The following is a 144,179-nucleotide window of genomic DNA, read 5'->3' on the forward strand; positions in this document are numbered from 1 at the left end:
GCAGTTAGCAGGCCGAATTTGCAAGCAAGGAGATAGCAAGGGCTAGAGAGTTAGCCTTTGGGGACGTCGCGATGGGGGGAGTCTGTTTATTCCTCTTCATGCGGTGACATCAATGGACCGGTCGTGGGTCTGGATATTGTAGCCCAGGAGCTCAAAATGTTCCGTTTGCGATGGGAATCCGGGGGTGAAAAATAAAATAAAAGATAGGTCCGTTATGCTCTGGTTAGAGTCGCGTTGTTCGAACTGGCGAGAGCTTTCCGAGCTAAAGGTTAACTGATGACCGGTTAGCTGACCGGTTAGCTGAAGACCGCTAGCAATGTTTTGCTGAAGCTGGTAGTTAGTTGGCTAGTTGGCTAGCTTCAGTTGAGGGGTTCCAGATCCGAAGTAAATATAAATACTTTAGGAAAAAAAGCTACGTTGGGTGAGGCGGGTTGCAGGAGAGTATTTAGAAGAAGTTGAGGTTCAGCAAAAAGTTTTAAAGATATGTGAAGAAAAAAACGAAAACGAAACGAAAACAAACGATATATACAAGGAACACGACAACACGTCCTACTGCTACGCCATCTTGGAAGAGATGCCTGGGTAACATACAGTATCTAGACAGCTATGCCTGGGTAACATACATTATCTAGACAGCTATGCCTGGGTAACATACAGTATCTAGACAGCTATGCCTGGGTAACATACAGTATCTAGACAGCTATGCCTGGGTAACATACAGTATCTAGACAGCTATGCCTGGGTAACATACAGTATCTAGACAGCTATGCCTGGGTAACATACAGTATCTAGACAGCTATGCCTGGGTAACATACAGTATCTAGACAGCTATGCCTGGGTAACATACAGTATCTAGACAGCTATGCCTGGGTAACATACAGTATCTAGACAGCTATGCCTGGGTAACATACATTATCTAGACAGCTATGCCTGGGTAACATACATTATCTAGACAGCTATGCCTGGGTAACATACAGTATCTAGACAGCTATGCCTGGGTAACATACAGTATCTAGACAGCTATGCCTGGGTAACATACAGTATCTAGACAGCTATGCCTGGGTAACATACAGTATCTAGACAGCTATGCCTGGGTAACATACAGTATCTAGACAGCTATGCCTGGGTAACATACAGTATCTAGACAGCTATGCCTGGGTAACATACAGTATCTAGACAGCTATGCCTGGGTAACATACAGTATCTAGACAGCTATGCCTGGGTAACATACAGGATCTAGACAGCTATGCCTGGGTAACATACATTATCTAGACAGCTATGCCTGGGTAACATACATTATGCCTGGGTAACATCTAGACAGCTATGCCTGGGTAACATACAGTAATCTAGACAGCTATGCCTGGGTAACATACAGTATCTAGACAGCTATGCCTGGGTAACATACAGTATCTAGACAGCTATGCCTGGGTAACATACAGTATCTAGACAGCTATGCCTGGGTAACATACATTATCTAGACAGCTATGCCTGGGTAACATACAGTATCTAGACAGCTATGCCTGGGTAACATACAGTATCTAGACAGCTATGCCTGGGTAACATACATTATCTAGACAGCTATGCCTGGGTAACATACAGTATCTAGACAGCTATGCCTGGGTAACATACAGTATCTAGACAGCTATGCCTGGGTAACATACAGTATCTAGACAGCTATGCCTGGGTAACATACAGTATCTAGACAGCTATGCCTGGGTAACATACAGTATCTAGACAGCTATGCCTGGGTAACATACAGTATCTAGACAGCTATGCCTGGGTAACATACAGTATCTAGACAGCTATGCCTGGGTAACATACATTATCTAGACAGCTATGCCTGGGTAACATACAGTATCTAGACAGCTATAACTGGGTAACATACAGTATCTAGACAGCTATGCCTGGGTAACATACATTATCTAGACAGCTATGCCTGGGTAACATACATTATCTAGACAGCTATGCCTGGGTAACATACAGTATCTAGACAGCTATGCCTGGGTAACATACAGTATCTAGACAGCTATGCCTGGGTAACATACAGTATCTAGACAGCTATGCCTGGGTAACATACAGTATCTAGACAGCTATGCCTGGGTAACATACAGTATCTAGACAGCTATGCCTGGGTAACATACATTATCTAGACAGCTATGCCTGGGTAACATACAGTATCTAGACAGCTATGCCTGGGTAACATACAGTATCTAGACAGCTATGCCTGGGTAACATACAGTAATCTAGACAGCTATGCCTGGGTAACATACAGTATCTAGACAGCTATGCCTGGGTAACATACAGTAATCTAGACAGCTATGCCTGGGTAACATACAGTATCTAGACAGCTATGCCTGGGTAACATACAGTATCTAGACAGCTATGCCTGGGTAACATACAGTATCTAGACAGATATTACTGGGTAACATACAGTATATAGACATAGCCTGAGAATGTTACCCAGGCCATGCCGAAACGAAAAGTGTAGAATAGAGAGAGTACCACTACCAGACCCACACAAAACAGCCGAAGAGACTGCCTAGAGTGTAGCCTGTTTACAAATATATTTTCTCTCCACTGGCTATCTGGCAAACAGGCTACGCTCTAGGCAGGCTCTTCGGCTGTTTTGTGTGGGTCAGGTAGGTGTACTCTCTCTATTCTACTCTTTCCATTTCGGCGTGGTTAGAGTTAGGATAAGGGTTAGCTGGGAAGGGCTCAACTGACTGAACTAGCTAGCAGTGGTGGGATCAACTGACAACTGACTGAACTAGCTAGCAGTGGTGGGATCAACTGACTGAACTAGCTAGCAGTGGTGGGATCAACTGACAACTGACTGAACTAGCTAGCAGTGGTGGGATCAACTGACTGAACTAGCTAGCAGTGGTGGGATCAAATGACTGAACTAGCTAGCAGTGGTGGGATCAACTGACTGAACTAGCTAGCAGTGGTGGGATTAACTGACTGAACTAGCTAGCAGTGGTGGGATCAACTGACTGAACTAGCTAGCAGTGGTGGGATCAACTGACTGAACTAGCTAGCAGTGGTGGGATCAACTGACTGAACTAGCTAGCAGTGGTGGGATCAACTGACTGAACTAGCTAGCAGTGGTGGGATCAACTGACTGAACTAGCTAGCAGTGGTGGGATCAACTGACAACTGACTGAACTAGCTAGCAGTGGTGGGATCAACTGACAACTGACTGAACTAGCTAGCAGTGGTGGGATCAACTGACTGAACTAGCTAGCAGTGGTGGGATCAACTGACAACTGACTGAACTAGCTAGCAGTGGTGGGATCAACTGACTGAACTAGCTAGCAGTGGTGGGATCAACTGACAACTGACTGAACTAGCTAGCAGTGGTGGGATCAACTGACTGAACTAGCTAGCAGTGGTGGGATCAACTGACAACTGACTGAACTAGCTAGCAGTGGTGGGATCAACTGACTGAACTAGCTAGCAGTGGTGGGATCAACTGACTGAACTAGCTAGCAGTGGTGGGATTAACTGACAACTGACTGAACTAGCTAGCAGTGGTGGGATCAACTGACTGAACTAGCTAGCAGTGGTGGGATCAACTGACTGAACTAGCTGGTGGGAGCAGTGCAGTGGGATCAACTGACTGAACTAGCTAGCAGTGGTGGGATCAACTGACTGAACTAGCTAGCAGTGGTGGGATCAACTGACTGAACTAGCTAGCAGTGGTGGGATCAACTGACTGAACTAGCTAGCAGTGGTGGGATCAACTGACTGAACTAGCTAGCAGTGGTGGGATCAACTGACAACTGCTGAACTAGCTAGCAGTGGTGGGATCAACTGACTGAACTAGCTAGCAGTGGTGGGATTAACTGACAACTGACTGAACTAGCTAGCAGTGGTGGGATCAACTGACTGAACTAGCTAGCAGTGGTGGGATCAACTGACTGAACTAGCTAGCAGTGGTGGGATCAACTGACTGAACTAGCTAGCAGTGGTGGGATCAACTGACTGAACTAGCTAGCAGTGGTGGGATCAAACTGACTGAACTAGCTAGCAGTGGTGGGATCAACTGACTGAACTAGCTAGCAGTGGTGGGATCAACTGAACTGACAGTGGTGGGATCAACTGACTGAACTAGCTAGCAGTGGTGGGATCAACTGACTGAACTAGCTAGCAGTGGTGGGATCAACTGACTGAACTAGCTAGCAGTGGTGGGATCAACTGACTGAACTAGCTAGCAGTGGTGGGATCAACTGACTGAACTAGCTAGCAGTGGTGGGATCAACTGACTGAACTAGCTAGCAGTGGTGGGATCAACTGACTGAACTAGCTAGCAGTGGTGGGATCAACTGACTGAACTAGCTAGCAGTGGTGGGATCAACTGACTGAACTAGCTAGCAGTGGTGGGATCAACTGACTGAACTAGCTAGCAGTGGTGGGATCAACTGACTGAACTAGCTAGCAGTGGTGGGATCAACTGACTGAACTAGCTAGCAGTGGTGGGATCAACTGACTGACTGAACTAGCTAGCAGTGGTGGGATTAACTGACTGAACTAGCTAGCAGTGGTGGGATCAACTGACTGAACTAGCTAGCAGTGGTGGGATCAACTGACTGAACTAGCTAGCAGTGGTGGGATTAACTGACAACTGACTGAACTAGCTAGCAGTGGTGGGATCAACTGACTGAACTAGCTAGCAGTGGTGGGATCAACTGACAACTGACTGAACTAGCTAGCAGTGGTGGGAACTGACAACTGACTGAACTAGCTAGCAGTGGTGGGATCAACTGACAACTGACTGAACTAGCTAGCAGTGGTGGGATCTGACACTGACTGAACTAGCTAGCAGTGGTGGGATCAACTGACAACTGACTGAACTAGCTAGCAGTGGTGGGATCAACTGACTGAACTAGCTAGCAGTGGTGGGATCAACTGACAACTGACTGAACTAGCTAGCAGTGGTGGGATCAACTGACTGAACTAGCTAGCAGTGGTGGGATTAACTGACAACTGACTGAACTAGCTAGCAGTGGTGGGATTAACTGACAACTGACTGAACTAGCTAGCAGTGGTGGGATTAACTGACAACTGACTGAACTAGCTAGCAGTGGTGGGTTTAACTGACAACTGACTGAACTAGCTAGCAGTGGTGGGATCAACTGACAACTGACTGAACTAGCTAGCAGTGGTGGGATCAACTGACTGAACTAGCTAGCAGTGGTGGGATCAACTGACAACTGACTGAACTAGCTAGCAGTGGTGGGATCAACTGACTGAACTAGCTAGCAGTGGTGGGATTAACTGACAACTGACTGAACTAGCTAGCAGTGGTGGGATCAACTGACTGAACTAGCTAGCAGTGGTGGGATCAACTGACAACTGACTGAACTAGCTAGCAGTGGTGGGATTAACTGACTGAACTAGCTAGCAGTGGTGGGATCAACTGACAACTGAGCAGTGAACTAGCTAGCAGTGGTGGGATTAACTGACAACTGACTGAACTAGCTAGCAGTGGTGGGATTAACTGACAACTGACTGAACTAGCTAGCAGTGGTGGGATCAACTGACTGAACTAGCTAGCAGTGGTGGGATTAACTGACAACTGACTGAACTAGCTAGCAGTGGTGGGATTAACTGACAACTGACTGAACTAGCTAGCAGTGGTGGGATCAACTGACTGAACTAGCTAGCAGTGGTGGGATCAACTGACAACTGACTGAACTAGCTAGCAGTGGTGGGATCAACTGACTGAACTAGCTAGCAGTGGTGGGATCAACTGACAACTGACTGAACTAGCTAGCAGTGGTGGGATCAACTGACTGAACTAGCTAGCAGTGGTGGGATCAACTGACTGAACTAGCTAGCAGTGGTGGGATCAACTGACTGAACTAGCTAGCAGTGGTGGGATCTGAACTGACTGAACTAGCTAGCAGTGGTGGGATCAACTGACTGAACTAGCTAGCAGTGGTGGGATCAACTGACTGAACTAGCTAGCAGTGGTGGGATCAAACTGACTGAACTAGCTAGCAGTGGTGGGATTGACTGAACTAGCTAGCAGTGGTGGGATCTGACTGAACTAGCTAGCAGTGGTGGGATCAACTGACAACTGACTGAACTAGCTAGCAGTGGTGGGATCAACTGACTGAACTAGCTAGCAGTGGTGGGATCAACTGACTGAACTAGCTAGCAGTGGTGGGATCAACTGACTGAACTAGCTAGCAGTGGTGGGATCAACTGACTGAACTAGCTAGCAGTGGTGGGATCAACTGACTGAACTAGCTAGCAGTGGTGGGATCAACTGACTGAACTAGCTAGCAGTGGTGGGATCAACTGACTGAACTAGCTAGCAGTGGTGGGATCAACTGACTGAACTAGCTAGCAGTGGTGGGATTAACTGACAATCTGACTGAACTAGCTAGCAGTGGTGGGATCAACTGACTGAACTAGCTAGCAGTGGTGGGATCAACTGACTGAACTAGCTAGCAGTGGTGGGATCAACTGACTGAACTAGCTAGCAGTGGTGGGATCAACTGACTGAACTAGCTAGCAGTGGTGGGATCAACTGACTGAACTAGCTAGCAGTGGTGGGATCAACTGACTGAACTAGCTAGCAGTGGTGGGATCAACTGACTGAACTAGCTAGCAGTGGTGGGATCAACTGACTGAACTAGCTAGCAGTGGTGGGATCAACTGACTGAACTAGCTAGCAGTGGTGGGATCAACTGACTGAACTAGCTAGCAGTGGTGGGATCAACTGACTGAACAACTGACTGAACTAGCTAGCAGTGGTGGGATCAACTGACTGAACTAGCTAGCAGTGGTGGGATCAACTGACTGAACTAGCTAGCAGTGGTGGGATCAACTGACTGAACTAGCTAGCAGTGGTGGGATCAACTGACTGAACTAGCTAGCAGTGGTGGGATCAACTGACTGAACTAGCTAGCAGTGGTGGGATCAACTGACTGAACTAGCTAGCAGTGGTGGGATCAACTGACTGAACTAGCTAGCAGTGGTGGGATCAACTGACTGAACTAGCTAGCAGTGGTGGGATCAACTGACTGAACTGACTGAACTAGCTAGCAGTGGTGGGATCAACTGACTGAACTAGCTAGCAGTGGTGGGATCAACTGACTGAACTAGCTAGCAGTGGTGGGATCAACTGACTGACTGACTAGCTAGCAGTGGTGGGATCAACTGACTGAACTAGCTAGCAGTGGTGGGATCAACTGACTGAACTGAGCAGTGGTGGGATCAACTAGCTAGCAGTGGTGGGATCAACTGACTGAACTAGCTAGCAGTGGTGGGATCAACTGACTGAACTAGCTAGCAGTGGTGGGATCAACTGACTGAACTAGCTAGCAGTGGTGGGATCAACTGACTGAACTAGCTAGCAGTGGTGGGATCAACTGACTGAACTAGCTAGCAGTGGTGGGATCAACTGACTGAACTAGCTAGCAGTGGTGGGATCAACTGACTGAACTAGCTAGCAGTGGTGGGATCAACTGACTGAACTAGCTAGCAGTGGTGGGATCAACTGACTGAACTAGCTAGCAGTGGTGGGATCAACTGACTGAACTAGCTAGCAGTGGTGGGAACTAGCTAGCAGTGGTGGGATCAACTGACTGCTACTGGTGGGAACTAGCTAGCAGTGGTGGGATCAACTGACTGAACTAGCTAGCAGTGGTGGGATCAACTGACTGAACTAGCTAGCAGTGGTGGGATCAACTGACTGAACTAGCTAGCAGTGGTGGGATCAACTGACTGAACTAGCTAGCAGTGGTGGGATCAACTGACTGAACTAGCTAGCAGTGGTGGGATCAACTGACTGAACTAGCTAGCAGTGGTGGGATCAACTGACTGAACTAGCTAGCAGTGGTGGGATCAACTGACTGAACTAGCTAGCAGTGGTGGGATCAACTGACTGAACTAGCTAGCAGTGGTGGGATCAACTGACTGAACTAGCTAGCAGTGGTGGGATCAACTGACTGAACTAGCTAGCAGTGGTGGGATCAACTGACTGAACTAGCTAGCAGTGGTGGGATCAACTGACTGAACTAGCTAGCAGTGGTGGGATCAACTGACTGAACTAGCTAGCAGTGGTGGGATCAACTGACTGAACTAGCTAGCAGTGGTGGGATCAACTGACTGAACTAGCTAGCAGTGGTGGGATCACAACTGACTGAACTAGCTAGCAGTGGTGGGATCAACTGACTGAACTAGCTAGCAGTGGTGGGATCAACTGACTGAACTAGCTAGCAGTGGTGGGATCAACTGACTGAACTAGCTAGCAGTGGTGGGATCAAACTGACTGAACTAGCTAGCAGTGGTGGGATCAACTGACTGAACTAGCTAGCAGTGGTGGGATCAACTGACTGAACTAGCTAGCAGTGGTGGGATCAACTGACTGAACTAGCTAGCAGTGGTGGGATCAACTGACTGAACTAGCTAGCAGTGGTGGGATCAACTGACTGAACTAGCTAGCAGTGGTGGGATCAACTGACTGAACTAGCTAGCAGTGGTGGGATCAACTGACTGAACTAGCTAGCAGTGGTGGGATCAACTGACTGAACTAGCTAGCAGTGGTGGGATCAACTGACTGAACTAGCTAGCAGTGGTGGGATCAACTGACTGAACTAGCTAGCAGTGGTGGGATCAACTGACTGAACTAGCTAGCAGTGGTGGGATCAACTGACTGAACTAGCTAGCAGTGGTGGGATCAACTGACTGAACTAGCTAGCAGTGGTGGGATCAACTGACTGAACTAGCTAGCAGTGGTGGGATCAACTGACTGAACTAGCTAGCAGTGGTGGGATCAACTGACTGAACTAGCTAGCAGTGGTGGGATCAACTGACTGAACTAGCTAGCAGTGGTGGGATCAACTGACTGAACTAGCTAGCAGTGGTGGGATCAACTGACTGAACTAGCTAGCAGTGGTGGGATCAACTGACTGAACTAGCTAGCAGTGGTGGGATCAACTGACTGAACTAGCTAGCAGTGGTGGGATCAACTGACTGAACTAGCTAGCAGTGGTGGGATCAACTGACTGAACTAGCTAGCAGTGGTGGGATCAACTGACTGAACTAGCTAGCAGTGGTGGGATCAACTGACTGAACTAGCTAGCAGTGGTGGGATCAACTGACTGAACTAGCTAGCAGTGGTGGGATCTAGAAACTGACTGAACTAGCTAGCAGTGGTGGGATCAACTGACTGAACTAGCTAGCAGTGGTGGGATCAACTGACTGAACTAGCTAGCAGTGGTGGGATCAACTGACTGAACTAGCTAGCAGTGGTGGGATCAACTGACTGAACTAGCTAGCAGTGGTGGGATCAACTGACTGAACTAGCTAGCAGTGGTGGGATCAACTGACTGAACTAGCTAGCAGTGGTGGGATCAACTGACTGAACTAGCTAGCAGTGGTGGGATCAACTAGCTAGCTAGCAGTGGTGGGATCAACTGACTGACTGAACTAGCTAGCAGTGGTGGGATCAACTGACTGAACTAGCTAGCAGTGGTGGGATCAACTGACTGAACTAGCTAGCAGTGGTGGGATCAACTGACTAGCTAGCAGTGATCAACTGACTAGCTAGCAGTGGTGGGATCAACTGACTGAACTAGCTAGCAGTGGTGGGATCAACTGACTGAACTAGCTAGCAGTGGTGGGATCAACTGACTGAACTAGCTAGCAGTGGTGGGATCTGACTGAACTAGCTAGCAGTGGTGGGATCAACTGACTGACTGAAACTAGCTAGCAGTGGTGGGATCAACTGACTGAACTAGCTAGCAGTGGTGGGATCAACTGACTGAGCAGTGGTGGGATCAACTAGCTAGCAGTGGTGGGATCAACTGACTGAACTAGCTAGCAGTGGTGGGATCAACTGACTGAACTAGCTAGCAGTGGTGGGATCAACTGACTGAACTAGCTAGCAGTGGTGGGATCAACTGACTGAACTAGCTAGCAGTGGTGGGATCAACTGACTGAACTAGCTAGCAGTGGTGGGATCAACTGACTGAACTAGCTAGCAGTGGTGGGATCAACTGACTGAACTAGCTAGCAGTGGTGGGATCAACTGACTGAACTAGCTAGCAGTGGTGGGATCAACTGACTGAACTAGCTAGCAGTGGTGGGATCAACTGACTGAACTAGCTAGCAGTGGTGGGATCAACTGACTGAACTAGCTAGCAGTGGTGGGATCAACTGACTGAACTAGCTAGCAGTGGTGGGATCAACTGACTGAACTAGCTAGCAGTGGTGGGATCAACTGACTGAACTAGCTAGCAGTGGTGGGATCAACTGACTGAACTAGCTAGCAGTGGTGGGATCAACTGACTGAACTAGCTAGCAGTGGTGGGATCAACTGACTGAACTAGCTAGCAGTGGTGGGATCAACTGACTGAACTAGCTAGCAGTGGTGGGATCAACTGACTGAACTAGCTAGCAGTGGTGGGATCAACTGACTGAACTAGCTAGCAGTGGTGGGATCAACTGACTGAACTAGCTAGCAGTGGTGGGATCAACTGACTGAACTAGCTAGCAGTGGTGTGGGATCAACTGACTGAACTAGCTAGCAGTGGTGGGATCAACTGACTGAACTAGCTAGCAGTGGTGGGATCAACTGACTGAACTAGCTAGCAGTGGTGGGATCAACTGACTGAACTAGCTAGCAGTGGTGGGATCAACTGACTGAACTAGCTAGCAGTGGTGGGATCAACTGACTGAACTAGCTAGCAGTGGTGGGATCAACTGACTGAACTAGCTAGCAGTGGTGGGATCAACTGACTGAACTAGCTAGCAGTGGTGGGATCAACTGACTGAACTGACTGCTAGCAGTGGTGGGATCAACTGACTGAACTAGCTAGCAGTGGTGGGATCAACTGACTGAACTAGCTAGCAGTGGTGGGATCAACTGACTGAACTAGCTAGCAGTGGTGGGATCAACTGACTGAACTAGCTAGCAGTGGTGGGATCAACTGACTGAACTAGCTAGCAGTGGTGGGATCAACTGACTGAACTAGCTAGCAGTGGTGGGATCAACTGACTGAACTAGCTAGCAGTGGTGGGATCAACTGACTGAACTAGCTAGCAGTGGTGGGATCAACTGACTGAACTAGCTAGCAGTGGTGGGATCAACTGACTGAACTAGCTAGCAGTGGTGGGATCAACTGACTGAACTAGCTAGCAGTGGTGGGATCAACTGACTGAACTAGCTAGCAGTGGTGGGATCAACTGACTGAACTAGCTAGCAGTGGTGGGATCAACTGACTGAACTAGCTAGCAGTGGTGGGATCAACTGACTGAACTAGCTAGCAGTGGTGGGATCAACTGACTGAACTAGCTAGCAGTGGTGGGATCAACTGACTGAACTAGCTAGCAGTGGTGGGATCAACTGACTGAACTAGCTAGCAGTGGTGGGATCAACTGACTGAACTAGCTAGCAGTGGTGGGATCAACTGACTGAACTAGCTAGCAGTGGTGGGATCAACTGACTGAACTAGCTAGCAGTGGTGGGATCAACTGACTGAACTAGCTAGCAGTGGTGGGATCAACTGACTGAACTAGCTAGCAGTGGTGGGATCAACTGACTGAACTAGCTAGCAGTGGTGGGATCAACTGACTGAACTAGCTAGCAGTGGTGGGATCAACTGACTGAACTAGCTAGCAGTGGTGGGATCAACTGACTGAACTAGCTAGCAGTGGTGGGATCAACTGACTGAACTAGCTAGCAGTGGTGGGATCAACTGACTGAACTAGCTAGCAGTGGTGGGATCTGAACTAGCTAGCAGTGGTGGGATCAACTGACTGAACTAGCTAGCAGTGGTGGGATCAACTGACTGAACTAGCTAGCAGTGGTGGGATCAACTGACTGAACTAGCTAGCAGTGGTGGGATCAACTGACTGAACTAGCTAGCAGTGGTGGGATCAACTGACTGAACTAGCTAGCAGTGGTGGGATCAACTGACTGAACTAGCTAGCAGTGGTGGGATCAACTGAAACTGACTGAACTAGCTAGCAGTGGTGGGATCAACTGACTGAACTAGCTAGCAGTGGTGGGATCAACTGACTGAACTAGCTAGCAGTGGTGGGATCAACTGACTGAACTAGCTAGCAGTGGTGGGATCAACTGACTGAACTAGCTAGCAGTGGTGGGATCAACTGACTGAACTAGCTAGCAGTGGTGGGATCAACTGACTGAACTAGCTAGCAGTGGTGGGATCAACTGACTGAACTAGCTAGCAGTGGTGGGATCAAACTGACTGAACTGAGCTGAACTAGCTAGCAGTGGTGGGATCAACTGACTGAACTAGCTAGCAGTGGTGGGATCTGAAACTGACTGAACTAGCTAGCAGTGGTGGGATCAACTGACTGAACTAGCTAGCAGTGGTGGGATCAACTGACTGAACTAGCTAGCAGTGGTGGGATCAACTGACTGAACTAGCTAGCAGTGGTGGGATCAACTGACTGAACTAGCTAGCAGTGGTGGGATCAACTGACTGAACTAGCTAGCAGTGGTGGGATCAACTGACTGAACTAGCTAGCAGTGGTGGGATCAACTGACTGAACTAGCTAGCAGTGGTGGGATCAACTGACTGAACTAGCTAGCAGTGGTGGGATCAACTGACTGAACTAGCTAGCAGTGGTGGGATCAACTGACTGAACTAGCTAGCAGTGGTGGGATCAACTGACTGAACTAGCTAGCAGTGGTGGGATCAACTGACTGAACTAGCTAGCAGTGGTGGGATCAACTGACTGAACTAGCTAGCAGTGGTGGGATCAACTGACTGAACTAGCTAGCAGTGGTGGGATCAACTGACTGAACTAGCTAGCAGTAGCAGTGGTGGGATCAACTGACTGAACTAGCTAGCAGTGGTGGGATCAACTGACTGAACTAGCTAGCAGTGGTGGGATCAACTGACTGAACTAGCTAGCAGTGGTGGGATCAACTGACTGAACTAGCTAGCAGTGGTGGGATCAACTGACTGAACTAGCTAGCAGTGGTGGGATCAACTGACTGAACTAGCTAGCAGTGGTGGGATCAACTGACTGAACTAGCTAGCAGTGGTGGGATCAACTGACTGAACTAGCTAGCAGTGGTGGGATCAACTGACTGAACTAGCTAGCAGTGGTGGGATCAACTGACTGAACTGACTGAACTAGCTAGCAGTGGTGGGATCAACTGACTGAGCAGTGGTGGGATCAACTGACTAGCTAGCAGTGGTGGGATCAACTGACTGAACTAGCTAGCAGTGGTGGGATCAACTGAAACTAGCTAGCAGTGGTGGGATCTGAACTAGCTAGCAGTGGTGGGATCAACTGACTGAACTAGCTAGCAGTGGTGGGATCAACTGACTGAACTAGCTAGCAGTGGTGGGATCAACTGACTGAACTAGCTAGCAGTGGTGGGATCAACTGACTGAACTAGCTAGCAGTGGTGGGATCAACTGACTGAACTAGCTAGCAGTGGTGGGATCAACTGACTGAACTAGCTAGCAGTGGTGGGATCAACTGACTGAACTAGCTAGCAGTGGTGGGATCAACTGACTGAACTAGCTAGCAGTGGTGGGATCAACTGACAACTGACTGAACTAGCTAGCAGTGGTGGGATCAACTGACTGAACTAGCTAGCAGTGGTGGGATCAACTGACTGAACTAGCTAGCAGTGGTGGGATCAACTGACTGAACTAGCTAGCAGTGGTGGGATCAACTGACTGAACTAGCTAGCAGTGGTGGGATCTAGCTAGCAGTGGTGGGATCTGACTGAACTAGCTAGCAGTGGTGGGATCAACTGACTGAACTAGCTAGCAGTGGTGGGATCAACTGACTGAACTAGCTAGCAGTGGTGGGATCAACTGACTGAACTAGCTAGCAGTGGTGGGATCAACTGACTGAACTAGCTAGCAGTGGTGGGATCAACTGACTGAACTAGCTAGCAGTGGTGGGATCAACTGACTGAACTAGCTAGCAGTGGTGGGATCAACTGACTGAACTAGCTAGCAGTGGTGGGATCAACTGACTGAACTAGCTAGCAGTGGTGGGATCAACTGACTGAACTAGCTAGCAGTGGTGGGATCAACTGACTGAACTAGCTAGCAGTGGTGGGATCAACTGACTGAACTAGCTAGCAGTGGTGGGATCAACTGACTGAACTAGCTAGCAGTGGTGGGATCAACTGACTGAACTAGCTAGCAGTGGTGGGATCAACTGACTGAACTAGCTAGCAGTGGTGGGATCAACTGACTGAACTAGCTAGCAGTGGTGGGATCAACTGACTGAACTAGCTAGCAGTGGTGGGATCAACTGACTGAACTAGCTAGCAGTGGTGGGATCAACTGACTGAACTGAGCAGTGGTGGGATCAACTAGCTAGCAGTGGTGGGATCAACTGACTGAACTAGCTAGCAGTGGTGGGATCAACTGACTGAACTAGCTAGCAGTGGTGGGATCAACTGACTGAACTAGCTAGCAGTGGTGGGATCAACTGACTGAACTAGCTAGCAGTGGTGGGATCAACTGACTGAACTAGCTAGCAGTGGTGGGATCAACTGACTGAACTAGCTAGCAGTGGTGGGATCAACTGACTGAACTAGCTAGCAGTGGTGGGATCAACTGACTGAACTAGCTAGCAGTGGTGGGATCAACTGACTGAACTAGCTAGCAGTGGTGGGATCAACTGACTGAACTAGCTAGCAGTGGTGGGATCAACTGACTGAACTAGCTAGCAGTGGTGGGATCAACTGACTGAACTAGCTAGCAGTGGTGGGATCAACTGACTGAACTAGCTAGCAGTGGTGGGATTAACTGACTGAACTAGCTAGCAGTGGTGGGATCACTAGCTAGCAGCAGTGGTGGGATCAACTGACTGAACTAGCTAGCAGTGGTGGGATCTGACTGAACTAGCTAGCAGTGGTGGGATCAACTGACTGAACTAGCTAGCAGTGGTGGGATCAACTGACTGAACTAGCTAGCAGTGGTGGGATCAACTGACTGAACTAGCTAGCAGTGGTGGGATCAACTGACTGAACTAGCTAGCAGTGGTGGGATCAACTGACTGAACTAGCTAGCAGTGGTGGGATCTGACTGAACTAGCTAGCTAGCAGTGGTGGGATCAACTGACTGAACTAGCTAGCAGTGGTGGGATCAACTGACTGAACTAGCTAGCAGTGGTGGGATCAACTGACTGAACTAGCTAGCAGTGGTGGGATCAACTGACTGAACTAGCTAGCAGTGGTGGGATCAACTGACTGAACTAGCTAGCAGTGGTGGGATCAACTGACTGAACTAGCTAGCAGTGGTGGGATCAACTGACTGAACTAGCTAGCAGTGGTGGGATCAACTGACTGAACTAGCTAGCAGTGGTGGGATCAACTGACTGAACTAGCTAGCAGTGGTGGGATCAACTGACTGAACTAGCTAGCAGTGGTGGGATCAACTGACTGAACTAGCTAGCAGTGGTGGGATCAACTGACTGAACTAGCTAGCAGTGGTGGGATCAACTGACTGAACTAGCTAGCAGTGGTGGGATCAACTGACTGAACTAGCTAGCAGTGGTGGGATCTGAACTAGCTAGCAGTGGTGGGATCAACTGACTGAACTAGCTAGCAGTGGTGGGATCAACTGACTGAACTAGCTAGCAGTGGTGGGATCAACTGACTGAACTAGCTAGCAGTGGTGGGATCAACTGACTGAACTAGCTAGCAGTGGTGGGATCAACTGACTGAACTAGCTAGCAGTGGTGGGATCAACTGACTGAACTAGCTAGCAGTGGTGGGATCAACTGACTGAACTAGCTAGCAGTGGTGGGATCAACTGACTGAACTAGCTAGCAGTGGTGGGATCAACTGACTGAACTAGCTAGCAGTGGTGGGATCAACTGACTGAACTAGCTAGCAGTGGTGGGATCAACTGACTGAACTAGCTAGCAGTGGTGGGATCAACTGACTGAACTAGCTAGCAGTGGTGGGATCAACTGACTGAACTAGCTAGCAGTGGTGGGATCTGACTGAACTAGCTAGCAGTGGTGGGATCAACTGACTGAACTAGCTAGCAGTGGTGGGATTAACTGACTGAACTAGCTAGCAGTGGTGGGATCAAACTGACTGAACTAGCTAGCAGTGGTGGGATCAACTGACTGAACTAGCTAGCAGTGGTGGGATCAACTGACTGAACTAGCTAGCAGTGGTGGGATCAACTGACAACTGACTGAACTAGCTAGCAGTGGTGGGATCAACTGACTGAACTAGCTAGCAGTGGTGGGATCAACTGACTGAACTAGCTAGCAGTGGTGGGATCAACTGACTGAACTAGCTAGCAGTGGTGGGATTAACTGACAACTGACTGAACTAGCTAGCAGTGGTGGGATCAACTAACTAGCTAGCAACTGACTGAACTAGCTAGCAGTGGTGGGATCAACTGACTGAACTAGCTAGCAGTGGTGGGATCAACTGACTGAACTAGCTAGCAGTGGTGGGATCAACTGACTGAACTAGCTAGCAGTGGTGGGATCAACTGACTGAGCAGTGGTGGGATCAACTGACTGAACTAGCTAGCAGTGGTGGGATCAGTGGTGGGATCAACTGACTGAACTAGCTAGCAGTGGTGGGATCAACTGACTGAACTAGCTAGCAGTGGTGGGATCAACTGACTGAACTAGCTAGCAGTGGTGGGATCACTGACTGACTGAACTAGCTAGCAGTGGTGGGATCAACTGACTGAACTAGCTAGCAGTGGTGGGATCAACTGACTGAACTAGCTAGCAGTGGTGGGATCAACTGACTGAACTAGCTAGCAGTGGTGGGATCAACTGACTGAACTAGCTAGCAGTGGTGGGATCAACTGACTGAACTAGCTAGCAGTGGTGGGATCAACTGACTGAACTAGCTAGCAGTGGTGGGATCAACTGACTGAACTAGCTAGCAGTGGTGGGATCAACTGACTGAACTAGCTAGCAGTGGTGGGATCAACTGACTGAACTAGCTAGCAGTGGTGGGATCTAGCTAACTGACTGAACTAGCTAGCAGTGGTGGGATCAACTGACTGAACTAGCTACTAGCTAGCAGTGGTGGGATCAACTGACTGAACTAGCTAGCAGTGGTGGGATTAACTGACAACTGACTGAACTAGCTAGCAGTGGTGGGATCAACTGACTGAACTAGCTAGCAGTGGTGGGATCAACTGACTGAACTAGCTAGCAGTGGTGGGATCAACTGACTGAACTAGCTAGCAGTGGTGGGATCAACTGACTGAACTAGCTAGCAGTGGTGGGATCAACTGACTGAACTAGCTAGCAGTGGTGGGATCAACTGACTGAACTAGCTAGCAGTGGTGGGATCAACTGACTGAACTAGCTAGCAGTGGTGGGATCAACTGACTGAACTAGCTAGCAGTGGTGGGATCAACTGACTGAACTAGCTAGCAGTGGTGGGATCAACTGACTGAACTAGCTAGCAGTGGTGGGATCTGACTGAACTAGCTAGCAGTGGTGGGATCTAGCTAAGTGGTGGGATCAACTGACTGAACTAGCTAGCAGTGGTGGGATCAACTGACTGAACTAGCTAGCAGTGGTGGGATCAACTGACTGAACTAGCTAGCAGTGGTGGGATCAACTGACTGAACTAGCTAGCAGTGGTGGGATCAACTGACAACTGACTGAACTAGCTAGCAGTGGTGGGATCAACTGACTGAACTAGCTAGCAGTGGTGGGATTGAAACTAGCTAGCAGTGGTGGGATCAACTGACTGAACTAGCTAGCAGTGGTGGGATCAACTGACTGAACTAGCTAGCAGTGGTGGGATCAACTGACTGAACTAGCTAGCAGTGGTGGGATCAACTGACTGAACTAGCTAGCAGTGGTGGGATCAACTGACTGAACTAGCTAGCAGTGGTGGGATCAACTGACTGAACTAGCTAGCAGTGGTGGGATCAACTGACTGAACTAGCTAGCAGTGGTGGGATCAACTGACTGAACTAGCTAGCAGTGGTGGGATCAACTGACTGAACTAGCTAGCAGTGGTGGGATCAACTGACTGAACTAGCTAGCAGTGGTGGGATCAACTGACTGAACTAGCTAGCAGTGGTGGGATCAACTGACTGAACTAGCTAGCAGTGGTGGGATCAACTGACTGAACTAGCTAGCAGTGGTGGGATCAACTGACTGAACTAGCTAGCAGTGGTGGGATCAACTGACTGAACTAGCTAGCAGTGGTGGGATCAACTGACTGAACTAGCTAGCAGTGGTGGGATCAACTGACTGAACTAGCTAGCAGTGGTGGGATCAACTGACTGAACTAGCTAGCAGTGGTGGGATTAACTGACTGAACTGACTGAACTAGCTAGCAGTGGTGGGATCAACTGACTGAACTAGCTAGCAGTGGTGGGATCAACTGACTGAACTAGCTAGCAGTGGTGGGATCAACTGACTGAACTAGCTAGCAGTGGTGGGATCAACTGACTGAACTAGCTAGCAGTGGTGGGATCAACTGACTGAACTAGCTAGCAGTGGTGGGATCAACTGACTGAACTAGCTAGCAGTGGTGGGATTAACTGACAACTGACTGAACTAGCTAGCAGTGGTGGGATCAACTGACTGAACTAGCTAGCAGTGGTGGGATCAACTGACTGAACTAGCTAGCAGTGGTGGGATCAACTGACTGAACTAGCTAGCAGTGGTGGGATCAACTGACTGAACTAGCTAGCAGTGGTGGGATCAACTGACTGAACTAGCTAGCAGTGGTGGGATCAACTGACTGAACTAGCTAGCAGTGGTGGGATCAACTGACAACTGACTGAACTAGCTAGCAGTGGTGGGATCAACTGACTGAACTAGCTAGCAGTGGTGGGATCAACTGACTGAACTAGCTAGCAGTGGTGGGATCAACTGACTGAACTAGCTAGCAGTGGTGGGATTAACTGACTGAACTAGCTAGCAGTGGTGGGATTAACTGAACTGACTGAACTAGCTAGCAGTGGTGGGATTAACTGACTGAACTAGCTAGCAGTGGTGGGATCAACTGACTGAACTAGCTAGCAGTGGTGGGATTAAACTGACTGAACTAGCTAGCAGTGGTGGGATCAACTGACTGAACTAGCTAGCAGTGGTGGGATCAACTGACTGAACTAGCTAGCAGTGGTGGGATCAACTGACTGAACTAGCTAGCTAGCAGTGGTGGGATCAACTGACTGAACTAGCTAGCAGTGGTGGGATCAACTGACTGAACTAGCTAGCAGTGGTGGGATCAACTGACTGAACTAGCTAGCAGTGGTGGGATCAACTGACTGAACTAGCTAGCAGTGGTGGGATCAACTGACTGAACTAGCTAGCAGTGGTGGGATCAACTGACTGAACTAGCTAGCAGTGGTGGGATCAACTGACTGAACTAGCTAGCAGTGGTGGGATTAACTGACTGAACTAGCTAGCAGTGGTGGGATTGAACTGACAGTGGTGGGATCAACTGACTGAACTAGCTAGCAGTGGTGGGATCAACTGACTGAACTAGCTAGCAGTGGTGGGATCAACTGACTGAACTAGCTAGCAGTGGTGGGATCAACTGACTGAACTAGCTAGCAGTGGTGGGATCAACTGACTGAACTAGCTAGCAGTGGTGGGATCAACTGACTGAACTAGCTAGCAGTGGTGGGATCAACTGACTGAACTAGCTAGCAGTGGTGGGATCAACTGACTGAACTAGCTAGCAGTGGTGGGATCAACTGACTGAACTAGCTAGCAGTGGTGGGATCAACTGACTGAACTAGCTAGCAGTGGTGGGATCAACTGACTGAACTAGCTAGCAGTGGTGGGATCAACTGACTGAACTAGCTAGCAGTGGTGGGATCAACTGACTGAACTAGCTAGCAGTGGTGGGATCAACTGACTGAACTAGCTAGCAGTGGTGGGATCAACTGACTGAACTAGCTAGCAGTGGTGGGATCAACTGACTGAACTAGCTAGCAGTGGTGGGATCTGACTGAACTAGCTAGCAGTGGTGGGATCACTAGAACTAGCTAGCAGTGGTGGGATTAACTGACTGAACTAGCTAGCAGTGGTGGGATCAACTGACTGAACTAGCTAGCAGTGGTGGGATCAACTGACTGAACTAGCTAGCAGTGGTGGGATCAACTGACTGAACTAGCTAGCAGTGGTGGGATCAACTGACTGAACTAGCTAGCAGTGGTGGGATCAACTGACTGAACTAGCTAGCAGTGGTGGGATCAACTGACAACTGACTGAACTAGCTAGCAGTGGTGGGATCAACTGACTGAACTAGCTAGCAGTGGTGGGATCAACTGACAACTAGCTAGCAGTGGTGGGATCAACTGAGCTAGCTAGCAGTGGTGGGATCAACTGACTGAACTAGCTAGCAGTGGTGGGATCAACTGACTGAACTAGCTAGCAGTGGTGGGATCAACTGACTGAACTAGCTAGCAGTGGTGGGATCAACTGACTGAACTAGCTAGCAGTGGTGGGATCAACTGACTGAACTAGCTAGCAGTGGTGGGATCAACTGACTGAACTAGCTAGCAGTGGTGGGATCAACTGACTGAACTAGCTAGCAGTGGTGGGATCAACTGACTGAACTAGCTAGCAGTGGTGGGATCAACTGACAGTGGTGGGATCAACTGACTGAACTAGCTAGCAGTGGTGGGATCAACTGACTGAACTAGCTAGCAGTGGTGGGATCAACTGACTGAACTAGCTAGCAGTGGTGGGATCAACTGACTGAACTAGCTAGCAGTGGTGGGATCAACTGACTGAACTAGCTAGCAGTGGTGGGATCAACTGACTGAACTAGCTAGCAGTGGTGGGATCAACTGACTGAACTAGCTAGCAGTGGTGGGATCAACTGACTGAACTAGCTAGCAGTGGTGGGATCAACTGACTGAACTAGCTAGCAGTGGTGGGATCAACTGACTGAACTAGCTAGCAGTGGTGGGATCTAGCTAGCAGTGGTGGGATCTGACTGAACTAGCTAGCAGTGGTGGGATCTGACACTGACTGAACTAGCTAGCAGTGGTGGGATCTAGCTAACTGACTGAACTAGCTAGCAGTGGTGGGATCAACTGACTGAACTAGCTAGCAGTGGTGGGATCAACTGACTGAACTAGCTAGCAGTGGTGGGATCAACTGACTGAACTAGCTAGCAGTGGTGGGATCAACTGACTGAACTAGCTAGCAGTGGTGGGATCAACTGACTGAACTAGCTAGCAGTGGTGGGATCAACTGACTGAACTAGCTAGCAGTGGTGGGATCAACTGACTGAACTAGCTAGCAGTGGTGGGATTAACAACTGACTGAACTAGCTAGCAGTGGTGGGATCAACTGACTGAACTAGCTAGCAGTGGTGGGATCAACTGACTGAACTAGCTAGCAGTGGTGGGATCAACTGACTGAACTAGCTAGCAGTGGTGGGATCAACTGACTGAACTAGCTAGCAGTGGTGGGATCAACTGACTGAACTAGCTAGCAGTGGTGGGATCAACTGAAACTGACTGAACTAGCTAGCAGTGGTGGGATCAACTGACTGAACTAGCTAGCAGTGGTGGGATCAACTGACTGAACTAGCTAGCAGTGGTGGGATCAACTGACTGAACTAGCTAGCAGTGGTGGGATCAACTGACTGAACTAGCTAGCAGTGGTGGGATCAACTGACTGAACTAGACTGAACTAGCTAGCAGTGGTGGGATGAACTAAGCAGTGACAACTGACTGAACTAGCTAGCAGTGGTGGGATCAACTGACTGAACTAGCTAGCAGTGGTGGGATCAACTGACTGAACTAGCTAGCAGTGGTGGGATCAACTGACTGAACTAGCTAGCAGTGGTGGGATCAACTGACTGAACTGACTGAACTAGCTAGCAGTGGTGGGATCAACTGACTGAACTAGCTAGCAGTGGTGGGATCAACTGACTGAACTAGCTAGCAGTGGTGGGATCAACTGACAACTGACTGAACTAGCTAGCAGTGGTGGGATCAACTGACTGAACTAGCTAGCAGTGGTGGGATCAACTGACTGAACTAGCTAGCAGTGGTGGGATCTGAACTGACTGAACTAGCTAGCAGTGGTGGGATCAACTGACTGAACTAGCTAGCAGTGGTGGGATTAACTGACACTGACTGAACTAGCTAGCAGTGGTGGGATCAACTGACTGAACTAGCTAGCAGTGGTGGGATCAACTGACTGAACTAGCTAGCAGTGGTGGGATCAACTGACAACTAGCTGAGTGGTGGGATCAACTGAACTAGCTAGCAGTGGTGGGATCAACTGACTGAACTAGCTAGCAGTGGTGGGATTGACTGAACTAGCTAGCAGTGGTGGGATCAACTGACTGAACTAGCTAGCAGTGGTGGGATCAACTGACTGAACTAGCTAGCAGTGGTGGGATCAACTGACTGAACTAGCTAGCAGTGGTGGGATCAACTGACTGAACTAGCTAGCAGTGGTGGGATCAACTGACTGAACTAGCTAGCAGTGGTGGGATCAACTGAACTGACTGAACTAGCTAGCAGTGGTGGGATCAACTGACTGAACTAGCTAGCAGTGGTGGGATTAACTGACTGAACTAGCTAGCAGTGGTGGGATCAACTGACTGAACTAGCTAGCAGTGGTGGGATCAACTGACTGAACTAGCTAGCAGTGGTGGGATCAACTGACTGAACTAGCTAGCAGTGGTGGGATCAACTGACTGAACTAGCTAGCAGTGGTGGGATCAACTGACTGAACTAGCTAGCAGTGGTGGGATCAACTGACTGAACTAGCTAGCAGTGGTGGGATCAACTGACTGAACTAGCTAGCAGTGGTGGGATCAACTGACTGAACTAGCTAGCAGTGGTGGGATCAACTGACTGAACTAGCTAGCAGTGGTGGGATCAACTGACTGAACTAGCTAGCAGTGGTGGGATTAACTGACTGAACTAGCTAGCAGTGGTGGGATCAACTGACTGAACTAGCTAGCAGTGGTGGGATCAACTGACTGAACTAGCTAGCAGTGGTGGGATCAACTGACTGAACTAGCTAGCAGTGGTGGGATCAACTGACAACTGACTGAACTAGCTAGCAGTGGTGGGATCAACTGACTGAACTAGCTAGCAGTGGTGGGATCAACTGACAACTGACTGAACTAGCTAGCAGTGGTGGGATCAACTGACTGAACTAGCTAGCAGTGGTGGGATCAACTGACTGAACTAGCTAGCAGTGGTGGGATCAACTGACTGAACTAGCTAGCAGTGGTGGGATCAAATGACTGAACTAGCTAGCAGTGGTGGGATCAACTGACTGAACTAGCTAGCAGTGGTGGGATCAACTGACTGAACTAGCTAGCAGTGGTGGGATCAACTGACAACTGACTGAACTAGCTAGCAGTGGTGGGATCAACTGACTGAACTAGCTAGCAGTGGTGGGATCAACTGACTGAACTAGCTAGCAGTGGTGGGATTAACTGACAACTGACTGAACTAGCTAGCAGTGGTGGGATCAACTGACAACTGACTGAACTAGCTAGCAGTGGTGGGATTAACTGACAACTGACTGAACTAGCTAGCAGTGGTGGGATTAACTGACTGAACTAGCTAGCAGTGGTGGGATCAACTGACTGAACTAGCTAGCAGTGGTGGGATTAACTGACTGAACTAGCTAGCAGTGGTGGGATCAACTGACTGAACTAGCTAGCAGTGGTGGGATCAACTGACTGAACTAGCTAGCAGTGGTGGGATCAACTGACTGAACTAGCTAGCAGTGGTGGGATCAACTGACTGAACTAGCTAGCAGTGGTGGGATCAACTGACTGAACTAGCTAGCAGTGGTGGGATCAACTGACTGAACTAGCTAGCAGTGGTGGGATCAACTGACTGAACTAGCTAGCAGTGGTGGGATCAACTGACTGAACTAGCTAGCAGTGGTGGGATCAACTGACTGAACTAGCTAGCAGTGGTGGGATCAACTGACTGAACTAGCTAGCAGTGGTGGGATTAACTGACTGAACTAGCTAGCAGTGGTGGGATCAACTGACTGAACTAGCTAGCAGTGGTGGGATCAACTGACTGAACTAGCTAGCAGTGGTGGGATCAACTGACTGAACTAGCTAGCAGTGGTGGGATCAACTGACTGAACTAGCTAGCAGTGGTGGGATCAACTGACTGAACTAGCTAGCAGTGGTGGGATCAACTGACAACTGACTGAACTAGCTAGCAGTGGTGGGATCAACTGACTGAACTAGCTAGCAGTGGTGGGATTAACTGACAACTGACTGAACTAGCTAGCAGTGGTGGGATCAACTGACTGAACTAGCTAGCAGTGGTGGGATCAACTGACTGAACTAGCTAGCAGTGGTGGGATCAACTGACTGAACTAGCTAGCAGTGGTGGGATCAACTGACTGAACTAGCTAGCAGTGGTGGGATCAACTGACTGAACTAGCTAGCAGTGGTGGGATCAACTGACTGAACTAGCTAGCAGTGGTGGGATCAACTGACTGAACTAGCTAGCAGTGGTGGGATCAACTGACTGAACTAGCTAGCAGTGGTGGGATTAACTGACAACTGACTGAACTAGCTAGCAGTGGTGGGATCAACTGACTGAACTAGCTAGCAGTGGTGGGATTAACTGACTGAACTAGCTAGCAGTGGTGGGATTAACTGACAACTGACTGAACTAGCTAGCAGTGGTGGGATTAACTGACAACTGACTGAACTAGCTAGCAGTGGTGGGATTAACTGACAACTGACTGAACTAGCTAGCAGTGGTGGGATTAACTGACTGAACTAGCTAGCAGTGGTGGGATCAACTGACTGAACTAGCTAGCAGTGGTGGGATTAACTGACTGAACTAGCTAGCAGTGGTGGGATCAACTGACTGAACTAGCTAGCAGTGGTGGGATCAACTGACTGAACTAGCTAGCAGTGGTGGGATCAACTGACTGAACTAGCTAGCAGTGGTGGGATCAACTGACTGAACTAGCTAGCAGTGGTGGGATCAACTGACTGAACTAGCTAGCAGTGGTGGGATCAACTGACTGAACTAGCTAGCAGTGGTGGGATCAACTGACTGAACTAGCTAGCAGTGGTGGGATCAACTGACTGAACTAGCTAGCAGTGGTGGGATCAACTGACTGAACTAGCTAGCAGTGGTGGGATCAACTGACTGAACTAGCTAGCAGTGGTGGGATTAACTGACTGAACTAGCTAGCAGTGGTGGGATCAACTGACTGAACTAGCTAGCAGTGGTGGGATCAACTGACTGAACTAGCTAGCAGTGGTGGGATCAACTGACTGAACTAGCTAGCAGTGGTGGGATCAACTGACTGAACTAGCTAGCAGTGGTGGGATCAACTGACTGAACTAGCTAGCAGTGGTGGGATCAACTGACAACTGACTGAACTAGCTAGCAGTGGTGGGATCAACTGACTGAACTAGCTAGCAGTGGTGGGATTAACTGACAACTGACTGAACTAGCTAGCAGTGGTGGGATCAACTGACTGAACTAGCTAGCAGTGGTGGGATCAACTGACTGAACTAGCTAGCAGTGGTGGGATCAACTGACTGAACTAGCTAGCAGTGGTGGGATCAACTGACTGAACTAGCTAGCAGTGGTGGGATCAACTGACTGAACTAGCTAGCAGTGGTGGGATCAACTGACTGAACTAGCTAGCAGTGGTGGGATCAACTGACTGAACTAGCTAGCAGTGGTGGGATCAACTGACTGAACTAGCTAGCAGTGGTGGGATTAACTGACAACTGACTGAACTAGCTAGCAGTGGTGGGATCAACTGACTGAACTAGCTAGCAGTGGTGGGATTAACTGACTGAACTAGCTAGCAGTGGTGGGATTAACTGACAACTGACTGAACTAGCTAGCAGTGGTGGGATTAACTGACAACTGACTGAACTAGCTAGCTGGGAAGGACTCAATTGACTGAAATGACTGAACTAGCTAGCTGGGAATGGCTCAACCGATTGAACTTACTGAACTTTGTTAAAATTATTTATTACAAAAAACACAAGGAAGGGGTAACATTAAAGTATTAGAACATGAAGGACAAACAATACAGCATCAAGACACTATCAAACATGTATCAGTCTTTCCACAACAGAGCCATCCTTATTTGTGAGGGTGCGTGTGCATGATAGTGATATAAAATATATGTCATAGTTTCTTATTTTATGATCACAATCTTGTGAAACCCGAACCCTCCAAGATCCCCCCACAGTTCCCCAATAGCTGTCCCTCAGCCATTCGAGACCCCTCCCACAGCCCCACCCAAGAAGAGAAAAAAATACAATGAATTGCATTCCCCAAGAACCCCCCCAATCCACCAACAACCAAGATAATGAACTAAAGAGACAAAAGAAAAAGACATAAGAAAACAGCAAACAACAATGCAAATTAATATATATATATATATATAAAACAAAATTATAGATTTAAAACAAAGGTCATCAAGGACATCTGAAATCATAACAGCAATGCCTACTGTATATGTTTGTGTGCATGTCTGGCACTATTACATGTATGTGTGTGTTCTTGTATGTGTTTATTTGAATGAGAGTGTGTGTATATGCATGTGTACAAACATCTGCACAGCATCAACCTCAGGCAAACCGGCTTCAATTGTAAAAACACTGCCACTTAGTGTCATTCAAATGTACTTTTATTATGTTTTATTTTGACTTTTTTTTTACCATCATTCTCTCTCTCACACAGCACTTCCACTCCCAATTGTCTCCAATTCCACATACCAACCCTCAGCCTCTCCCATCTATCTCTGCTGGTCACCCACTTCGTGTTTCTACACTACCCATATCTTTCAACTATGCTATGATGTTTAACGTACAATTTGAATCTAATCTAATATAATCTACAGATTGCGTGTTGAAGATAAATATTTTTACTAAGAGTATTAGTATATTAGTAATTGACTGACCCGGTCTCTCCAGATCTCCTAACAGTACTATTTCTAGGGTCAATTTTAGATCAATGTTATGCATTTTCAGCCATTCCTGAACCTGAGACCAGAAACAGGCAACCTGAAGGCAATACCAAAATAAATGGTCTATTGATTCTGTATCCTCACAACAAAATCTGCAGAGCTTCGATGATTTTATTCCCCAAATATTAAACATTTTGTTGGTGGCAAAAATTCTATATAAGAGTGTTAGCTGAAAAGCACGAAGTCTTGAATCTTGCGTTGTTTTATATATCAACTCATACACCCTGTACCATGGAATCGGTACATCAAAAATCTAAACTATTTTGCAATCTGTATGGCACAGTTGTCAACATCCTGGTCCTCAAATGAAAATGGTATACTTTCCTATTTATGCTATTTTTATTTCTCCAGTTTTGATCCTTTATATTGGGCAGACAGACCAATTCCCTACCTCCTCCCACTGCCACCTGCCTCCTCCAGTTTTGATCCTTTATATTGGGCAGACAGACCAGTTCCCTACCTCCTCCAGTTTTGATCCTTTATATTGGGAAGACAGACCAGTTCCCTACCTCCTCCCGCTGCCACCTGCCTCCTCCATTTTTGGGACAATGCTGTAATCAATTGGTTGTACTCTTGGATTGAGCAGACCTTCCCGTACAACTCCACGAAGGACATAACTCTACCATTACAATTTACAACATAATTTAAGAACAAAATTCCCATAAATACAGGTATTTTATCAACCAGCACATTTGAGTTCAGCCATAATATTTGTTGTAATATTTGTTCTATCTTTTCAGGTGAATGAAATTGTAATTGTAGCCAGCTCTTTAATGCTTGTTTAAAAAAGACAGATACTTTGAAAAAAGTATCATTTTCAATTAATCGAAAATGAGACATGGCAATCTGCACAAAGGCAAAGAGGCAATTTTTAAACAATGGATGAGCTTTTCTTATTAACCTACTTGAGGACCATTTAGGGTTCAAATAAAACTTTTGAATGAGTGAACCTTTTAGAGGTTAAGTGCTTTTATATTTAATAACCTCAACCCACCTAATTCATATTCATTAATATAGATAGGCTCATTTTATTTTGTCTGGTTTAGCGTCCCACATAAAGCTAAATATTTTTTCCTCATATGATTTGAGAAACGAATCATCAGGTGTAGGCAGTGCCATAAGTAAGTGAGTAAACTGAGATATGACTAAGGAGTTAATCAGGGCAATTTTCCATAAATAGACAGTTATTTACCTCTCCATGGTTGCAGGATCTTGTCTATTTTACAAGTTTTCTATTGAAATTCATTGTGGAGAGCTTACTTATATATTTTGTGATATGAATACCGAGTATGTCTAATTCACCATCAGCCCATTTTATAGGTAAGCTGCAGGGTAATGTAAAAGTTGTATTTTTTAAGAATCCAATACGTAATATTGTACACTTATCATAATTAGGTTTTAGTCCAGAGAGTACAGAAAAGTTATCTAGATCTTTAATGGGACATTGCAGGGATCTAGCTTGTGGACATAAAACTTGAGTCATCGGCATACATGGCCACCTATGTTTTTAAGCCTTGGATTTCTAATCCTCTAATGTTGTTATTAGATCTGATTTTAATAGCTAGCATTTCGATGACCATAACGAATAGATATGGTGACAGCGGACACCCTTGATTGACTCCTCTTTACTATTTGTCACGGCTGGCTGAAGGACTGGACCAAGGTGCAGCATGGTAAGCGTACATTTCCTCTTTATTCAAAAATGACGCAGACAAAACGAAGAACAAATACCAAACCATGAAGCTTTGGGCTATGTGCCCTGAACAAAGACAAAGTTAACTTCCCACAAAACAGGTGGGGGAAAAGGGTACCTACAGTGCCTTGCGAAAGTATTCGGCCCCCTTGAACTTTGCGACCTTTTGCCACATTTCAGGCTTCAAACATAAAGATATAAAACTATTTTTTTGTGAAGAATCAACAACAAGTGGGACACAATCAAGAAGTGGAACGACATTTATTGGATATTTCAAACTTTTTTAACAAATCAAAAACTGAAATATTGGGCGTGAAAAATTATTCAGCCCCCTTAAGTTAATACTTTAGCGCCACCTTTTGCTGCGATTACAGCTGTAAGTCGCTTGGGGTATGTCTCTATCAGTAGTATCAATATCTTCTTATATGTTTCATGATGTTCTATTATTTCTAGTAGTTGTCGTATATTATCTCCAATGTATCGTCCATGTAAAAAACCTGTCTGATCAGGATGAACAATATCTGGTAAAACCCTTTTAGTGCTATGCATTTCGCTAGTATTTTTGCATCACAACATTGAAGGTTAAGGGGCCTCCAGTTTTTTAGATAGACAGGGACTTTATATTTTCCATCTGGATCTTGTTTTAATAATTGAGAAATCAGACCTTCCTGCTGAGTACCTGACAGACTACCATTTCTATAAGAGTAGTTAAAACAATCTAACAATGGAGCTTTTAGTATATCAAAAAATACCAGTATGCCATCAAGCCCTGGGGTTTTTCCAGACTGAAAGGATTTAATAGCCTCAAAAAGTTATTCCTCTGTAATTTGGCTTTCGCACGGATCATAGATGTCTCCGTCTGCATTAACGAGTTTCTGCAAATTATTTTTGTTAGCGTTCCTGTATCGGAGATCCAGGAAGAATTTTGTGCATTTTTCTCCATATTCCATCCATCTTTATTTTTGTAATAGATTACATGAGATCGTTCTTGAGTAAGTTCCTCAAGTTCTTTTTGTTTTTCCTCTAACTTATTTTGTATCTATCTACCTGTAGTATTAGCTCATGGATTTCCCTTGTTAGTCTTGTTTCTTTAGCCAGAAACTGCTTTTTTAAAATTATGGATGAATATTGAATGACCCCTGAAGGTACATTTAAAGGTATCCCAGACAATAAGGGGATTTGCTGAACCTATATTATACTGGAAAAATTCAGTTATAAATTATTTTGCCTTAGTTAAAAATAAGTTGGCCAATATCTCCATCCACGTGGAAAATCCATGAGTTATTTGAATGCCAATTAGATGATTCGATCGCATTCTGTCTCCTATTAAAACTTCTTTAACCTTTGATGCAAGAGAGAGAGACAAGAAAGTAGTCAAGATGACTAGCTTGATTAAGTCTCCTCCATGTATATCTCACTAGGTTGGGGTTTTTTAGTCTCCAAATATCCACTATTTCTAATGTGTCCATAATATTTGTGATTTCCTGAAGGGCACGGTGATGATAGTTTGTAGAGTGATTACCTTAAGGGCAGGGTGATGATAGTTTGTAGAGTGATTACCTTAAGGGCAGGGTGATGATAGTTTGTAGAGCGATTACCTTAAGGGCAGGGTGATGATAGTTTGTAGAGTGATTACCTTAAGGGCAGGGTGATGATAGTTTGTAGAGTGATGACCTTTACGGTCCATTGAGGTACTTAACACTGTGTTATAGTCTCCTACCATAATGATTAGATCATTTGTTGCCTGTAAGTTCAATAAATTGGTATAAATGTTTTCGAAGAAATGTGGATCATCCTGATTTGGACCATATAGATTAATGAGCCAAATATAATTTTCGTCCACTTTCATATTCGAAAGGATCCACCTTCCTTGTGAATCATTCCTGGATCCACCTTCCTTGTGAATCATTCCTGGATCCACCTTCCTTGTGAATCATTCCTGGATCCACCTTCCTTGTGAATCATTCCTGGATCCACCTTCCTTGTGAATCATTCCTGGATCCACCTTCCTTGTGAATCATTCCTGGATCCACCTTCCTTGTGAATCATTCCTGATTATTTGCACATTCAGATCGAAATGTTTGTTAATTAATATCATCACCCCCTTTGAGTTCCTCTGACCATGACAGAAAATTATTTCACCACCCCATTCCCTTTTCCACACAACTTCATCTAAGAATGTAGAGTGAGTTTCCTGTAAACAGTATATGTTATATTCCTCATGTAAAGACTGATATTTTCTTATAATCTGCCAAACAGTTACAATTCTAACTAGCTATACTTATTTCACCTCAATTAGATACTATTCTTAGGCTAAATTGACCATAATTAGTGCTTGTTAAGTTACTGCCAGCAGAGGTATTATGAAGGTCAAAACTAGAGCATTCAAATGTCTGATATTTAGAATTCAAGAAATAGGTTCTAGCAACAACAAAAAAATATTTCCTTGCCTGTTTGCCTGTGAGCCAATGCCACAGATGTTAGAAAATTTAGACAAATTATGTGTAACAAATCTGAGTAGGTTGATGTGTATGATATTGGATATGATATAATGAGTGTGTATGATGTCTGTATAAGAGTAGGACTATAATGTGTGATGTCCAAATAAATAATAACCTCCAATTTGCATGTTTGAGTGTCTATGTGTGTAACATGTAGTGCATATAGCCTTAATATTCATAATTGTAATCCATATCGTATCACCATCATAGTTGCATCATAATTACCTTTAACATAATTGAAAAACACATCCCAGCATTTCCATAGCAATTGACGTTTCACATGATCATGAAAGAGACCTTGCATTACTCTAGAGGCGGCTTCACTACAGTACAAATGTATCCCGTACAATATGTTATTATTCCCCAATGCCCCTATTCTGATATCGTCCCCTTGCTTGTTGTAAACATATATAAACTTGGAGACAAATACATAAAACAGAGACAAACTATAAACACATATTATAAAACAGTTCTCGACAATAGAGAGAGGTAGAGAAGAGAAAGAAAGAAACATAGAGTGAGAGAAGAGAGCGAGATCAGGTGTGTGTATGTATAAGTCTGTATTTGTAAGCAAGCATGTAGTTGAGTACGTGTGTGTTCATATCCACTTCATAATGTTCAGATATTTTAAACAGTTCCCATACCTTTTTTTTCGTAACCTGAAGTCCCTGTATAATTTAGTACAGCCACGGTGTTATGGAGCTGTCTCAGAATAGCTGTCCATCTATAAAGAGTTTGTCCACAATGATAAAGGCACGCCTACCATCCTTCCTTTGTTGTCTTTGTTCTGGATACAGTCTCTTACGACGTTCGTTTATGTCCTTTGGAAATTGGTCATTGAGACTGAATTTGGTCTCTTTAAGCCTCCTTCCCCTGCTTTTGATCAGCTCCTTTTGTTGGTAGTGTTCAAATTTTGCGATGATCGGTCGGGGACCCTTCGAACTTGTCGCTCCGAGCTCCAAATCTGTGTACTTGGTGGAAAGCCATCTTGTTCACAGTCTCTATAGGAAGTTTCAAGGTGGATTGCATGAATTCTCTGATCGCGCTCTCTGGATTATTGGATGCGTCCTCAGGAATACCAGAAAAAAATAGATTTTCACGCTATGACTTTGTATGTCTAGTAGTGTCTCCTTCATCACCCTGTTTTCCCTGAGTAGACAATCCATGTGGAATTTTACCTTGGCTGTGAGTGTCTTGTTTTCTCTTTGGAGCTTGAGAATTTCACTCTGGCGGAACTCCAAACTCCCTCTCAGCCCTGCTACCTCCTCACACAACTTTTCCATTGTTGCATGGATTCTAGCCAGAGCACTAGCCTCTACCTCAATGGTAAGTAAATCGTCCGTGTCTGTAGATGAATCGTTTTTTATTTTTTCTCAGGTTAAAATTAACTTGTGAGGTGGTCGGATCTTTCCATGATGGAGTATGTTGCTCCTCCAAAGCGTAAAGCTGTTGGTACTTGTCGATTTCCATCAGGATCGCCTTGGAATCCAGATTGGCTCTATACTGCAACAAGTTGTTTTACGAAAAGATAACAATAAGTCTTTCCCACGACGACAAAAGGCGTCAGTAGTACAGCCAACTGACTGAACGAGCTAGCTGGGAATGACTCAACTGACTGAACAAACTGAACTAGCTAGCTGGGTTCAACTGACTGAATTGACTGAACTAACTAGCTGGGAAGGGCTCAACTGACTGAATTGACTGAACTTACTAGCTAGGAAGAGCTCAACTGACTGAACTAGCTAGCTGGGTTCAACTGACTGAATTGACTGAACTAGAAAGCTAGGAAGGGCTCAACTGACTGAACTGGCTGAACTAGCTACATGGGAAGGGCTCAAATGACTGAACTGACTGAACTAGCTACCTGGGAAGGGCTCAAATGACTGAACTTACTGGACTAGCTACCTGGGAAGGGCTCAAATGACTGAACTTACTGGACTAGATACCTGGGAAGGGCTCAAATGACTGAACTGACTGAATGAGCTACCTGGGATGGGTGCAACAGACTGAACTAGCTGAACTAGCTATATATGAAGGGCTCAACTGACTAAACTAGCTAGCTGGGAAGGATTCAACTGACTGAAATGACTGAAATAGCTAGCTGGGCTCCACACTGACTGATCTGACTGAACTAGCTAGCTATGGCAGTAACAACTGACTGGACTGACTGAACAAGCTAGCTGGGAAGGGATCAACTGAGTGAACTGATCGAGCTAGCTAGCTGGGATGGGCACAACTGACTGAACTAGCTAGATGGGAAGGATTCAACTGACTGAACTGACTGAAATAGCTAGCTGGGCTCCACTGACTGAATTGACTAAACTAGCTAGCTGGGAAGGACTAAACTGACTGAACTAGCTGGCTGGGAAGGGCTCAACTGTCTGAACTAGCTAGCTGGGGTGGGATCAACTGACAACTAGCTAGCTGGGGTGGGATCAACTGTCTGAACTAGCTAGCATGGAATGTCTCAACTGACTGAACTAGCTAGCTGGGAAGGACTCAACTGACTGAACTGACTGAACTAGATAGCTGGGAAGGGCTCAGCTGACTGAACTAACTTAACAAGCTTCCTGCTGAGGGCTCAATTGACTATTCTAGCTAACTGGTTAGGGCTTAACTAACTAAACTGACTGAACTTGTTAGCAGGAAAGGGCTGAACTGACTGAACTGGCTGAACTAGCTAGCTGGGAAGAGCTCAAATGACTGAACTAGCTAGCTGTGAAGAGCTCAACTGACTGAACTAGCTAGCCGTGAAGAGCTCAACTGACTGAGCTAGCTAGCTGTAAAGAGCTCAACTGACTGAACTAGCTAGCTGTGAAGAGCTCAACTGACTGAACTAGCTAGCTGTGAAGAGCTCAACTGACTGAACTTGCTAGTTGGGAACGACTCAACTGACTGAACTGACTGAACTAGCTAGCTAGGTTCAACTGACTGAACTAGCTAGCTGGGAAGGGCTCAACTGACTAAACTAGCTTGCTGGGAAGGATTTAACTGACAGAACTAGATAGCTGTTATGGGTGTAAGATGGCACATTGATGCCATCTGTTGGTAAATGTTCATTACTGCAACTCTGTTTTACCGGGGTGCTTGAGATACCCGGATGTGTTGTGATGTACTGAACAAGACTGGTTACTCGCATCAATGCCTCTGTCTCGTCATTTAACATTTAAACAATAGCTGGGAAGGGATCAACTGACTGAACTAGCTAGCTGGGAAGGATTTAACTGACGGAACTAGCGAGCTGGGAAAGGCACTACTGACGGAACTAGCCAGATATTAATGGTTTAACAGACTGAACTAGCTAGCTGGGAAGGGATCAACTGACTGTTCTTCCCCATCTCTTTACCCCACACTGGCCATTGCGAGGGCATAGGCCTAAAGGTATTATGGGTAGTAGCTTACAATTTTTTTTAGGGTATTATGTTTACTGTTGGATGAATACATTGATACTAGCAGTGGGTATTATACTTAGAGTCAATGATCTAGTTCATGTGTGTTGTGTTTCCATCTCCTCAGATGTTGAACCCTAAATTCATTAAATTTGTGAAATCAGATGTATTTAATTAATCTCTACTGAACAAAAAAACGTCTTATTAAGTCTTATATAGATAGCAACTATAGTCGAATTGTCAATCTTAAAATAAGGACAATTACTGGATTAGGCTGCATATCAAAATATCTTCAATAATCAAATCAAAGTTTATTGGTCACACACACAGATGTCATGGCAGGTGAAATGATTATGTTTCTAGCTCCACTAGTACAGTAATAACTAGCAATACAATAACAATATACACATAATCCAACAAGCAAACAAGACGAATGAGCAACATCAGAGCGAGCAATATCAGAGTCCAGTATTATATTATCATATGCATTCCATGTGGTGTATTATACTGAGCAAAAATATAAGTGTAAAGTGTTGGTCCCATGTTTCATGAGCTGAAAGAAACGATACCAGAAATGTTCCATACACACAAAAAGCTTATTTCTCTCAAATTTTGTGCACAACTTTCTTTACATCCCTCTTAGAGAGCATTACTCTGCCAAGATAATCCATCCACCTGACAGGTGTGGCATATCAAAAAGATGATTAAACAGCATGATCGGTACACAGGTGCACCTTGTGCTGAGAACAATAAAAGGCCACTTTAAAATGTGCAGTTTTGTCACACAACACAATGCCTCATGTTTTGAGGGCGCGTGCAGTAGGCATGTTGACTGCAGGAATGTCCACCAGAGCTGTTGCCAGATAATGTCATGTTCATTTCTCTACCATAAACCGCCTCCAAATTCGTTTTAGAGAATTTGACAGCACGCCCAAGCGACCTCACAACCACAGACCATGTGTAACCAAGCCATCCCAGGACCTCCACATCCAGCTTCAAAACCTGCAGGATCGTCTGAGACCCCGACAGCTGATGACCAACAGATACATATCTGTTTTCCCAGTCATGTGAAATCCATAGATTAGGGTCTAATGAACTTATATCAATTGACTAATTTCCTTATATGAAATGTAACTCAGTAAAATCTTTTAAATTGTTACATATGGTGTTTATATTTTTGTTCAGTATATATGATGGTGTGTATAAATATTATGGACAGTATATGAATAGAAAAGGTGTGTACAGCAATAGTTAAATAGGATGGTGTGTATAGACAGTAGTTATAATAGGGTGGTGTGTACAGCAATAGTTAAATAGGATGGTGTGTATAGACAGTAGTTATAATAGGGTGGTGTGTATAGACAGTGGTTATAATAGGGTGGTGTGTATAGACAGTAGTTATAATAGGGTGGTGTTTATAGACAGTAGTTATAATAGGGTGGTGTGTATAGACAATAGTTATAATAGGGTGGTGTTTATAGACAGTAGTTATAATAGGGTGGTGTGTTTAGACAGTAGTTATAATAGGGTGGTGTTTATAGACAGTAGTTATAATTGGTTGGTGTGTATAGACAGTAGTTATATAGGGTGGTGTGTATAGACAGTAGTTATAATAGGGTGGTGTGTATATAGACAGTAGTTATAATAGGGTGGTGTTTATAGACAGTATAGACAGTAGTTATGTAGGATGGTGTGTATAGACAGTAGTTATAATAGGGTGGTGTGTATAGACAGTAGTTATATAGGATGGTGTGTATAGACAGTAGTTATAATAGGGGGGTGTGTATAGACAGTAGTTATAATAGGGTGGTGTGTATAGACAGTAGTTATATAGGGTGGTGTGTATAGACAGTAGTTATAATAGGGTGGTGTGTATATAGACAGTAGTTATAATAGGGTGGTGTTTATATAGACAGTAGTTATATAGGATGGTGTATATAGACAGTAGTTATAATAGGGTGGTATATATAGACAGTAGTTATAATAGGGTGGTGTGTATAGACAGTAGTTATAATAGGGTGGTGTTTATAGACAGTAGTTATAATAGGGTGGTGTGTTTAGACAGTAGTTAAACAGGATGGTGTGAATAGACCGTAGTTATAATAGGGTGGTGTTTATAGACAGTATAGACAGTAGTTATAATAGGGTGGTGTTTATAGACAATATAGACAGTAGTTATAATAGGGTGGTGTGTATAGACAGTAGTTATAATAGGGTGGTGTGTATAGACAGTAGTTATATAGGGTGGTGTGTATAGACAGTATAGACAGTAGTTATAATAGGGTGGTGTGTATAGACAGTAGTTATATAGGATGGTGTGTATAGACAGTAGTTATATAGGATGGTGTATACAGACAGTAGTTATAATAGGGTGGTGTGTATAGACAGTAGTTATAATAGGGTGGTGTTTATAGACAGTATAGACAGTTGTTATGTAGGATGGTGTGTATAGACAGTAGTTATAATAGGGTGGTGTGTTTAGACAGTAGTTATATAGGGTGGTGTATATAGACAGTAGTTATATAGGGTGGTGTGTATAGACAGTAGTTACAATAGGGTGGTGTGTATAGACAGTGGTTATAATAGGATGGTGTGTATAGACAGTAGTTATATAGGATGGTGTGTATAGACAGTAGTTATATAGGATGGTGTATATAGACAGTAGTTATATAGGATGGTGTGTATAGACAGTAGTTATAATAGGGTGGTGTGTGTATAGACAGTAGTTATAATAGGGTGGTGTGTATAGACAGTAGTTATAATAGGGTGGTGTATATAGACAGTAGTTATAATAGGGTGGTGTGTATAGACAGTAGTTATATAGGATGGTGTGTATAGACAGTAGTTATAATAGGATGGTGTGTATAGACAGTAGTTATATAGGGTGGTGTGTATAGACAGTAGTTATATAGGGTGGTGTGTATAGACAGTAGTTATAATAGGGTGGTGTGTATATAGACAGTAGTTATAATAGGGTGGTGTGTATAGACAGTAGTTATATAGGATGGTGTGTTTACACATTATGGACAGAATACTGTATGAATAGAAAATGTGTGTACAGCAGTAGTGATATAGGATGAGACTTGACTAGAATACACTACATACAGTACATGGATAAAACAGTATGTCTAAGGTGCCCAGGCAGTACAATGCAAATAACCAACTCATCATCAAGTTTTGATGATTTTAATCATCTGTGTAGTGCTATGGCAAAAAAACAAAACGTGAACACAAGGGAGGCCTCCCGGACCTTGTTCTAGGTTAGTGGGTAAGTGGGTAGAGACCAACATATGTTCCATGTGAGGACATAAGGTTCTAGTGGTTATCAGATTACAGACTCTAGGACCTGGCGGAGACGTTATCCGCTGCTGCGACCTCTCCTCTGCAGCTCAGAAAGAGAGGGAGGGAGGCAGAGAGAGCGCGAGAGCGAGAGAGAGGAGGCCGGGGATAAAGCACGGAGAAAGCCTGGATCGGTTCCGCTGTGCGCGTGCAGATGTGTACCGTATACAAGGCAACGGCGCGTGAACTTGAGGAGTTTTATTTGGTTCAAGACAAACCGGACATCTCCTCCGGTAAGAAAATAATGATTGCACGCAATGGAAGTCTGCTAGTCTCGCGGCGGTCCGATAGAGTCGGGTTTTCCTCCAGATGCAGGCACACGGAACTGACGCTGGGGCGCGTGCCTGCCTGTCGAGGTTAACGGGTGCATTCTGTCTAGGGGCGCGTGGCCGCTGTACCTGCCCCATAAGAGCTTCTTGCAGGCAGGGGAACAACAACAACACGGATCCGGTTTTATTGCCTCCTCTCTGATTTAGTTGGATATTGTAGCCTGTGTAGTATTAAAAAAGAACATACCATATTATACTGTGTAGTATTAAAAAAGAACATACCATATTATACTGTGTAGTATTAAAACAGAACATACCATACTATACTGTGTAGTATTAAAACAGAACATACCATACTATACTGTGTAGTATTAAAACAGAACATACCATACTATACTGTGTAGTATTATAACAGAACATACCATACTATACTGTGTAGTATTAAAACAGAACATACCATACTATACTGTGTAGTATTAAAACAGAACATACCATACTATACTGTGTAGTATTAAAACAGAACATACCATACTATACTGTGTGTGACCTACAGAAACTGTCTTTGTCTCTGTGGTGAGTTGACTTTGAGTTAAGGTGGTGTGGTTCACACACACACTGCATAGTATGGTATGTGCTGTTGTCAGATGGATGTGAGCTCTGTGATGATGTCATATCCTGTACTCATCTCTAAATAGATAATCTTTTTACAGACAGACAGAAACAGGCAGACTGACAGACAGACAGACAGACAGACAGACAGACAGACAGACAGACAGACAGGCAGGCAGGCAGGCAGAGAGAAAGACAGACAGACAGATGTCTGGTGTGCGTCTTAGATTCTGTTTATACTAAACTAACCGTTTATATTAAACTAAGTTTTTGTGTTTTTCTCGTTGTCAGGAGAGGACTGAAGGGGGACTCACCTGGTTGCTACGGAGACAGTTTTAATATTTTAATCGGTTACCAAGCATCACCATGCCGTCCAACACTACCACACTGCCACCATCAGAGGACCCCACCACACACATGGTGAGGGCTGCGAGTGTTTCTGTATTTGTGTAATAATTAAACAGTTATTTATTTACATCGCTCACTAACCATTCTGCATTCACACACACACACACACGCACGCACGCACGCACGCACGCACACACGCACGCACGCACGCACGCACGCACGTACACACACGCACGCACGCACGCACGCACGCACGCACACACACACACACACACACACACACACACACACACACACAGACACACTAATATGCACACACACACAATATAAAGGCATAGTTCAAATAATCAAATCAAATCAAATTGTATTTGTCACATACACATTTTCAGCAGATGTTATTGGTCACATACTCATTTTCAGCAGATGTTACTGGTCACATACACATTTTCAGCAGATGTTATTGGTCACATACACATTTTCAGCAGATGTTATTGGTCACATACACATTTTCAGCAGATGTTATTGGTCACATACACATTTTCAGCAGATGTTATTGGTCACATACACATTTTCAGCAGATGTTATTGGTCACATACACATTTTCAGCAGATGTTATTGCGGTGTAGCAAAATGCTTGTGTTCCTAGCTCCAACGGTGCAGTAATATCTAACAATTCATAACAAGACAAATCTAAAAGTAAAATAATGCAATTAATAAATATCTAAATATTAGAATGAGAAATGTAGGAGTGGCATTGACTAAAATAGTCTAATAGAATACAGTATATACATATGAAATGAGTAAAGCAGTATGTAAACATTATTAAAGTGACAAGTGTTCCATTATTAAAGTGACCAGTGATTCCAAGTCTATGTATACAGGACAGCAGCCTCTAAGTTGCAGGGTTGAGTAACTTGGTGGTAGCTGGCTAGTGATGGCTATTTAACAGTCTGATGGCCTTGAGATAGAAGCTGTTGTTCAGTCTCTCGGTCCCAGCTTTGATGCACAAGTACTGACCTCGCCTTCTGGATGATAGCGGGGTGAACAGGCAGTGGCTCGGGTGGTTGATGTCCTTGATGATCTTTTTGGCCTTCCTGTGACATCGGGTGGTGTATGTGTCCTGGAGGGCAGGTAGTTTACCCCCGGTGATGCGCTGTGCAGACCTCACTACCCCTGTGGTTGTGGGCGGTGCAGTTGCCATACCAGGCGGTAATACAGCCTGACAGGATAATCTCAATTGTGCACCTGTAAAAGTATGTGAGGGTTTTAGGGGCTAGGCCAAATGTTTTCAGCCTCCTGAGGTTGTATAGGCACTGTTGCGCCTTCTTCACCACACTGTCTGTGTGGGTAGACCATTTCAGATCATCAGTGATGTGTACACCGAGGAACTTGAAGCTTTTCACCTTCTCCACTACTGTCCTGTCGATGTGGTTAGGGGCGTGCTCCCTCTGCTGTTTCCTGAAGTCCACGATCAGCTCCTTTGTTTTGTTGACGTTGAGTGAGGTTATTTTCGTGGCACCACTCTCCCAGGGCCCTCACCTCCTCCCTGTAGGATGTCTTGTCATTGTTGGTAATCAGGCCTACTATGGTTGTGTTGTCTGCAAACCTGATGATTGAGTTGGAGACGTGCATTGCCACGCAGTCATGGGTGAACAGGGAGTACAGGAGAGGGCTGAGAACACACCCTTGTGGGGCCCCAGTGTTGAGGATGTTGTTTCCTACCTTCACCACAAAAAACTAAATACTGCGTAGTTGCTTAGGAGCTAGAAACAGAGCTGCCATATCTGTCACCATGTATGTAGATCCAGCTAAATAGGCAACAAAATACACTGAGTGGATAAAACATTAGGAACACCTTCCTAATATTGAGTTGCACCACTTTTGCCCTCAGAACAGCCTCAATTCTTTGGGTCATGGACTCTACAAGGTGTCGAAAGCATTCCACAGGGATGCTGGTCCATGTTGACTCCAATGCTTCCCACAGTTGTGTCAAGTTGGCTTGTCCTTTGGGTGGTGGACCATTCTTGATACACACAGGAAACTGTTGAGTGTAAAAAACCCAGCAGTGTTGCAGTTCTTAACACACTCAAACTGGTGAGCCTGGCACCTACTACCATACCCTGTTCAAAGACACTTAAATATTTTGTCTTGCCCATTCACCCGCTGAATGGCACACACACACAATCTATGTGTCAGTTGTCTCAAGGCTTCAAAATCCTTCTTTAACCCGTCTCCTCCCCTTCATCTACACTGATTGAAGTGGATTTAACAAGTGACATCAATAATGGATGCTAGCTTTCATCTGGATTCACCTGGTCAGTCTATGGAAAGTGTAGGTGTTCCTAATGGGAAAGGGAATGAGATGTTGTACTACCATACTGTACATACTGTAGGTACTGTACACACAAGAGAGAGGAGGAAGAGACAGTGAAGGAAAACAGAAAGAGAGATGGGAAAGAGAGAGAGAGAGAGGGGCGAGAGAGAAAGAGAGGAGGGAGAGAGAAAGAGAGGAGGGAGAGAGAGAGAGGAGGCTGAAATAGAGACAGACAGAGGATGGGAGACAGAGAGAGCGAGGAGGTATTTTCGGGTCTGTCTGCGGCAGTGGGACTTTCCTGCTGTCTCCCAGTTACCCGTCTGGTTGCTTAGCAACAACGGCAGCCCTAAATAACCTGCCAAAGATCAAAATAGACCAAAGATAGTGAGGGCGAAAGCAGGGGGTGAGAGAGAGCGAGAGACAGAGAGAGAGGGGGAGGGAGCGACAAAAAAAAAGTGAGGGGGAAGGAGGGAGGGAGGGAGAGAGAGAGAGACAGACAGACAGAGAGAGAGATGGGGAGGGGAGGGTGTGCGCGCATGTGTGTGTGTTAGCGGATGGGGGGGGTCATAGGTTACCTGGGTGGTTTCTATGCTGATCATTAGGGAAGTGACATCAGAGGTTTAGTCAGCACAGCAGCTCTGGAGACGGTTGCTAAGCAGTTTCTGCTCCTTAGCAACCATTCCACTATCACAGCTGAGAGAGAGATTTTCTTATTCGTCGGGTTCCTCCTTCTCTTCTTTCCTTCGTTTTTCAACCAGTCACAGATAAAGGAAAGGGCCACATACAATGTTTATGCACCACTAGCTGTTGTTCTCATAGAAACATACAAAACACTCTAAAAGGGAACCCACAGTGTATTGATGTTGGCATTCACTAATCAGCCACGTCAGAGGGCTCTGCAGTGAAACCTCTGGTTGTGTATCTGTAACATATTTATGTGTCTGTTGTGTCTGTACCCGAGTGTTGTGTCTGTACCCGAGTGTTGTGTCTGTACCCGAGTGTCTGTGATAACAGTGTTGTGTCTGTAGTAACAGTGATGTGTCTGTGATAACAGTGTTGTGTCTGTACCGGAGTGTTGTGTCTGTAATAACAGTGTTGTGTCTGTACCAGAGTGTTGTGTCTGTGATAACAGTGTTGTGTCTGTACCGGAGTGTTGTGTCTGTACCAGAGGGGCATGTCTGTAATAACAGTGCTGTGTCTGTAATAACAGTGTTGTGTCTGTGATAACAGTGTTGTGTCTGTACCAGAGGGGCATGTCTGTAATAACAGTGCTGTGTCTGTGATAGCAGTGTTGTGTCTGTAATAACAGTGCTGTGTCTATGATAACAGTGTTGTGTCTGTGAGAACAGTGTTGTGTCTGTACCAGAGGGGCATGTCTGTAATAACAGTGCTGTGTCTGTGATAGCAGTGTTGTGTCTGTAATAACAGTGCTGTGTCTGTAGTAACAGTGTTGTGTCTGTGATAACAGTGTTGTGTCTGTCGTAACAGTGTTGTGTCTGCTATAGCAGTGTTGTGTCTGTACCAGAGTGTTGTGTCTGTGATAACAGTGTTGTGTCTGTACCAGAGTGTTGTGTCTGTGATAAAAGTGTTGTGTCTGTGAGAACAGTGTTGTGTCTGTGATAACAGTGTTGTGTCTGTACCAGAGTGTTGTGTCTGTGATAACAGTGTGTGTCTGTAATAACAGTGTTGTGTCTGTACCGGAGTGTTGTGTCTGTAAAACAGTGTTGTGTCTGTGATAACAGTGTTGTGTCTGTGATAACAGTGTTGTGTCTGTACCGGAGTGTTATGTCTGTACCAGAGGGTTGTGTCTGTAATAACAGTGCTGTGTCTGTGATAGCAGTGTTGTGTCTGTAGTAACAGTGATGTGTCTGTACCAGAGTGTTGTGTCTGTACCAGAGTGTTGTGTCTGTAATAACAGTGTTGTGTCTGTAATAACAGTGTTGTGTCTGTAGTAACAGTGTTGTGTCTGTACCCAAGTGTTGTGTCTGTAATAACAGTGTTGTGTCTGTACCAGTGTTGTGTCTGTACCAGAGTGTTGTGTCTGTAATAACAGTGTTGTGTCTGTACCAGAGTGTTGTGTCTGTAATAACAGTGTTGTGTCTGTACCAGGGTGTTGTGTCTGTAATAACAGTGTTGTGTCTGTCGTAACAGTGTTGTGTCTGTAGTAACATTGTTGTGTCTGTGATAACGGTGCCGTATCTGTGGTAACGGTGGTGTGTCTGTGCCAGAGTGTTGTGTCTGTAATAACAGTGTTGTGTCTGTAATAACAGTGTTGTGTCTGTGATAACAGTGTGTGTCTGTAATAACAGTGTTGTGTCTGTGATAGCAGTGTTGTGTCTGCAGTAACATTGTTGTGTCTGTAATAACAGTGTTATGTCTGTAATAACAGTGTTGTGTCTGTGATAACAGTGTTGTCTGTAATAACAGTGCTGCGTCTGTGATAACAGTGTTGTCTGTGGTAACAGTGTTGTGTCTGTGATAACAGTGTTGTGTCTGTAGCAGAGTGCTGTGTCTGTAATAACAGTGCTGTGTCTGTGATAACAGTGTTGTGTCTGATAACAGTGTTATGTCTGTAATAACAGTGCTGTGTCTGTGATAACAGTGTTGTTTGTAATAACAGTGCTGTGTCTGTGATAACAGTGTTGTGTCTGTGATAACAGTGGTGTCTGTAATAACAGTACTGTGTCTGTAATAACAGTGTTGTCTGTGGTAACAGTGCTGCGTCTGTAATAACAGTGTTGTGTCTGTGATAACAGTGCTGTGTCTGTAATAACAGTGTTGTGTATGTACCAGTGTAGTGTGTCTGTAGCAGAGTGCTGTGTCTGTAATAACAGTGTTGTCTGTAATAACAGTGTTGTGTCTGTGATTACAGTGGTGTGTCTGTAATAACAGTGTTGTGTCTGTACCAGAGTGTTGTGTCTGTAATAACAGTGTTGTCTGTAATAACAGTGTTGTGTCTGTAATAACAGTACTGTGTCTGTAATAACAGTGTTGTGTCTGTGATTACAGTGTTGTCTGTAATAACAGTGTTGTGTCTGTGATTACAGTGTTGTCTGTAATAACAGTACTGTTTCTGTAATAACAGTACTGTGTCTGTAATAACAGTGTTGTGTCTGTGATTACAGTGTTGTCTGTAATAACAGTACTGTGTCTGTAATAACAGTGTTGTGTCTGTGATTACAGTGTTGTCTGTAATAACAGTACTGTGTCTGTAATAACAGTACTGTGTCTGTAATAACAGTGTTGTGTCTGTGATTACAGTGTTGTCTGTAATAACAGTACTGTGTCTGTAATAACAGTGTTGTCTGTAATAACAGTGCTGTGTCTGTAATAACAGTGTTGTCTGTAATAACAGTGTTGTGTCTGTGATTACAGTGTTGTGTCTGTAATAACAGTGTTGTCTGTAATAACAGTGCCGTGTCTGTGATTACAGTGTTGTCTGTAATAACAGTACTGTGTCTGTAATAACAGTGTTGTGTCTGTGATTACAGTGTTGTCTGTAATAACAGTACTGTGTCTGTAATAACAGTGTTGTCTGTAATAACAGTGCTGTGTCTGTAATAACAGTGCTGTGTCTGTAATAACAGTGTTGTCTGTAATAACAGTGCCGTGTCTGTGATAACAGTGCTGTCTGTAATAACAGTGTTGTGTCTGTGATAACAGTGTTGTCTGTGATAACAGTGCCATGTCTGTAATAACAGTGCTGTCTGTAATAACAGTGTTGTGTCTGTGATAACAGTGTTGCCTGTAATAACAGTGCTGTGTCTGTAATAATAGTGTTGTGTCTGTGACAGAGTGAAGACAGAGCGGTCTATGTGGGCCCAGAGGAGGGGAGTTTAGCCAGCCCACCCGCACTCTGCAGAGTTGATAGACCCAACAGACAACACAACCACACTCTTTCTGTGAGTCATCAACACCGTTCTCTCTCCTCTCTTATCCTCCCTCTTTCCTCTGAGGTGTGTGTGTGACCGACAGTGTATTGAACCCTGGTTGTCTGAACGTCTTCAGGTTCTGTGTGTGTGTGTGTGTGCGTGTGTGTAATCCTTGTGCAGCTTTGATGACTAAATTCCAGCTCGTAGGTTGTGTCTGAATGGGGATCTGTCAGGCTGCTCAGACACAAGCACACTCACACTCACACTCTCACATACACACTTTTGTTTTACTATCCCTGTGGGGACCAAGCAATTGATTCCCCTTAACCTAACCCAGACCTTAACACCAAACCCCTAAACCTAACCCTAAACCTAACCCTAATTGTAATCCTAACGCTAAACTTAACACCTAAATGTAAAATAGCTTTTTTCCTTGTAGGGACCGGCCCCACTTGTCCACATTTAATCTGTTTTACTATCCCTGTGAGGACTTCTGGTCACTACAAGGAAAAAATAAAACACACACACACACGCACGCACACACACACACACACACTCTCTGTGTCCCTCTCTTATTCAGTACAGAACACACACTCTCTGTCTCCCTCTCTTATTCAGTACAGAACACACACACTCTCTCTCTCTCTCTCTCTCTCTCTCTCTCTCTCTCTCTCTCTCTCTCTATTCAGTTCATAACACTCTCTCTCTTATTCAGTACAGAACACTCTCTCTCTTATTCAGTACAGAACATTCTCTCTCTTATTCAGTACAGAACACTCTCTCTCTTATTCAGTACAGAACACTCTCTCTCTCTCTCTCTCTCTCTCTCTCTCTCTTATTCAGTACAGAACACACTCTCTCTTATTCAGTACAGAACACTCTCTCTTATTCAGTACAGAACACACACTCTCTCTCTCTCTCTCTTTCTCTCTCTCTCCCTCTCCCTCTCCCTCTCCCTCTCTCTCTCTCTCTCTCTCTCTCTCTTATTCAGTACAGAACACTCTCTCTCTTATTCAGTACAGAACACTCTCTTTCTTATTCAGTACAGAACACTCTCTTTCTTATTCAGTACAGAACACTCTCTTATTCAGTACAGAACACTCTCTCTCTTATTCAGTACAGAACACTCTCTCTCTTATTCAGTACAGAACACTCTCTCTCTTATTCAGTACAGAACACTCTCTCTCTCTTATTCAGTACAGAACACTCTCTCTCTTATTCAGTACAGAACACTATATCTCTTATTCAGTACAGAACACTCTCTCTCTTATTCAGTACATAACACTATCTCTCTCTTATTCAGTACAGTACAATCTCTCTCTTATTCAGTACAGAACTCTCTCTCTCTTATTCAGTACAGAACACTCTCTCTCTTATTCAGTACAGAACACTATATATCTTATTCAGTACAGAACACTCTCTCTCTTATTCAGTACAGAACACTCTCTCTCTTATTCAGTACAGTACAATCTCTCTCTTATTCAGTACAGAACTCTCTCTCTCTTATTCAGTACAGAACACTCTCTTTCTTATTCAGTACAGTACAATCTTTCTCTTATTCAGTACAGAACACTCTCTCTCTCTTATTCAGTACATAACACTCTCTCTTTCAGTACAGAACACTCTCTCTCTTTCAGTACAGAACACACTCTCTCTCTCTCAGTACAGAACACTCTCTCTCTCTCTTTCAGTACAGCATACTCTCTCTCTTATTCAATACAGAACACTCTCTCTTATTCAGTTCTGAACACTCTCTCTCTCTCTTATTCAGTATAGAACACTCTCTCTCTTATTCAGTACAGAACACTCTCTCTCTTATTCGGTACAGAACACTCTCTCTCTTATTCAGTACAGAACACTCACTCTCTCTCTTATTCGGTACAGAACACTCTCTCTCTTATTCAGTACAGAACACTCACTCTCTCTCTTATTCAGTACAGAACACTCTCTTTCTTATTCAGTACATTACAATCTCTCTCTTATTCAGTACAGAATATATCTTATTCAGTACAGAACACTCACTCTCTCTCTTATTCAGTACAGAACACTATCTCTCTCTCTCTCTCTCTCTCTCTCCCCCTCTCTCTCTCTCTCTCTCTTATTCAGTACAGTACAATCTCTCTCTTATTCAGCACAGAACACACTCTCTCTCTCTTATTCAGTACAGAACACTCTCTCTCTTTTATTCAGTACAGAACACTCTCTTATTCAGTACAGAACACTCTCTCTCTTATTCAGTACAGAACACTCTCTCATGCTGCCAGTGTAAATGTAGATTGAGGTCAGTGATACATTTCAATGCAAAACAGGAAGTGGTGATGAGAGGAGGTCGAGGGTTAGAATGAGAGAGAATGAGAGATGGGATAAAGTATAAGCTGAAGATAGTGTATTCTCTGTCTGCTGTAGATTCAGCCCTGGTAGCTTAATTAATATTATTATTCTCTCACTCTCTCTCTCTCTCTCTCTCTCTCTCTCTCTCTCTCTCTCTCTCTCTCTCTCTCTCTCTCTCTCTCTCTGTCTGTCAGTCTGTCGCTCTCTCTCTGTGTCTGTCTGTTAGTCTCTCTCTCTGTGTCTGTCTGTCAGTCTGTCTCTCTCTCTGTGTCTGTCTGTCCGTCAGTCTGTCTGTCTCTCTCTCTCTCTCTCTCTCTCTCTCTCTCTCTCTCTCTCTCTCTCTCTCTCTCTCTCTGTGTCTGTCTGTCAGTCTGTCTGTCTCTCTCTGTCTGACTGTCAGTCTGTCTCTTTCTCTCTGTGTCTGTCTGTCAGTCTGTCTCTCTCTCTCTGTGTCTGTCTGTCAGTCTGACTCTATCTCTCTCTCAATTCAAAGGGCTTTATTGGGAAACATATGTTTATGTTGTCAAGTAAAATAAACAATCAAACATTTACAGTAAACATTACATTGACAAACATTTCAGAGGAATAGAGACATATCAAATATTATTATAAATAAACTTAAATATGGGTTGCATTTACAATGGTGTTTGTTCATCGCTGGTGTCTCTAATCTGGTCATACATTTGGCAGGAGGTTAGGAAGTGCAGCTCATCTTCCACCTCATTTTGTGGGCAGTGAACACCTGTTTTCTCTTGAGAGCCAGGTCTGCCTACAGTAGCCTTTCTCAATAGCAAGGCTATGCTCACTGAGTCTGTACAAAGTCAAAGCTTTCCTTAAGTTTGGGTCAGTCACAAGATGGCATAGCAGTCAGACGTCCTTTGTCCTCGTCTTGTCGTGTCCCGTATATATATATATATATTTACACCTTTCTTCGCATATCTTTTATATATTTTCTTTTCCAAAAACTCAACTTCAAAACATTCTCCTGCAACCCGCCTCACCAATTTAAAAAAAGTATTATTTACCTCAAATCTGAAATCCACAATAGAAGCTAGCCAGAAGCTAACCAGAAGCTAGCCAGAAGCTAGCCAGAAGCTATCCAGTTTACTGGCTAACGTTAGTATTCAGCTAACCACGGTTTGTGGTCATCAGCTATCCTTTAGTTCGAAAATCTATTGCCAGTTTTGTACAACGCGACTCAGACCAGAACATACCGGACCTATTTTTCCTAGCTAGCTGCTATCCGTGTGACTATTGGCTTACGTCAATCCCGGAGCAAACATAAATTATTCCGGAGCTAGCCAGCTGAAGAGTTCCATCAGCCACTCCTGGGCTACAATCACCTATCCGGACCCGTTTTACTGCCAACGCGGAGCACCACTGGGCCTTCACAACTGGACTACCGACGTTATCTGCCCGAGGGAGTTATCCAACTGGCCCCTCTGTCGCGATGTTACCTGAATACCACTAATCGTTAGCTGTCTTATCGGCTGCTATCTGAATAGATCTATCGGACAATTTTTCTTGGGTCACTATAACTATATCTATTTTTCTAATTGGATTGATCCCCTGTACCACACGGAACCCCACTAATCTACCGACGGAAACGTACGAGGTGACAGACCTGCATCCTATGCTAGCTTGCTACTGATGGCCTGGCTAGCTGTCTGTATCGCCGTTACCCCAACCAACCTCACTACTCACTGGAGCCTTATGATCACTCGACTAAGCATGCCTCTCCTTAATGTCAATATGCCTTGTCCCATTGCTGTTCTGGTTAGTGAATATTGGCTTATTTCACTGTAGAGCCTCTAGCCCTGCTCATTATACTTTTCCAACCTATTAGTTCCACCACCCACACATGCGATGACATCTCCTGGTTTCAATGATGTTTCTAGAGACAATATCTCTCTCATCATCACTCAATACCTAGGTTTACCTCCACTGTATTCACATCCAGTGCCTAGCTCCACTCTTATTTCCCAGGCGCTCTCTTTTGATAACTTCTGTAACCGTAATAGCCTTTGTTTCATGCATGTTAACATTAGAGAACTCCTCCCTAAATTTGTTTTATTCACTGCTTTAGCAAATTCTGCCAAAAATTCTGAAACTTTCATCCCTAACTACAACATTTTCAGACAAGATAGAACGGAAAAGGGGCCGGTGTTGCAATCTACTGCAAAGATAGCCTGCAGAGTTCTGTCCTACTATCCAGATCTGTACCCAAACAATTTGAACTTCTACTTTTAAAAATCCACCTCTCTAAAAACAAGTCTCTCTGCGTTGCCGCCTGCTATCGACCACTCTGCCCCCAGCTGTGCTCTGGACACCATATGTGAACTGATTGCCCCCCATCTATCTTCAGAGCTCGTGCTGCTAGGCGATCTAAACTGGAACATGCTTAACACCCCAGCCATCCTACAATCTAAGCTTGATGCCCTCAATCTCACACACATTATCAATGAACCTACCAGGTACCACCCCAAAGCTGTAAACACTGGGACCCTCATAGATATCATCCTAACCAACTTGCCCTCTAAATACACCTCTGCTGTTTTCAACCAAGATCTCAGCGATCACTGCCTCATTGCCTGCATCCGTAATGGGTCAGCGGTCAAACGACTTCCACTCATCACTGTCAAACGCTTCCTGAAAAACTTCAGCAAGCAGGCCTTTCTAATCGACCTGGCCGGGGTATCCTGGAAGGATATTGATCTCATCCCGTCGGTAGAGGATGCCTGGTTATTTAAAAAAGAAAGCCTTCCTCACCATCTTAAATAAGCATGAAAAAATGTAGAACCAGGAACAGATATTGCTCTTGGTTCTCTCCAGATCTGACTGCCCTTAACCAACACAAAAACATCCAATGGCGTTCTACATTAGCATCGAACAGCCCCCGTGATATGCAGCTGTTCAGGGAAGCTAGAAACCAATATACACAGGCAGTTAGAAAAGCCAAGGCTAGCTTTTTCTAACATACATTTTCTTCCTGCAACACAAACTCAAAAGGTTCTGGGACACTGTAAAGTCCATGGAGAATAAGAACACCTCCTCCCACCTGCCCACTGCACTGAAGATAGGAAACACTGTCACCACCGATAAATCCACTATAATTGAGAATTTCAATAAGCATTTTTCTACGGCTGGCCATGCTTTCCACCTGGCTACCCCTACCCCGGTCAACAGCACTGCACCCCCAACAGCAACTCGCCCAAGCCTTCCCCAGTTCTCCTTTTACCAAATCCAGTCAGCTGATGTTCTGAAAGAGCTGCAAAATCTGGACCCCTACAAATCAGCCGGGCTAGACAATCTGGACCCTTTCTTTCTAAAATTATCTGCCGAAATTGTTGCCACCCCTATTACGAGCCTGTTCAACCTCTCTTTCGTGTTGTCTGAGATTCCCAAAGATTGGAAAGCAGCTGCAGTCATCCCCCTCTTCAAAGGGGGAGACACTCTAGACCCAAACTGCTACAGACCTATATCTATCCTACCCTGCCTTTTTAAGGTCTTCGAAAGCCAAGTCAACAAACAGATTATGGACCATTTCGAATCCCACCATACCTTCTCCGCTATGCAATCTGGTTTCAGAGCTGGTCATGGGTGCACCTCAGCCACGCTCAAGGTCCTAAACTATATCTTAACCGCCATTGATAAGAAACAATACTGTGCAGCCGTATTCATTGACCTGGCCAAGGCTTTTGACTCTGTCAGTCACCACATCCTCATCGGCAGACTCGACAGCCTTGGTTTCTCAAATGATTGCCTTGCCTGGTTCACCAACTACTTCTCTGATATAGTTCAGTGTGTCAGATTGGAGGGTCTGTTGTCCGGGCCTCTGGCAGTCTCTATGGGGGTGCCATAGGGTTCAATTCTTGGACCGACTCTCTTCTCTGTATACATCAATGATGTCGCGCTTGCTGCTGGTGAGTCTCTGATCCACCTCTATGCAGACGACACCATTCTGTATACTTCTGGCCCTTCTTTGGACACTATGTTAACAACCCTCTAGGCGAGCTTCAATGCCATACAACTCTCCTCCCATGGCCTCCAATTGTTCTTAAATACAAGGAAAACTAAATGCATGCTCTTCAACCGATCGCTGCCTGCACCTGTCCGTCTGTCCAACATCACTACTCTGGATGGCTCTGACTTAGAATATGTGGACAACTACAAATACCTAGGTGTCTGGTTAGACTGTAAACTCTCCTTCCAGACTCACATCAACCATATCCAATCCAAAGTTAAATCTAGAATTGGCTTCCTATTTCGCAAAAAAAGCATCCTTCACTCATGCTGCCAAACATACCCTTGTAAAACTGACCATCCTACCAATCCTCGACTTTGGCGATGTCATTTACAAAATAGCCTCCAATACCCTACTCAATAAATTAGATGAGGTCTGTCACAGTGCCATCCGTTTTGTCACCAAAGCCCAATATACTACCCACCACTGCGACCTGTACGTTCTCGTTGGCTGGCCCTCGCTTCATACTCGTCGCCAATCCCACTGGCTCCAGGTCATCTACAAGACGCTGCTAGGTAAAGTCCCCCCTTATCTCAGCTCGCTGGTCACCATAGCAGCACCCACCTGTAGCATGCGCTCCAGCAGGTATATCTCTCTGGTCACCCCCAAAACCAATTCTTCCTTTGGCCGCCTCTCCTTCCCGTTCTCTGCTGCCAATGACTGGAACGAACTACAAACATCTCTGAAACTGGAAACACTTATCTCCCTCACTAGCTTTAAGCACCAGCTGTCAGAGCAGCTCACAGATTACTGTACCTGTACATAGCCCATCTATAATTTAGCCCAAACATCTCCCTCTTTCCCTACTTTATTTATTTATTTATTTTGCTCCTTTGCACCCCATTATTTCTATCTCTACTTTGCACATTATTGCAAATCAACCATTCCAGTGTTTTACTTGCTATATTGTATTTACTTCGCCACTATGGCCTTTTTTTGCCTTTTACCTCCCTTATCTCACCTCACTTGCTCACATTGTATATAGTCTTATTTTTCTACTGTATTATTGACTGTATGTTTGTTTTACTCCATGTGTAACTCTGTGTTGTTGTATGTGTCGAACTGCTTTGCTTTATCTTGGCCAGGTCACAGTTGTAAATGAGAACTTGCTCTCAACTTGCCTACCTGGTTAAATAAAGGTGAAATACAAATAAATAAATAAAGTCACAGTGGTCAGGTATTGTGCGTGTACTGTGTACTCTCTGTTTAGGGCCAAATAGCATTCTAGTTTGCGCTCTTTTTTTGTTAATTCTTTCCAATGTGTCAAGTACGTATCCTTTTGTTTTCTCATGATTTGGTTGGGTCTAAATGTGTTCCTGTTTCTGTCCTGGGGCTCTGTGGCGTCTATTCTCTTTCTAGTTGGTCAGGTATTCTGCCACTGTGGGGTCTGTTTGTGTTTGTGAACAGAGCCCTAGGACCAGCTTGCTTAGGGAACTCTTCACCAGGTTTCTCTGTAGGTGATGGCTTTGTTATGGAAGATTTGGGAATCGTTTCCTTTTAGGTGGTTGTAGAATTTCAACAGCTAATTTCTGAATTTGGATAATTAGCGGGTATCGGTCTAATTCAGCTCTGCATGCATTATTTGGTGTTTTATATTCTTTATGCAGTCTCAATTTGGTGTTTGTACCATTTTGTGAGTTCTTGGTTGGTGAGTGGACCCCAGACCTCACAACTATAAAGGGCAATGGGTTCTATAACTGATTCAAGTACTTTTAACCAGATCCTGATTGGTTTGTCAAATTTTATGTTCCTGTTGATGGCGTAGAAGGCCCTTCTTGCCTTGACTCTCAGATCGTTCACAGCTTTGTGGAAGTTACCTGTGGTGCTGATGTTTAGGCCAAGGTACGTATCGTTTTTTGTGTGCTCTAGGGCATCAGTGTCTAGATGGAATTTGTATTTGTGGTCCTGGCAACTGGGCCTTTTTTGGAACACCATTAATTTTGTCTAACTGAGATTTACTGTCAGGGCCCAGGTCTGACAGAATCTGTGCAGAACATCTAGGTGCTGCTGTAGGCCCTCCTTGGTTGGTGACAGAAGCACCAGATCATCAGCAAACAGTAGACATTTGACTTCAGATTCTAGTAGGGTGAGGCCGGGTGCTGCAGACTGTTTTAGTGCCCTTGCCAATTTGTTTATATATATGTTGAAGAGGGTGAAGCTCAAGCTGCATCCCTGTCTCACCCCATGGCCCTGTGGAAAGAAATGCGTGTGCTATTTGCCAATTTTTACCGCACACTTGTTGTTTGTGTACATGTATTTTATAATGTATGTTTTTTCCCAACACTGCTTTCCATCAATTTGTATAGCAGACCCTCATGCCAAATTGAGTCAAAATCTTTTTTGAAATTAACAAAGCATGAGAAGACTTGACCTTTGTTTTGGTTTCTTGTTTGTCAATTAGGGTGTGCAGTGTGAATACGTGGTCTGTTGTACTCTAATTTGGTAAAAAGTACATTGTTTTCACTGAGGAAATGTACGAGTTTGCTGTTAATGATAACGCAGAGAATATTCCCAATGTTGCTGCTGAGTCATATCGCACAGTAGTTATTGGGGGGAAATTTTTCTCCATTTATGGGGATTCCGATGATCAGTCCTTAGTTCTCGTATTTTTCTCTTTCTCTCTCTCTCTTGTATTTCTTTCTCTCCCCCTTTCTTTCTCCATCTCTCTCTATATATACCTCTTCTTACTAAGTGTTTGATGATCTCCTATGTTAGGAACATACAGTACCATTCCACATACAGTATCCCCTACCAGTCAAAAGTTTGAACACAACTACTCATTCAAAGGATTTTCTTTAGTTTTAAAATGTTCTACATTGTAGAGTAATAATAATAGTGAAGACATCAAAACAATGAAATAACACATATGGAATCATGTAGTAAACAAAAAAGTGTTAAACAAATCAAAATATATTTTACATTTGAGATTCTTCAAAGTAGCCTCTTTTTGCCTTGATGATGGCTTTGCACACTCTTGGCATTCTCTCAACCAGCTTCACCTGGAATGCTTTTCCAACAGTTTTGAAGGAGTTCCCACATATGCTGGGCACTTGTTTCCTGCCTGGTGGTGTGTTGGGTCATTGTCCCACTAAGCACAAAACAGATGCCTGTCACTACAGAATGCTGTGGTAGCCATGCAGGTTAAGTGTGCCTTGAATTCTAAATAAATCACTGACAGTGTCACCAGCAAAGCAGCCCCAAACCATCACACCTCATCCTCCATGCTTCACGGTGGAACCACACATGCAGAGATCATCCGTTCACATACTTTTCGTCTCACAAAGACACGGCGGTTGGAACAAAAAATCTCAAATTTGGACTCATCAGACAGATTTCCACCAGTCTAATGTCTATTTCTTATCTTTCTTGGCCCGAGCAAGTCTCCTCTTATTATTGGTATCCTTCAGTAGTGGTTTCTTTGCAGAAATTCGACCATGAAGGCCTGATTCACACAGTCTCCTCTGAACAAAGGCCTAATATTGTGTATAAGAGGTCATACAAGAAGTTTTGTAGTTATTCCTATGTTGTTGATGTAAAGAATATGTGTTGGTCCGTGGTGTGTAAAAAGGAGCAAACAGACTCTGCACTTGACACATTAATGAAATTGCTTATTCCAGTTACTAATAAGCATGTACCCATTAAGAAAATGACTGTAAAAATGGATAAATCGCCGTGGATTGATGAGGAATTTAATCATTTTATGGTTGAGAGGGATAAGAAAGGCAAATAAGTCTGGCTGCACAACTGATTGGCAAACGTATTGCAAATTGAGAAATCATGTGACTAAACTGAATAAAAAGAAACTACACTATGAAACAAAGATAAATTACATAAAGAATGACTGTAAAAAGCTTTGGAGCACCTTCAATAACATTTTGGGGGGAAAAGGCAAACTCATTCGTTGAATCAGATGGCTCATTCATCACAAAACCAACTGATATGGCCAACTACTTTAATGATTTTTTCATTGACAAGATTAGAAAGTTTAGGGATGCCATGCCAGCAACAAAACACATGTGTTATGGCTGTACACCCCCTGCTATATTGTGGATAAAGAGTTACCTGTCTAGCAGAACATTCAGGGTTTTTTAAGCTTTAGCCCCACCCATCTCTTTAAGGATTCACATGTGAGGCTGTGTACTAAACAACCAAAGAGTTCAAGATTAAAGGCTGGTTTATACTACGAGTATGAAGATCAATTTAAAACTTGTTGAGGATAGGGGGCAGTATTTTCACTTTGGATGAATTGCGTGCCCATAGTGAACTGCATCCTACTCTGTCCTAGATTGCTAATATATGCATATTATTATTACTATTGGATAGAAAACGCTCTGAAGTTTCTAAAATTGTTAGAATTATGTCTGTGAGTATAACAGAACTCATAGGTCAGGCAATCTTCCAAACAAGAAGTGAAATTCTGAATGTGGGTCAACTTTGACGTCATCGCCCCCTCTTTTCCCAACAAGATATGGATCTGGTAGCACTTCCTACGCCTTCCACTAGACGTCCTCATTCAGTAGAAAGTGGAATGGCGCATTTCTCTGTGGGTGCCACCGTCGTTCCATTTGGCTGTAGCTGAAAACGTATGATCCGGTTGGAACGTTATTGGATATATATGAAAATAACACCCTGAAGATTGATTTTCTACTTAGTTTGACCAGTTTATTTGACCTGGAATATATATTTTTTAAGTTTTCGTTTGAGTTGTCCTGGACCAGCAGTCAGTTTTTGGGCACGTGAGCTGAAAGTGGTAGCAAATGCAGCTAATTGGACACTAGTATTAAACATTATGGAACAAAACAACGATTTATTGTGGAACTAGGACTCCTTGCACTACATTCTGATGAAAGATCATCAAAGGTAAGGGAATATTTATGATGTAATTTCGTATTTCTGTTGACTCCAACATGGCGGAGAAATATATTTATGTCTGAGCGGCGTCTCAGATTATTGCATGGTAGGCTTTTTCCGTCACGTTTAAAAAAAAATCTGACACAGCGGTTGCATTAAGAACCAGTGTATCTTTAATTATATGTAGACCATGTATCTTTAGTCAAAGTTTATGATGAGTATTTCTGTTATCTGGCGTAGCTTTCTATAAATCCTCCGGATATTTTGGAGGCAGTTCTGAACATGGCGTCAATGTAAACCGAGATTTGTGGATATAAATATGCATATTATCGAACAAAACATAAATGTATTGTGTAACATGTCATATGAGTGTCATCTGATGAAGATTTTCAAAAGGTTAGTGATTCATTTTATCTCTAATCCTGCTTTTGTGACTCTATCTTTGGCTGGAAAAAATGCGTTTTCCCTTTGATTTGGTGGTGGTCTAACATAAATATATGTTGTGTTTTCGCTGTAAAACATTTTAAAAATCGGACATGATGGGTAGATGAACAAGATGTTCATCTTTCATTTGATGTATTGGACTTGTTAATGTGTGAAAGTTAAATATTTCGAAATAATATTTTTTAATCTGGAGTGTGTTCTGGATGTTCTTAAACTCAGAGCGTTGTCAGATTGTCCGTTTGTAAACTCAGAGCCTTTTGCTCTCAGAGGAGTAGGGTTGATCCGAGCGTTCTGACCTAACAACAGCAGTCATTCACCCAAGCTAACTGGCTAACGTTGGCTAGTTTACGAGCTAACTACATCCAGACACAAATGCGAGAACAGCTCACTCTGACCATTTTACTCCCCCTAGCAGAGCTGGTTAGGCTGTTTTTATGTTATCCAGAGCGTTGGTGACTGCAACTGTGCTGCTGGCAAGAATGTAGTTACGCTTTTTTGCCAACGTTTACTGACACATTCATGTTCATGTTGAACATTCAGAAATGCGGCAGTTATTCTGCGCTCTGGCACACACAGATGAGTGTGCTCTGAAATCAGAGTAGATAGCCAGAGCAAATTTACCAGCTACGTCTATCAACAGTTGTCGCAGTGACATCATAAACATTCTATTGAAATAGTAGTCTTTTGTTTAGACATGTAGCTAGCTAAACAATGAACTATAATCCCAACTCGTAACATTACTACCCTGCATGAATCTGCAGGTAGGTAACCAACCATGTTCAATGTTAGATAGCTAACATTAGGATATAACCAGCAATGCAAATGGCTCTGAGATACAAATAATATTACTACACAGATCATACACGTAATGTTAGCTAGCTAACCAACCAGCTAACGTTAGCTAGCTAGTGAACAGTACACTTTAACTTGAAATTAAAACTACTTTGTGACAAAATTAGAAGCGTGTAATAACTGAGACTGTAGCTTGCTAGACTCTCTTACACGTATACATGGATGGACTCTCCCTCTCTCTCTCACGGAGGCCATGGTTGCCCTTAGTTTGAAGATGTAATCCGGACAGGTGTTTTATACCACAGCCTTCTGTGTGATCTTTTTTCAACTATATATTTGCAAATCAAATGCCAGAATTTTCTCCATCTCCTTAGCGATCATACTCTAATTCCACTGATTTCAAAACTCGGTCCTCCAGGTAGTGGAAAGCAACAATTATGAAGTTCTACTCTGTGAGGTCTTTCAAAAATATCTGCGTTAGAAAGGATTACCTACACATACTGACCAGCTCATATTATAGACAGTAGATTGCTACATGGCAGACCAATCCGAACTCATCTATCGGCATGTCCAGCCTACTCATTATCTCAGCCAGTTATGGCTAGCGGGAAGGTTGCTGCCTTCTCCATGGCTAAACCATCTAGACTCGTAATTTAACAATTGTATTCATATTTACAGATGGCATACACCTGCCTAAGACCTTGTTAGCCTACTGAGCTAAAGAATAGGCAATATTTCTGGAAGCTTACATGAGGTTTCTTGCTGCAATGTGTACCAGTACCAGTGTGTGAGATGAGAATGGAGAAAGATAGTGTGTGTGTGTGTGGTGTGTGTGTGTGTGTGTGTGTGTGTGTGTGTGTGTGTGTGTGTGTGTGTGTGCGTTTCCAGGGGCACATGGTCTCCACTGTTTAATGTGTTTTATGGAGCTTCTCACCTGTTCATTATGGTCTGTGAGTCTCTGAGAGCTCATTAGTGTAGCCTTTGAGCTCCGGACTCACAGACTCCTTAACGACACACCTATAAACTTAGCCTGTTAGCCTGTTAGCCTGGAAGCCTGTTAGCCTTCTATCCCGTTAGCCTGCTAGCGACACGCCTATAAACTAACCTGCTTGCTTGTTAGCGACACCTATAAAAACTGCTAGACTGTTAGAGCAGCCATATATTTTTGCTTCTAGCATCATTAAATACAGTGTTGTTTCAGTATGCTAGTTATCAAATCAAATTGTATTTGTCACATGTTAGATACTATTGTTTTAACACAGTGATCTGATTAGCTGATAGGATCGTTAAACCCAGCTAGCCTGTTAGCAGCCTAGCATAATATTAGCACCTTGTTTAACTTGGTCGTGATTTTATGAATGGCTTGCTTTATTAAACACCATGCTATTTTAGCATTACATGGTTAGCTTTATTAGAAACTGTTTTGTACTAACACAGTAGCCTAATGGTAATAGCAATAGGTTTAATTGAACTCAGTTCTAACACTAATAGCAGCTAGCTTAATTGAACACTGTAGAAACGCTAACAGCAGCTAGTTTCATTGAACACTGTTGTAACACTAAAAAGCAGTTTGCTTCATTGCACACTATTGTAATGCTAATAGCAACTGGCTACATTGAACACTGTTGTAACACTAATATAATTTAGCTTCATTGAACAGGTAATGCTAATAGCAGCTAGCTTCATTGAACACTGTTGTATCGCTAATAGCAGCTAGCTTGATTGAACACTTGTAACGCTAGTAGCATCTAGCCTCCTTGAACACTGTTGTAGTGCTAATAGCAGTTAGCTTGATTGATTGAACACTGTTGTAACACTAATAGCAGCTAGCTTGATTGAACACTTGTAACGCTAGTAGCATCTAGCCTCCTTGAACACTGTTGTATTGCTAATAGCAGCTAGCTTGATTGATTGAACACTGTTGTAACACTAATAGCATCCAGCCTCATTGAACACTGTTGTAACACGAATAGCATCCAGCCTCATTGAACACTGTTGAAGCGCTAATAGCATCTATCCTCATTGAACACTGTTGTAGTGCTAATATCATCTAGCCTCATTGAACACTGTTGTTAACAGCTGTTGTTAAATAGCTGTTGTTAATATGAGGCAGTCTCAGTCTGGTGTTAAAACTCTCACACTCACAGAAGCACTCACCTGATTATTAAAACCCTGTTATTTGTTAGTGGTCATTGGTTAAAGTTCAGTCTTTATTTTTCAACCTCTGTCTCTCTCTCTCTCTCTCTCCAGGACTCGTGTGAGATGGCACCCCCCACACCCCCAGAGGAAGTTGACCCCTCCCCTCGCAGGAAACGTGGCAGGCGGAAAATGGAGCCTCTGGAGCCGAAGGACCCCAACATGGAGGCAAGGACTCCACTTAGCGTGCCTGAATAACAATAAGATGGTCATTCAGCAAAGACAGACAGGCAAACAGGCAAACAGACAGGCAGGCAGGCAGGCAGGCAGGCAGGCAGACAGACAGACAGACAGACAGACAGACAGACAGACAGACAGACAGACAAAAGTAGCTAACATGCGTGTGTGTGTGTGCAGGGGGAAGGCAGCAGGCTGCGCAGAAGGCCGGTTCCCAGAGAGACCTTTCAGGCTGGAGATCCTTTTTACATCAGCAGGAGACAGAGAGACAAGTGGATCAACTGCTGGAGTAGAGAGGTAGGAGAGAGAGGGAGGAGGGAGAGATAGAGGGAGAGAAAGAGGAAGAGGAGGGAGAGAGAGAGGGAGAGGGAGAGGAGGGAGAGAGGAAGGGATTGAGAGTACTTACGTGTGTGTATGTGAGGTTAACTAGTTCCAGATACAGTGGTGTAGTATTGCAGCCAGCTGTGGTCTCAGTCCTCTACAATACAGCCTTCTCATTCACAACCCAATATATTAACTACCTGCTCAAACTGCACAGACAGGGGAGGGAGAGTTTGTGTGTGTGTTTCATTAGAACATATGTTCAGTCAAATAGTTGTCTGTGTAAATCACACACCTCACTACTGACCAATTACAGACAGAGAGATAGAGATAGAGAGAGAGAGTTTCTGAGCTCTGATGTCTGGTGTGTAAGTGAAACATGTTGTTATTCTGATCAGTATGAATTTCCAAGTTGTATTAGTTGTACTGTATACATCGTTGTAAATGGCAGTAGAATATAATGAAGATTTTAGCATAAGTATAATGCAGGAAGGCACAATTTATTATCCAATATTTACACAAGTTTTGGGGAAGGGGAGGTGGGGTGGTGTATGTGTGTGTGTGTGTGACTTTGTTAGGCAGCAAAAAATTATATATATATTTTTTTATATATTACAGTATACTTAAATATCCCAAAAATTCACATAACATACTTCAAATACCAGATGGATTTTCTATTATATCTTAAGTCAATACACTTATTAAAAGTGTACTTTAAATTCATTGTTTAATGTTTTAAAACTGAGGATAGAGGGCAGTATTTTCACTTTGGATGAATTGCGTGCCCATAGTGAACTGCATCCTACTTTGTCCTAGATTGCTAATATATGCATATTACTACTATTGCTGTTACTATTACTATACTATTACTATTGGATAGAAAACACTCTGAAGTTTCTAAAACTGTTAGAATTATGTCTGTGAGTATAACAGAACTCATAGGTCAGGCAATCTTCCAAACAAGAAGTGAAATTCTGAATGTGGGTCAACTTTGACGTCATCGCCCCCTCTTTTCCCAACAAGATATGGATCTGGTAGCACTTCCTACGCCTTCCACTAGACGTCCTCATTCAGTAGAAAGTGGAATGGAGCATTTGCTGGGAACTTTGACCGAATGGGAGGGGAAATAGTCAGTGTCCCGACAGAATGCCATTTTCCTGTGGCGCATTTCTCTGTGGGTGCCACCGTCGTTCCATTTGGCTGCAGCTGAAAACGTATGATCCGGTTGGAACGTTATTGGATATATATGATAATAACATCCTGAAGATTGATTCTCTACTTAGTTTGACCAGTTTATTCGACCTGGAAAATATATTATATATAAAATATATATAAAATATCTAAATATTTTTGAAGTTTTCGTGCGAGTTGTTCTGGACCAGCAGTCAGTTTTTGGGCACGTGAGCTGAAAGTGATAGTAAAAACAGCTAATTGGACACTAGTATTGGACATTATGGAACAAAACAACAATTTATTGTGGAACTAGGACTACTTGCACTACATTCTGATGAAAGATCATCAAAGGTAAGGGAATATTTATGTTGTAATTTCGTATTTCTGTTGACTCCAACATTGCGGAGAAATACTTTTACGTCTGAGTGCTGTGTCAGATTATTGCAATGTTAGGCTTTTTTCGTAACGTTTTTAAAAATCTGACACAGCGGTTGCATTAAGAACTAGTGTATCTTTAATTATATGTAGAACATGTATCTTTAGTCAAAGTTTATGATGAGTATTTCTGTTATCTGGCGTAGCTTTCTATAATTCCTCCGGATATTTTGGAGGCAGTTCTGAACATGGCGTCAATGTAAACCGAGATTTGTGGATATAAATATGCAAATTATCGAACAAAACATAAATGTATTGTGTAACATGTCATATGAGTGTCATCTGATGAAGATTTTCAAAAGGTTAGTGATTCATTTTATCTCTAATCCTGCTTTTGTGACTATCTTTGGCTGGAAAAAATGTGTTTTCCCTTTGATTTGGTGGTGGTCTAACATAAATATATGTTGTGTTTTCGCTGTAAAACATTTTAAAAATCGGACATGACGGGTAGATGAACAAGATGTTTATCTTTCATTTGAGGTATTGGACTTGTTAATGTGTGAAAGTTAAATATTTCTAAAGAATATTCAGCAAAAAAAATACAACTGCACTTTATTGCCCCCCGACCAAAAGGTGTTCAATAGTCAACAAATGATAAAATACAAAATCTTTAAATAAGAAGATAGAAATGGTATACATTAGTCAAATCCCAAACCTTCCACCAAAAAATTATGAAATCACAAACCAAACAACCAAAAATTCCAAGCTCTCCTCAACAGTGCAATACATTTATAAAAAATACACGATATCAAGACATTTCTATAAAATATAACAATAAAGAGAAGTAAAAATAAGAGGGTAATGTTCTGTGTGTGTGTATACTGTATGTAAGGTGAGCGAGTGGGAGTTGGTGCAAGTAGGTGTGAAGAGTCAGTCAAAATAGTCTCTAATGTGCAGGTGATTGTCTGTGGTCTGTTGCACAATCGGATGCTCTCGGAAAGGGCTGCTGTGGACTGTTTCTCCGGTTTTCGTTCTGACGGTGCTTTTTCTCCCCATTGGCCCTTCTCCTCCGGTCTGCTGACGTTATCAGCTCCTCAAACCCAGGGAAGATCCATGGTGGGGAGGTTATTAAAAAGACATCGGGGTCCTCTGGGTCTGTCTCCACATTAGCCATCTTCTGCTGAGAGTTATTTTGGCCAGATGGCCAGAGCCTGTGGAATTACAGGAGACAATCAGATATTCTCTTCAGCTGAGAGTTATTTTGACCAGATGGCCAGAGCCTGTGGAATTACAGGAGACAATCAGATATTCTCTTCAGTTGAGAGTTATTTTGACCAGATGGCCAGAGCCTGTGGAATTACAGGAGACAATCAGATATTCTCTTCAGCTGAGAGTTATTTTAATAAGTATTTGGTCACCTACAAACAAGCAAGATGTCTGGCTCTCACAGACACTTGTTTATTGTTTACTCCATGTGTAACTCTGTGTTGTTGTCTGTTCACACTGCTATGCTTTATGTATCTTGGCCAGGTCGCAGTTGTAAATTAGAACTTGTTCTCAACTGGCCTACCTGGTTAAATAAAGGTGAAATAAAAAAAGTCCTCTTCTGGCTGTGCCGGGTGGAGATTATAATAGAACATGGCCAAGATGTTCAAATGTTCATAAATGACCAGCATGGTCAAATAATAATAATCACAGGCAGAACAGTTGAAACTGGAGCAGCAGCACGGCCAGGTGGACTGGGGACAGCAAGGAGTCATCATGCCAGGTAGTCCTGAGGCATGGTCCTAGGGCTCAGGTCCCCAGAGAGAGAGAAAAAGAGAATTAGAGAGAGCATACTTAAATTCACACAGGTCACTGGATAGGACAGGAGAAGTACTCCAGATATAACAAACTGACCCTAGCCCCCCGACACATAAACTACTGCAGCATAAATACTGGAGGCTGAGACAGGAGGGGTCAGGAGACACTGTGGCCCCATCCGATGATACCTCCGGACAGGGCCAAACAGGAAGGATATAACCCCACCCACTTTGCCAAAGCACAGCCCCCACACCACTAGAGGGATATCTTCAACCACCAACCATCCTGAGACAAGGCCGAGTATAGCCCACAAAGATCTCCACCACGGCACAAAAGTTTGCATCTCTCACATGGGTAGGCAGACCATTCCATAAAAATGGAGCTCTATAGGAGAAAGCCCTGCCTCCAGCTGTTTGCTTAGAAATTCTAGGGACAATTAGAAGGCCTGCGTCTTGTGACCGTAGCGTACATGTAGGTATGTACGGCAGGACCAAATCAGAGAGATAGGTAGGAGCAAGCCCATGTAATGCTTTGTAGGTTAGCAGTAAATCCTTGAAACCAGCCCTTGCCTTGACAGGAAGCCAGTGTAGGGAGGCGAGCACTGGAGTAAAATGATCACATTTTTTGGTTCTAGTCAGGATTCTAGCAGCCGTATTTAGCACTAACTGAAGTTTATTTAGTGCTTTATCCGGGTAGCCAGAAAGTAGAGCTGTCACGTTCTGACCTTTATTTCCTTTGTTTTGTCATTATTTAGTATGGTCAGGGCGTGAGTTGGGTGGGCAGTCTATGTTTGTTTTTCTATGATTTGGGTATTTCTATGTTTCGGCCTAGTATGGTTCTCAATCAGAGGCAGGTGTCATTAGTTGTCTCTGATTGAGAATCCTACTTAGGTAGCCTGGGTGTCACTGTTTTGTTTGTGGGTGATTGTTCCTGTCTCTGTGTTTTGCACCAGATAGGGCTGTTTTGGGTTTTCACGTTTCTTGTTTTTGTTAGTTTGTTAGTTTGTTCATGTGAAGTGATTTATTAAAACATGAGTCAAAATAACCACGCTGCGCTTTGGTCCGCCTCTGTCAATGGAAGAAATCCCTTACAGAATCACCCACCACAACAGGACCAAGCAGCGTGGTAAACAGCAGCTGCAGCAAAAGCAGCAGCAGGAGAGGGAACAGCAACAGCGAGGTCAGGATTTCGGGACATGGGAGCAGAATCTGGACTTCACAACTTGGGAGGAGATAGACAGGTGGGCGGTCGACCCAGGGAGAGTGCCGGAGCCCCCCTGGGATTCGATGGAGCAGTGCAAGGAAGGTTACAGGAGAATGAGGTTGGCGAAGCCAGCACGGCAGTGCGACAGGTACGAGAGGCAGCCCAAAAATTTTTTTGGGGGGGGGGCAGATGAGGTGTGGTACTAAGCCAGGTAGCAGACCTGAGCTCACTCCTCGTGCTTATTATAAGCAGCGCATTACTGGTCAGGCACCGTGTTATGCGGTTAAGCGCACGGTGTCGCCAGTGCGTGCCCATAGCCCGGTGCGCTATAGGGCAGCCCCCCGAAAGTGCCATGCGAGTGTGGGCATCGAGCCAGGGCGTATGGTGCCTGCTCAGCGGGTCTGGTCGCCGGTACGCAGTTTTGGTCCAGGGTATCCTGCGCCGGCTCTGCGTGCTGTGTCTCCGGGGCGCTGGGAGGGTGCAGTGCGTCCTCTGCCTGCGCTCCGCTCGTGCCGGGCAAATGTGGGAGTGGAGCCTAAGGGAGAGGTGCGTGTAGTCAGCACTAGATCTCCCGTGCTTACCCACAGCCCGGTTCAACCTGTGCCTGCACTCTGGAGGGTTCGGGCTAGAGTAGTTGTCCAGCCTGGGGAAGTGGTGCCAAGGTTGCGCTCCAGTGCTCCCCCACAGCCCGGTCCTTCAGGTGCCTCCTAACACCAAGCCTCCTGAAGGTCCCCCCAGCCTGGTGGTTCCTGTGGCAGCCCCACGCACCAGGCTGTCTCTCTGTCTCCTCCCTGCAGGTGGTCCCGCCTGTCCGGCGCTGCTGCCGGAGTCTCCCGCCTGTCCGGCGCTGCTGCCGGAGTCTCCAGCCTGACCGGCGCTGCTGCCGGAGTCTCCCGCCTGTCCGGCGCTGCTGCCGGAGCCCCTCAGCCCAGAGGCGCCAGAGCCCCTGCCCCTCTGTCCAGAGCTTCTGCCCCTCTGTCCAGAGCTTCTGCCCCTCTGTCCTGTCCAGAGCTTCTGCCCCTCTGTCCTGTCCAGAGCTTCTGCCCCTCTGTCCTGTCCAGAGCTTCTGCTCCTCTGTCCTGTCCAGAGCTTCTGCCCCTCTGTCCAGAGCTTCCGCCCCTCTGTCCAGAGCTTCCGCCCCTCTGTCCAGAGCTTCCGCCCCTCTGTCCAGAGCTTCCGCCCCTCTGTCCAGAGCTTCCGCCCCTCTGTCCCGAGCTTCCGCCCCTCTGTTCAGAGCTTCCGCCCCTCTGTCCCGAGCTGCCCCTCTGTCCAGTCGGGTCATTGAGAGGGGTGGCCATGGTTAGAAAGCCACGGAGGCGGACAATAAGGCGGACTAAGACAATGGTGAAGTGGGGTCCGCGTCCCGCGCCAGAGCCTCCACCGCGGACAGACGCCCACCCAGACCCTCCCTTATAGGTTAAGGTTTTGCGGCCGGAGTCCTTGGGGGGGGGGGGGGGGGGGGTACTGTCACGTTCAGACCTTTATTTCCTTTGTTTTGTCATTATTTAGTATGGTCAGGGCGTGAGTTGGGTGGGCAGTCTATGTTTGTTTTTCTATGATTTGGGTATTGCTATGTTTCGGCCTAGTATGGTTCTCAATCAGTGGCAGGTGTCATTAGTTGTCTCTGATTGAGAATCATACTTAGGTTGCCTGGGTGTCACTGTGTGTTTGTGGGTGATTGTTCCTGTCTCTGTGTTTTGCACCAGATAGGGCTGTTTTGGGTTTTCACGTTTCTTTTTTGTTAGTTTGTTCATGTGAAGTGATTTATTAAAACATGAGTCAAAATAACCACGCTGCGCTTTGGTCCGCCTCTCCGTCAATGGAAGAAATCCCTTACAAGAGCATTGCAGTAGTCTAACCTAGAAGTGACAAAAGCATGGATTAATTTTTCTGCATCATTTTTGGACAGAAGGTTTCTGATTTTTGCAATGATACGTAGATGGAAAAAAGCTGTCCTTGAAACAGTCTTGATATATTTGTCAAAAGAGAGATCAGGGTCCAGAGTAACGCCAAGGTCCTTCACAGTTTTATTTGAGACGACTGTACAACCATTAAGATTAATTGTCAGATTCAACAGAATATCTCTTTGTTTCTTGGGACCTAGAACAAGCATCTCTATTTTGTCTGAGTTTAAAAGTAGAAAGTTTGCAGCCATCCATTTCCTTATGTCTGAAACACAGGCTTCTAGCGAGGGCAATTTTGGGGCTTCACCATGTTTCATTGAAATGTACAGCTGTGTGTCATCCGCATAGCAGTGAAAGTTAACATTATGTTTTCGAATGACATCCCCAAGAGGTGAAATATATTGTGAAAACAATTGTAGTCCTAAAACGGAACCTTGAGGAACACCGAAATTTACAGTTGACTTGACAGAGGACAAACCATTCACAGAGACAAACTGATATCTTTATATCTAAACCAGGCCAGAACATGTCCGTGTAGACCAATTTGGGTTTCCAATCTCTCCAAAAGAATGTGATTGATGGTATCAAAAGCAGCACTAAGGTCTAGGAGCACGAGGACAGATGCAGAGCCTCGGTCTGACGCCATTAAAAGGTCATTTACCACCTTCACAAGTGCAGTCTCAGTGCTATGACGTAATCATTTCGTATACATTGTTTGTCTTCAGGAAGGCAGTGAGTTGCCTCGCAACAGCCTTTTCAAAAATTTTTGAGAGGAATGGAAGATTCGATATAGGCCGATAGTTTTTTATATTTTCTGGGTCAAGGTTTGGCTTTTTCAAGACAGGCTTTATTACTGCCACTTTTAGTGAGTTTGGTACACATCCGGTGGATAGAGAGCCGTTTATTATTTTCTGTATACCAAGGAGCTAGTTTCTTATGAGAAATGTTTTTAGGGGTGCAAATGCATCTAGGGTATTGCGCAAGGTTAAATCGAGTTCCTCAGTTAGGTGGTTTACTGATTTTTGTACTCTGACGTCCTTGGGTAGGCAGAGGGAGTCTGGAAGGACATCAAGGAATCTTTGTGTTGTCTGTGAATTTATAGAACGACTTCTGATGTTCCTTGGTTGGGGTTTGAGCAGATTATTTGTTGCAATTGCAAACGTAATAAAATGGTGGTCCGATAGTCCAGGATTATGAGGAAAAACATTAAGATCCACAACATTTATTCCATGGGACAAAACTAGGTGCAGAGTAGGACTGTGACAGTGAGTGGGTCCAAAGACTTGTTGGACAAAACCCACTGAGTCGATGATGGCTCCGAAAGCCTTTTGGAGTTGGTCTGTGGACTTTTCCATGTGTATAATAAAGTCACCAAAGATTAGAATATTATCTGCCATGACTACAAGGTCCGATAGGAATTCAGGGAACTCAGTGAGGAACACTGTATATGGCCCAGGAGGCCTGTAAACAGTAGCTATAAAAAGTGATTGAGTAGGCTGCATAGATTTCATGACTAGAAGCTCAAAAGACGAAAACGTCATTTTTTTTTGTTGTAAATTTAAATGTGCTATCATAAATGTTAGCAACACCTTCGCCTTTGCGTGATGCACGGGGGATATGGTCACTAGTGTAGCCAGGAGGTGATGCCTCATTTAACACAGTAAATTCATCAGGCTTAAGCCATGTTTCAGTCAGGCCAATCACATCAAGATTATGATCAGTGATTAGTTCATTGACTATAATTGCCTTTGAAGTAAGGGATCTAACATTATAGCCCTATTTTGAGATGTGAGGTATCATGATCTCTTTCAATAATGACAGGAATGGAGGAGGTCTTTATCCTAGTGAGATTGCTAAGGCGAACACCGCCATGTTTAGTTTTGCCCAACCTAGGTCGAGGCACAGACACGGTCTCAATGGGGATAGCTGAGCTGACTACACTGACTGTGCTAGTGGCAGACTCCACTATGCTGGCAGGCTGGCTAACAGCCTGCACCCTATTTCATTGTGGAGCTAGAGGAGTTAGAGCCCTGTCTATGTTGGTAGATAAGATGAGAGCATCCCTCCAGCTAGGATGGAGTCCGTCACTCCTCAGCAGGTCAGGCTTGGTCCTGTTTGTGGGTGAGTCCCAGAAAGAGGGCCAATTATCTACAAATTCTATCTTTTGGGAGGGGCAGAAAACAGTTTTCAACAAGCGATTGAGTTGTGAGACTCTGCTGTAGAGCTCATCACTCCCCCTAACTGGGAGGGGGCCAGAGACAATTACTCGATGCCGACACATCTTTCTAGCTGATTTACACGCTGAAGCTATGTTGCGCTTGGTGATCTCTGACTGTTTCATCCTAACACCGTTGGTGGATAACAATATCTCTATACTCTCTACACTTGCCAGTTTTAGCATTAGCCAGCACCATCTTCAGATTAGCCTTAACGTCGGTAGCCCTGCCCCCTGGTAAACAGTGTATGATCACTGGATGATTCGTTTTAAGTCTAATACTGCGGGTAATGGAGTCGCCAATGACTAGAGTTTTCAATTTGTCAGAGCTAATGGTGGGAAGCTTCGGCGTCTCAGACCCCATAACGGGAGGAGTAGAGACAAGAGAAGGTTCGGCCTCTGACTCCGACTTTTCTCCGACAGAAAACCCAGGATTTTACGAGAGCAGAAATCAGTGAAACCGATATCAGAGCACAAGTCAGAATTGGGGCTACCAACAGTAGATGGGCCAGAGTGTACATGCACATTTCCAGATATAATCAGCAGTAATACAATCAGGGCACGGCAGTGGACAGGGAGAGCTCTGCAGTGTTGATTTATAATATTTGACTCTGCATCAGATGGCATTAAGATCATATTGTACAGCAATTTCATCAGATAACATGAATACAAAGCTGGCGAGAGGTAGTTAGAATAGGATGGGAGGCCAAGAGTCTGTGTAACCAATAGAGAGTCAGAGTCCCGAGTGTGGGAACAAACAGTCTGTCCCACGGTTGGGTAAAAAAGCAAGATCATCATCAACAAAGCAGGAGGCAAATAGCATAAAGCACCAGAGAAACATTTTAACGACTTGTAAGTTCAGAGTCACTCGCCCCAACAGCGCTAGTGTGCTGGAGCAAAGCTCGGGAGAGAGGGGGGAGTACCTGTACCAGACAGGGGGAGACAGGTCAGGGCAGACGGTGAATAGATCGCCAGGTGGAATCCAAGCAGCAGTGCAGTCGGCAGCAGAATTAGGTGTCACACCCACTTGAGAGAAGCTTTTTGTGGGAGGCAGATTCCTTATAGAAAATCCCAGCTAGCTAGCTAACGTAGCTAGCAAGTCTCTGTCCACCATCTTTTCCACTTTGAAAAGGAGGTTGTCAGCTAACTATATCTTTTCAGTTTTGGCGAATGGTCCTTTATAAAGGTAAAATATGACATCCAAGCAAATTTGTCCTGAGGCTTTTGTATTTTGGAGATTCTGAGGAGGATATCTTCTAATGTGATCTAAGCAACAATATTGTTTCTTATAGAGGTAATTTACAACTGAAGTATCCTGGTTGCATATCAGCTAAAAATAGAGATGGGGTACTGTATTGTAATGACCTCTTCACAGATGGAGGGGGCTTCAAAAGCCTCTGCATTTGGGAGGGGGGGGGGGGGGCTGTGAAACTCTCCTGCCATTGTTAGGCTCAAGAGTTTTCACACCTCTCACTTCACACTTCAATGCTAATTTCAGTCAGTTTCTTTCCTAGCAGCTTGGTAGCTTCGTATCCTTATTTATAGGCTTTGTATAAGAAAAGTACCTATTGTCTTTAACCTTTCGACAACATTCCCCTGAAAAGACAGCACGCAAAATTCCAAAATATTTTTTAGAAATATGTAACTTTCACCCATTAACAAGTCCAATACAGCAAATGAAAGATAAACCTCTTGTTAATCTACCAATCATGTCCGATTTCAAAAATAATTTACAGCAAAAGCACAACATATGATTATGTTAGATCACCACCAAGTCGAAAAAACACAGCCATTTTTCCAGCCAAAGATAGGAGTCACAAAAAGCAGAAATAAATATTAAATGAATCACTAACCTTTGATGATCTTCATCAGAGGACACTCATAGGACATCATATTACACAATACATGTATGTTGTGTTCGATAATGTGCATATTTATATCCAAAAATCTCAGTTTACATTGGCGCCTTACATGCAGTAATGTTTTGATTCCAAAACATCCGGTGATTTTGCAGAAATACTCATAATAAACATTGATAAAAGATACAACTGTTATTCACAGAATTAAAGATCGACTTTTCCTTAATGCAATCGCTGTGTCAGATTTTTACATTTACGGAAAAAGCATAATCTGAGAACGGCGCTCGGAGCCCAAAACAGCCAGAGGAATATCCGCCATTTTGGAATCAACAAAGTTAGAAACAACACCATAAATATTCACTTACCTTTGATGATTTTCATCAGAAGGCACTCCCAGGAATCCCAGTTCGACAGGGCCCAGGTCTGATTTTTTCCATAAAGTTCCATCATTTATGTCCAAATAGCCACTTGTTGTTAGCGTGTTCATCCCAGTAATGCATCTTCATGAGGCGCAGGCACTTCCTCCAGACAAAAACTCGAAAAGTTCCGTTACAGTCCTTTAGAAACATGTCAAACGATGTATGGAATCAATCGTTAGGATGTTTTTAACATAAAACTTCAATAATGTTCCAACCGGAGAATTCCTTTGCCTTCAGAAAAAGCGCTGGAATGAGAGGTAACTCTGTCGGGAGCGCGCGTCATGAGACCAAGGCTCTCTGCCAGACCACTGACTCAAAGAGGTCTCATGAGCCCCTCCTTTATAGTAGAATCCTCATTCAAGTTTCAAAAGACGGTTGACATCTAGTGGAAGCCCTAGGAAGTGCAACCTCATCCATATCGTAATGTGTATTCGGTAAGCCAAGCTTTGAAAAACTACAAACCTCAGATGTCCCACTTCCTGGTTGAATTTTTCTCAGGTTTTCGCCTGCCATATGAGTTCTGTTATACTCAGACATCATTCAAACAGTTTTAGAAACTTCAGAGTGTTTTCTATCCAATACTAATAATAATATGCATATATTAGCATCTTGGACAGAGTAGGAGGCAGTTCACCCTGGGCACGCTATTCATCCAAAAGTGAAAATGCTGCCCTATATCCCAAAAGGTTACATTTTTGAGTTCAGAAGTAAGTTTAGACTGAACATTACTCACTCAGTTTTGTGCTGGATGGTATTTCCAGGTTCCGCTGTGTTTATACTGCATTTTTCGGTTTGTTGGAAGTTTATTTTCTTCTTGATAATCCTTGGTAGTAATAGTCCATTCAGGTAATTTTATCCAAAATCAAGGTTTTAGGTATGGACTTGTGATTTGGAATAAAGATTTTGATCTTGAGTTAGTATCCTGTATATAAGTCCTTGCGAGAAAATTAAAGTTTCTAAATTGTATCTTTTTGGAGAAAAACTCAGTAGGCCTGTAGCTCATGCCCATGCTTTATCAATCCTATCAGTTGTATATTTTGTATATATTTTTTATAATTTTTTGTCTCTCAGATCATTCACAGATTTGTGTAAGTTACCTGTGGCGATGATGTTTAGGCCAAGGTATGTATAGTTTTCTGTGTGCTCCAGGGTAACGGTGTCCAGATGAAATTTGTATTTGTGGTCCTGGCAACTGGACCTTTTTTGGAAGGCCATTATTTTTTGTCTTAGTGAGATTTAATGCCAGGGCCTAGGTCTGGCAGATTCTGTGGAGAAGATCTAGGAGCTGCTGTAGGCCCTCCTTGGTTGTTGACAGAAGCACCAGATGTTCAGCAAACAGTAGCCATTTGACTTCAGATTCTAGTAGGGTGAGGCCGGGTGCTGCAGACTTGTTCTAGTGCCCTCGCAAATTCTTTGATACAGTTGAAGTCAGAAGTTTACATACACTTAGGTTGGAGTCATTAAAACTTGTTTTTCAACCACTCCACAAATTTCTTGTTAACAAACGATAGTTTTGGAAAGTTGGTCAGAACAGTCTCAATTGTTCGGGGCATGGACTCTACAAGGTGTCAAAAGCATTCCACAGGGATGCTGGCCATTTTGACTTCAATAATTCCCACAGTTGTGTCAAGTTGGCTGGATGTCCTTTGGGTGGTGGACCATTCTTGATACACACAGGAAACTGTTGAGCGAGAAAAACCCAGCAGCGCTGCAATTCTTAACACACTCAAACCAGTGTGCCTGGCACCTACCCTGTTCAAAGGCACTTGTCTTGCCTATTCATCCTCTGAATGGCACACACACACAATCCATGTCTTAAATGACTCATGGCTTCAAAATCCTTCTTTAACCTGTCTCCTCCCTTTCATCTACACTGATTGAAGTGGATTTAACTGGTGACATCAATCAGGGATCATAGCTTTCACCTGGTCAGTCTGTGTCTAGGAAAGAGTTTCCTTAATGTTTTATACACAGTGTATACTTGGTGTTTATGACTTTCATAATGTGTGTTCTTCAGGCTGAGATGCGGGCCCACCAAGAGGATGTGATGAGCGTGATGGAGAACCTATCAGAGCCAGAGTTTCAGAAGGAGGAGGAGCCAGCAGCCAGTTTAGCCACTCCCACACCCCAGCAACACACTGACCCCGCCTCTCCCACCATCGCCATGACGCCAGAGCCTGTTGCCAGGGGCCACCGGGCCACACCCAGAGATTCAGAGTACAAGGTAATTGTATAAAAAAAATGTAACCTTTATTTAACTAGGCAAGTCACTTAAGAACAAATTCTTATTTACAATGACGACCTAGGATGGTAGGAGGTTTGGTCTGTCTGGTGTTATAATGTATACCATGTGTTTATAATAGGATGGTAGGGGGTTTGGTCTGTCTGGTGATATACTGTATACCATGTGTTTATAATAGGATGGTAGAGGGTTTGGTCTGTCTGGTGTTATAATGTATACCATGTGTTTATAATAGGATGGTAGGGGGTTTGGTCTGTCTGGTGATATACTGTATACCATGTGTTTATAATAGGATGGTAGAGGGTTTGGTCTGTCTGGTGTTATAATGTATACCATGTGTTTATAATAGGATGGTAGGGGGTTTGGTCTGTCTGGTGTTATAATGTATACCATGTGTTTATAATAGGATGGTAGGGGGTTTGGTCTGTCTGGTGTTATAATGTATACCATGTGTTTATAATAGGATGGTAGGGGGTTTGGTCTGTCTGGTGTTATAATGTATACCATGTGTTTATAATAGGATGGTAGGGGGTTTGGTCTGTCTGGTGTTATAATGTATACCATGTGTTTATAATAGGATGGTAGGGGGTTTGGTCTGTCTGGTGTTATAATGTATACCATGTGTTTATAATAGGATGATAGAGGGTTTGGTTTGGGCTGTCTGGTGTTCGGGAAGCTGCGTGGGTTCTCCTGGTGGCCTGGGCGCATCGTCTCCTGGGTGATGAGTGGGAGGAGCCGTGCAGCAGAGGGAACACGCTGGGTCATGTGGTTCGGAGACGGGAAGTTCTCTGTGGTGAGTTAGAACAATCAGAAACACAAGTGGAACCCTTATTCTTGTGACTCCCCATCCCGGATCCGGGAGCGTAATCATCGCCTGACACTAATTAGCATAACGCAACAGACATAAATATCCCTAGAAAATATTCCTATTCATGAAAATCACAAATGAAATATATTGAGACACAGCTTAGCCTTTTGTTAATCACCCTGTCATCTCAGATTTTCAAAATATGCTTTACAGCCAAAGCTAGACAAGCATTTGTGTAAGTTTATCGATAGCCTAGCGTAGCATTATGCCTTGTTAGAACCCTCAGACAGCTTCAGTTAGAACTTTCACCTAGAACCTACAGAACATTCAATTATTTAGAACCCTCAGAACTTTTAAATATTTGGAACCCTCAGAACTTTCAATTATTTTGAACCCTCTGAACTTTCCATTTTTTTTTAACCCTCACTAAGAGCCCTCATAACCTTCCATAGAACCTTCAATTAGAATCCCCCAGGAAGAACAGAAGAGTGTTACTAGACAAAACCCATCTCTCTCTCCAGGGGTGTTATAATACTGTAAACACCCATCTCTCTCTCCAGGGGTGTTATAATACTGTAAACACCCATCTCTCTCTCCAGGGGTGTTATAATACTGTAAACATCCATCTCTCTCTCCAGGGGTGTTATAATACTGTAAACATCCATCTCTCTCTCCAGGGGTGTTATAATACTGTAAACACCCATCTCTCTCTCCAGGGGTGTTATAATACTGTAAACACCCATCTCTCTCTCCAGAGGTGTTATAATACTGTAAACACCCATCTCTCTCTCCAGAGGTGTTATAATACTGTAAACACCCATCTCTCTCTCCAGGGGTGTTATAATACTGTAAACACCCATCTCTCTCTCCAGGGGTGTTATAATACTGTAAACACCCATCTCTCTCTCCAGGAGTGTTATAATACTGTAAACATCCCTCCCTCCCTCACTCCAACTATCTCTCCATCTCTTTCTCCCTCCAGGTGTGTGTAGAGAAGTTGATGCCGCTGAGCTCCTTCTCCTCAGCCTTCCACCAGCCCACCTACAACAAACAGCCCATGTACAGGAGGGCCATATATGAGGCACTACAGGTACACACACATTCATAGACATATATATTTTTTTAACTTTATTTAAAAAAAAAATGTTCACCTTTATTTAACCAGGTAGGCCAGTTGAGAGTTCTCATTTGCAACTGCGACCTGGCCAAGATAAAACAAAGCAATTCGAACACATACAACAATACAGAGTTACACATGGAATAAACTAAACATAGTCAATAATACAGTAGAACAAAATAAAACAAAAAGTCTATATACAGTGAGTGCAAATTAGGTCAAATAAGGGACTTAAGGCAATAAATAGGCCATGGTGGCGAAGTAATTACAATATAGCAATTAAACACTGGAATGGTAGATGTGCAGAAGATGAATGTGCAAGTAGAGATACTCTGGTGCAAAGGAACAAGATATATAAATAAATACAGTATGGGGATGAGGTAGATAGATGGGCTGTTTACAGATGTGCTATGTACAGGTGCAGTGATCTGTGAGCTGCTCTGACAGCTGACGCTTAAAGCTAGTGAGGGAGATATGAGTCTCCAGCTACAGAGATTTTTGTAGTTCGTTCCAGTCATTGACAGCAGAGAACTGGAAGGAAAGACGACCAAAGGAGGAATTGGCTTTGGGGGTGACCAGAGAGATATTCCTGCTGGAGCGCGTGCTATGAGAGGGTGCTGCTATGGTGACCAGTGAGCTGAGATAAGGGGCTTTATCTAGCAGAGACTTGTAGATAACCTGTAGCCAGTGGGTTTGGCGACGAGTATGAAGCGAGGGCCAACCAACGAGTGCGTACAGGTCGCAATGGTGGGTAGTGTATGGAGCTTTTGTGACAAAACGGATGGCTGTGATAGACTGCATCCAGTTTGTTGAGTAGAGTGTTGGAGGCTGTTTTATAGATGACATCACCGAAGTCGAGGATCGGTAGCATGGTCCGTTTTACAAGGGTAAGTTTGTTGCGATATAGGAAGCCGATTCCAGATTTAATTATTTTGGATTGGAGATGCTTAATGTGAGTCTGTAAAGAGAGTTTACAGTCTAACCAGACACCTAGGTATTTGTAGTTGTCCTCGTATTGTAAGTCAGAACCGTCCAGAGTAGTGATGCTGGACGGGCGGACAGGTGCGGGCAGAGATCTGTTGAAGAGCATGCATTTAGTTTTACTTGCATTTAAGAGCAGTTGGAGGCCACGGAAGGAGAGTTGTATGGCATTGAAGCACGTCTGGAGGTTAGTTAACACAGAGGGGCCAGAAGTATACAGAATGGTGTCGTCTGCATAGAGGTGTACCAGAGAATCACCACTAGCAAGAGCAACATCATTAATGTATACAGAGAAGAGAGTCGGCCCGAAGATTGAACCATGTGGCACCCCCATAGAGACTGCCAGAGGTCTGGATAACAGGCCCTCCGATTTGACACACTGAACTCTGTCTGAGAAGTAGTTGGTAAACCAGCCGAGGCAGTCATTTGAGAAACCAAGGCTGTTGAGTCTGCCAATAAGAATGTGGTGATTGACAGAGTCGAAAGCCTTGGCCAGATCGATGAATACGGCTGCACAGTAATGTCTCTTATCGATGGCGGTTATGATGTCGTTTAGAACCCTGAGCGTGGCTGAGTTGCACCCATGACCAGCTCTGAAACCAGATTGCCAAGCGGAGAAGGTACGGTGGGATTCGAAATGGTCGGTAATCTGTTTGCTAACTTGGCTTTCGAAGACCTTAGAAAGGCAGGGTAGGATAGATATAGGTCTGTAGCAGTTTGGGTCTAGAGTGACACCCCCTTTGAAGAGGGGGATGACCGCGGCAGCTTTCCAATCTTTGGGAATCTCAGACGATACAAAAGAGAGGTTGAACAGGCTAGTAATAGGGGTTGCAACAATTTTGGCAGATAATTTTAGAAAGAGAGGGTGCAGATTGTCTAGCCCGGCTGATTTGTAGGGGTCTAGATTAGAGTTAGACCGATTATGATTTTTCAACGCCGATACCGATACCGATTATTGGAGGACCACAAAAAGCCGATACAGATTAATCGGACGATTTTTTAAAATGTTATTTGTAATAATGACAATTATAACAATACTGAATGAACACTTATTTTAACTTAATATAATACGCCAATAAAAATCAATTTAGCCTCAAATAAATAATGAAACATGTTCAATTTGGTTTAAATAATGCAAAAACAAAGTGTTGGAGAAGTAAAAGTGCAATATGTGCCATGTAAGAAAGCTAACGTTTCAGTTCCTTGCTCAGAACATGAGAACATATGAAAGTTGGTGTTTCCTTTTAACATGAGACTTCAATATTCCAAGGTAAGAGGTTTTAGGTTGTAGTTAATATAGTATGTATAGGACTATTTCTCTCTATACCATTTGTATTTCATATACCTTTGACTATTGGATGTTCTTATAGGCACTATAGTATTGCCAGTGTAACAGTATAGCTTCCATCCCTCTCCTCGCCCCTATCTGGGCTTGAACCAGCAACACATCGACAACAGCCACAATCGAAGCAGCGTTACCCATCGCTCCACAAAAGCCGCGGCCCTTGCAGAGGAATAACTACTCCAAGTCTCAGAGCGAGTGACGTTTGAAACGCTATTAACGCACACCCAGCTAACTAGCTAGCCATTTCACATCGGTTACACCAGCCGTTAGGCTTGAAGTCATAAACAGCGCTGTGCTTGTGAAGAGCTGCTGGCAAAACGCACATGAATGCTCACGAGCCTGCTGCTGCCAACCATCGCTCAGTCAGACTGCTCTATCAAATCATAGACTTAATTATAACATAATAACATACAGAAATACGCACCTTTGGTCATTAATATGGTCGAATCCGGAAACTATCATTTCGAAAACAAAACTTTTATTATTTCAGTGAAATATGGAACCGTTCAGTATTTTATCTAATGGGTGGCATCCCTAAGTCTAAATATTATTGTTACATTGCACTTGTTACATTGTGAAGAGACCTCTGGTGACATGTGTTATGGATTAGTCATGGGTGTCTGAGGTCTGTGCCAGTAGTTTAAACAGACAGCTCGGTGCTTTCAACATGCCAATACCTCTCATAAAGCCAAAGGGTGATAAAGTCAATCTCTCCTCCAGCAGAAGAGATAGCCATGCTGACTCTTCGTCTACATTTAAGGGCCAGCCATGCTGACTCTTCATCTACATTTAAGGGCCAGCCATGCTGACTCTTCGTCTACATTTAAGGGCCAGCCTTGCTGACTCTTCGTCTACATTTAAGGGCCAGCCATGCTGACTCTTCGTCTACATTTAAGGGCCAGCCATGCTGACTCTTCGTCTAACATTTAAGGGCCAGCCATGCTGACTCTTCGTCTACATTTATGGGCCAGCCATGCTGACTCTTCGTCTACATTTAAGGGCCAGCCATGCTGCCCTGTTCAGGACCAATTGGTACTAACGACTTCCCACTGCAAAACTTAAGGAGCTGCAGTCAGTTTCAGAATGAGTGGCAAGAAATACTTTTCCCTGATTGCAGCACTTTGTTAAGTGTTTCAGTGATTTCACTCACAGTAATAGCTGAAGTGTTGAGTCATCCACATACATAGACAGACTGGCTTTACTCAGAGCCAGTGGCATGTCATTAGTAAAGATTGAAAAAAGTAATGGGCCTAGACAGCTGCCCTGTGAATTCCTGATTCTAACTGGATTATGTTGGAGAGGCTTCCATTAAAGAACACCATCTGTGTACTGTTAGACAGGTAACTCTTTATCCACAATATAGCAGGGGGTGTAAAGCCATAACTCATACGTTTTTCCAGCAGCAGACAATGACAATGATCAAAAGCCGCACTGAATTCTAACAAAACAGCCCCCACATTGTTTTTATAATCAATTTCTCTCAGCCAGTCTTCAGTAATTTGTATAATTGCTGTGCTTGTTGAATGTCCTTCCTATAAGCATGCTGAAACCCTGTTGTCAATTTTTTTACTGTGCGTGTGCGTGTGCGTGTGTGTGTGTGTGTGTGCGTTTAGGTGGCGAGCAAGCGTGCCGGCAGGCCTCTCCCCTCTTGTGATGGTGGTGATGATGCAGAGGGTGGGGGGGCGGAGCTACAGAAGCAGAACAGGAAGTTGATAGAATGGGCCATGACAGGCTTCCTGCCCAGCGGACCTCAGAGTCTGGACCCCCCTGATGGTACACATACACACACACAAACACACACACACACACACACACACACACACACACACACACACACACACACACATAAGTAAGTGTTTCCTGTTGTTTGACCCTCCCCCCAGAGGAGAGACACCCATATAAGGACGTGTATCCTGAGATGTGGGTGGAGCCAGAGGAAGCTTACACCCCACCCCCTCCGACCAAGAGGCCCCGCAAGAACGTTGCTGAGAAACCCAAGATCAGAGAGGTCATCGATGAGGGGACTAGAGGTAAACACACACATGCTAAAGTCTCTACTCAGTCCGACTCTTTAAAGTTGTAATAGTAGAATGCACTAGGTGGATACTGCCTCATCAGTTCCTCTTGTCATGTCAGTCATTACAGACCGTAGAGAGATATTTATAACTTGAAATGTCCAGATCAACTAGCCCATACTAGTGCTCCAGTCTCAGCAACATCAACCTGTTTTAGAGACTGACAGACAGGGTCTCGTAGGGCTCCAGTCCCAGCAACATCAACCTGTTTTAGAGACTGACAGACAGGGTCTCGTAGGGCTCCAGTCCCAGCAACATCAACCTGTTTTAGAGACTGACAGACAGGGTCTCGTAGGGCTCCAGACCCAGCAACATCAAACTGTTTTAGAGACTGACAGACAGGGTCTCGTAGGGCTCCAGTCCCAGCAACATCAAACTGTTTTAGAGACTGACAGACAGGGTCTGGTAGGGCTCCAGTCCCAGCAACATCAACCTGTTTTAGAGACTGACAGACAGGGTCTCGTAGGGCTCCAGTCTCAGCAACATCAACCTGTTTTAGAGACTGACAGACAGGGTCTGGTAGGGCTCCAGTCCCAGCAACATCAACCTGTTTTAGAGACTGGCAGACAGGGTCTCGTAGGGCTCCAGTCCCAGCAACATCAAACTGTTTTAGAGGATGACAGACAGGGTCTCGTAGGGCTCCAGTCCCAGCAACATCAACCTGTTTTAGAGACTGACAGACAGGGTCTCGTAGGGCTCCAGTCCCAGCAACATCAACCTGTTTTAGAGACTGACAGACAGGGTCTCGTAGAGCTCCAGTCCCAGCAACATCAACCTGTTTTAGAGACTGACAGACAGGGTCTCGTAGGGCTCCAGTCCCAGCAACATCAACCTGTTTTAGAGACTGACAGACAGGGTCTCGTAGGGCTCCAGTCCCAGCAACATCAACCTGTTTTAGAGACTGACAGACAGGGTCTCGTAGGTCTCCAGTCCCAGCAACATCAACCTGTTTTAGAGACTGACAGACAGGGTCTGGTAGGGCTCCAGTCCCAGCAACATCAACCTGTTTTAGAGACTGACAGACAGGGTCTCGTAGGGCTCCAGTCCCAGCAACATCAACCTGTTTTAGAGACTGACAGACAGGGTCTCGTAGGGCTCCAGTCCCAGCAACATCAACCTGTTTTAGAGACTGACAGACAGGGTCTCGTAGGGCTCCAGTCCCAGCAACATCAACCTGTTTTAGAGACTGACAGACAGGGTCTCGTAGAGCTCCAGTCTTCCCTGTCAGAAAAACCAACAGAGAACTTGGACAGCATATCAACTGTAGAAATGGTGCTGTGGTTATTGTGAGTGACCTCATTTATGTTCATTTAACTTTGTCTTCTAGTGAGTTCATACAAACTGTTATCTGCTACTGATAGACTGGAGACTGTCAGAAAACATGGTTGGAACGTTAATCATTTGGTTTTCTATTCCATTGGTTACCTTGAGAAAGATGCCCCAGGGGCAGAGTGGCCCACACGCATTGAATATGGTTCTTTTAAATGTTAGAGCAATCACTAGTAAAATCTTTCTTGTGAATGACCTCATTACTGTGCGTGAAGTTGATTGGATGTTTCTCATCAGAAAAGGGGAAAAGGGTGGAGGGACATCCTCTATTTACACTAATGCTCTCAGCTGTAAGGACATTTCATTTTGTGACTTTGGGCCTTTTGAGCATCATGCAATACTGTTTAAATGTGAGCCACCAGTGCTGGCCATAACCCTGTGTAGGCCACCAGCTTTACAGATACAAAAGCTCGATTTGATGTCATTGGCTACTCACAACAGTTAATGAGACGCAATCTGAGGGCTACTGATCACTTCTTTGAGCAGTCCCAGGCGTCCCAATATTTTGAAACATGTTTGATTTGAACAAGTTTTGAAAATGGTGATCAACAATAGCCAATGAGAGCTCGCGAGGAGAAGATGCCAGTGATATGATGACGTTGTTTCGCATCACCCAGAATGTGTAGACTCTGGAGCAGGAGCCATGACTACTACTAGTATGCGTTTTTACTTGCCTTTAACCAAAGCCAAAGTGTCAAATCATTACAGCTCTGAAGTTCACAAGTAACGTTATTCAATTCAAAAATGTCACCTCTGTATGGCAATTGTGAATGTCTGACTGAAAACGTTTATAAGGCTGCTTTGAGCCACAGCTCATTGTAGCTACGTTAATAATCTTATAACATCATCACATCATTGTTTTCGCAAGACATCGTGGTGGTATGGAGAATCAAGTGAAGAATCTTGTAATGTGTGACCCCGTCTGTGCCAGATCGTTTAGTGTGAGCAACACTACATTGACAAGACAAAAAAACGACAGGCAAGACAGTGAGAGGCACAGCGATGTTAGGATTTTGAAAGTTGTGTAGTGTACACTCGGCATAAGATTTTGTTGTGTTTCAGAAAGACTCATCCAAGAGATCAGACAGAAGACCAGGAACATGGAAGGTAAACATCTCTATCTCTACTGAAGTCCTACAATCTCCATCCTAGTTCTATAGTTCTACTGTCTCTACTCTAGTTCTACTATCTCTACTGTAGTTCTACTCTATCTGCTCTAGTTCTACTGTCTCTACTGTAGTTCTACTATCTCCATTGTTGTTCTATCTCTACAATAGTTCTACTGTATCTACTGTAGACATACTGTGTGCTATAGTTATACTATCTCTACTCTAGTTCTACTGCCTCTACTCTAGGTCTACTATCTCTACTGTAATTCTACTGTCTCTACTCTAGTTCTACTGCCTCTACTCTAGGTCTACTATCTCTACTGTAGTTCTACTGTCTCTACTCTAGGTCTACTATCTCTACTGTAGTTCTACTGTCTCTACTCTAGTTCTACTGCCTCTACTCTAGGTCTACTATCTCTACTCTAGTTCTACTGTCTCTACTCTAGGTCTACCAACTCTACTCTAGGTCTACTATCTCTACTCTAGTTCTACTGTCTCTACTCTAGGTCTACTATCTCTACTGTAATTCTACTGTCTCTACTCTAGTTCTACTGCCTCTACTCTAGGTCTACTATCTCTACTCTAGTTCTACTGTCTCTACTCTAGGTCTACTATCTCTACTGTAGTTCTACTGTCTCTACTGGAGTTCTACTGCCTCTACTCTAGGTCTACTATCTCTACTCTAGTTCTACTGTCTCTACTCTAGGTCTACCAACTCTACTCTAGGTCTACTATCTCTACTCTAGTTCTACTGTCTCTACTCTAGGTCTACCAACTCTACTCTAGTTCTACTGTCTCAACTCTAGGTCTACCAACTCTACTCTAGTTCTACTATCTCTACTGTAGTTCTATTATTGCCACTTCTTGCTAACATTTTATGACTTCTGTATGTGTGTGTGTGTGTGTGTGTGTGTGTGTGTGTGTGTGTGTGTGTGTGTGTGTGTGTGTGTGTGTGTGTGTGTAGATATATGTATCTCCTGTGGTAGCCTCAACGTCTCTCTGGAACACCCTCTCTTCATCGGAGCCATGTGTCAGAGCTGCAAGGTAAACAGACCCGCCCTCTGTAAGAGTTTGTATTGTCCTAAGAACTTTTCCTGGAGTTTAAGGTATGTGGGTGTGTGTAGAACTGTTCCTGGAGTTTAAAGGTGTGTGGGTGTGTGTAGAACTATTCCTGGAGTTTAAGGTATGTGGGTGTGTGTAGAACTATTCCTGGAGTTTAAGGTATGTGGGTGTGTGTAGAACTGTTCCTGGTGTTTAAAGGTGTGTGGGTGTGTGTAGAACTGTTTCTTGGAGTTTAAAGGTGTGTGGGTGTGTGTAGAACTGTTTCTTGGAGTGTGCGTACCAATACGATGATGATGGATACCAGTCGTACTGCACTATCTGCTGTGGAGGACGGGAGGTCTTGATGTGTGGAAACAACAACTGCTGCAGGTCAGCGCATACACACACACATACTTGACTATTTCTACTATATCTACTCTAGTTCAACTATATTCTAGTTCTACTATCGCTACTGTAGTTCTACTGTCTCTATTGTAATTATCTGTTCTCTAGTTCTAGTGTCTACTGTAGTTATACTATATTTAGTGTAGTTCTACTATATTTAGTGTAGTTCTACTATCTCTACTGTAGTTCTACTATATTTACTGCAGTTATACTATATTTAGTGTAGTTCTACTATCTCTACTGTAGTTATACTATCTCTACTGTAGTTCTACTATCTCTACTGTAGTTAAACTATATGTAGTGTAGTTATACTATCTCTACTGTAGTTATACTATATGTAGTGTAGTTATACTAGCTCTACTGTAGTTATACTATCTCTACTGTAGTTATACTATATTTACTGTAGTTATACTATCTCTACTGTAGTTCTACTGTCTCTACCGTAATTATCTGTTCTCTAGTTCTAGTGTCTACTGTAGTTATACTATATTTACTGTACTATTATCTCCACTGTAGTTCTACTATATTTACTGTAGTTCTACTATCTCTACTGTAGTTATACTATATTTACTGTAGTTCTACTATCTCTACTGTAGTTCTACTGTCTCTACTGTAATTATCTGTTCTCTAGTTCTAGTGTCTACTGTAGTTATACTATATTTACTGTAGTTCTATCTCCACTGTAATTCTACTATCTCTACTGTAGTTATACTATCTCTACTCTAGTTCTACTATATTTACTGTAGTTATACTATATGTAGTGTAGTTCTACTATATTTTGTGTAGTTCTACTATCTCCACTGTAGTTCTACTATATTTACTGTAGTTCTACTATCTCTACTGTAGTTCTACTATCTCTACTGTAGTTCTACTATATTTACTGTAGTTATACTATATGTAGTGTAGTTCTACTATATTTAGTGTAGTTCTACTATCTCCACTGTAGTTCTACTGTCTCTATTGTAATTATCTGTTCTCTAGTTCTAGTGTCTACTGTAGTTTTACTATATTTAGTGTAGTTCTACTATATTTAGTGTAGTTCTACTATATTTAGTGTAGTTCTACTATTTCTACTGTAGTTCTACTATATTTACTGCAGTTATACTATATTTAGTGTAGTTCTACTATCTCTACTGTAGTTCTACTATCTCTACTGTAGTTATACTATATTTACTGTAGTTCTACTATATTTACTGTAGTTCTACTATCTCTACTGTAGTTATACTATATTTACTGTAGTTCTATCTCTACTGTAGTTATACTATCTCTACTTTAGTTCTACTATATTTACTGTAGTTATACTATATGTAGTGTAGTTCTACTATCTCTACTGTAGTTCTGTATCTACTCTAGTTCTACTATCTCCACTGTAGTTATACTATATTTACTGTAGTTCTACTATCTCTACTGTAGTTATACTATATTTACTGTAGTACTACTATCTCTACTGTAGTTCTGTCTCTACCGTAATTATCTGTTCTCTAGTTCTAGTGTACTGTAGTTATAATATATTTACTGTAGTTCTATCTCTACTGTAGTTATACTATATGTAGTGTATTTATACTATATTTAGTGTAGTTCTACTATCTCTACTGTAGTTCTACTATATTTAGTGTAGTTATACTCTCTCTAGGGGGTTTACTATTCTTAGGTAGTGGAATGAATTTTGCTTCCCTCCAAGTCTAAGGGCACACTTTCTAGTATGCTTAGATTGAAGATGTGGCAAATCAGAGTGCCAATATCGTCCTCTATTTTCCTCAGTAATTTCGCATCCAAGTTGTCAGATCCAGGTGGCTTGTCATTGTTGATAGACAACAATAATTATTTCCCCTCTTCCACATTCACTTTTCATAAATCAAAAGCTCCAATGCTTTTGACACTATCATTCATCTTTGTTTCATAGAATAGTTTCTTCTTTTTATTCAGTTCAGTCACATGACTTCTCAGTTTGCACTACATTTGCCAATCGGTTGTGCAGCCAGACTTATTTGTCACTCCTTTTGCCTCATCTTTCTCAATCATACAATTTGTGACCGACCGGCTCGATTCGGTCTTATGTAGCAACATTTGAAATTGTGTTTTTTACATTGGATAAAAGTAGAGACTCATAGCTAGAAAATTGTATATTATACACTACAGTTGAGGAACAATGGGAAAATAATTATGCTTTGAAAGATGATGAACTTGTAACCTCACTTTTGAGAAATTGGCCCTTGAAATGTTTTCGTACACCTACTGGAGAACTCTTCTTTGTCTACACCTGTTACCTCTTGGAGGGAGCGCAACACCCTGCTACACTCAACTCCCCATGGAGTGAAAGATGTATGTGATTGTAGGTGCAGGTAAGGATGACAGAGGCAGAGAATATGACCGTTTACAGGGAATTTATTTCCTTAATACGGTAATGTGGGGAAAAGGGTTGGATGGAACCAAAGCAAAGAAAGTACAATTTAAAGAGCCCCCTCTCCTACCTTAACCTGCCTACCCACTACTTACCTATTCTTAACGCCACCTGTTGCGCTAATCAAAATACAGGGGGTGATCCGCCCAGGTCTTACCTAGTGTGCATAGACAGCGTACATACTAATGGTATATGCATGCCCCAGGCCTCTTGCCTAAACACAGGTGCCTTCGCCTTCCCCCCTGGGAACAATACCAGAATAATTACTAACGTAAAGTGAACAATATCAATAATCACAAACACAGTCCTTTTTGCATACACATACCTCAGCAGGACCGGGCTACAAAATAATTGACAAAAACTGTCTCTGAGCAACGACCAACACAGGACATCAAAGAAGCTCTCTCTGAGCAACAAAGGAACACTAGCTTTTATCCAGCTGCAGAAGGAGTTTGTAATTGCCGACAGCTGTATCCCTTGACGAGAGGGCGGGATCAGACCACTAATCCGCAATTGGGCTGACCAATCAGCTACTTGGGGGAATCCAGGAAGCCATTTCCTGAAATATATACACATACAGTACATACAAACCCACAACAACACAGAAACTGGGGAACGTGCCTCCCGGGTGGCGCAGTGGTTAAGGGCGCTGTACGCAGCGCCAGCTGTGCCATCAGAGTCCTGGGTTCGCGCCCAGGCTCTGTCGTAACCGGCCGCGACCGGGTTAGGGAGGGCTTGGTCGGTAGGGGTGTCCTTGTCTCATCGCGCACCAGCGACTCCTGTGGCGGGCTGGGCGCAGTGTACGCTAGCCAAGGTGGCCAGGTGCACGGTGTTTCCTCCGGCGCATTGGTGCGGCTGGCTTCCGGGTTGGATGTGCGCTGTGTTAAAGAAGCAGCGGCTTGGTTGGTTGTGTATCGGAGGACGCATGACTTTCAACCTTCGTCTCTCCCGAGCCCGTACGGGAGTTGTAGCGATGAGACAAGATAGTAGCTACTACAACAATTGGATACTACGAAATTGGGGAGAAAAAGGGGTAAAATTCAAAAAAAAAAAAGAAACTGGGGAACGTAACACGCCCACCCCAAAACATGGAAACTTCCAGTTTGCAATAACAAAACCCAACACGTTCGCCGAACCCTTCACATAGTGAATCTGTATATTGTACATCTGGTGGCGGTTCTGATTGTACATCTGCTTTAGAAACACTAAAGTATTATGATCCGTGAAGACCAGTACAGGCAAGGCACTGGAGCCCACATATACCTCTATAAACTGTAAAGCTGGCAATAAAGTGTCTCTTGTTCAATTGTGGAGTATCTTGACTGACACGAGTTGAACTTACGGGAGAAGAAACTGACAAGAGAACTGCACCCACCCCCACTACTAGCGTCTACCTACAACTTAAAAGATTTGTCAAAGTTGGGGGCGGAAAACACTGGGGCACTACAAAGTAGCACTGTGGCGGACTCAAAGCATAGTTACATTCCTGGGACCACTTAAATGGTACTTTGGGACTAAGCAGAAATGTAAGGGGAGCTACTACCGTAGAGAAATTCTTACAGAATGTACGATAGTACCCTACCATCCCCAGGAATCTGCGCAATTGGAGGCGAGTCGTGGGAGCAGGAAAAGCAACAATTGCTTCCACTTTGCAGAAACTGGGTGCACTTGATCTTGTCCCACCTGCTTCCCTAAGTAATTCACAGTAGCCTTCCCAAACTCACACTTGGCCAAATGGAGGGTTAAGGAATCATTCTCCAACCGCTGAAACACACTTTAAGGTGGCGAGATGATCAGACCAAGTAGACAAATAAATCACCACATCGTCAAGGTAAGCAGTACAATTTGGCACATCCGCAAACACAATGTTAACTAGCTGCTGAAAAGTAGCAGGTGCATTGCACATTCCAAAGGGCATCACAGTGTGTTGTACGAAGTTAGCAGTTGTACCGAAAGCAGAGAGGTCAGAGGCACCTGCCAATAACCTTTTAGCAAATCTAACTTACTAACATAAGCAGCAGAGCCAATCCTATCAATGCAGTCATCTAAGTAGAGGAAAATAATCAGGAGAAAGCATAAGAAGCTATTATCTGATGATCGCACAACAGTAAACAAAGATAGAATAGCATATTTCAACCCTGCAGGCACCACACAAAACACAGAAATAAAATATAAATCATGCCTTAACTTTGACGAGCTTCTTTTGTTGGCATTCCAATATGTCCCATAAACATCACAAATGGTCCTTTTGTTCGATTAATTCCGTCGATATATATCCAAAATATCAATTTATTTGGCGCGTTTGATCCAGAAAAAAACAGCTTCCAATTTGCGCAACGTCACTACAAAATATCTCAAAAGTTACCTGTAAACTTTGCCAAAACATTTCAAACTACTTTTGTAATACAACTTTAGGTATTTTTAAACGTTAATAATCGATCAAATTGAAGACGGGTCTATCTGTTTTCAATACAGGAGGATAACAAACTAACGCTACTTTTTTAGTCTTGCGCAACTCTCAAACAGTACACATAACGTTACCTTGTTCCAAGATGGCCATACTTCTTCATTTCACAAAGGAATAACCTCAACCTATTTCCAAAGACTGGTGACATCCAGTGGAAGTGGTAGGAACTGCAAACAAATGCCTTAGAAATCTAGTTCCCCAATAAAAACATGTTTTTATTCTGAATGGTTAGTCCTCGAGGTTTTGCCTGCTACATAAGTTCTGTTATACTCACAGACATGATTCAAACAGTTTTAGAAACTTCAGAGTGTTTTCTATCCAAATCTACTAATAATATGCATATCTTATATTCTTGGCATGAGTAGCAGGAAGTTGAAATTGGGCACGCTATTTATCCAAAAGTGAAAATGCTGTCCCCTATCCCAAAGAGGTTGTGGAATGATGGATGGCGCTAAATACAGGGAAATTCTTGAGGGACACAAGTTTCAGTATTCCAGAGATTTGAGACTGGGACGGAGGTTCACCTTCCAGCAGGACAATGATCCTAAGCATACTGCTAAAGTAACACTCAAGTGGTTTAAGGGGAAACATTTAAATGTATTGAAATGGCCTAGTCAAAGCCCAGATCTCAATCTAATTGAGAATCTGTGGTATGACTTAAAGATTGCTGTACACCAGAGGAACCCATCCAACTTGAAGGAGCTGGAGCAGTTTTGCCTTGAAGAATGGGCAAAAATCCCAGTGGCCAGATGTGCCAAGCTTATAGAGACATACCCCTAGAGACTTGCAGCTGTAATTGCTGTAAAAGGTGGCTCTACAAAGCATTGACTTTTAGGGGGCGAGTAGTTATGCACGCTCATGGTTTCTGTTTTTTTGTCTTATTTCTTGCTTGATTCACAATAAAATATATTTTGTATCTTCAAAGTGGTATGCATGTTGTGTAAATCAAATGATACAAACCCCCCAAACATCCATTTTAATTCCAGGTTCTAAGGCAACAAAATAGGAAAAATGCCAAGGGGGTGAATACTTTCGCAAGCCGCAGTAGGTTCTTTCCTCAGTCAGTATTGTCGTCCCCAGTTGTGCAGAAGAGGCTCTTTGCAGTGTGCAACGTGTCGAACATGTCCGGAGGACTAGTGGAGGATACTCTACAACCAGTCAACCCAGCAAGCCAGCACAATGGTCCATTCAGGAACTTGCTCAGGTCAGCGATGCACATTTGTCCCTCCCGTATAAATATGACGGTTCCCCATCTAAATTCTGTGGCTTCCTACTTCAGTGCTCCATCTACTTTACACACCAGATGGGAGCCCCACCTCCGAGAGGTCCAAGGTTATAATGGGTGTGTTTGTAAACTCAATCTGGAGTGCGCTCTGGGCGTTCGTAAACTCAGAGCATTGTTTGATTGTCCGTTCATAAATTCTGAGAAGTTCACTCTTGGAGCGTTCAGAGTGCACACTGGACGCCCTGACCTCACAACAGCAGTCAAGCACCAAGCTAACTGGCTAACATTGGCTAGCTTGCTAGCTACTTCCACACAAAAATGAGGGAACAGCTCACTCTGACCATTTTACTCATCCTAGCAGAGCTGGTTAGGCTGTTTTTGGTGACTGCAACAGTGCTGCTAGCAACAATTTAATTGCGCTTTTTTTTTACCAACTTTTTAAAATTATGCTTTTTTTTGTTGCCAACCGGCCATATTCAAGGGGTGTTGAGCGTTTGTAAATTTGTCAGTTATTCTGTGCTCTGGCACCCTCAGACGAGTGTTCTGAAATTGGAGTAGTGACATCATGAACAGTCTATGGAAATGGTTACTTGCATAGTGGAGTATTTTTTTAGACACGTAGCTAGCTAAACAATGAACCATAATCCCAACTCATAATTTTACTACCCTGCATGAATCTGCAGGTAGCTAACCAAACAGGTTCAATTCAATGTTAGCTAGCTAGTTAACATTAGGCTATAACTAGCAATGCAAATGGCTCTGAGATATGAATAATATACACTGATCATACGCATAACGTTAGCTAGCGAGCCTGCCAGTTTACGTTAACTAGCTAGCTAACGGTACGCTTTCTGACAAAATTAGAAACGTGTAACTTTGGAAATGTAGCTAGCTAGACTATCTTATCTTGGGGCGGCAGGGTAGCCTAGTGGTTAGAGCGTTGGACTAGTAACCGGAAGGTTGCAAGTTCAAACCCCCAAGCTGGCAAGGTTCAAATCTGTCGTTCTGCCCCTGAGGCAGTTAACATGCAGTTAACCCACTGTTCCTAGGCCGTCATTGAAAATAAGGAACTCATCTATCTCATTATCTCAGCCAATCATGGCTAGCGGGAAGGTTCCTGACTTTTTCTGTGGCTAAACCAACTAGGCTTGTAGTTTAACAATTTTATTCGTATATACAGATGGCGTACAAGTTTGTTATTAAGGCACATGAAAGTTCACATTTTCCAGAATGCATTTCCGCCAAAAAAAGCATTTAGATTATTTAAAAAAAAGTTTACATATTGATTGATAAATAAATAAATAAAAGTTTACGTTCAAATGTCTTTCCTGTGAAGTAGTGCACTACATGCACCTAGGTTACTGAAATTAGTCAAAAATAATTATTTAACAGTTTTTACATTTTCATAGTGATTATTAGTAACTGGAATAACAAATATTCTTTACATCATCAACATATGAATTACTATAAAATGTAATGTATGACCTCTTATACCCAATATTATAGGCCCAGCTTTTGGAACTTTGGTTTTCATAGAAATGGCTACTATACTGTGAACACTACATCCTATGGATTTGGATACTGCCTTGAAGCGAAATATGTGCCGCTTTAGTAAAGATGTGATCAACACATGTTGATGATTTCATTCTTGTGCTGTTTGTAACTACACTGGTAGGTTAACTGATATCCTTAACCAGGGATTAGGCACTGGTTACTGTTTGAAACTTTTTCTTGAGGGCTTGATGAAAGCCAGTTAATATTTAGGTCATCCAGAAAATATACCTCTCTGTTGTAGATTCTAGTTCTGTTGTCTCTAGGACTATTTCCTATTCTTGCATTTTATGATGTCTGTGTGCATGTGTGTGTGTTTAGGTGTTTCTGTGTGGAGTGTGTGGATCTTTTGGTGGGTTTGGGTTCGGCGTCAGCTGCGATCAGAGAGGACCCCTGGAACTGCTACATGTGTGAAACACACAACACACACGGGTTACTTCGACGACGCGACGACTGGCCGTCACGACTACAGGTGTTCTTCGCTAACAACCATGAACAGGAATTTGTAAGTCAAAGGTCACGTAGAGATGTTTACATGTTTTAATGTGTTGGTCTAAAGCAGGGGTATCAAACTGGTCCCCCGTTCCACATAACTGGTTCCCCGTTCCACATAACTGGTCCCCCGTTCCACATAACTGGTCCCCCGTTCCACATAACTGGTCCCCCGTTCCACATAACTGGTCCCCCGTTCCGCATAACTGGTCCCCCGTTCCACATAACTGGTCCCCCAGTTCCACATATGTGACCGATCAGCTTGATTCAGTCTTATTTTGCAACAGTTTTTGTTTTACATTGGATGAAAGTAGAGTCTCAGAGCTAGAAAAGGGTATATCATACACTACAGTTGAGGAACAATGGGAAATTAATTCTGCTTTGAACGTTGATAAACTTGTAACCTTTTTTGAGAAAATTGCCTTTGAATGTTTTGGTGCCTACTGGAGAAGTCTTCTTTGTCTACACCCATTCAGCATTGTTCACACCCTCTTAAGCTTTAGCCCCACCCATTCAGCATTGTTCACACCCTCTTAAGCTTTAGCCCCACCCATTCAGCATTGTTCACACCCTCTTAAGCTTTAGCCCCACCCAGCCCTTTAAGGGTTGATCCGAGCGTTCTGTCCCAACAACAGCAGTCAAGCACCCAAGCTAACTGGCTAACGTTGGATAGCTTGCTAGCTACTTCCAGACAGAAATGAGAGAACAGCTCACTCTGACCATTTTATTCGCCCTAGCAGAGCTGGTTAAGTTGTTTTTATGTTATCCAGAGTGTTGGTGACTACAACTGTGCTGCTGGCAACAAACGTTTTTTTGCCAACTTTTACTGACACCGGCCATATTCAACAGGTGTTGAGCGTTTGTAAATTCAACAGTTATTCTGCGCTCTGACACACAGACGAGAGTGCTCTGAAATCAGAGTAGATAGCCAGTAGCTGTCGCAGTGACATCATTCATATTCTATTGAAATGGATACTTGCATAGTGGAGTCTTTTGTTATGACATGTAGCTAGCTAGCTAAGGTTAAATCTAGACTTGGTTCCCTCTATCGTAATCATTCATCTTTCACCCCAGCTGCCAAACTAACCCTGATTCAGATGACCATCCTACCCATGCTAGACACGTAATTTATAAATTGGCAGGTAGGGGTGCTCTCGAGCTGCTAGATGTGCTTTACCATTCGGCCAACAGATTTGCCACCAATGCTACTTATTGGACACATCACTGCACTCTATACACTGTAAACTGGTCATCTCTGTATACCTGTCGCAAGACCCACTGGTTGATGCTTATTTATAAAACCCTCTTAGTCCTCACTCCCTCCTATCTGAGATACCTACTGCAGCCCTCATCCTCCACATACAGTTGAAGTTGGAAGTTTACATACACTTAGGTTGGAGTCATTAAAAGTCATTTTTCAACCACTCTACAAATTTCTTGTTAACAAACTATAGTTTTGGCAAGTCGGTTAGGACATCTTCTTTGTATATGACACGAGTCATTTTTCCAACAATTGTTTACAGACAGATTATTTCACTTATAATTCACTGTATCACAATTCCAGTGGGTCAGAAGTTTACATACACTAAGTTGACTGTAGCTTTAAACAGCTTGGAAAATTCCAGAAAATTATGTCATGGCTTTAGAAGCTTCTGATAGGCTAATTGACATCAATTGAGTCAAACAATAGGACGCAAGTATAAACACCATGGGACACCATGGGACCACGCAGCCGTCATACTGCTTAGGAAGGAGACGTGTTCTGTCTCCTAGAGATGAACGTACTTTGGTGCGAAAAGTGCAAATCAATCCCAGAACAATAGCAAAGGACCTTGTGAATATGCTAGAGGAAACAGGTACAAAAGTAATCTATATCCACAGTAAAATGAGTCCTATATCGACATAACCTGAAAGGCCGCTCACCAAGGAAGAAGCCACTGCTCCAAAACCGCCAGAAAAAAGCCAGACTATGGTTTGCAACTGCACATGTGGACAAAGATCGGACTTTTTAGAGAAATATTCTCTGGTCTGATGAATTAAAAATAGACCTATTTGGCCATAATGACCATTTTTATGTTTGGAGGAAAAAGGGGGAGGCTTGCAAGCCAAAGAACACCATCCCAACCGTGAAGCACGTGGGTGGCAGCATCATGTTGTGGGGGTGTTTTGCTGCAGGAGGGACTGGTGCACTTCACAAAATAGATCACGAGGCAGGAAAATGATGTGGATATATTGAAGCAACATCTCAATACATCAGTTAAATCTTAGTCGCAAATGGGTCTTCCAAATGGACAATGACCCCAAGCATACTTCCAATGTTGTGGCAAAATGGCTTAAGGACAACAAAGGCAAGGTATTGGAGTGGCCTATAGCAAATTTGTGGGCAAAACTGAAAAAGTGTGTGCGAGCAAAGAGGCCTACAAACATGACTCAGTTACACCAGCTCTGTCAGGAGGAATGGGCCACAATTCACCCAAATTATTATGGGAAGCTTGTGGAAGGCTACCCAAAATGTTTGATCCAAGTTAAATAATTTAAAGGCAATGTTATCAAATACTAATTGAGTTTATGTAAACTTCTGACCAACTGGGAATGTGATGAAAGAAATAAAAGCTGAAATAAATCATTCTCTCTACTAGTATTCTGACATTTCACATTCTTAAAATAAAGTGGTGATCCTAACTGACCTAAGACAGGGAATTTTTACTAGGATTAAATGTCAGGAATTGTGAAAAACTGAGTTTAAATGTTTTTCGCGGAGGTGTATGTAAACTTCCGACTTCAACTGTATAACGCCTATTCTTCCAGTCACATTTTGTTAAAGGTCCCCAAAGCATCACATCTCTGGGTCGCTCCTCTTTTCAGTTCGCTGCAGCTAGCGACTGGAACAAGCTGGAACAAACACTCGAACTGGACAGTTTTATATCAATCTCTTCATTCAAAGACTCAATCATGGATTGACAGTTGTGGCTGCTTTGTGTGATGTATTGTTGTCTCTACCTTCTTGCCCTTTTTGCTGTTGTCTGTGCCCAATAATGTGTGTACCATGTTTTGTGCTGCTACCATGTTGTGCTGCTGCCATATTGTGTTGCTAGCATGCTGTGTTGTTGTCTTAGATCTCCCTTTATGTTGTGTTGTGTTGTGTTGTCGTGATGTGTGTGTTTTATTGTTTTATTTTTAATCCCAGCCATCGTCCACGCAGGAGGATTTTTGCCTGTTGGTAGGCAGTCATTGTAATAAGAATGTATTGTTAACTGGCTTGCCTAAATTGAATAAAGGTTAAATAAATAAAACATATTTAAAAAGCGTTAATCTGCAGGTAGCTAACCAACCAGGTTCAATGTTAGACAGCTAACATTAGGCTATAACTAGCCAAGGAAATGGCTCTGAGGTACGAATAATATTACTACACAGATCATCCACGTAATGTTAGCTAGCTAGCCAATCAGCTAACGTTATCTAGCTAGCTAACAGTACATTTTATCTTTAAATGAAAATGACTTTCTGACAAAATTAGAAACGTGTCATATCTGAAAATTTAGCTATCTAAACTATTTTACCCGTATTCATGGATGTACACTTCTCCCTCTCTGTCACGGTTGCCATGGTTGCCCTTAGTTTGAAGCAGGTGTTTTCTCCATTTCCTCACACTCTAAAAGTGGAGAGCAACACTTATGCAGTTCTACTAAGCAAAAAAAAAAAATGTAAGCAGCGTTAGACAGGATGACCTATTTTCTGTTTGTACAGCTTGCTTGGCCCGTTGTGTCAAGTCACTCTGGTTCACACTGATCGTGTGCAATGCCATAAGAATAATCTTAAACTTTAGCCCCCCACCCAAACTCTGATCATTTTGCTCGCCCTAGCAGAGCTGGTTAGCCTGTTTTCATGTTATCCAGGGCGTTGGTGACTGTAACTGTGATCCTGGCAACAATTTAATAAACTTTTATGCCGACGTTTACTGACAACGGCCATATTCAACGGGTGTTGAGTGTTCGTAAATTCATCAGTTATTCTGCATTCTGGCACAGTCAGACGAGAGTGTTCTGAAACACTTGTTGCAGTGACATTCTATTGAAATGGATACTTGCATACTGGAGTCTTTTGTTAAGTTTTACTACACAATACATTTTTAAAAAGCTGCGTTAGACAGGATTACCTACACATGCTGACCAACTCAAATAGACAGAAGCATGCTATATGGCAGACCAATCCTAACTCATCTCTCGGCATGTCCAGCCCACTCATTATCTCAGCCAATCATTGCTAGTGGGAAGGTTGCTGACTTTTTCGGTGGCTAAATCAACTAGGTTCATAATTTAACAATTGTATTTACAGATGGCATTCAAGTCTGTTATTAAAACACACAAAAGTTCACATGTTCCAGAAGGCATTTCTGATAAAAAAAACGTTTACTTTCAAATGGCTCTCCTGTGAATTAGCGAGTAGTTTCATAAATTTGGTTTCCAACAACTACCTGGCACACTTGCTGATTAGTTGCATAGTTGAGTAAGGTGTGCGTGGAACGGGGAACCAGTTATGTGTTCAGATATGTGGAACGGGGAACCAGTTATGTGGAACGGGGAACCAGTTTGATACCCCTGCTTTAGACCAACACATTAAAACATGTAAACATCTCTAAATGTTTTATGGCTGAGGATCACAAGGATGACATTGAATCCCTCCCCCCTCTCAAACCTCTTCTAGGAGGCAGCCAGGTTGTACCCTCCTGTAGCAGCTGAGAGGAGACAGCCAATCAGAGTCCTCTCTCTGTTCGACGGTATCGCCACAGGTCAGAACACCAGTGTGTGTGTGTGTGTGTGTGTGTGTGTGTGTGTGTGTGTGTGTGTGTGTGTGTGTGTGTGTGTGTGTGTGTGTGTGTGTGTGTGTGTGTGTGTGTGTGTGTGTGTATGTTTTTGTGTAATTAAAAAAATATATATATATATTTTTATATATGTATATGTGTCTTTAATGTATCTGTGTGTGTGTGTGTGTGTGTAGGTCTGTTGGTGCTCAGGGACCTAGGTATTCAGGTGGACAGGTACGTGGCTTCAGAGGTGTGTGAGGATTCTATCACCGTGGGGATCGTACGTCACCATGGTTCCATCATGTATGTTGGAGACGTACGCAACGTCACGCGCAAACACGTGAGTCTTCTCTCTTCTCTCCTGTTCTGCTCTCCTCCTTTCCTTCCCTCCTCCTCTTCTCCTCTCCTCCGCCACTTCTCTCCTCTTCTTCCAACTTCCTCTTCTCCTCCTCTTTCCTCCTCTTTTCCTCTCCTCCCCTCCTCCTCCTCTTCCCTCCTCTTTCCTCCTCTGCTTCATCTGACCACTTTTTTATTGACAGAGTAACTGGTGCTTCCTGCTTTAATTTTTGCTTGTAAGCAGGAATCAGGAGGATATAATTATGGTCAGATTTTCCAAATGGAGGGTGAGAGAGCTTTGTATGCGTCTCTGTGTGTGGAGTAAAGTTTTTTTTCCCCTCTGGTTGCACATTTAACATGCTGGTAGAAATCAGGTAAAACGGATTTAAGTTTCCCTGTATTAAAGCCCCCGGCCACTAGGAGTGCCGCCTCTGGATGAGCGTTTTCCTCTTTGCTTATGGCGGAATACAGCTCATTTGGTGCGGTTTTAGTGCCAGCCTCTGACTGAGGTGGTATGTGAACAGCTGCGAAAAATACAGATGAAAACTCTCTAGGTAAATAGTGTGGTCTACAGCTTATCATGAGATACTCTACCTCAGGTGAGCAAAACCTTGAGACTTCCTTAGATATCGTGCACCAGCTGTTGTTTACAAATATACATAGACCGTCACCCCTTGTCTTACCAGAGGCTGCTGTTCTATCCTGCCGATACAGTGTAAAACCCGCCAGCTGTATGTTATTCTTGTCCGACTCATTAAAGAGAAATTCTTCTTTCAGTCCAAGGTGAGTAATCTTGTGATTTCCAGAAACTATTTTTGGTCATAAGAGATGGTAGCAGCAACATTATGTACAAAATAAATTACAAATAATGCGGAAAAACAAACAAAAGAGCACGGTTGGTTAAGAGTCAATAAAACGGCAGCCATCCCCTCTGGCGCCATCTTTACATTCTCACTATGGAAACAGGAGGTAGACTAGTGTCCTGTCCAGGGGGTGTCCTGTACATCACGCTGTCTCACTATGGAAACAGGAGGTAGACTAGTGTCATGTCCAGGGGGTGTCCTGTACATCAAGCTGTCTCACTACAGAAACAGGACACAGACTAGTGTCCTGTGGTCTGGTTCAGACTAAGCTACTGACTGAACACCATACTTTCTGTCTGTAGATCCAGGACTGGGGTCCGTTTGACCTGGTGATTGGAGGAAGTCCCTGTAATGATCTGTCCATCGTCAACCCCGCCAGGAAGGGACTCTTCGGTGGGTGTGTCTCACATTTCATCAGTATCTTCCTGTGAAATGTCCCTCATAATAAAGTCTGTGTCCACCCCACAGAGGGTACTGGACGGCTGTTCTTTGAGTTTTACCGGCTGCTCCATGAGGCCCGTCCCAAACCAGACGACCACCGACCATTCTTCTGGCTCTTTGAGAACGTCGTTGCCATGGGGATCAGCGACAAGAGAGACATCTCACGATTCCTCGAGGTACACACACATGCACGCACACACATTAATGTTGATTGGGCATTTGCTCTAGAGCAGGGATGGGCAACTGGTGATATGGTGATATGCGGCCTTCAGATCAATCCCCCCCCCTCTCCCACCAAAGAATAACTCAGTCGGGGTCTGAACTTACTGTTGCATCAATCAATAGAATAAATGTGGTTGTGCATTAGCAGTTTTTCTCTTTTTATGTCAGTCACTGATAGTCACTCAATTAGCAAATCAATTAACAGAAGATGAATGCGCAAGTAGAGATACCTGGGTGCAAAGAAGCAAAATAAATACAGTATGGGAAGAGGTAGTTGGATGGGCTATTTACAGATGAGCTATGTACAGGTGCAATGATCTGTGAGCTGCTCTGACAGCTGGTGCTTGAAGCTAGTGAGGGAAATATGAGTCTCCAGCTTCAGTGATTTTCGCAGTTTGTTCCAGTCATTGGCAGCAGAGAACTGGAAGAAAAGGAGGAATTGGCTTTGGGGGTGACCAGAGAGATATACCTGCTGGAGCGCGTGGGTGCTGCTATGGTGACCAGTGAACTGATATAAGGCAGGGCTTTACCTAGCAAAGACTTGTAGATGACCTGGAGCCAGTGGGTTTGGCGACGAGTATGAAGTAAGGGCCAGCCAACGAGAGTGTACAGGTCGCAGTGGTGGGTAGTATATGGGGCTTTGGTGACAAAACGGATGGCACTGTGATAGACTTTCATCCAATTTGTTGAGTAGAGTGTTGGAGGCTATTTTGTAAATGACATCCCCGAAGTCAAGGATCGGTAGGATGGTCAGTTTACGAGGGTATGTTTGGCAGTATGAGTGAAGGATTCTTTGTTGCAAAATAGGAAGCCGATTCTAGATTTAATTTTGGATTGGAGATGTAGTAGTGACTCTAGTGACTCCCCATCCCGCATGCGGGAGCGTAATCATCGCCTGGCACTCATTTAGTATAACGCAACGGACATAAATATCCCTAGAAAATATTCCTATTCATGAAAATCACAAATGAAATATATTGAGACACAGCTTAGCCTTTTGTTAATCACCCTGTCATCTCAGATTTTCAAAATATGCTTTACAGCCAAAGCTAGACATAGCATTTTGTCCAGCTAGCAGCAGGTAACTTGGTCACGGAAATCAGAAAAGCAATCAAATTATATAGTTTACCTTTGATGAGCTTTGGATGTTTTCACTCACAAGACTCCCAGTTAGATAGCAAATGTTCCTTTTTTCCAAAAATATTATTTTTGTAGGCGAAATATGTTCTTCACGTTTGTCTAAGAAATCGCCCGGAAATTGCAGTCACGAAAACGGCTAAAAATATTCCAAATTAGCTCCATAATATCGACAGAAACATGGCAAACGTTGTTTATAATCGGTAGTTTTTCAAATATCTATTCGATAATATATCCATCGGGACAATTCGTTTTTCAGTAGGACCGATTGGAGTAATGGCTACCTCTGTATTTTACGCGAGAATCTCTCTGGCAGCATCAGGTGACCAGTTGCGCAATGTAGCCGCTTACGGGTATTCTTCAACATAAATGCATAAAACTACGTCACAATGCTGTGGACACCTTGGGGAATACGGAGAAAAAGTAATCTGGTTGATAGCCCATTCACTGCTCAATAGGGACTCATTGGAATGCAGCGCTTTCAAAACATGGGGCACTTCCGGATTGGATTGCAACATCAGTTCTGTTATACTCACAGACAATATTTTTACAGTTTTGGAAACATTAGAGTGTTTTCTATCCTAAGCTGTCAATTATATGCATATTCTAGCATCTTGTCCTGACAAAATATCCTGTTTACCACGGGAACGTTTTTTTCCCAAAAATGAAAATACTGCCCCCTAGTCACAACAGGGAAATAAAAAAAACGTTCCCGTGGTAAACAGGATATTTTGTCAGGACAAGATGCTAGAATATGCATATAATTGACAGCTTAGGATAGAAAACACTAATGTGAGTCTGGAAGGAGAGTTTACAGTCTAACCAGACACCTAGGTGTTTGTAGTTGTCCACATATTCTAAGTCAGAACCATCCAGAGTAGTGATGCTGGACGGGCGGGCAGGTGCGGGCAGCCATCGGTTGAAGAGCATGCATTTAGTTTTACTTGCATTTAAGAGCAGTTGGAGGCCACGGAAGGAGAGTTGTATGGCATTGAAGCACATCTGGAGGTTAGTTAACAAGGTGTCCAAAGAAGGGCCAGAAGTATACAGAATGGTGTCGTCTACGTAGAGGTGGATCTGAGAATCACCAGCAACAAGAGCGACATCATTGACGTCTGTGGGGCGTTGCTGCCCCCATTTGGCCATGAGAGGTACATAATGTATTCATTGTTGTCTGTGGAGTGTTGCTGAGGACATTACTGTCTAACTGTGTGTGTTTTCCAGTGTAACCCAGTGATGATCGATGCCAAAGAAGTGTCTGCTGCTCACCGCGCCAGATACTTTTGGGGAAACCTGCCGGGCATGGGGCGGTAAGACACACTGAATCAGAATAACCAGAATAATGATGAAAGAGCAGTGTAACAGTAATCATGTCTATGTCCAGTCCTCTCACAGCCATGGTGAATGATAGATTGGAACTACAAGACTGTCTGGAGCACGGACGCACAGCCAAGGTAACGCGTCTGTGTGTATGAACAGAAATAGGACTCCAGTGAATAATCTTGTATTGCTGCACGAACGTTTCCGGTATGAGCCCTTCTTTAGCATGCAAGGCAATTGCAATCAACGTCACAACAACTATACTACACAGGTGGCATGATTCTAAATTCCCTGTAAGTATTGGCCCATCAAGAGATCCCAACAGAGAGAGCTGTGGAGGTGACAGTCTAATACAGACACACAATTGCATTACATTATGATGTAATTACCTAAATGTTTGGCCTATTTAGAACCTACTACCAAAAACCTACGGTCCTATTTCAAGGTCGATCATACACTACATGACCAAAAGTATGTGTACACTTGCCCGTCGAACATCTCATTCTAAAAACAGATTAGGGGTCATTAATATGGAAAATTAATTAAATTAAGTCATTAATATGGAGTTAATATGGAGTTGGTCCCCCCTTTGCTGCTATAACAGCATCCACTCTTCTGGGAAGGCTTTCCACTAGATGTTGGGACATTGCTGCGGGGACTTGCTTCCATTCAGCCACAAGAGCATTAGTTAGGTAGGGCACTGATGTTGGCCGATTTGGCCTGGCTCACAGTCGGCGTTCCAATTAATCCCAAAGGTGTTCAATAGGGTTGAGGTCAGGTCAGGTCAGGTCTCTGTTCAGGCCAGTCAAGTTCTTCCACACCAATCACACCGATCTCAACAAATAGTTTCTGTATGGACCTCGCTTTGTGCACGGGGGCATTGTCATGCTGAAACAGGATAGGACGTTCCCCAAAATGTTGTATATCTCCTGTAGTGTTCCTGGAACTTTTATTATGCACGTAAGACCAAACGTCAAGACAAAGATATGTGAGCATAAGAGCTCCATTCACAACCATGATGAAAAATCACCTGTTACCAGGTATTTCAACAACCATGATGAAAAATCACCTGTTACGAGGTATTTCAACAACCATGATGAAAAATCACCTGTTACCAGGTATTTCAACAACCATGATGAAAAATCACCTGTTACCAGGTATTTCAACAACCATGATGAAAAATCACCTGTTACCAGGTATTTCAACCGCCAAAATCATGATGGTAAATCACCTGTTGCCAGGCATCAAGAGCATCCTAACGGGTTTCATCACTGCCTGGTGTGGCAACTGCTCGGCCTCCGACCACAAGGCTCTACAGAGGGTAGTGCATACGGCCCTGTACATCACCTGGGCTAAGCTTCCTGCCATCCAGGACCTATACCAGGCGGTGTCAGAGGAAGGCCCTAAAAATTGTCATGGACTCCAGCCATCCTAGTCATAGACTCTTCTCTCTGCTACCGCACGGCAAGCGGTACCGGAGCACCAAGTCTAGGTCCAAGAGGCTTCTAAACAGCTTCTAACCCCAGGCCATAAGACCCCTGAACATCTAATCAAATGGCCACCCAGACTATTTGTATTACCCCCCCGCACCCTCTTCTGCGCTGCTGCTACTCTGTTATTATCTATGGATAGTCACTTTAATAACTCTACCTACATGTACATATTACCTCAATTACCTCGACACTGGTGCCCCCGCATATTGACTCTATACCGGTACCCCCTGTATATAGCCTCCACATTGACTCTGTACTGGTACCCCCTGTATTTAGCCTCCACATTGACTCTGTACCGGTACCCCCTGTATATAGCCTCCACATTGACTCTGTACCGGTACCCCCTGTATATAGCCTCCACATTGACTCTGTATCGGTACCCCCTGTATATAGCCTCCACATTGACTCTGTACCGGTACCCCCTGTATAAAACCTCCACATTGACTCTGTACCGGTACCCCCTGTATATAGCCTCCACATTGACTTTGTACCGTAACACCATGTATATAGCCTCCACATTGACTCTGTATCGTAACACCCTGTATATAGCCTCCACATTGACTCTGTATCGTAACACCCTGTATATAGCCTCCACATTGACTCTGTACCGTAATACCCTGTATATAGCCTCCACATCGACTCTGTACCTGTACCCCCTGTATATAGCCTCCACATTGACTCTGTACCGGTACCCCCTGTATAGCCTCCACATTGACTCTGTACCGTAATACCCTGTCTATAGCCTCCACATTGACTCTGTACCGTAATACCCTGTATATAGTCTCCACATTGACTCAGTACCGTAACACCCTGTATTTAGCCTCCACATTGACTTTGTACCGGTACCCCCTGTCTATAGCCTCCACATTGACTCTGTACCGTAATACCCTGTATATAGTCTCCACATTGACTCAGTACCGTAACACCCTGTATATAGCCTCCACATTGACTCTGTACTGGTACCCCCTGTATATAGCCTCCACATCGACTTTGTACCGTAACACCCTGTATATAGCCTCCACATTGACTCTTTACCGCTACACCCTGTATATAGCCTCCACATTGACTCTGTACCGGTACCCCCTGTATATAGTCTCCACATTGACTCAGTACCCGTAACACCCTGTATATAGCCTCCACATTGACTCTGTACTGGTACCCCCTGTATATAGCCTCCACATTGACTCTGTACCGTAATACCCTGTATATAGCCTCCACATCGACTCTGTACCTGTACCCCCTGTATATAGCCTCCACATTGACTCTGTACCGGTACCCCCTGTATAGTCTCCACATTGACTATGTACAGGTACCCCCTGAATATAGTCTCCACATTGACTCTGTACCGGTACCCCCTGTATATAGTCTCCACATTGACTATGTACAGGAACCCCCTGTATATAGTCTCCACATTGACTCTGTACCGGTACCCCCTGTATATAGTCTCCACATTGACTCTGTGTTTACATTCCTGTTAGTGAGCATTTCTCCTTTACCAAAATAATCCATCCACCTGACAGGTGTGGCATATCCAGAAGCTGATTGAACAGCATGATCATTACACAGGTGCACCTTGTGCTGGGGACAATAAAAGGCCACTCTAAAATGTGTAGTTTTGTCACACAACACAATGCCACAGATGTCTCAAGTTTTGAGGGAAGGTGCAACTGGCATGCTGACTGCAGGAATGTCCACCAGAGCGGTTGCCAGATAATTTAATGTTAATTTCTCTATCATAAACTGCCTCCAACATCGTTTGAGAGAATTTGGTAGTACGTCCAACCAGCCTCACAACCGCAGAACATGTGTTTTGCGTTGTGTGGGTGAGCGGTTTGCTGATTGATGTCAACGTTGTGAACAGGGTGCCCTATGGTGGCGGTGGTGTTATGGCATGAACAGTCATGGACGGACAACGAACACAATTGCATTTTATCGATGGCAATTGAATGCACAGAAATACAGTGACGAGATCCTGAGACCCATTGTGAGGCCCATTTAGTTTTTAAATGTATGTGACCAACAGATGCATATCTGTATTCCCAGTCATGTGAAATCCATAGATTAGGGCCTAATGATTTTATTTCAATTGACTGATTTCCTCATATCAACTGTAATTCAGAAAAATCATTGACATGTTGTGTTAATATTTTTGTTCAGTAGATCTTTATTTGATTGCCATGTTTCCCCCACAGCTCTCTCTGCTGGGATCCCATGATTGGGCCAGTACTGACTGGGAATGTTTCATGATGCCCACCTGTGAGGTCTGGTTGTTGTGACAGTGATAGCCATTGAAGAAGGGCTCATACCCCTAACGTTCATGAGGCAATACATTTATTCACTGTAGTGCTGTCCTATTTCTGTTCTTTGGGTTATATTTGGGACAGGTAAAAGTGAGTGTGGGTCCCCTCCTGAACAGAACCCTGTATTTATCTGTTGTAGTTTGGGAAGGTGCGTACAATAACAACGCGTTCTAACTCAGTGAAGCAGGGGAAGGATCAACACTTCCCTGTTTACATGGACAACAAGGAGGACATACTCTGGTGTACTGAGATGGAGAGGTAACCCCTGACCCCTGACCTAACTATATTGAGATGGAAAGGTAACTCCTGACCCCTAACCAAACTATACTGAGATGGAAAGGTAACCCTTGACCCCTGATCTAACTATACTGAGATGAAGAGCTAACCCCTGACTCCTAACCTAACTTAACCTAACTATACTGAGATGGAGAGGTAACCCCTGACCCCTAATCTAACAAAATACTAAGATGGAGAGGTAAGCCCTGACCCCTAACCTAGCTCTACTGAGATGGAAAGGTAACCCTTGACCCCTAATCTAACAAAATACTGAGATGGAGAGGTAACCCCTGACCCCTAACCTAGCTCTACTGAGATGGAAAGGTAACCCTTGACCCCTAATCTAACAAAATACTGAGATGGAGAGGTAACTCCTGACCTAACTATACTGAGATTGAAAGGTAACCCTTGACCCCTAATCTAACAAAATACTGAGATGGAGAGGTAACCCCTGACCCCTAATCTAACAAAATACTGAGATGGAGAGGTAACCCTTGACCCCTAATCTAACAAAATACTGAGATGGAGAGGTAACCCCTGACCCCTAACCTAGCTCTACTGAGATGGAAAAGTAACTCTTGACCCCTAATCTAACAAAATACTGAGATGGAAAGGTAACTTCTGACCCCTAACCTAACTATACTGAGATGGAGAGGTAACCCCAGACCCCTGACCTAACTATACTGAGATGGTGAGGTAACCGCTGACCCCTAACCTAACTAAACTGAGATGGTGAGGTATCCCCTGACCCCTGACCTAACTATACTGAGATGGAGAGGTAAGCCCTGACCCCCAAACTAACTGTACTGAGATGGAGAGGTAACCCCTGACCCCTGACCTAACTATACTGAGATGGAGAGATAACCTCTGACCCCTGACCTAACTATACTGAGATTGAAAGGTAACCCCTGACCCCTAACCAAACTATCCTGAGATGGAAAGGTATCTCCTGACCCCTGACCTAACTATACTGAGATGGAGAGGTTACCCCTGAACCCCAACCTATCTATACTGAGATGGAGCGGTAACCCCTGACCCCTGACCTAACTATACTGAGATGGTGAGGTAACCCCTGACACCTGACCTAACTATACTGAGATGGAGAGGTAACCCCTGACCCCTGACCTAACTATACTGAGATTGAAAGGTAACCCCTGACCCCTAACCAAACTATCCTGAGATGGAAAGGTATCTCCTTACCCCTGACCTAACTATACTGAGATGGAGAGGTTACCCCTGAACCCCAACCTATCTATACTGAGATGGAGCGGTAACCCCTGACCCCTGACCTAACTATACTGAGATGGTGAGGTAACCCCTGACCCCTAACCTAACTAAACTGAGATGGTGAGGTAACCCCTGACCCCTGACCTAACTATACTGAAATGGAGAGGTAACCCCTGACCTAACTATACTGAGATGGAGAGGTAACCTCTGACCCCTGACCTAACTATACTGAGATGGTGAGGTAACCCCTGACCCCTAACCTAACTAAACTGAGATGGTGAGGTAACCCCTGACCCCTGACCTAACTATACTGAAATGGAGAGGTAACCCCTGACCTAACTATACTGAGATGGAGAGGTAACCTCTGACCCCTGACCTAACTATACTGAGATGGTGAGGTAACCCCTGACCCCTAACCTAACTAAACTGAGATGGTGAGGTAACCCCTGACCCCTGACCTAACTATACTGAAATGGAGAGGTAACCCCTGACCTAACTATACTGAGATGGAGAGGTAACCTCTGACCCCTGACCTAACTATACTGAGAAGGAAAGGTAACCCCTGACCAAACTATATTGAGATGGAGAGGTAACTCCTGACCTAACTATACTGAGATGGAGAGGTAACCCATGACCCCTGACCTAACTATCTTGAGATGGAAAGGTAACCCCTGACCCCTAACCTAACTAAACTGAGATGGTGAGGTAACCCCTGACCCCTGACCTAACTATACTGAGATGGTGAGGTAACCCCTGACCCCTAACCTAACTAAACTGAGATGGTGAGGTGACCCCTACCTAACTATACTGAGATGGAGAGGTAACCCCTGAACCCTGACCTAACTATACTGAGATGGATAGGTAACCCCTGACCCCTGACCTAACTATACTGAGATTGAAAGGTAACCCCTGACCTCTGACCTAACTATACTGAGATGGTGAGGTAACCCCTGACCCCTAACCTAACTATACTGAAATGGAGAGGTAACCCCTGACCTAACTATACTGAGATGGAGAGGTAACCCCTGACCTAACTATACTGAGGTAAGATTAGGGAGGTAAGGCAATAAATAGTCCATATTGGCGAAATAACTACAATTTAGCATTAACACGGGAGTGATAGGTGTGCAGATGATGATGTGGGATACTGGGGTCAAAAATAAATAACAATATGGGGATGTGGTAGTTGGGTGGGTGGGCTATTTACAGATGGGCTGTGTACAGATACTCAACTGGTCCAAAGAAGGCCATTTTTATTGCTTCTTTAATCAGAACAACAGTTTTCAGCAGTGCTAACATAATTGCAAAAGGGTTTTCTAATGATCAATTAGCCTTTTAAAATTATAAACTTGGATTAGCTAACACAACGTGTCATTGGAACACAAGAGTGATGGTTGCTGATAATGGGCCTCTATACTTCTATGTACAGTGGGGCAAAAAAAGTATTTAGTCAGCCACCAATTGTGCAAGTTCTCCCACTTAAAAAGATGAGAGAGGCCTGTAATTTTCATCATAGGTACACTTCAACTATGACAGACAAAATGAGAAAAAAATTACAGAAAATCACATTGTAGGATTTTTAATGAATTTATTTGCAAATTATGGTGGAAAATAAGTATTTGGTCACCTACAAACAAGTAAGATTTCTGGCTCTCACAGACCTGTAACTTCTTCTTTAAGAGGCTCCTCTGTCCTCCACTCGTTACCTGTATTAATGGCACCTGTTTGAACTTGTTATCAGTATAAAAGACACCTGTCCACAACCTCAAACAGTCACACTCCAAACTCCACTATGGCCAAGACCAAAGAGCTGTCAAAGGACACCAGAAACAAAATTGTAGACCTGCACCAGGCTGGGAAGACTGAATCTGCAATAGGTAAGCAGCTTGGTTTGAATAAATCAACTGTGGGAGCAATTATTAGGAAATGGAAGACATACAAGACCACTGATAATCTCCCTCGATCTGGGGCTCCACGCAAGATCTCACCCCTAAAATGATCACAAGAACAGTGAGCAAAAATCCCAGAACCACAGAGGGGGACCTAGTGAATGACCTGCAGAGAGCTGGGACCAAAGTAACAAAGCCTACCATCAGTAACACACTACGCCGCCAGGGACTCAAATCCTGCAGTGCCAGACGTGTCCCCATGCTTAAGCCAGTACATGTCCAGGCCCGTCGGAAGTTTGCTCGAGAGCATTTGGAAGAAGATTGGGAGAATGTCATATGGTCAGATGAAGCCAAAATATAACTTTTTGGTAAAAACTCAACTCGTCGTGTTTGGAGGACAAAGACTGCTGAGTTGCATCCAAAGAACACCATACCTACTGTGAAGCATGGGGGTGGAAACATCATGCTTTGGGGCTGTTTTTTTGCAAAGGGACCAGGACGACTGATCCGTGTAAAGGAAAGAATGAATGGGGCCATGTATCGTGAGATTTTGAGTGAAAACCTCCTATCAGCAAGGGCATTGAAGATGAAACGTGGCTGGGTCTTTCAGCATGACAATGATCCCAAACACATCGCCCGGGCAACGAAGGAGTGGCTTCGCAAGAAGCATTTCAAGGTCCTGGAGTGGCCTAGCCAGTCTCCAGATCTCAACCCCATAGAAAATCTTTGGAGGGAGTTGAAAGTCTGTGTTGCCCAGCAACAGTCCCAAAACATCACTGCTCTAGAGGAGATCTGCATGGAGGAATGGGCCAAAATATCAGCAACAGTGTGTGAAAACCTCGTGAAGACTTACAGAAAACGTTTGACCTCTGTCATTGCCAACAAAGGGTATATAACAAAGTATTGAGATAAACTTTTGTTATTGACCAAATACTTATTTTCCACCATAATTTACAAATAAATTCACAGGGAAACAGGGAAACAGGATGGACAACTGATTGTTCTCGCAGTGGCAGACCACGTGTAACAACACCTGCACAGGATTGCTACATCTGAACATCACACCTGCGGGACAGGTACAAGATGGCAACAACCACTGCCCGAGTAACACCAGGAACGCACAATCCCTCCATCAGTGCTCAGACTGTCCGCAATAGGCTGAGAGAGGCTGGACTGAGGACTTGTGGGCCTGTTGTATGACAGGTCCTCACCAGACATCACCGGCAACAATGTTGCCTATGGGCACAAACCCACCGTCGCTGGACCAGACAGGACTGGCAAAAAGTGCTCTTCACTGACGAGTCACGGTTTTGTCTCCCCAGGAGTGATGGTCGGATTCGCGTTTATCGTCGAAGGAATGAGCGTTACACCGGGGCCTGTATTCTGGAGCAGGATCGATTTGGAGGTGGAGGGTCCGTCATGGTTTGAGGCGGTGTGTCACAGCATCATCGGACTGAGCTTGCAAGCAATCTCAATGCTGTGCGTTACAGGGAAGACATCCTCCTCCGTCATGTGGTACCCTTCCGGCAGGCTCATGCTGGCATGACCCTTCAGCATGACAATTCCACCAGCCATACTGCTCGTTCCGTGCGTGATTTCCTGCAAGACAGGAATGTCAGTGTTCTTCCATGGCCAGCGAAGAGCCCGGATCTCAATCCCATAGAGCACATCTGGGACATATTGGATCGGAGGGTGAGGGCTAGGGCCATTCCCCCCAGAAATGTCTGGGAACTTGCAGGTGCCTTGGTGGAAGAGTGGGGTAACATCTCACAGCAAGAACTGGCCAATCTGGTGTAGTCCATGAGGAAGAGATGCACTGCAGTACTTAATGCAGCTGGTGGCCACACCAGATACTGACTGTTACTTTTGATTTTGACCCCCCCCCCTTTGTTCAGGGACACATGATTAAATTTATGTTAGTCACATGTCTGTGGAACTTGTTCAGTTTATGTCTCAGTTGTTGAATCTTGTTATGTTTACACAAATATTTACACGTTAAGTTTGCTGAAGATAAACGCAGTTGACAGTGAGAGGACATTTCTTTTTTGGCTGAGTTTACATATATATACACACACAAGTTTGTGAACTGTTACAAATTAGCGGATTCAGCTTTTTTTATATACACTCGTTGCTCACGTATATAGAATTGAGCACACAGCCTTGCAATCTCCATAGACAAGCATTGTCAGTAGAATGGCCTTACTAAAGAGCTCAGTGACTTTCAACATGGTCCCATCATGGGATGCCATCTTTCCAACAAGCCAGTTCATCATATTTCTGCCCTGCTAGAGCTGTCCTGGTCAACTGTAAGTGCTGTTATTTTTTATGTGGAAATGTGTAGGAGCAACAACGGCTCAGCCGCAAAGTGGTAGGCCACACAAGCTCACAGAACGAGACCTTCGAGTGCTGAAATGCACAGCGCGTAAAAATCGTCTGTCCTTGGTTGCAACAATCACTTTCGAGTTCCAAACTGTCTCTGGAAGCAATGCCAACACAAGAACTGTTCTTCTCCATCCAACCTCACTGAGCTCGAGCTGTTTTGCAAGGAGGAATGGGAAAAAATGTCAGTCTCTCGATGTGCAAAACTGATAGAGACATATCCCAAGCGACTTACAGCTGTAATCGCAGCAAAAGGTGGCGCTACAAAGTATTAACTTAAGGGGGCTGAATAATTTTGCACGCCCAATTTTTCAGTTTTTGATTTGTTAAAAAAGTTTGAAATATCCAATAAATGTCGTTCCACTTCATGATTGTGTCCCACTTGTTGTTGATTCTTCACAAAAAAATACAGTTTTATATCTTTATGTTTGAAGCCTGAAATGTGGCAAAAGGTCGCAAAGTTCAAGGGGGCCGAATACTTTCGCAAGGCACTGTAGCTAAGGTCTACTGTCTCTACTCTAGTTATATTATCTCTACTCTAGTTATAATGTCTCTACTCTAGTTCTACTTCTCTACTCTAGTTCTATTATCTGTACTCTACTTCTGCTGACTCTTCTCTAGATCTACTGTCTCTACTCTAGTTTTTCTGTCTCTAATCTAGTTCTATTATCGTTACTCGAGTTCTATTCTCTCTACTTTAGTTTAACTGTCTCTACTCTACTTATACTATCTCTTCTCGTTCTTTTATCTCTACTCTAGCTCTACTGTATCTACTTTAGTTCTACTGTCTCTACTTTAGTTCAACTGTCTCTACTTTAGTTCTACTGTCTCTACTTTAGTTCTACTGTCTCTACTCTAGTTATAGTGTCTCTACTTTAGTTATACTGTCTCTACTCTAGGTCTACTATATTTACTGTAGTTCTATTGTCTAGTTCTGCTGTCTACTCTAGATCTACTATCTCTAGTTTTCTCTATTGTCTCTACTCTAGTTCTACTGTCTCTGTTCTAGTTCTACTGTATCTATTCTAGATATCCTGTCTCTACTCTAGTTATACTGTCTCTACTCTAGTCATCCTATCTTTATTTCTACTGTCTTTTGTTTTTCTACTTTAGTTATATTATATCTAGCTCTACTATCTCTACGGTAGCTCTACTATGGTTCTACTGTCTCTATTATACTAGCTGTTTTTCAGTTCTACTATCTCTAATACAGTTATACTGTCTCTACTTTAGTTCTACTATCTCTAATACAGTTATACTGTCTCTACTGTAGTTCTACTATCTCTACTTTAGTTCTACCATCTACTGTAGTTATACTGTCTCTACTGTAGTTCTACTATCTCTACGTTAGTTCTACTATCGCTAATACAGTTATACTGTCTCTACTGTAGTTATACTATCTCTACTTTAGTTCTACTGTCTCTAATACAGTTATACTGTCTCTACTGTAGTTCCACTATCTCTACTTTAGTTCTACTGTCTCTAATACAGTTATACTGTCTCTACTGTAGTTACACTATCTCTACTGTAGTTCTACTATCTCTAATAAAGTTATACTGTCTCTATTGTAGTTCTACTATCTCTACTTTAGTTCTACTATCTCTAATACAGTTATACTGTCTTCTGTAGTTCTACTATCTCTATTGTAGTTACACTGTCTCTACTGTAGTTCTACTATCTCTACTTTAGTTCTACTATCTCCAATACAGTTATACTATTTCAATTAATTTTATATTTTGTCTTTTGTAACCTCTGACCTCTTACCTCTGCAGGGTTTTTGGGTTCCCGGTCCACTACACAGATGTGTCCAACATGAGTCGTCTCTCCAGACAGCGTCTGTTGGGGCGGTCTTGGAGCGTTCCAGTCATACGACACCTCTTCGCCCCACTCAAAGAGTACTTCGCCTGCAACTAATACACACACACACACACACACACACACACACACACACACACACACACACACACACACACACACACACACACACACACACACACACACACACACACACACACACACACTCAACTGAAAGAGTTCTCAGCCTGGAGCCCCGCCCATGACCCACAGGCCGATGCCCAACCAGAAAGGTTCCAGCCCCGCCCCGGTGTTAACCAATCACAAGCCAGGATACGCCCCAACCCTGGTGCTAACCAATCACAAACTAAACCTGTTATCCAGCCACAAAACAATACTCCGACAACATGGACTGTCTCTCTTCCAGTCTCTCTGTCACTCACACCTCAGATTCCATGGTGCTAGTTGACAAAGGTGCTTCAACACTCAGTGGTGCTTAATCTCCTCTACATCTCCCTCCTGTTAATCAAATCTATGGTGCTACACACACACACACACACACACACACACACACACACACACTACCAGGTCTTTGTTCAGTAGTTTCATTAGTTTGCAGTATTTCTTTCTCTTCAGGTAGCAGCTTGTTTTCTACTGTCTCTAAGTGCAGCGTAGCAGAGGGGTTAGAGGTCAGGGGTTAGAGGTCAGTGTTCTACAGTTAAGCGTTGTGTAGGTAGTTCAGCATGACGAGTAACTTGCCTGCGACCTGAGGACTCAGGTTAGCGCCCAGAGAGAGCCTAGTCTTTAGTTCAGTGGGCTAACATGGTCTCGTGGCGCACAGACAATCCAGGTTTACACAGCAGTCAGTCACACTAGTGGGTTACACAGTTTGCTGCACACACACACACACACACACACACACATACGCACGCACGCACACACACACACACACACACACATACACACACACACACAGTTGTGATGAGCTGTTTCCAACCCTGTGCTCCGTCATGCGCAAACACAGCTGTCTCCCATGGTGCAGTGGGGCGTTATGTCATAAGGTGCTCGCTTACGGTAACATGGTTACTATGGGTTACCATCAATTACTATCTGTCAGTATAGTGAGTGGTCTGTTGTACTGTAGGGGGAGGGGCTTGGGGGCAGGGGGTGGGATGTTTATTTGTTGTTTGATGTGATGTACTGGTGGTTATTTGATTGACAGGTGATAAGTCAACGAGGGTATCACCCGTTGAGAGTTTTAACAGGGTGGAGTCCGAGCAGGCTGTCACACACAGACATGCACGCTCCTCTCACGGGTGTAATGAAATGTGTTTTGAAGAGGAAGGACCGGTGATGTTTCAAAAGGTGCTAAAATTTAAAAAAAATATAATATATCAGATCTATAGTTAGAATAAGGTTGTCTTTCCAATGGCTGTATTTAGTTGTGGTAGAGAGTCAAAGGCAATATTATGTACTCTTGTATCTTGTATGCAGAATAACTAAAGCAGAATAACATTTTAACTTTGTACTTGAACCTGTAATGAATAAAGGATTCATGTTTTAGCCTAGAGATAATGTCTGGCACACTGATCGTGTATTATGGTACATATACCTTCCTCCTCCCCAGCAAAACGGGAACATTCCCAGAACGTTAGCTCAGATTCCCATTAAGTTCTAGTTAGGGTTTTATGTAACATTAGGATGATATCATATATTTATTTATCAAATGTGTTTTAAGAGAACATTCCAAGGATACTTCATGTAACATTTAACAACCACAATAGAACATTCCCCAAAAGTTTGTATGTTTGTATAAAACATTTGCATGATGTTGCTAGAACGTTCCTATAAACATATGTAATGTGTTCTTTAAAAGGTTCCCAGAATGTTTCATTAGGTTGTGGGAACATCACAATATATATGTTCCAAAACTGTCCCGTTGTGTTGCTGATTCTACAACTTTTTTTATACAGTGCCAAAAACATTCACCTGGTGTTACAAGAACATTCCCAGGACACATTTAGTCTGTTCTTTAATGGTTCCCAGAATGTTTCATTGGGTTGTGGGAACAGTCTGGTGGGAACATTGTAATAATCAGCTTGGATTGTAAACTATGCTACCATATAAAATAAATACTGTTTTCCTATGAGAGTGACTGAAGCAAAACAGACTAAATTAATAAAATGAGAAAAATAATCATATATTATATTAAAAGTGTATAAATTCACAAAACCAATTAAATTAGCCCCAAATAAATGTCAGAATGTCCAAGTCCCAAAACCAACAGAAATGGTCCCAAAGCAGCCTAGTGGAACAATTGTAATGTAATTCTGCTTTGAAAGTTGTTCCTTAAATAAGAATTTGTTCTAAACTGAATTGCCTAGTTAATTAAAGGTCAAATTAAAATAAATATTCCCCTGCAAGAAAACCAAAAATGTCACTCGAACAGAAGGGGGAACTAACAACCTAAACAAAACAGTCAAGGTTTTAGGAGGGATTCTGAAAGATGCTCAGACGCTCCACTGAAAGTTGACTAGCAACAACAACTGGAACCTAAAGACCCCAGCCATTTCCTCCCAAGAAGCCCAAGAAGAGATGTACGCTATCCTGCTTCTCATCAACCTGTGAAAGGTTAAACCAATTGTGTGAGGGGTAGGCATGGTCAGATTTCTCCATTCCCTTCTCCGGGCGTTGTATTGGGCAGTTCAACAGTGAGAAATGTCTCAGTCCCTGGAGCACAAACATTGTGGTATCCAGGAGCAGAAGTACAAGACATCAATAAGCTGTTCCCAGACATTTTAAACCTGAATCAGGAAATTTAGTCTATCATAGTTCGTGTGGGGTTCAATGACATGAAGGGCAGCTCAGAACAGCTGAAGATGGATTTTAAAGAACTGATTGGGTCTCTGCTTTACACCAACAAACGCCCCATAATATCTGTCCCTCTGCCCTACCTAAATCGTGGCATTGAACGGTTCAGCTGACTTTCAGCCCTCCATAACTGGCTACCAGACTATTAAAGCTCTGTGGGTGAAATGTTTACTGACAATGTTGATACCTTCTGGAAACAAAGCTTGTTTTATAAGGAGTAAGTGATCCACTCAAATGATTTGGGTTCCTGGATCCTTTCACAGCATTAAAATGCTACGTTGAGACAGTGACCCAAGCCCAGCTCAGTTAATCCCTACCATTGTGTTGCTGAGTTGTCATAATGCTTCAGTAAATGTACATTATACCAGGGGTGTTGGAAGACACAATGTAAGTAACCTAATTTATGTCCCTCTAACTACCCTGAATGACTCAGCTGATCCTACAGCTATTGTATGCAGTAATCATGTGTCTATGAACCAGAGTTATACTGTTAGCACTGAGCCGGTGTGCCCTAAATCAAATGTATTGGTCACATACACATGGTTAGCAGGTGCCCTATCCCATTTGGACAAAAGGAATACCTATGTAAGAATGCTGTTCATTGACTACAGCTCAGCATTAAACACCATAGTGCCCTCCAATCTCATCATCAAGCTCGAGGCCCTGGGTCTGAACCCCGCCCTGTACAACTGGGTCCTGGACTTCCTGACGGACCGCCCCCAGGTGGTGAAGGTAGAAAACAACACCTCTTCTCTGATCCTCAACACAGCACCCCACAAGGGTGTGTTCTCAGCCCTCTCCTGTACTCCCTGTTCACCCACGACTGCGTGGCCATGCACGCCTCCAACTCAATCATCAAGTCTGCAGACAACACAACCATAGTAGGCCTGATTACCAACAACGATGAGACATCCTACAGGGAGGAGGTGAGAGACCTGGGAGAGTGGTGCCACGAAAATAACCTCACTCAACGTCAACAAAACAAAGGAGCTGATTGTTGACCTCAAGAAACAGCAGAGGGAGCACCCTCCCTATCCACATCGATGGGACCGAAGTGGAGAAGGTGGAAAGCTTCCTCGGCGTGCACATCACTGACAATCTGAAATGGTTCACCCACACAGACAGTGTAGTGAAGAAGGTGCAACAGTGCCTCTTCAACCTCAGGAGGCTGAAAAAATGTGGCTTATCACTGAAAACCCTCACTAACGTCTACAGATGTACAATTGAGAGCATCCTGTTGAGCTGTATCACCGCCTGGTATGGTAACTGCACCGCCCACAACCGCAAAGCTCTCCAGAGGGTGGTGCGGTCTGCCCAACACATCACCGGGGGCAAACTACCTGCCCTCCATGACACCTACAGCACCTGATGTCACAGGAAGGCCAAAGGGATCATCAAGGACAACAACCACCCGAGACACTGCCTGTTCACCCCGCTATCATCCAGATGACGAGGTCAGTACTTGTGCATCAAAGCTGGGACCGAGAGACTGAAAAACAGCTTCTATCTCAAGGCCATCAGACTGCTAAAAAGCCATCACTAGCACATCAGAGGCTGCTGCCTATAGACATAAATTAGGAATCACTGGCCACTTTAAGGACATGAAACACTAGCCACTTTAATAATGTCTCCGTATCTTGCATTACTCATCTCATATGTATAAACTGTACTCTGTACTGTTCTTCGGTATCTTAGTCACTTTAATTTTGTGTAAATACTGCATTACCCATTTCATATGTACAGTGGGGCAAAAAGTATTTAGCCAGCCACCAATTGTGCAAGTTCTCCCACTTAAAAAGATGAGAGAGGCCTGTAATTTTCATCATAAGTACACTTCAACTATGACAGACAAAATGAGAGAAAAAAATCCAGAAAATCACATTGTAGGATTTTTATGAATTTATTTGCAAATTATGGTGGAAAATAAGTATTTGGTCACCTACAAACAAGCAAGATATCTGGCTCTCACAGACCTGTAACTTCTTATTTAAGAGGCTCCTCTGTCCTCCACTCGTTACCTGTATTAATGGCACCTGTCTGAACTTGTTATCAGTATAAAAGACACCTGTCCACAACCTCAAACAGTCACACTCCAAACTCCACTATGGCCAAGACCAAAGAGCTGTCAAAGGACACCAGAAACAGGTAAGCAGCTTGGTTTGAAGAAATCAAGCATTTCGCTACACCCGCAATAACATCTGCTAAACAAGTGTATGTGACCAATACATTAGATTTGATTTATTGTGAGTGTTGCGAAAGGCTTATGCTTCTAGTTCTGACAGTGCAGTAACAAGTAGGAAGTCCACTGTGTGCTGCTCACCCTGCACGAACATAATTAAAAACATTTTTTTTATATAGCCCTTCTTACATCAGCTGATATCTCAAAGTGCTGTACAGAAACTCAGCCTAAAACCCCAAACAGCAAGCAATGCAGGTGTAGAAGCACTGTGGCTAGGAAAAACTCCTTAGAAAGGCCAAAACCTAGGGAGTAACCTAGAGAGGAACCAGGCTATGATGGGTGGCCAGTCCTTTTCTGGCTGTGCCGGGTGGAGATTATAACAGAACATGGCCAAGATGTTCAAATGTTCATCAATGACCAGCATGGTCAAATAATAATAATCACAGTAGTTGTCGAGGGTGCAGCAAGTCAGCACCTCAGGAGTAAATGTCAGTTGGCTTTTCATAGCCGATCATTAAGAGTATCTCTACCACTCCTGCTGTCTCTAGAGAGTTGAAAACAGCAGGTCTGGGACAGGTAGCACGTCCGGTGAACAGGTCAGGGTCGAGAGAGAGAAAGAAAGAGAGAGAGAATTAGAGAGAGCATACTTAAATTCACACAGGATAAATAACATGAGCATGTCTTCTTCTGCTAAGCTTCCCAGTAAAGCAATGAAAACCATCAAGCATCCCAGAAAAGTCCTAAAAAAATCTAAAATAGCCCACGTTAACATATGTAACATAAAAAACAAGGTTCAGGAAGTCAATAATTTGCTAGTAACAGATGACATTCCTATTCTGACTATCTCTGAAACTCACTTAGATAAAACATTTGATAATACAGTGGTAGCAATACAAGGTTATAACATTTACAGAAAAGATAGAAATGCCAATGTTGGAGGTCTTGCTGTTTATATTCAGAACCACATTCCTGTAGAGCTTAGAGAGGATCTCATGTTAAATGCTGTTGAAGTCATATGGCTACAGGTTCATCTGTGTCACCTAAAGCCATTTCTGGTAGGAAATTGCTTATTCCAGTTACTAATAAGCACCCATTAAGAAAATGACTGTAAAAACTGTTAAATCCCTGTGGGTTGATGAGGAATTGAAAGATTGTATGGTTGTTTGGGATGAGTCAAAATGAGTGACAAATAAGTCTGGCTGCACAACTGATTGGCAAAACGTACTGCAAATTGAGAAGTCATGTGGCTAAACTGAATAAAAAGGAGAAGAAACTACCCTATGAAACAAAGATAAATTACATAACGGATAGTAAAAAGCTTTGGATCACCTTACATTTTTTTGAAAAAAGGCAAACTCAGCTCCATCTTTCTTTGAATCAGATAGCTCATTCATCACAAAAACCAACTGATATTGCCAACATCTCAGACTGGCCAATTAAAGAACACAGACACTGGACAGAGGAACTCTGCCTAGAAGGCCAACATCCCAGAGTCACCTCTTCACTGTTGACGTTGAGACTGGTGTTTTGTGGGTACTATTTAATGAAGCTGCCAGTTGAGGACTTGTGAGATGTCTGTTTCTCAAACTAGACACTCTAATGTACTTCTCCTCTTGCTCAGTTGTGCATCAGGGCCTCCCACTCCTCTTTCTATTCTGGTTAGTTCAGTTTGCTCTGTTCTGTGAAGGGAGTAGTACGAGATCTTCAGTTTCTTGGCAATTTCTCTATATCTCAGAACACGAATTGACTGGTCTTTGAAAGTTCTTTGTTTCTGGCCATTTTGAGCCTGCAATCGAACCCACAAATGCCGATCCTTCAGATACTCAACTAGTCTAAAGGCCAGTTTTATTGCTTCTTTAATCAGAACAACAGTTTTCAGCTGCACTAACATAATTACAAAATGTTTTTCTAATGATCAATTAGCCTTTTAAAAGGATAAACTTGGATTAGCTAACACAACGTGACTTTGGAACACATTAGTGATGTCACAAGGATGACGCTGGAGAGGCGAAGCAGATACGGGGAGTCAAACATTTAATATGGAACGGACATGGAACGAGACAGGAACAGCGTCAGCACACGGGTAACACAGACATCAGTGGGGAACAGAACAGAGCAGGGGAACGGACAAATATAGGGGAGGTAATAAACAGTTGATGAGTGAGTCCAATATCGCTGATGCGCATGACGGGTGACAGGTGTGCGTAATAGATGACGGCAGGTGTGCGTAATAGATGATGGCAGGTGTGCGTAATAGATGACGGCAGGTGTGCGTAATAGATGACGGCGGGTGTGCGTAATGGATGATGGCAGGTGTGCGTGATAGATGATGGCAGGTGTGCGTAATAGATGACGGCAGGTGTGCGTAATAGATGATGGCAGGTGTGCGTGATAGATGATGGCAGGTGTGCGTAATAGATGACGGCAGGTGTGCGTAATAGATGACGGCAGGTGTGCGTAATAGATGACGGCAGGTGTGCGTAATAGATGACGGCAGGTGTGCGTAATAGATGACGGCAGGTGTGCGTAATAGATGACGGCAGGTGTGCGTAATAGATGACGGCAGGTGTGCGTAATAGATGACGGCAGGTGTGCGTAATAGATGACGGCAGGTGTGCGTAATAGATGACTGCAGGTGTGCGTAATAGATGATGGCAGGTGTGCGTAATAGATGACGGCAGGTGTGCGTAATAGATGACGGCAGGTGTGCGTAATAGATGACGGCAGGTGTGCGTAATAGATGACGGCAGGTGTGCGTAATAGATGACGGCAGGTGTGCGTAATAGATGACGGCAGGTGTGCGTAATAGATGACGGCAGGTGTGCGTAATAGATGACGGCAGGTGTGCGTAATAGATGACGGCAGGTGTGCGTAATAGATGACGGCAGGTGTGCGTAATAGATGACGGCAGGTGTGCGTAATAGATGACTGCAGGTGTGCGTGATAGATGACTGCAGGTGTGCGTAATAGATGACGGCAGGTGTGCGTAATAGATGATGGCAGGTGTGCGTAATAGATGACGGCAGGTGCGCGTAATAGATGACGGCAGGTGTGCGTGATGCAGGGCAGCCTGGTGTCCTCAAGCTCCAGGGGGGAAGAGCGGGATCAGGCGTGACACTACCCCTATTTGACACTACCCCTACTCTTATTTTCCACCATAATTTGCAAATAAATTCATAAAAAATCCTACAATGTGATTTTCTGGATTTTTTCTTCTCATTTTGTCTGTCATAGTTGAAGTGTACCTATGATGAAAATTACAGGCCTCTCTCATCTTTTTAAGTGGGAGAACTTGCACAATGGGTGGCTGACTAAATACTTTTTTGCCCCACTGTATATTCGGAACAACAACAGAAATGCAACATGCAACAATTTCAACTATTTTATTGAGTTACAGTTCATATTAGGAAATCAGTCAATTTAAATCAATTCATTTGACCCTAATCTGTGGATTTCACATGACTGAGAATAAAGATATGCATCTGTTGGTCACAGATACCTTTTAAAAAAGTAGGGATCAGAAAACCATGTCTGTATCTGTTGTAATCACCATTTGCCAAATGCAGCACAACACATCTCCTTTGATTAGAGTTGATAAGGCTGTTTACTCCCCAGACCTTAATCCCATTGAAAACTTGTGGTCAATCCTCAAGAGGCGGGTGGACAAACAAAACCCCACAAATTCTGACAAACTCCAAGCATTGATTGTGCAAGAATGGGCTGTCATCAGTCAGGATGTGGCCCAGAAGTTACTTGACAGCATTTCAGGGCGGATTGCAGAGGTCTTGAAAAAGAAGGGTCAACACTGCAAATATTGACTCTTTGCATCAACTTCATGTAATTGTCAATAAAAGCCTTTGACAGGTATGAAATGCTTGTAATTATACTTCAGTATTCCATAGTAACATCTGACATAAATATCTAAAGACACTGAAGCAGCAAACTTTGTGAAAATTAATATTTGTGTCATTCTCAAAACTTTTGGCCACGACTGTACAGATCCTTGTGACATGGGGCCGTGCATTATCATGCTGAAACATGAGGTGGTGGCAGCGGATGAATGGCACGACAATGGGCCTCAGGATCTCATCATGGTATATCTGTAGATTGTCATCGATAAAATACAATTGTGTTCATTGCCCATAGCTTAGGCCTTCCCATACCACAACCCCACTGCCACCATGGGGGACTGTTCACAATGTTGACAACGCTAAAAGGGTAGAAGATGGGGAGAAAATAAATATGGATTGGATTCTAAAAAGTGACTGGTCAGTAGGTTTTTGTTCATGGATTACAAATAAGCATTTGGTTATTGTCATGATATTGTTTTAAACAGAATATTACTTATAATTGACTGAATGGTGAGTAGGTTTTTGTTCATGGATTACAAATAAGCATTTGGTTATCGTCATGATATTGTTTTAAACAGAATATTACTTATAATTGACTGAATGGTGAGTATGTGTGGGTATGGGTATGGGTGGAGACAATCACAACGACAGGTGAAACAGGTGAAACAGATCAGGTTGTGATAATAACTGGCAGTCTCCTATAGCAGCCAGCTCCTTCCAAAAACAATTACTGGAAGTCTCCAATAGTTGCCAGCTCCTCTCCAAAACAACTATTGGCGATCTCCGATGGTAGCCAGCTCCTCTCAAAAACAACTATTGGCGGTCTCCGATGGTAGCCAGCTCCTCTCAAAAACAACTATTGGCGGTCTCCGATGGTAGCCAGCTCCTCTCAAAAACTAATACTGGTACTGGGAGTATCCAATGGTAGCCATCTCCTCTCAAAAACAATTTATTGAACTCAACAATGGTAGCCACCTCCTCTCAAAAACAATTACTGGAAGTCTCCAATGGTAGCCAAACTTCTCAATAAGAATTACTGGAAGTCTCCAATGGTAGTCAGCTCCTCTCAAAAACAACTATTGGTAGTCTCTGATTGTAGCCAGCTCCTCTCAAAAACTATTACTGGAAGTCTCCAATGGTAGCCAGCTAATCTCAATAACAATTGCTGGAAGTTTCCAATGGTAGCCAGCTCCTCTCAAAAACACTTACTGGAAGTCTCCAATGGTAACCAGCTCCTCTCGAAAACATTTACTGGAAGTCTCCAATGGTAGCCAGCTCCTCTCAAATACACATAATAAAATTATCCAAGGGTACACAGCTCCTCTCAAAAACAAATACTGGAAGTCTCCAATGGGAGACATATCCTCTCAAAAACTATTACTGGAAGTCTCCAATAGTAGCCATCTCCTCTCAAAAACAATTACTTGAACTCGACAATGGTAGCCAGCTCCTCTCAAAAACAACTACTGGAAGTCTCTATTTTTAGCCATCTCCTCTCAAACAATTGCTGGATGTTTCCAAGGGTAGTCAAACGTCTCAATAACTATTACTGGAAGTCTCCAATGGTAACCAGCTGCTCTCAAAAACAATTACTTGAACTCGACAATGGTAGCCAGCTCCTCTCAATAACAATTGCTGGAAGTTTCAGAGGGTAGTCAAACATCTCAATAACAATTACTGGAAGTCTCCAATGGTAGACAGCTGCTCTCAAAAGCAATTACTGGAGGTCTCCAATAGTAGCCATCTCCTCTCAAAAACAATTACTGGAAGTCTCCAATGGTAGCCAAAGGTCTCAATAACAATTACTGGAAGTCTCCAATGGTAGACAGCCCCTCTCAAAAAAAAAAATCTGAAACTCAAGATTGGAAGCCATCTCCTCTCAAAAACAATTACTGGAAGTCTCCAATGGAAGCCATCTCCTCTCAAAAACAATGATTGGAAGTCTTCAAATGGTAGCCAGCTCCTCTCAAAAACAACTACTGGAAGTCTCTATTTTTAGCCATCTCCTCTCAAAAACTATTACTGGAAGTCTCCAATGGTAGCCAAAGGTCTCAATAACAATTACTGGAAGTCTCCAATGGTAGACAGCTCCTCTCAAAAAAAAATTCTGAAACTCAAGATTGGAAGCCATCTCTTCTCAAAAACAATTACTGGAAGTCTCCAATGGAAGCCATCTCCTCTCAAAAACAATGATTGGAAGTCTTCAAATGGTAGCCAGCTCTTCTCAAAAACAACTACTGGAAGTCTCTATTTTTAGCCATCTCCTCTCAAAAACTATTACTGGAAGTCTCCAATGGTAGCCAGCTACTCCCAAAAACAATTACTGGAAGTCTAATGGTAGCCAAAGGTCTCAATAACAATTACTGGAAGTCTCCAATGGTAGACACCTCCTCTCAAAAACAATTACTTGAACTCGACAACGGTAGCCACCTCCTCCCCAAAACAATTATTGGAAGTCTCCAACAGTAGTCAGCACCTCAAAAACAATTATTGGAAGTCACCAATGGAAGCCAGCTCCTCTCAAAAACATTAACTGGAAGTCTCCAATAGTAGCCATCTCCTCTCAAACAATTATAGAAGTCTCCAATGTTAGCCAGATCCTCTCAAAAACATTTACTGGAAGTTACCAATGGTAGCCAGCTCCTCTCAAAAACAATTACTGGAAGTCTAAAAGAGTAGCCATCTCCCCTCGAAAACAATTTCTTGAACTCGACATTGGTAGCCTGCTCCTCTCAAAATTGATTACTGGAAGTCTCCACTGTTAGCCAGCTCCTCTCAAAAACGATTACTGGAAGCCTCTACTTGTAGCCAGCTCTTCTCAAAAACAATTACTGGAAGGCTCCAATGGTAGCAAGCTCCTATCAAAAACAATTACTGGAAGTCTACAATAGCAGCCACCCCCTCTCAAAAACATGTACTAAAACTATTAGTGGAAGTTACCAATGGTAGCCAACTCCTCTCAAAAACATATCTGGAACTCAAAAATGGAAGTCAGCTCCTCTCAAAAACAACTATTGGGGGTCTCCGATGGTAGCCAGCTCCTCTCAAAAACTATTACTGGAGGTCTCCAATGGTATCCATTTCCTCTCAAAAACAATTATTGGATGTCCACAATGATTTCCAGCATCCTCTCAAAAACAATTACAGGGAGTCTACAATGGTAGCCAGCTCCCCTTAAAAACAATTACTGGAAGTCTCTAATGTTAGCCACCTCCTCTCAAAAACAATTACTGGAAGTCTCTAATGTTAGCCAGCTCCTCTCATAAACAGTTACAGGAAGTATCCAATAGTAGCCAGCATCCTCTCAAAAACAATTACAGGGAGTCTACAATGGTAGCCAGCTCCCCTCAAAAACAATTAATGGAAGTCTCTAATGTTAGCCAGCTCCTCTCAAAAACAATTCCTGGAAGTCTCCAATGCTAGCCAGCTCCACTCAAAAACCATTACAGGATGCCTACAATGGTAGCCAGCTCCTCTCAAAAACAATTACTGGAAGTACTCAATGGTAGCCAGCTTATCATCAGCCCAAACACCCAAATATTTGTACACTTTAACTTGCTCTATAGTATGTCCAGCCAATGTAGCAATGACATGATTAGTAACGTGCCTGGCATTTGAAAATACCATAACAGGGTTGGGGTCTATGTTTACCCCATAACTGGGTTGGGATCAATTTCAATTCAAGAAATTTAAGAAGTTAAAGGGTTAAGCTGTTTACACATTATAGTCAGGTGGCTAACAAAACAACTACATGGGTTATGGGTGAAATTTGACAAAGTTCAATGTTTGTGGCCAAATCCCCTGAAGTTATTAGTGTCCATGTTTTATTTAATTGAACCTTTATTTTACTAGGCAAGTCAGTTAAGAACAAATTCTTATTTACAATGAGACCTTCTAAAAGGCTTTGTGCGGGGACGGGGGCTGGGATTAAAACAATACAGGAAAAACACAACACTACATAAAGAGAGACCCAAGACAACAACATAGCATGGCAGCAACACATGACAACACAGCGTGGTAGTAACACAACATGACGACAACATGGTAGCAGCACAACATGACAACATGGTAGCAGCACAACATGACCACAACATGGTAGCAGCACAACATGGTACAAACATTATTGGGCAGCAGCAGCACAAAGGTCAAGAAGGTGGAGACAACAATATATCACGCAAAGCAGCCACAACTGTCAGTAAGAGTGTCCATGATTGAGTCTTTGAACTAAGAGATGGAGATAAACCCGCCCAGTTTGAGTTTTTTTTGCAGATCGTTCCAGTGGATAGCTGCAGCTAACTGAAAATTACCCCTTGTTTATAGCCTCATTATTATGTAATTTTGTGCTACTTTTTTTATTTTATTTTTACTTTAGTTTATTTAGTAAATATGTTCTTTAACTCTATTTCTTGAACTGCATTGCTGGTTAAGGGCTTGTAAGTAAGCATTTCATGGTAAGATCTACCTGTTGTATTCAGCGCATGTGACAAATGCAATTTGATTTGATTTGAAGTTTGCCAATGTTGTGACGCAGTAGGGTGGTAATGCGGAAGTCGGAACCATCACTTCCGTTGTTTGGCTGTACCCATAGCAACGTTCGAAAATGAGGTGGCTATGTAGGGATAAAGTTACTAAGCAACAGTATATATAATAAACAGTAACATTTCGAACTGTCCCAAAGTCCCTCGTTTCGTTTTGCCTTCGTTTAAGAAACGTTTTGCAACAGATTAGGCTGAATGAATAAAACCCCAAGTGATATAGATCCACCATGGCACCCGGGGGGGATACGAGGTGATGCAGTTTCGCTGTGACGCAGGACAAACCTTGCCACTGGGACCGTATGGGTGCCACGCAGGCGCACTTGGGCAGACAGCAGAGCTGGTCGACAGGTATCTGAGTGGACCGACTGTAGCAACGCAACTAGCACAGACCGGACAGGCTCGGAACACCGCATCAAATAGAGGCTCTTCACACGAGACAGTCAGTAAATGTCACTAACTATTATCACTACGATCTAAACCATTTTGAAGCGGACTTTGTTGACAACTAGTTTTGTTTTAATAGTTAGTTAGCTAACTGCTAAGCAGGTAGATGCTCCTCGAGTCCCACCGCAGTCAACGCGTTAGCGGCGCAGTGAGTGAGTGAGTGGGTATGTGTGTGATTATAACGGAGGCCCCCAGAGGGGGTTGGCTGAAAACTATACAGTTTTCAGAATGACAGCATCATATAAATAACAGTACAGTTCAATGCTGCTGGACCGGCTGGCCGGACCGGTTGGCCAGACCGACCGTTATGTTTAGTTAACATTAGCTATATCCCTCGACTAGTAAGTACGTAGGCTATCAGCTTTAGCTAACTCCGTTAGCTAGCCTGTCGCACTAACTCTGTTGTTAAGCTAGCCACTGACGAAGTCACGTTATTATGGTTATCTAGCTAGATAGTATTTGACTGTTGTCCTAGTATGAATAATTCCTTTATCTATATAGATAACGTTACGATGTTATTATTTACCTAGTAGTTAGTTAACTGATATAAAACAACTTTTTCCCCCGTCAACAAGCTGACAGTAGCGTAGAAATAGTTATGAGTGGAACGGGCTTGGAAGCTGTAACCCTGGTAATGGATTTATCAACTCATGGGTGGAGTCGGTTTCACGTAGTAATAAGGATTTCCCCTGGACCAAGCTCACGGCTTGGGGAACATTCCTTCACATTCACCCCCGTTGCTACCCAGACCCCTATTTTACCCTGCTGCTGCTACTACTCTCTGTTTATTATCTATGCATAGTCACTTTAACTCTACCTACATGTACATATTACCTCCATTACCTCGACTAACGGTGCCCCCCGCACATTGACTGTATGGTACCTGTATATAGCCTTGATTGTTATTTTACTGCTGCTGTTGAATTATTTGTTCCTTTTATTTTCTATTGTCTACTTATCTATTTTTTACTTAACACTTATTTAAAACATTTTCTTAACTTCTTTTAAAGCATTGTTGGTTAAGGGCTTTTAAGTAAGCATTTCACTGTAAGGTCTGCACCTGCTGTTTTCAGTGCGTGTATAAAATACAATTTAATTTGATAGGGCACCCGAGTGGTGCAGTGATCTAAGGCACTGCATCTCAGTGCTAGAGGCGTCGCTACAGACTCTGGTTCGATTCCAGGCTGTATCACAACTGGCCGTGATTCAGAGTCCCATGGAGCGGCGCAAAATTGGCCCAGCGTCGTCCAGGTTAGGGCTTGTCCAGGTTAGGGCCGTCATGGCAAATGAGAATATGTTCTTAACTGACTTGCCTAGTTGTTGTTATAGTAATAATAATATAAAATAAATACAAAACATGCCCCTTACCCTGTCCCTGTCCCCCCCCCCACCCTGTCCCTGTCCTTTGTCCCCCCACCCTGTCCCCCCACCCTGTCCCCTGTCCCCCCACCCTGTCCCCCCACCCTGTCCCCTGTCCCTGTCTCCTCTGTCCCCCCACCCAGTTTTTTTCAACTTTACTCCCATACTATCTCACTATTACCATGTCAATCAACGCTTGTATAGAAACGTAGTTCACACCCCTGATTTTGATGTCAACACAGTCGCTACAGTCCCATTAGGGCTCCCGAGTGGTGCAGCGGTCTAAGGCACTGCATCTCAGTGCTAGAGGCGTCGCTACAGACACCCTGTTCGAATCCAGGCTGTATCACAACCGGCCGTGATTGGGCAGCGCATAATTTTCCCAGCGTCCGGGTTTGGCCGGTGTAGGCCTTCATTGTAAATAAGAATATGTTCTTAACTGACTTGCCTAGTTAAGTAAAAAAAAAAAAAAGTAAAAGTTTTCATTGCAGCCTCGTTTGAATGCCGCAGTTGCACAAATTTGTACAGAATGGGGTTAGTCTCCATTTACATGTAACCAGTTCAAAAAACCCAACCGACGAATCACAATGCTCCCACATAGGGAAATAGAGCCCTGGTGGCTTTAAAAAACCAGGCCGACGGATCACAATGCTCCCACATAGGGAAATAGAGCCCTGGTGGCTTTAAAAAACCCAACCGACGGATCACAATGCTCCCACATAGGGAAATAGAGCCCTGGTGGCTTTAAAAAACCCAACCGACGGATCACAATGCTCCCACATAGGGAAATAGAGCCCTGGTGGCTTTAAAAAACCAGGCCGACGGATCACAATGCTCCCACATAGGGAAATAGAGCCCTGGTGGCTTTAAAAAACCAGGCCGACGGATCACAATGCTCCCACATAGGGAAATAGAGCCCTGGTGGCTTTAAAAAACCAGGCCGACGGATCACAATGCTCCCACATAGGGAAATAGAGCCCTGGTGGCTTTAAAAAACCAGGCCGACGGATCACAATGCTCCCACATAGGGAAATAGAGCCCTGGTGGCTTTAAAAAACCCAACCGACGGATCACAATGCTCCCACATAGGGAAATAGAGCCCTGGTGGCTTTAAAAAACCAGGCCGACGGATCACAATGCTCCCACATAGGGAAATATAGCCCTGGTGGCTTTAAAAAAACAGGCCGACGGATCACAATGCTCCCACATAGGGAAATAGAGCCCTGGTGGCTTTAAAAACCCTGACCGACGGATCACAATGCTCCCACATAGGGAAATAGAGCCCTGGTGGCTTTAAAAAACCAGGCCGACGGATCACAATGCTCCCACATAGGGAAATAGAGCCCTGGTGGCTTTAAAAAACCTGACCGACGGATCACAATGCTCCCACATAGGGAAATAGAGCCCTGGTGGCTTTAAAAACCCAACCGACGGATCACAATTCTCCCACATAGGGAAATAGAGCCCTGGTGGCTTTAAAAAACCAGGCCGACGGATCACAATGCTCCCACATAGGGAAATAGAGCCCTGGTGGCTTTAAAAAACCTGACCGACGGATCACAATGCTCCCACATAGGGAAATAGAGCCCTGGTGGCTTTAAAAACCCAACCGACGGATCACAATTCTCCCACATAGGGAAATAGAGCCCTGGTGGCTTTAAAAAACCAGGCCGACGGATCACAATGCTCCCACATAGGGAAATAGAGCCCTGGTGGCTTTAAAAAATAAGGCAGACGGATCACAATGCTCCCACATAGGGAAATAGAGCCCTGGTGGCTTTAAAAAACCAGGCCGACGGATCACAATGCTCCCACATAGGGAAATAGAGCCCTGGTGTCTTTAAAAAACCAGGCCGACGGATCACAATGCTCCCACATAGGGAAATAGAGCCCTGGTGGCTTTAAAAAACCAGGCCGATGGATCACAATGCTCCCACATAGGGAAATAGAGCCCTGGTGTCTTTAAAAAACCAGGCCGACGGATCACAATGCTCCCACATAGGGAAATAGAGCCCTGGTGTCTTTAAAAAACCAGGCCGACGGATCACAATGCTCCCACATAGGGAAATAGAGCCCTGGTGTCTTTAAAAAACCAGGCCGACGGATCACAATGCTCCCACATAGGGAAATAGAGCCCTGGTGTCTTTAAAAAACCAGGCCGACGGATCACAATGCTCCCACATAGGGAAATAGAGCCCCGGTGGCTTTAAAAAACCAGGCCGATGGATCACAATGCTCCCACATAGGGAAATAGAGCCCTGGTGTCTTTAAAAAACCAGGCCGACGGATCACAATGCTCCCACATAGGGAAATAGAGCCCTGGTGGCTTTAAAAAACCAGGCCGACGGATCACAATGCTCCCACATAGGGAAATAGAGCCCTGGTGTCTTTAAAAAACCAGGCCGACGGATCACAATGCTCCCACATAGGGAAATAGAGCCCTGGTGGCTTTAAAAAAACAGGCCGACGGATCACAATGCTCCCACATAGGGAAATAGAGCCCTGGTGTCTTTAAAAAACCAGGCCGATGGAGCACAATGCTCCCACATAGGGAAATAGAGCCCTGGTGGCTTTAAAAAACCAGGCCGATGGAGCACAATGCTCCCACATAGGGAAATAGAGCCCTGGTGGCTTTAAAAAACCAGGCCGACGGATCACAATGCTCCCACATAGGGAAATAGAGCCCTGGTGTCTTTAAAAAACCTGGCCGACGGATCACAATGCTCCCACATAGGGAAATAGAGCCCTGGTGGCTTTAAAAAACCAGGCTGACGGATCACAATGCTCCCACATAGGGAAATAGAGCCCTGGTGTCTTTAAAAAACCAGGCCGACGGATCACAATGCTCCCACATAGGGAAATAGAGCCCTGGTGGCTTTAAAAAACCAGGCCGGCGGATCACAATGCTCCCACATAGGGAAATAGAGCCCTGGTGTCTTTAAAAAACCAGGCCGACGGATCACAATGCTCCCACATAGGGAAATAGAGCCCTGGTGTCTTTAAAAAACCAGGCCGACGGATCACAATGCTCCCACATAGGGAAATAGAGCCCTGGTGGCTTCAGGATATTGTTAGCTGTGGGAAATGTGGGGACCTGGTGTCTATGGGTGCGTTCGTAAATTCACTATGCCACAGAGCGCTCAGTGTACTCTGGGCGTTTTAAATTCACTATGCCACAGAGTGCTCAGTGTACTCTGGGCGTTCGTAAATTCACTATGCCACAGAGCGCTCAGTGTACTCTGGGCGTTCGTAAATTCACTATGCTACAGACGCTCATAGTGTACTCTGGGCGTTCGTAAATTCACTATGCCACAGAGCGCTCATAGTGTACTCTGGACGTTTGTAAATTCACTATGCCACAGAGCGCTCAGAGTGTACTCTGGGCGTTCGTAAATTCACTATGCCACAGAGCGCTCATAGTGTACTCTGGGCGTTTGTAAATTCACTATGCCACAGAGCACTCAGTGTACTCTGGGCGTTCGTAAATTCACTATGCCACAGAGCGCTCAGTGTACTCTGGGCGTTTGTAAATTCAAAGCGTTGTCAGTTTGTAAATTTAGAGCGTTTTGCTCTCTGAGCATTCAGAGCGCACACTGGACGCTCTGGCCGAGGAGCAGGGTTGATCCGAGCGTTCTGACCTCACAACTGCAGTCAAGCACCCAATCTAACTCGCTAAATTTAGCTCGCTTACTAGCTACTTCCAGACATAAATGAGAGAACTGCTCACTGACCATTTTACTCACCCTAGCAGAGCTGGTTAGGCTGTTTTCATGTTATCCAGGGCGTTGGTGACTGTAAATGTGATCCCGGCAACAATTTAATAAACTTTTATGCCGACGTTTACTGACAACGGCCATATTCAACAAATGTTGAGCGTTCGTAAATGAATCCGTTATTTTGCGCTCTGGCACACTCAGACTAGACTGCTGTGAAATCTGAGAAAATAGCCAGAGTGAATTTACGAACGCACCCCAAGTAGGCTAGGCTCCACGTTTTTTTGTGTGTGGAAAACATTTCATCACAGCTAAGACATTTACCTTGTTTAGTAGAGGCCATTTGTAACTCCACTCACCACTTGTAGCTGTTATCATCCATCTGTTTGTAACGTTGGTCTAAAACAAGCAGACAACAAGACAATTGCATTTGAAAGGGTAATGTTTTTTGCTGTGAACCGATTGGATAACCTAGGTTGTTTTCCCACAGGTAGTGGTGGGGAGTCGACTCCAAAAAAAATAGATTCCCGTCGACTCCCATTTCTGGATGTCAAGCTTCATTTCCGCTATGAATCAACTCCTAAGATTCAGTATTTTTGCAACGGAGGAAACTATTTGCCTTAGGGCGGGTTGCACCAACATGGATGAACTCTTAAACCTTGATTCAACCCAGTTGATCTATTAATCATGTTGCACCAAATTGTAAATTTAGTTTTAAATTAATCCTAGTTAAATTAAATCCATTCTAAGTTTAGTTTTCCCTTTTAAACCTAGATTAATTTTAAGTCTGTTGCTCAATGAATAAAAAATAAATTTAGATTGGAGATTAATTCTAAACTGCCACTTGAGGTGGTTTAACTGATCAAATGGCAGCATATCTACTGTGGAGAAACCAAAACGACAGAGTTCGTCAGAGAACAATTAGAGACAGGTTGAACCCCGTTGAGTTTTATGATAATGATGAGTTTTCAAGGAGATACTGCTTTTCCAAGGACTCTGTAATGCAACTGGACCAATCATGAAGTTTGGGAGGGATAAGATCGCAGCTGTACCCCCACTACGTCAGCTCCTGGAGGCCCTACAGTTCTATGTAACTGGATGGACCCAGATGGTGGATGGGGACCTTTCTGGACTCCACAAGTCAACTGTCTACAGGATTGTAGTCAGTGTCCAGTGCTCTTTCCGATCTGAAGAATCAGTACATCAGGTTCAGTCCTACAGAGGAAACACCAGCTGGATTTTACAGGAGAGCTAGATTCCCAGGTGTACTAGGGGAAATAGACTGTTCACACATTCACAACAGGCATATCTTATGACTCCCCTTTTAAACCCCCAGACACCTGAAGAGAGAGAATACAACACCTCTCATATCCTGGCAGGAGGTCTCATAGAGAGAGTTTTTGGAGTGTGGAAAAAAATATTCCCGTGCCTAAAGGAGGGGTTCTGCACGAAGATGGACACTACCCTGACAGTCGTTATTGCAGTGGCAGTTCTGTATAACTTTGGCAAGAGACAAGGAGACGATCTACCTGAGGAGGCTGAGGAGGACCTACCTGAGGAGGCTGAGGAGGACCTACCTGAGGAGGCTGAGGAGGACCTACCTGAGGAGGCTGAGGAGGACCTACCTGAGGAGGCTGAGAAGGACCTACCTGAGGAGGACCTACCTGAGGAGGCTGAGGAGGACCTACCTGAGGAGGCTGAGGAGGACCTACCTGAGGAGGCTGAGGAGGACCTGTCTGAGGAGGACTTGTCTGAGGAGGACCTACCTGAGGAGGACCTACCTGAGGAGTCTGAGGAGGACCTACCTGAGGAGTCTGAGGAGGACCTACCTGAGGAGGCTGAGGAGGACCTACCTGAGGAGGACCTACCTGAGGAGGCTGAGGAGGACCTACCTGAGGAGGCTGAGGAGGACCTACCTGAGGAGGCTGAGGAGGACCTACCTGAGGAGGCTGAGGAGGACCTACCTGAGGAGGACCTACCTGAGGAGGCTGAGGAGGACCTACCTGAGGAGGCTGAGAAGGACCTACCTGAGGAGGCTGAGGAGGACCTACCTGAGGAGGCTGAGGAGGACCTGTCTGAGGAGGACTTGTCTGAGGAGGACCTACCTGAGGAGGACCTACCTGAGGAGTCTGAGGAGGACCTACCTGAGGAGTCTGAGGAGGACCTACCTGAGGAAGCTGAGGAGGACCTACCTGAGGAGGACCTACCTGAGGAGGCTGAGGAGGACCTACCTGAGGAGGCTGAGGAGGACCTACCTGAGGAGGCTGAGGAGGACCTACCTGAGGAGGCTGAGGAGGACCTACCTGAGGAGGACCTACCTGAGGAGGCTGAGGAGGCTGAGGAGGACCTACCTGAGGAGGCTGAGGAGGACCTGTCTGAGGAGGACTTGTCTGAGGAGGACCTACCTGAGGAGGACCTACCTGAGGAGTCTGAGGAGGACCTACCTGAGGAGGCTGAGGAGGACCTACCTGAGGAGGACCTACCTGAGGAGGCTGAGGAGGACCTACCTGAGGAGGCTGAGGAGGACCTACCTGAGGAGGCTGAGGAGGACCTACCTGAGGAGGCTGAGGAGAACCTACCTGAGGAGGCTGAGGAGAACCTACCTCAGGAGACCGTGGAGGAACATGCTGCCGATGCCATTGGGAATGCTGTGAGGAGAACCTTGATTGAGAACCATTTTGCAGCCTAAGGTGTGTATAATGTAGCATTGGTAACATGTAAAAAGCAATATTAGATTTTGATCGACACATACAATTCCTAATTAGGCTATCTGTATAGGTATTATTAAGACTTTGTTATTCTCAATACCATACAGGGTGGCACTGGAAGCACCAGAACACAAGAGTGGAGGACACTGCTTGGGAAAGCATTGTTGTTACTGTCATTTAATGATGCCAATGTGCTTTCATTAATTGAAAACCCTTAATCTATTTTATGAGAATTTGTAAGATTCTTGTTTGCATAAAATAGACGCAGACCAGTCTTTCAAAAATAGGTAACAGAATTTATTCTCGTAGCGCGCTGCCACTTAACCACGAACAACAGTTTATATACAGATCATGACGTCATTTCATTGCTTTAACAGAATCCCCTCCTTTTCGACCGGGACAAAGTGAGGTGAAAATTTAATTCTAACTTACTAACACACTCCCAGGTAACTTTTGACCCCTCAACATTATCGATCACCACTGAGCTGACAGTTCTAATTAACAGAAAAGACAGTGAGTGCATTCCTAGGTTATCTAAAAAACCCAGAACTAAGTTTCTGTAGGGTCAACCATAGGGTAACGACCTTATCTGTTTCCCCAACCCATTCGTTTCTTCCTAGTTGGAATGGTGTTCATTAACTTTAATTACTCCTTGTCCGTGTCTCACAATCCCTTCTTATGAACTCATATTGTTAATCAGATATAATAAAACAGAGTATAAGTTTACGTAGTTACAGTTCCATTTAAAATGATTTGTTCAGTCATTTAATCATCATTTTACCAACAATTGTTTTAATAAATAATTGCTTAAATACATAAAAAGATCAGCATTCATTACACAGTGGGCATTTGTTTCCCTGAAGGAGTTTCTGTTTGTGAATTCACAGTAGCTCTTTTTGTAAATTCAGGACCTCAATCTGCAGTAGATTTTTCTCTCGCCCCAGCTCTAAAACATCAATATGAGCTTGGTTCATGTCAGTTCTGGGGCGTTTGCTTGGCCTGTCTGGTGTTTTTGTTGCTGGTGCAATATCCAGGCACTGCTGCTTCTCCACAGCACAGGGTGTCCGTTCAACTCAAGGAAAGAAAATAAATGAAAGAAAATTAACTCTTTTTATTTGGCTATTTACGTGCCCATTTTGTACAACAATTGAATTGGGGCTTATGATATGAGCAACCTTGGTATTAATGATGATGTTATGTAACACGCTGTAACAGGCCTGATAACGGTAACATGCTTTAACAGGCCTGATAACGGTAACATGCTGTAACGGGCCTGATAACGGTAACATGCTGTAATGGGCCTGATAACAGTAACACGCTGTAATGGGCCTGATAACGGTAACATGCTGTAATGGGCCTGATAACGGTAACACGCTGTAACGGGCCTGATAACGGTATCACGCTTTAACGGGCCTGATAACGGTAACACGCTTTAACGGGCCTGATAACGGTAACATGCTGTGACGGGCCTGATAACGGTAACACGCTGTGACGGGCCTGATAACGGTAACACGCTGTGACGGGCCTGATAACGGTAACACGCTGTGACGGGCCTGATAACGGTAACACGCTGTGACGGGCCTGATAACGGTATCACGCTGTGACGGGCCTGATAACGGTAACACGCTGTGACGGGCCTGATAACGGTAACACGCTGTGACGGGCCTGATAACGGTAACTTGCTGTAACGGGCCTGATAACGGTAACACGCTGTAATGGGCCTGATAACGGTGACACGCTGTGACGGGCCTGATAACGGTAACACTCTGTGACGGGCCTGATAACGGTAACACGCTGTAACGGGCCTGATAACGGTAACACGCTGTAACGGGCCTGATAATGCTAACACGCTTTAACGGGCCTGATAACGGTAACATGCTGTGACGGGCCTGATAACGGTAACATGCTGTGACGGGCCTGATAACAGTAACACGCTGTGACGGGCCTGATAACAGTAACACGCTGTGACGGGCCTGATAACGGTAACACGCTGTGACGGGCCTGATAACGGTAACACGCTGTGACGGGCCTGATAACGGTAACACGCTGTGACGGGCCTGATAACGGTAACACGCTGTGACGGGCCTGATAACGGTAACACGCTGTGACGGGCCTGATAACGGTAACACGCTGTGACGGGCCTGATAACGGTAACATGCTGTAACGGGCCTGATAACGGTATAGTTAAAGTGACTATGCATATATGATAAACAGAGAGTTGTAGCAGTGTAAAAGAGGGGTTGGGGGGGAACACAATGCAAATAGTCCGGGTAGCCATTTGATTACCTGTTCAGGAGTCTTATGGCTTGGGGGTAAAAACTGCCTTTTTCTCCTAGACTTGGCACTCCGGTACCGCTTGCCATGCAGTAGTAGAGAGAACCGTCTATCACTGGGGTGGCTGGGTCCTTAGACAATTTTTAGGGCCTTCCTCTGACACCGCCTGGTGTAGAGGTCCTGGATGGCAGACAGCTTAGCCCCAGTGATGTACTGGGCCGTACGCACTACCCTCTGTAGTGCCTTGCGGTCGGAGGCCGAGCAGTTGCCGTACCAGGCAGTGATGCAACCAGGATGCTCTCGATTTTGCAGCTGTAGAACCTTTTGAGGATCTGAGGACCCATGCCAAATCTTTTTAGTTTCCTGAGGGGAGAATAGGCTTTGTCGTGCCCTCTTCACGACTGTCTTGGTGTGTTTGGACCATTCTAGTTTGTTGGTGATGTGGACACCAAGGAACTTGAAGCTCTCAACCTGCTCCACTACAGTCCTGTTGATGAGAATGGGGGCGTGCTCGGTGCTCCTTTTCCTGTAGTCCATAATCATCTCCTTAGTCTTGGTTACGTTAAGGGATAGGTTGTTATTCTGGCACCACCCGGCCAGGTCTCTGACCTCCTCCCTATAGGCTGTCTCGTTGTTGGTGATCAAACCACTGTTGTGTCGTCTGCAAACTTAATGATGGTGTTGGTGTTGGTGTCGTGCCTGGCCATGCAGTCGTGGGTGAACAGGGAGTACAGGAGGGGACTGAGCATGCACCCCTGAGGGGCTCCAGTGTTGAGGATCAGTGTGGCAGATGTGTTGCTACCTATCCTTACCACCTGGGGGCGGCAGGAAGTCCAGGATCCAGTTGCAGAGGGAGGTGTTTAGTCCCAGGATCCTTTGCTTAGTGATGACTTTTGAGGGTATTATGGTGTTGAACGCTGAGCTGTAGTCAATGAATAGCATTCTCACGTAGGCGTTCCTTTTGTCCAGGTGGGAAAGGGCAGTGTGGAGTGGATTAGAGATTTGATCATCTGAGGATCTGTTTGGGCGGTATTCAAATTGGAGTTGGTCTAGGGTTTCTGGGAAAATGGTGTTGATGTGAGCCATTACCAGCCTTTCAAAGCACTTCATGGCTACAGACGTGAGTGTTACCGGTCGGTAGTCATTTAGGCAGGTTACCTTTGTGTTCTTGGGCACAGGGACTATGATGGTCTGCTTGAAACATGTTGGTATTACAGACTCAATCAGGGACATGTTGAAAATGTCAGTGAAGACACCTGCCAGTTGGTCAGCACATGCCCGGAGCACACGTCCTGGTAATCCGTCTGGCCCCGCAGCCTTGTGATTGTTGACCTGTTTAAAGGTCTTACTCACGTCGGCACGGAGAGCGTGATCACACAGTGGTACGGAACAGCTGATGCTCTCATGCATGCCTCAGTGTTGCTTGCCTTGAAGCGAGCATAGAAGTGATTTAGACAGATTCATGGTCTCCACATACTGAGACAGAGAGGTGCTGTCCAGACAGCATCAGATACATGGTCTACACATACTGAGACAGAGGGGTGCTGTTTCACTGTCCAGACCGCATCAAATACATGGTCTACACATACTGAGACAGAGGGGTGCTGTTTCACTGTCCAGACCGCATCAAATACATGGTCTACACATACTGAGACAGAGAGGTGCTGTTTCACTGTCCAGACAGCATAAAATAAATGGTCTACAAATACTGAGACAGAGAGGTGCTGTTTCACTGTCCAGACAGCATCAGATACATGGTCTACACATACTGAGACAGAGAGGTGCTGTTTCACTGTCCAGACAGCATCAAATACATGGTCTACACATACTGAGACAGAGAGGTGCTGTTTCACTGTCCAGACAGCATCAGATACATGGTCTACACATACTGAGACAGAGAGGTGCTGTTTCACTGTCCAGACAGCATCAGATACATGGTCTACACATACTGAGACAGAGAGGTGCTGTTTTGCTCGCTTGTATGCTTTAACTGAGACTAATGCGTCTTTCAGTTGGCGCGTGTCTCTGTCAAATAAATTATCATTATTTCTATATTTTATTTGGACGGGCAAGGAGGTACGGTAGGGCGTGCCAGGCCATAATGCCGGCCCTGCAGTGAATTGACGTTGAACATCGCCAATGCATCAGTTCAATTTGGCCTAAATGGTCAATAAAAAGCATTGCCTAAAGGTGGAATCCAATCAAGTTGTAGAAACATCTCAAGGATGATCAATGGAAACAGGATGCACCTGACCTCAATTTCGAGTCTCATAACAAAGGGTCTGAATACTTATGTAAGTAAGTTATTTCTGTTTTTAAATATAATTTTTTTTATAAATGTGCAAACATTTCTAAAAACCTTTTTTTTTTCTTCTTCAAATAAGGCTGTAACGTAGCAAAATGTGGAAAAAGTCAAGGGGTCTGAATACTTTCCGAATGCTCTGTATACTCAGAAGTGGTAGATGGGATGCATGCCTCCTGAGTCTGACTAGGGCCCCACTTCTTCCTCTTCTCCTGCATTGGTGTTTTGGTGTAGACCCCGGGATGAATAGAGCTGCCTTGGGAAGTTCAAACAATGGATTCAGGTCAGGGAAGATTCATTTCTGGTGAGTGACCGCAGATCTAATATTTTGGCTGTAGGTAATAATACAAGAAATGCTATCTGCAAATAATGTAAGAAATTAAACAATATAAAAAAAAGTTGTCTAGGAGCTAGAAACAGGGTGACCATGTATGTCTGTGCCATCTTAAGTCAGTGTGGATAGTCTGTGGGAGTGGGAGATCAGTACTTGTTAGCCATTTATCAAACCTGCATATACCACACAACCTTGTCAGTAATAAGAATTGGGAAACTTGTTTAGTGCAATGATGTATTGATAGGAAGTATCATATGGGGTTTAGCATAAACAACTAAATAATATTTCAATAAATCAACAACAAATGAATAGTCCTGTCAGAGTTAGCATCTCAATTAGGAAACCGTAGTCCTATTAGAACCTGTTGTTGATCCTTTAAGTCCTTGAATGGATGTCCATGTCCAAATAAATATTTGTTACTCCCCCCAAGTGAAGAGGATGGCTCTCAACTATTCCACTATTTTACCACCACAACATTGGTTTGGGCAACGAAAGAGGCCTAAAATCCCTCTTAGCACACATCAAAAACATGCTAGCCTTCCCCCACCATGGACTTCGATGGACCATGGACAGTCGATTCAAGATGGCCCCTGTGGCTTGGACACGCCCCACACCGCCCCCATACCTTAAAGACTTACTTCATAATGGGTAACTATCTTCACAAACAGTGTGTTAGTGTAGTCTTGGCCCAGTATATACCAACACATTCTTTTCATATATTCATTATTTCATTTCTTTTAGGGGCAACGTTTCATTTCATTTTCACGTTATTCTTTTTTGGTAACTCATGTTACAGTATTATGGCCAGGGGATAGAAGCTGTTTTGGAGCCTGTTGATCTGAGCCTTGATGCACCGGTACCGCCTGCCAGACGGAAGCATGGAGAACAGTCCATGTCTCGGGTAGCTGGAGTCTTTGGCAATTCTTCGGGCCTTTCTCAGACACCTGGCATGTACGTCCTGGATAGCTGGAAGCTCACCCCCAGTGATGCACTGGGCCGTCCGCACCACCCTCTGTAGGGCTTTCCGGTCGAGGGCAGTACAGTTTCAATACCAGATGGTAATACAGCAAGTCAGGATGCTCTCGCTGGTGAAGCTGTAAAAGGTTAGAGTCTATGGATTCTTCAATTACATTGAGCTGATATCTGACGTGCTGTTCCTTCTTTTTCCGTAGTGTATTTCTGTATTGTTTTAGTGATTCACCATAATGAAGGCGTAGACTCAGGTTTTCTGGGTCTCTATGTTTTTGGTTGGATAGGTTTCTCGATTTCTTTCTTAGGTTTTTTCATTCTTCATCAAACCATTTGTCATTGTTGTTAATCTAATTGTTAAATTTAATAGGGAAGCTGAGAGGTCAAATATAATGTTTAGGTTTTCTACTGCCAAGTTTACACCTTCACTATTACAGTGAAATATTTTGTCCAGGAAATTGTCTAGAAGGTATTGCATTTGTTGTTGCCTAATTGATTTTTGTTAGATTTCCACACTATTTTCTTTCCATCTATAGCATTTCTTAATATTATTCAGTTCCTTTGGCACCCATATTACATTTTTGGTCGATACCGATATATGATATTTTCCTTGTCAAAAAACCCGATATACATTTTTTTTACTGGCTTTTTAAGTATTCTAGTATAGTTAAATAGCTGAAACACACACACACACACACACTGACCAAAAAGTTATTTTGTTGGCATTTACGTATGTCCCCATTACCAGTAAAACATCATCAAAACCTACTTCTTTCACTATTTCAGCTGTGCTGTTTCGTTGTTCAATTGTTCAGTCGTTTCATTCTCAACCAGGATTTCATCATACGTGTCAAGCAGTGAAGTTTCAGTGCTGTCTGTCCGTGGCCTCTCTTCCTCGGTTCGCACTGTCAGTGTCCAGCTGTGTCTATAACATTTCAGGTAAACCCTGTTAAAGAAGTAGTGGTCCTTGTACCTAGCATCGAACATGGTGACGACACAGTCAAGAGGCTCAGAGAGAATGCCTGTTAAAGAAGTAGTGGTCCTTGTACCTAACATCGAGCACGGTGACGACACAGTCAAGAGGCTCAGAGAGAATGCCATCGAATCACTTGTTCACAGCCTCTTGTAGAGTACTTTTCCAAATTAACCCCACGGTCTGTGTGGGCAGTTTAGTTGAGCAGGCATTTCAATGCCATGACAGAGGGTATCACGTCTGCTGCAGATGCAGTTGATGAGCTTATTTCTCCAGTCAGTTGTTAGAATGGACCTAGGAGTGTGTTCCTGTTTCCAAGTTTCAAACATGTTCTCAAATGCCATTGAAATGGCAGCAGCGGTATGAGAACCAGCACATTCTGGAGCAATACGGCTTTCCTCAGTACGAAATCCTTGTTGACCCACTGTGCTGTCAAACTTAGCATACTCATGGGGCTGACATCGCTAGTCCAAATGTCGTGACAGCTAATGGCATTGAAGCCCATAGCAAGTAGCTCATGTGCGAACACTACTGTGTAACTCCGGTAGGGCAACACCGGAAGAATAGCGCCTACTTGGTAGTGTGTACCGGGCCCCGAGGTGTTCGACCAGTCGGTGAAAGCCAACATCATCCTCGACAGAGGACAGTTGATTTGTCAAGGGCAATGAATTCCATTCTTGTCGTTAATGGATTTCACCATTGAGTTGTCTTGCTGAAATGTTCTTACTCTTTCAAATGACTGATGGACTTGTTGACTCCTCGATCCACACAGCAGACGTTGTGGGTTAGGAATGCTGTGGTGCATGTTTAGCGCTATGTTTTCGTGGCTTCATTACGCCATCTACCTACGTTTATATAGGTATGCATGTCAGCTTTGACATCGATTTTGCACATTGGCGTTTATTAACCAAGACATCGTGCCAATGCCGATGTTGGCTTTTTCGCTAATATCGGACGATTCTGATATGCTTACCGATTATATATCGATATAGCATCCCTAGCTTTGATGCCTCATGATTGAGTATTGCTCTGTTCAAGTAGACTGTGATTTTGCTGTGGTCTGATAGGGGTGTCAGTGAACGCTCTAAGAGACTCTCGGTTGAGGTCAGTGATAAAGTAGTCTACAGTACTACTGCCAAGAGATGAGCTATAGCTGTACCTACTAGAGGTCGACCGATTATGATTTTTCAACGCCGATACCGATTATTGGAGGACCAAAAAAGCCGATACCGATTAATCAGCCGACTCTCCACCTCTGTCTCTCTCCCCCTCTCACTCTCCACCTCTGTCTCTCTCCCCCTCTCACTCTCCACCTCTGTCTCTCTCCCCCTCTCACTCTCCACCTCTGTCTCTCTCCCCCTCTCACTCTCCACCTCTGTCTCTCTTCCCCTCTCACTCTCCACCTCTGTCTCTCTCTCCCTCTCTTCTCTCCCTCTCTCTTTCTGTCCCACTCTCTGTCTCTCTCTCTCGCTCTCTCGTGTCTCTAAGAGCCTTTGTGTGTGTGTGTGTATGTGTGTGTGTGTGTGTGCGCGCCCTTAGGTGTTTAATTTGATTATGTTTAACCTGGTTTTCAAACATGAACACTGTTTTTGTAAACATGAGATTTAACGTAAAAGGATTGTGTTTTAACCATTCATGACTAATAATGTAATATAATCTTAAACTCTGTTTGTGCCTGCCTGCGTGCCTGCCTGTGTGTTGCAGGTTGATGGCGGTGAATGTATTCTCCATCTCTTCGGCTCTGGAGAACCTGAGTCGTCATGAGATGCTGTCCTGGGTCAACGACTCTCTACGGCTCACCTACACCAAGATAGAACAACTGTGTTCAGGTAACACGCACACATTTCAATCATTTAGATTAATGTCATAATGAATGATATGCTAACTTGTAAATGTTGTGTGTGTAGGTGCAGTGTATTGTCAGTTCATGGACATGTTGTTCCCTGGCTGTGTCCTGCTGAAGAAGGTGAAGTTCGCAGCCCGGCTGGAACATGAGTTCATCAACAACTTCAAGGTCCTACAGGCCTCCTTCAAGAGAATGGGCGTAGACAAGGTACACACACACACACACACACACACCCTTACCTACAAGCCCTCCTTCAAGAGGACGAGCGTAGACAAGGCATCATCATCATCATCAATGAAAGGCCCAGTGGAGTCCAAATTCTGTTTTCCTTTGTCTTTTTTGTACATCTTGTACAACAGCTGTTGAAACTAACACTGTAAAAGTTTGAAACAAATACATGTGATCATTGTTATTTCCTAATGGTATTTTCATCCAAAAACTATCTACACAGGACCTTCTGATCAGCAGGTTTTACATGGGTGGAGTTTTGGCTCGCCTGGTGACATCATCAGGCGGTATAAGTTAATAGGTCAATAACAAATAATTCCACACCTCTCTGGGCGAGTTCATTTAGCAGTCTGCATATTTTAGACCATTCCATTGATACTGAAGTGAAACCCACCTGGTACACCGGGCCATGCAAATGGACCAATAACAGCTCGTTTTCAGGTTACATATCCCTCCAATTACACCTCTGACTCAGACCACTCCCACACAGTCCTCGCTAAATTCATGACTCAAATTCTCAATTTTTTGTAGCTTTTTGACAATATTAATGGAAAACTATTATTCCTACTGTTAACACTGTACTCGCTCAGTCTAGAGGTTCTAGGCTTGTCTAAGTGTTCTGTAACCGGACTCTATGTGTGTACGGGAGAAGCAAGCCTATATGTCCAGGTGTTGACTGCATGTACCCAAGAGACACCTTACCTTGGTCCAGGGCCAGCTCTGTCTCTCTTGACCTCAAGGTCGGCCACATCCTGACTGATGGCAGCCCATTCTTGCACAATCAATGCTTGGAGTTTGTCAAAATTTGTGGGTTTTTGTTTGTCCACCCACCTTTTGAGGATTGATCAGTTCTCAATGGGATTAAGGTCTGGGGAGTTTCCTGGCCATGGACCCAAAATATGGATGTTTTGTTCCCCGAGCCACTTAGTTATCACTTTTGCCTAATGGCAAGGTGCTCCATCAAGCTGGAAAAGGCATTGTTCATCACCAACTGTTCCTGGATGGTTGGGAGAACTTGCACTCGGAGGATGTGTTGGTACCATTCTTTATTCATGGTTGTGTTCTTAGGCAAAATTCTGAGTGAGCCCACTCCCTTGGTTAAGAAGCAACCCCACTCAGGATGATTTACTGTTGGCATGACACAGGACTGATGG

At 44.0% G+C, this 144,179-nt stretch overlaps 2 protein-coding genes across 9 annotated transcripts in view; both read left to right on the forward strand.

Moving 5' to 3' along the window:
- The first annotated feature begins 37,922 nt into the window (after nt 1–37,922).
- Nucleotides 37,923–114,369, forward strand: LOC139414864 (DNA (cytosine-5)-methyltransferase 3A-like). 3 transcript variants are annotated; one of them, XM_071162444.1, is made up of 22 exons: nt 37,935–38,101; nt 39,038–39,166; nt 45,203–45,310; nt 59,973–60,086; nt 60,276–60,392; nt 73,385–73,591; nt 74,244–74,402; nt 75,400–75,507; nt 79,474–79,633; nt 79,744–79,890; nt 82,327–82,371; nt 83,338–83,417; nt 83,692–83,804; nt 91,785–91,968; nt 96,660–96,744; nt 96,954–97,099; nt 98,261–98,351; nt 98,427–98,575; nt 100,983–101,068; nt 101,143–101,212; nt 105,011–105,129; nt 112,415–113,821. In XM_071162444.1, exons 2-22 carry the CDS (start codon nt 39,113–39,115, stop codon nt 112,554–112,556), a joined length of 2,484 nt encoding a protein of 827 aa, XP_071018545.1. In that variant the 5' UTR covers nt 37,935–38,101; nt 39,038–39,112; the 3' UTR covers nt 112,557–113,821. The 3 variants fall into 3 exon arrangements, with proteins under 3 accessions (XP_071018546.1, XP_071018547.1, XP_071018545.1); XM_071162445.1 differs by lacking the exon at nt 45,203–45,310 and having other exon boundaries at nt 37,923–38,101; nt 112,415–114,006; XM_071162446.1 differs by lacking the exons at nt 45,203–45,310; nt 60,276–60,392 and having other exon boundaries at nt 37,930–38,101; nt 112,415–114,369.
- Nucleotides 114,370–126,187: 11,818 nt separating this feature from the next.
- Nucleotides 126,188–144,179, forward strand: part of LOC139414865 (microtubule-associated protein RP/EB family member 3-like) — a 40,850-nt gene continuing 22,858 nt past the window's right edge. For 2 of the 6 annotated variants that reach the window (XR_011634913.1, XM_071162451.1), the window contains exons 1-3: nt 126,188–126,314; nt 142,656–142,780; nt 142,859–143,004. Coding sequence is in view for 5 of the 6 variants with exons in the window: in XM_071162451.1 (XP_071018552.1) it covers nt 142,660–142,780; nt 142,859–143,004 (267 nt within the window). In the remaining variant the exon portion in view is untranslated. Of the gene's footprint in view, nt 126,319–126,420; nt 126,472–142,655; nt 142,781–142,858; nt 143,005–144,179 lie in introns of those variants that run through there. The other 4 variants (XM_071162447.1, XM_071162452.1, XM_071162448.1 and 1 more) reach the window with 4 other exon arrangements.

This window comes from Oncorhynchus clarkii, chromosome 8 (assembly GCF_045791955.1).
Source record: "Oncorhynchus clarkii lewisi isolate Uvic-CL-2024 chromosome 8, UVic_Ocla_1.0, whole genome shotgun sequence".
In the NCBI taxonomy this organism is placed as follows: domain Eukaryota; kingdom Metazoa; phylum Chordata; class Actinopteri; order Salmoniformes; family Salmonidae; genus Oncorhynchus; species Oncorhynchus clarkii.

Excerpts from the sequence above, each read along its gene's own strand:
- LOC139414864 (XM_071162444.1), top strand. The coding sequence starts at position 39,113 with ATGCCGTCCAACACTACCACACTGCCACCATCAGAGGACCCCACCACA. Across the intron at positions 60,087-60,275 it reads CGAAGGACCCCAACATGGAG|GGGGAAGGCAGCAGGCTGCG; the intron begins GCAAGGACTCCA and ends GTGTGTGTGCAG. Across the intron at positions 73,592-74,243 it reads CCAGAGATTCAGAGTACAAG|GATGATAGAGGGTTTGGTTT; the intron begins GTAATTGTATAA and ends TGTTTATAATAG.